Source organism: Rhinopithecus roxellana, chromosome 13, assembly GCF_007565055.1.
Source record: "Rhinopithecus roxellana isolate Shanxi Qingling chromosome 13, ASM756505v1, whole genome shotgun sequence".
Taxonomy (NCBI): Eukaryota; Metazoa; Chordata; class Mammalia; order Primates; family Cercopithecidae; genus Rhinopithecus; species Rhinopithecus roxellana.
In genome coordinates, this window is record NC_044561.1 from 55,071,103 (window position 1) to 55,192,998 (window position 121,896).

At 43.3% G+C, this 121,896-nt stretch overlaps 1 protein-coding gene across 1 annotated transcript; it reads left to right on the forward strand.

Annotated features, from left to right (window-relative positions):
• Nucleotides 1–60,200: 60,200 nt before the first annotated feature.
• Nucleotides 60,201–121,634, forward strand: PCP4 (Purkinje cell protein 4). The gene is made up of 3 exons (XM_010368697.2): nt 60,201–60,394; nt 90,717–90,768; nt 121,222–121,634. Exons 1-3 carry the CDS (start codon nt 60,386–60,388, stop codon nt 121,347–121,349), a joined length of 189 nt encoding a protein of 62 aa, XP_010366999.1. The 5' UTR covers nt 60,201–60,385; the 3' UTR covers nt 121,350–121,634.
• Nucleotides 121,635–121,896: the final 262 nt, after the last annotated feature.

Here is a 121,896-nt window from a genome sequence, read left to right on the forward strand (position 1 = left end):
TATGGTCTGTATATGTGTGTTTTTGGGGATTTGTATGTTTGCATGTGTGTGTGTGTCTGTGTGTGAAAAGCAAGGAAAGGAGAGAGACTTTTGCTTTGTGTCTGCCACAGGGGTCAGCAAACTATAGCCCACAAGCCAAGTACAGCCTGCTGCTTGTTTTTATATGGTCTGCAAACTAAGAATCATTTTTACATTTTCAAGTGGTTGAAAAAAAAGTCAAAAGAAGAATTATATTTCATGATGTGAAAATTATATGACATCCAAATTTCAGTGTCTCACAAGTCAAGTGTACGGGAAGGTGACCAGTGCTCATTCACACATAGTCTATGGCTTCTGTCATGTGACAGTGGCAGAGTTGGGTGGTTGTGACAGCAACTGTGTGGCCTGTGACGCCTAAAAATGGACTACCTGGCCCTTTGCAGAAAATGTGTGCCAGCCCCTGGTCTTCCTTATATGGGAACTTTTTCATGGTTTATCTCGTTTAACCTCCCCTTAATCCTGTGGTGCTTTTTTGTCTCCATTGTACCAATGCTTGAGGTAAGGGCAGGAGCCTGGAGTCACGTAGCTTTTGACCCGAGTCTTTCAGACTCCACGGTGGGCACATTGTCTACTCTCCCTGCCGGGTGACACCTCCCTCTCAACCTCCATCACTCTTAGGATAAAATGTAGGCTGGATGCGGTGGCTCACATCTGTCGTCCCAGCACGTTGGGAGGCCAAGGCAGGCGGATCACCTGAGGTTAGGAGTTTGAGACCAGCCTGGGCAACATAGTGAAACCCCATCTTTGCTAAAAATACAAAAATTAGCCTGGCATGGTGACAGACGCCTGTAATCCCAGCTACTTGGGAGGCTGAGGCAGGAGAATCGCTTGAACCTGGGAGGCGGAGGTTACAGTGAGCCAAGACTGTGCTTTTGCACTCCAGTCTGGACAATAAGAATGAAACTCCATCTCAAAAAAAAAGAAAAGAAAAAAAAGAAAATCCTACCATGGCTTAGGAGGCCTGGCCAGGTCTAACCCCAACCCAACCCTGGCTGTGCACCTCTGTCTCCCAGAAATCACACTCTGGACCCTGTAGGGCAGAAAGTCCCTCAGGCCTCCATGCCCTGCCTGTCTCAGGGCCTTGGTGCTTCTGCTTGGGCACCCCCTGCAGCCACCTCCCAGATGCAGAGGCAGCAGCTTGTTCCCTCCCCAGCATGTCCTGTGATTTCATGAAGGCTTATTTCTATAATAGATCGCTCAACACATATCACCTGTGTCATAATGCTTCCCTGATGGGACTCTAAGGGATACACCCTCCCTGTGCCCTACCAACTCCCAGACTGGATTAGTGCCTCTGTTACTATGTTACCTTAGACTTCTCCTTCAGTTGTGCTGATCACTAATGACATAATTGCATAATTATTTATTGGATGCTTATTTTCCCTTTAAATTCCATGAAGGTGGGTAGGCTCCATGCCAGGCTTGTCTCTACCGTGGCTACTTAGATCAGAGCATGCATTTTCTATGTAGAATACTTACAGAATGAATGATTTATTCTAAAAGCAGAGGGGACATGAACATTGATTTTGTTTTTAGGTGGTGGTTCACATTGTTTGCAGAATCTCTCAGCTGTCTAGAACCATGGACAAGTACATGTGAGTGGCCACTTTCCACTAGCTGGCTCACCTGGTGCCCCGGCTTCTCAAAACGGGGACACAGACACCCCATGTGGCTGAAAGAACACACCTTTAGGGTAATTATAATGATGTGTTTTGTTTGTTTGTTGTTGTTGTTTTTATTGGTCAGAGGGTCATTGTAGAATTGGATTTTCCCTTTGTGGAGTCCCAGAAGCATGATGCAGAAGAATGAGCCTGGAAAGAAGAGACTGAGCCTAGTGTCAACTTGTGGTGTGGCCTTGGGTTTGTCACCTGACTCATCTGAGCAACGTGCTCATTGGTAAAAGACCTGGTTCTTCTCCCAGTGTGCCTACGGGTGCTTGAGTTTCTTAATTATTGATGGGTGCTTGTGAACTTTTAGGTGGAGGGAGGATTCCTGGATGTCCTACAATACTTAAGAAAAGACTGCAAAACTTTCAAATATCCCCAGAGACATTGATGTAATTGATAAGCTTGCTTATCTGAGACAATTTGTCATTATAGATATTTCACCATATATAAAAATATAAAATATGCTGGTCATACGTGTAAGGTACTCTGAATTTTCCATGAATACAATACCTCGAATATCAAGGGCTAAATACCTTGAATATCAAGGGAAGGCTAAATATCAAAGGAAGGCATTCTATGAATGCTAAACCTCGCATATCAAGGGAAGGTTAGCTTTCTTAGGAACTTCAAGAATTGCTTACAATTTTAGAAAACATATCACCAATCACACTGCCACTTGTAGTCTTGAGTTGATAATAGAACACACATACATCCATTTAATTTATAACTGTTGCATTTCTTGTGATTCCAAGTATAGATTTGATAATAGTCCTATCAAACATTGCATTTGCTAGATCATAAACAACTTTCCTTTTACGTCAGCTTTATATAACATATAGTGAATCACATTGGAGTTTTTTGTCTAGAAATTTAGGTATATAGGTAAGTTCCCTAATCAATTAATTTCAGAATCATAAAATAAACATTGCAAAATAATTGTTATTCAAAATGTAGGCTGTGTTGGAAAGCACTGGAGTCTTTAGACTATCTGAATGTGAATATCCTTTTAACTTTAAAACATGTCTGCCTTTTCCCCATTCCACAATGCCACATTTGATTTCTAAAGGAGGTTTGGCAAAGGGAAAAGAGAGAAAACCCAAAATTAGCATGTTCAGGTATTGATATCTTCTTCTTCCATCTGTTCTTCTTAACTGAATATTTGCATAGTTATTGAAAACTTTTAGAGCAATGGAGGAGCACCAGTGACTTCAAAGCTTCTTGGGAATTGTGTTGTGCTTGACATTGTCTTGTTTGCAAAATAGATTCTTCCAGGGGCTGAATTTAGCATTTACATGCAACAAAACTTCCCATTTAACATGAGATATGGATTCTGTGTCTGCCTAGGATATAGGAAACTGGAAAGAATGTCATTCAGACTTTAAGGCAAAAAAGCCAGATTAACTACCAAATCATGGCTTTTCCTAAACCCATCAGAGAGCCAGAGAACTAAGATCATGGGGCAATCAAGTAGCTGGCCATCCAAGGAAGGAGTGTCTCTCTCCCAAGAAAAGGCAGTGTACAAGCACTGAAGCAGAACACAGCAGAGAGGCAACTGTCCCATATAAGGGTTTGGAAGAAACCAGCCAAAGTTTGAACAACTTGCTAAGGCCTAGTGGGACTAGTAGAACAACAGAGAAACCCTGGGGGTAGCAGCCGCAGGGATTCACGCTCACTCACAGGCTCTTCTGTAGACTTCTACCAGTGACCCCTCAGAAAGATCGCGGAGGAGAGCTGGAGAGAGCCTCTTTGGTAGTGCAGGTTTATAGGGCATGGTTGGCACCACTGAAGGGGTAGGGGGCCTGGGTGGCAGGGAGGAGGGAAAGAAGCAGAAAACCCCACCCTTCTGCCTGGTGCTTCACTCATCGCAAAAGCCTTCAGCTGTTGACAGAGGAGGCAGTGGAATTTGTAGTCTCTAAGGCATAGAAACAGACCCATTGCTGCTAAGGGAAGGATAGAAGACAAAGCCTCTACTCTGGGGCAGAAAAGGCCCTGGGCTAGTGTATTAGTCTGTTTTGTGCTGCTGTAAGGGAATACCTGGGGCTGGGTAATTTATAAAGAAAAGAGGTTTATTTGGCACATGATTCTGCAGCTGTACCGAAAACATGACGCTGGCATCTGCTTGGTTTCTGGTGAGGCCTCAGGGAGCTGCTACTCATGGCGGAGGGTGGAGGGGGAACAGAAAGTCATATGGAAAGAGAGGGAGTGAGAGAGGATAGGGAGGTCTCAGACTCTTTAACAATCAGATCTCCTGTGAACCCACTCATTACCATGAGGATGGCACCAAGATATTCATGAGAGATCTGTCCCCATTGCCCAAACACCTCCCACTAGGCCCATCTCCAACACTGGGGATCAAATTTCAACATGAGATTCGGAGAGGACTAAAATTCCAGACGATATCAGCCAGAATACTATTCCATCAGCACTAGGATCTCCTATCCCTAGGGGAGGGTAGGAAGGCTCACAGCAGCTAGAAAGCAGAGCTTGGCTTTCATGGGAAGGAGGGCCTGGGATACTTAGAAGGCTGCTGGAGGGTGCCAGGATATTCCACCCTAAAATATATCTCTTCAGCATATGGATTATTTTGAGCTAAAGGCCACTGACAACCAGCAGATGCAGAAAAAGCTCTAAAAATAGGGCAAAGTTTTCTTTATGTAAAAGAAATTTGCATTTAGAAAGGAAATTTCCATTTGGAAATGTGTCTCCTTCTCCCATACCAGGAAGAGGAGGACTCTTTTATCAATGGAGAAGACACAGACTAAAATTTGCGTAGCAAATCTAACTAAATAACCTTTGTTTACTCTACTTTCTGTGGTCCAATTCCCATAACTTGCCACCTTCCCTTCCCATTCCCTAAATTCCCCTAACCCCCCTTCCTTTGTTTAACCTAATGTGGTATATAAGCCTGAATCATCTGGCACCTCCCTGAGGTGGATTTTTTTTTTCTTTGTGAACTCCCAAGCATTTTACATAATTAAAACTGTTTTTTTTTTTTCTCTTGCTAATCTGTCTTTTATCAGTTTGATTTCTTGACCCCAGCCACTGAACCTAGGAGAGCAGAGGGCAAAACATTTTCCTTCCTTATGCTGTATTCTTAAGCCCCAAACACACAAGGACTATCTAAGACTGATGCAAGCCTAGGACAACAGAGATCTGCTTGCAACCTACCACCAGCCTTGCAAACACTGAGTGACAAACAGCAGCATCTACTGATGGTGAAGGACGGAACTTGAAGAAACATCTTCTGTAAGGCTGGCACATAGGATTATGCAAAAGCCAAGGGTGGAGCAGGATCAGTGAGAAAAACCTCTGAGCACTGAAGCCCTCATCCTAAGCCAAAGCATTGTTAATGGGATGCAAAAGCTTTGGCACAGGGTTGGTAACTGTATGAGTTTGCTAGGACTGCTGTAACGAAGTGCCACAGATTATAGTAGCTGAAAACACAGAGATCTATTTTCCATAGTTCTAGAGGCTGGAAGTCTGAGATCAAGGAGTCAGCAGGGTTGATTCATTTGAGGCCTCTCTCCTCGGCTTGCAGATGGCCATCTTCTCCCTGTGGCCTCACATAGCCTTTTTGTGGTGTGTATGCATCCCTGTCCTCTTTAATAAAGACATTAGTCAGATTGGATTGGGCCTTAATTATGATTTCGTTTAAACTGAATTACCTCTTTAAAGACCCTATGTCCAAATACAGTCACATTGTGGGTTAGGGCTTCAACATAGAAATTATGGGGGAGGGGACACAATTCAGTCCATAATAGTAACCATAGCTAAAACAAAAACCCAAAGCAGTTCAATCCTAACTGGATTTACTCAACACCACTTCTTGTCTTAAAAAAATATCACCTATCACTGTATTTTCCCTATTGCTCCTTAGTCTTCATGGCTGCCATTTTTAATGGCTGCCAGTGGTTTCTTTGAGTGCATTTCTTGTTCTTTACTTATGCCTTAGGTTTGTTCCATTTTTTTTTCCTGTAAGGAAAAATCATTATGCACATCTTTTCCTATAGTTTGGAATAGTCTCTTAAGATAGGTTCTGAAAAGAGAAATTACTGCACCAAAGGTCGTGACTCCTGTCATGGGCTGAATTGTGTCCCTCCAAAATTCATATATTGAAGCCCTAGATCCCAGTGAGATGGTATTGGAGATGGGGCCTTTGGGAGGTAATTAGGGTTAAGTGAGTCCACAAGGGTAGGGCCTTAAACCAATGGAACTGGTGACTTTATAAGAGGAGGTGGAGACACCCAAAAGCTCTCTGTCTCCAGCTGCCATGTGAGTACACAGCAAGAAGTGGCTATCTGTGAGTCAAGAAAAGAGCCCTCACCAGAAATGGAATTTGCTGGCATTTTGCTCTTAAACTTCTAGTTTCCAAAACTGTGAAAAAATAAACTTCTTTGTTTAAGCCACCCAGTCTGCAGTATTCCGTGTGAGTCCAAGCAAACAAATGCAACCCCTTTTATATGCATTACTTCTCAAAAAATGTATCAACCTGCCCTTGCCTATATTAACAGCCATCTGCCTTTTTTTTCTGACTGTTCATATAAACTTCTTTGTGTTTATCCCTTCTAAATTAAGTTTTCTGTCATCTGTAAATGACAATTCACATGCACTCCCTCATGTAAATAATTTACAAAGCTATATGTCAGATTCTAGCACTAATATCCAATAATTCAAAATCATACATTTTGTATCTTTAAGCCCATCAATAGCAAAGTAGTCCTTCTGATTCTGATATTTCTCTTTCTCTCTCTATTTCTTGGATAATCTCGTTCGTGTACAAGGAAACACACACATAATAAAAATCATCTCCCTCCAAAAAACTCAAACAAACCCCAAACCCCAAATAAAAAAATCCTAAAGTCATACAAATTCATTCCTAACCCCTATAAGTATTTTAACATAAACATTTTTCTAAAGTATATTTATATGTATCTTAATACATAAAAAGTGTTAGTTAAATCCTTTTTGCTATGAAGTAATTTGTGTTAGTTTAAAAAATGGAGAGGAAAAGTTAAAGGAAACATTTTTCTTTCATGTGAGTCAGCAAATACCGTGAGTGAAAATTACACAGAAATTAAAAATGAATAGCCAAGGAGAGATTTACCATAGTTGGATGATTTGACTTCTAAGATAAACCATGACTCTCGCTAGAAAATGGCCTCTCTGGGACTCCAGAAGGATCATGTCAATGGAAGGCCAACTTTTGTTCAGAACATTTGTTTTATTATCTTTGATAAAGCTACTTCAAAGTCAGGCAATAAACATTTATTAATCTTCCAAGGTTTCTTAGGACATAAAGAATAAAGTGCTATCCTCATAGAATTTTCAAGTTATTGGTTTTGTCAAAGTGTTGTTTTAAGGTTGAATGATGACTGCAATTTTCCCTGTGGACTTGCATTTGAGTTCTCACATGAGCTAATACTCTCTGAAAGAGAAAAATTTCTTTGCTCCTTAGGTCTATTTACTTTATATTTCTTCTCTATTTACTTTATATTTCTTGCAGCCAATGTACAGGTCAGGACTTTTTGAGGTATTAGTGAAATTTTCAGATGATCCAAAATTGTCAATGTCTTAGTTTGTTTTATGCTGCTATAACAGAATACCTGAGAATAGATAATTTAGAAAGAACAGAAATTTATTTAGCTTATAGTTTTAAGGGCTGCAAAGTCCAAGAGCATAGTGCTGGCATCTGGTGAGGGCCTTTGTGCTGTGTCATATCCTGGTGAAGGTGGAAGGAAAAGAGAGAAGGAGACAAAGCAAGAGAGCATGCTTGTGAGAGAGAGAGAGAGAAAGAGAGAGAGAAGAGGAGAGGAGGGGAGGGGAGGGGAGGGGACAGAAGGGAAGGGAAGGGAAAGGAAAGGAAGGGAAGGGAAAGGAAAGGAAGGGAAGGGAAGGTAAAGGAAGGGAAGGGAAGGAAAGGGAAGGAAAAAGGAAGGGAAGGGAAGACAGCTGAACTTACCCTTTTGTCAGGAACCTGCTCATGTGATAATATACTCCTGTGATATAATGGAATGAATCCACCTATGACAACAGAGCCCTCATGACCTAATCATCTTTTAAAGGTCTCACCTGTCAATGCTGTTGCATTGGAGATTAAATTTCCAATATATGAGCTTTTCAAACCATAGCAGTTACTGGGAATTAAAATTGACTCTTAAATTCAGTTTCCTTATCATTCAATTTCCTGACTAAACATGTGATCCAGTGGTAGCAAAACTGATGGAGAGGAGGATTTGTTTGAGTCTCCTCCCCCATCAAATAAGGTGATTCCAGAAAGCAGGAGTTAGAGAGTAGGGAGATTGACAGAGGGTTTGTCATATGAGGGTACCCTCATATGTTATCAATATAATACATAAAGCCAATAGGGGATGTTGCTGTAGTTGTTGAGGGTTCAAGCCCAGTGGAGCCCCTGTGAGGAGCGTGGGATACCTCCCAGAAAGGTCTGCTTGAAGGACAGGAGGGTGCAGCACTTATTCATCTGTTCCTATTCCCATTGGTTGGGGATATTAATCTCCTCCTCCCTCCCTCCCAACTACTGAGAAGACCCCAGAGCAGGCAAAAGAGAAAGACCCAAGGTGGCCATCTGAGGTAAGATGCTGCAAAATGCAAGATGGGTGATATGGTTTGGCTGTATCCCCACCCAAATCTCATCTTGAATTTTAGTTCCCGTAATTCCTACGTGTCATGGGAAAGACCCAGGGGGTGGCAATTGAATCATGGGGGAGGGTCTCTCCCATGCTGTTCTCATGATAGTGAATAAGTCTCATGAGATCTGATGGTTTTATAAATGGGAATTCCTCCTGCAAAAGCTCTCTTGCCTGTCACCGTGTAAGAAGTCCCTTTGCTCTTCCTTTGTCTTCTGCCATGATTATGTAGAACTGAGTCAATTAACCTTCTTTCCTTTATAAATTACCTAGTCTTGGGTATGTTTTTATTAGTAGCATGAGAACAGACTAATATAATGGGTTTGAGCTCACCCAAAACTCTTCATCCTGTCTGGAGGCAGTGGGTCAAAGAGATGGGACTTGGAACATCAAAGGCATCTACTTCAGGGAATTTTGCCTCTTTTCCATTTTTCTATCTGACTTCAGATAAGCAAATATCAGGGGAAGAGTAGAAGTAGAGGATTTTTAAAAATCCCAGATTTGAATACTACAACTTCTGGCATCAAGAACTGACTTTTTAAGTCTTTCTGCTTTATTGGCAAACTGAGAAATTGTACCATACTTGCAACTACTCTTTGATTATGATAATTATAAGGAGACAAACAAATAAATAAATCTGGGGGTATTAATGAACATTCTTCTGTTGTTCTTGATATGCAATTGGTTCTTCTTGTACAGATCTGTAGGAATAGCTAGACTTAAAATTAGTGCATGTGACGTGCTTTAAACATATTTGTTTTTTCAGCAAAAATGTGGGCAAGTGCAATAGCAGCCTGCAAAAATGCAAAATTTAGGTATGTTCTCTGGAAAATGCACAACCCTAACCTTCCAAGACATAGACAAATTGTAGTAAGAGCATTGACTATAGTTGGCCATGTTTAAGGATAATGCCAGAATACTCTTGACTTTTTATTCCATCATTAAGAAAAAATAAATTAATAACATGTGTCTGAGTGTGACACTACATAAAATCAAGCTGTGATTTATGCCTTCTTAAAAGCTTAAAGTGCTGAACGGATTACTGAGGTTAGAAATGAAATAATGTAGAGTCAACCAGGTGAACGCTTAAATGAATGTTTTAAAAAGCAGGCTATTAACATCATTACCAAGTAGCAAGGTAGTTAGTATTGTTATGAGATTTCATGTTTCCTTTGGGGAGAGTGGGCTGGGAGATTTTCCCATCGTTTTCACATAGTGGTAAGTTTTTTTGGAATAAATGGATTTCAAGGACTGCCTAAATTTAGGATGAGATAATAAGAGAGGAGATTGGAGATGAGTAGACTGGGATTCCAAAGATGACTTGAAGATGAAACTGTGGTCAGCAGTGCACTTAGTACATTTTCCAGAGAAGAACACATACTTTAGGCATTTCCAGAAAAGAATACATACTTCTGGCAAGCTAGCAAAAGTTGCTGCTGTTAATAACACTGAATTAATGGATAAAGAGAGATGTAGATGTGTAAAATGAAGAAGCCCGGTGAAGGTTGAAGAAATACATGGAGGTGGTGGATTTTGTCCTTCACTATGAGAGGAAAGATGTTGGAGAGATCCAAGGGGAAAGAAGTGATAGGAAGAGGAAGAGGAGGTCGGGGTATAGCCCAAGAGAAGCCAAGCAGCAGACACATGATCTGGTGAGAAACAGGCTTTAATGAAAAGCAGGGATGAACCAGAATAAAGAACATGGAAAATATTATTAAGGACCTACCCTAGGGCAAGGTCTTTGATAATTCATGGGTGATGGGTTACTGAGAATCTCCTGAGGAATTGAGTGGTTTTGAATGGCCAGATTCTCCTCAGAGCACTTTTACCATACATCATCTTCCATTGTGTAACTGAAGTCCCAGTTTCACTTCCCATTTTTTGGTTAAGTCCACTGATTGATGACTTGAGCAGAGTCTGCATGGAAGCAAGTCTCCAGATAAGAATCTCTTCAGTGCTGCCAAGTGCATAGCTAGGGATTTCTCCTAGAAAGTCTGCCTATCCCTGGGACACCTCTCATTGAAGCAATTAAGGTAAGGGACACACAGGGCACAGTAATCCTTGCAAGACTTCTCCTTCCCCAGCCTCTCTACCTGTCTGAGGATATCATTAGGGCCACTTATCCACTTTCTCCTAAAAGACCATGAGAAATAATCTCATCACTCTGTGTGTCTCAGTCTCCACCAGAATGTCAAGGCTTTGAGAAGACCCTTTCCCCCCACCCTGACTTGTGCCCTCAGGAGGTTCTTCATATTCCTTAAGAGGACTCAATCTTCCAGCCCTTCCTTATCAAGCAGATACTTCCACTGTGTCCTCTGGAATCAGCACTATCATCAGCAAAACCCCTTGTACTTCCAGTCTTTTCTCAGAAAGTTCTCTTCTCTGAGATCTGCTCTCTCCTGAGGACCCTGCTTTCTTTTGTAGTCTTCTTGAATGGTGGTTATTTCCTCTCCCATTCTGCATGGAGTACAGAGTTGGGAAGTATGGCAGGTATTCTTTCTGATTTGCATGATCTCTTCTTGATCATTTTCTTCCCCCTTTCCTAAAAAATTCTGGTCCTTTGAGGTAACTGCCATTACCTTATGAATTAGTCTGGGTTCTCCAGAGAAACAGAACAAATAGGCTATCTATCTACCTATTATCTATCTATCTATCTGTCTGTCTGTCTGTCTGTCTATCTATCTATCTATCTATCTATCTATCTATCTATCTATCTATCTTCTAGCAAGTGATTTACTGTAATAAATTAGCTCATGCTATTATGGAGGCTGAGTTCAAGATTTGTGATCAACAAGCTGCAGACTCAGGAGACTTACTGGTATAGTTCCTGCCCATCTTGGAAGGCCTGGGAACCAGGAGAGCCAATAGTGTAAGTTCCAGGCCAAGTCCAAGGGCATGACAACCAGGAGAGCTGATGCTATAATTTTTAGTCTGAGTTCAAGTTCAAAGGAAGGAGAAGACCAATGTCCCAGCTCAAAGACAGTCAGGCAGAGAAAGAATTCCTTCTTACTCAGCCTTTGATTCTATTCATACCTTCAATGGATTGGATGAGTCCCACTCACATTAGGAAGGGTATCTACTTGACTCAGTCTACTAATTCAAGTGTTAAACTCATCCAGAAACACCTTCACACAGACACCTGAAATATTATGCATTATTGTTTGGATAAGTGGAGTATTGGAACAATGGCTAAAATGAGAATAGAGAAGACAAATTTAATCAAATATCTGGTCACCGTGTGGCCCAGTCAAAATGACACATTAAAATTAACCATCACTCCGCACTTGTCACAGGCCTCAGCTCATCTTCTGGTTACTTCTCCTTGCTCACTAAAGGTTATTAACATTCATGTCATTCTTACTAGCTAAGGAACTATAGAGACAATATTTCTGTGTTTCTGGAGTTAGAATTTTCTGGGCAAATTTTATTAAAATCTGGGACCTGGGCTAAAAGAATATGGCTTGAAAGCTAAAGAATGATTGGATACTGAGAGACTTTCCAGAGAGATTTATCCTTCCAGAGGTATGTGTTTACATTTCAAGGGGGATGAGACCTGGGACCATGGGCATATTCCTGGGATCCAAATCTGGAGACACTAGTCTTCTCTTCCTTTTAGAGACATTTATTTATATTCTGAAGTGTAAAATCCCTGGGTATTTTCTAAAGAGAATTTATTTAACTAGGGAGATTATTTCTTTTTCTCAGAGCAGAGGAGGGCTACTCTCTAAGTCAGCCTCAGTCACTACCCAGGTTTATGATGTCGTTGCAGACCATGGTATACGGAGGGTGATGTCTGATCTGGCTTTCATTGCACCACCTTAGAGGTAAGAATGAGGCATGGAAGGAAGAGTATGGTTATTATAAGTAAGAATTACTAATCTGTTTTCGCTCCAGAACTCATGTCTTTTCAACTTAATATGAACAAATATAAACATTAAACACTTCACTTTGTCTTCAAAACTGCTCCTAGCATTTTCCTAGCATTTTTGGTGATTCAACATTCAGGCCAAACCACCACACTTGGGCTCCTCAGTTTCTTCATTTCCTCATTGTTGCATGTGTAAGTTTTTCTCTGCTCTATCTCAGCCACATCCTACCCCTTTGGTTATTCCTTAGACCTCCACAATTTTAATTATAAGCATTTTCCTCCAAGATCCTCCTCATTTCTTTACTTATCTTAGTCATTCTCTTCCAACAACACTTCATCTGTTTTGGGAACACCAATGAACCTGATTTCTTTTTCACTGGTCATTACCCCTATGTCTGCTCTTTCTTTTCTTGCTTTTTATTGACCCCATTTAGAGTTTACAGAGTCCTTAAATATAATCACTACTTTGCAAACATCCTCAGCTCTTTTGCTCCTCTTGACTTTGCTTGGCAAAACTCAGCCTTGGCTAAAACTTCTGGCCATTTCACACCTGCATCCAAGCAACTGAAGGTGACTAGAAACAATTGCTACCAGCATGGACTATGAATTCCACTTTGAATTCATAACACAACCTCCTGTAGCTCCTCAGCACTGCCTGACTAACCTATTACTTTCTTTTGTCAATTTTTTTCCCACACCCAGAAACAACTATTTGCAGTCAGTTTTTGCTGTGTAACAGGCAAGGACACAATCCCAGTGGCATACAGTGGGAAGAATTTGTAATCATGCTCACAGGTTTGTGCATCAGCTGGGGCTCCTTGTTTCATGTGTCTGTCATTATTTTGTTACCGCCTGCTTGCCAAGGGCATATTCTTCTCATGCCAGTGGCAAAAGTGCTCTGTTCACTTCATATTTACTCAAATTTCATTGGCCAAACTAAGTCACAAGGCCAAGTCCCACGTCAATGAGGTGGGAAAGTGTATTCTTCAGATGGAGATGGCAGGGAAAGGGAGGAAATATTTGCTGAATAATAATCACTCCCAATTGATGACCTTGCTTTATTTCATTGAGCAATCACCAGAGAACTACCTTATGTTTTCCCCACCAAATCTGCTAACCCAACAGCATTTGTCTGTCTCAGGCACTCTGCCTTTGCTCCTGTGATATACAGCCTGCTGTGTCTAAGCCCAACCCATGCAATTGTGCCTTGGATACCATTGCTTCTGTCTATACAGGTGGCTTCCTTGGATCATCCCTTTTCCCTTCTCTCATGGATCACTCTCATCAGCAAATATGCTGTATGATCTCCCATACCAAAATATTGTTCTTTGACTTCTCATCTGCTTCTAGTCACGAACTTAATTTGCTGATCTTTACAGCAAAACCTTCAAAAGAGTTACTTACCCCAAATGAGTTTGCACTCTCTCATCTGCCAGGCTCCCTTCTTTCTATTCCTATGAAGGATTAATTCTCCATATTGCAATTACTTTTGTCAAAGTCGTCAACCACCTCCATCTTGTCAAATCCAAGGCACAATTTCCAGTCCTCATCTTGTGTGATGCACCAGCAACATTTGATGTACTTGATCACTTCCTTCTTGAAATCTCGTTTGGTGTCTATAAACCTCGATTCTCCCCATCCCATGTCACTAGCTTCTCTTTTTATACTTTTTCTTTTTAGGATTGTCCTCTTCTTGTGACCTCTGAATATTGGTTGAGACTAGACTAAGAGTCATTCTGGACTCACTTTTTTGTTCTCTTCTCTTCTTTATCTACAATTCTTCCCTAGATGGTTTCACTGTCTCATGGCATTAAAAATCATAAATATGATGATAGTTTCATGTTTTTTCTTTGTCTTTGACCTCCTCACTAAACTCAATATTTGTCATCCAATTTGCTAGGGACACCTCGGGATACATAGGAATATCAGATTTCTTCCCAAACTCACTGCCCCGCAAATCAGTATATGGTGCTGCTAGAAGTCAGGCTACTTGGCTTTGGTTCTCTTCTTTACATATTTCATTCATTGTCTTGTTGGCAATATCCTTAAAATGCATCTGGAATTCATCTATTTGTCATCCCTTCTGTGGTAGGCAGAATAATGGCCCCACAAAGATGTTCATGCTCTAATCCTTAGAACCTGTAACTATTACTTTACATGACAAAAGAGACTGTGCAGATGTGATTGTGGTAATAGACCTTGAGATAGAAGATTATCCTAGATGATCTGAGTAAGTCCAGCCTAATTCACATGAACCTCTAAAAGTAGAAGAGAAAGGCTGAAATGTGGGTCAGAGAGAGATGACATTAGAAGGACTGAACTGCTGCTGCTGGCTTTGAAGGTGAAGAAAAAGGGATCACAACCAAGGAATGTGGTAGCCTCTAAAAGCAGGAAACAGCTCTCATTTTACAGCTTGGAAGAAAACAGAGACCTTGGTCCTATGGCCAAAAAAGGACTAAATTCTCACAGTTCAAACGAACAGGAAATAAGTTGTTCCCTAGAGCCTCCCAAAAGGAATGCAACCTCGCCCACACCTTGATTTTAGTCTCATGAGACCATATCAGCCTCTGATCTACAGAACTGTAGGATAATAAATCGTGTCATTTAAGGCATTAAGTGTGTGACAACTTGTCACAGCTGCAATAGACAACTAATATAACCTCAATTTGTATCATCCCATCAATGCCAGCGTATCTCTCCCCCTGCAATAGTCAACTGCTTGCTTCTACTCTATTAAATAATCAGAGTGATATTTATTTATTTATTTATTTAGACAGAGTCTCGCTCTGGCACCCAGTCTGGAGTACAGTGGTGCTATCTCAGTTTGCTGCAACCTCTATTTCCCGGGTTCAAGTGATTCTCCTGTCTCAGCCTCCTGAGTAGCTGGGGCTACAGATGCCCACCACCACACCTAGCTAATTTTTGTATTTTTAGTAGAGGTGGGGTTTCACCATGTTAGGAAGGCTGGTCTTGAACTCCTGACCTCAAAGAATCCACCCACCTCAGCCTCCCATAGTGCTAGGATTACAGGCGTGAGCCACAACACCTGGCCCAGAGTGATATTTTAAAACATAAATCAGATCATGCCCTTCTCCTACTCAGAAGCCTCCAAAAGTTTACCAATACATTTAAATAAAACCCAAGTTTTTGGCCATGACCCATAAATCTCTGCATGTCTGCGTAAATTAACATGATCTTGCATTCTTCCACTCTTTTCTCTTGTTTTACTCCAGCCAAACTGGTCTTCTTGCAAAATTCTCAACACACCAAGCTCATCCCTGTCTCAGGGCTTTTGTCCTTTTAGTACCTTTTCCCTTGAATTTTCACTTCTTCCCCAGATACTCACCAGGTTTGTTTCCTCGTTTTATTCAGGTCTGTACTTCCTTGGTTCCTCCACCAGGGGAACTGTAACAACCATATCTAAAATCACTCCATGTCCCACTCCTGCCACCTCTATTTCTTCACCTGCTGCATTGTTCTTGGTAGCATTTATTTGTATTTGAAATGAGTATCATGGATTCATTTCTTTACTAGTTTATTGTATGCCTTTGTTCTCGAAAGCTAGCTTCATAAGGGTCCCCAAAAACTCTGTTTCGTGTGTTGCTGTATTATGTGTTTCTGGCTAGACAGCTCCTGGCATGTAAGAAGGGTTCAATATAGTTCTGTTGAATGAATAGGTAAAGGGCAGAGCATGGCTAGGGCATCTGAGTCTTTGATTCAATGAATCCATCTCTTCCATGCCTCACATGTATGGCAGAGGGAGTGAAGAGAGACACTACGAATTTCTAAATAATTAATTCTTTATCAGACTGATCACCACATCAGTGAGTTCACTGGGTACAGGTCTCTGTAGAGCTATAGAAGGCAGTGTTGCTGAATGGGTCTGCTGGTACATTGTGTATTTCCTACTACAGCAGAATCAGGGTCCCTGAGATGAGTCAAACGAGGAGCATTTGAAGGCCTGGTCAGCTGCTGCCTTAGGGCTTTGGGGCTCAGGCGTTTAAGAGTTCATGGCATTTTTCTTGCTTCTTTGGTTTTCTGCGGAACCTACATGCTTCTCAAATATAATGATTGCTGGAAGAAAATTCTCCCCTCTTTCCACTCACAAGATAAGCTGGTCCCATGCTGTCACCACCTGGGGCAGAAGTCACCAAATATGATCTTCTGATTAAGTCATGCATCTAGCATCTCTCATTTCTGATGACATCACTAAAATGTTGACAAGGGCATATGATGCTAACAAATACTTATTCATAGAACAACCCCCTTTGTTTAGGGAGGTGAGTCTGGCAGGTGTGTCCTCGGGTCTGCATGACTGTTACGGGAAGACTTTCCCATTTTGCCACTTAGGTCTTCCCCTGCGTGCTTCAGGACCCAATTTGCACAACAGAACTCCACCTTCTTTGTTCACATCATGAGTTTGTAAGTTTGACAAAATAGTGCTTTGTTCTGGTCAAGTGCCTCTGTTGGTGACCTTTTCCAGGATCGAGTAGCATTTTGTAGTGCACGGTGATTTTAGGATTTCTTATGTAGTGATCTACAACTCAGGGGCCATGCCGAGCTGCATTCAAGAAGTGCCTTGTGATGGGTAACAATAAACCCTTGTTATTTATTGGAGATGACTATGTGCCAGACTCTGTGTAAGAACAGCACTATATAGGCACAGTCCCTTCTCTTCTGTTCTCTTTCCACCAGCTTCGTTCTGGCTTCTGGTCCCATCACAACACTGAATCAGCTAAGGTCAAGCTTACCCATGACCATCATCTTGTCAAGATCCAAGAGAATCACATGTGTGCTTTCCCTAGTCCTCTCAGCATTTGATTCATTTGACCACTTGCTTCTTTTTCCCCCCATTTTTTCTATTTCCATAGGTTCTGGAGGAACAGGTAGTGTTTGGTTACATGAATAAGTTCTTTTATGGTGATTTCTGAGATTTTGATGCATGCATCACCCAAGCAGTGTACACTGTACCCAATGTGTAGTCTTTTATCCCTTGTCATCCTCCATTGTTTCCCCCGAGTCCTCCAAGTCCAGCGTCTCATTCTTATGCACTTGCATCCTCATAGGTTAGCTCCCACATGAGTGAGAACATATGATGTTTGGTTTTCCATTCCTGAGTGACATCACTTAGAGTAATAGTCTCAAATTCCATCCAGGTTGCTGCAAATGCCATTATTTTGTTCGCTTTTGTGGTTGAGTAGTATTCCACGGTATGCATATATATTTCTTTATCCACTTGTTGATCGATGAGCATTTGGGCCTGTTTCACATTTTTGCAATTGCAAATTGTGATGCTATAAACATGTGTGTGCAAGTATCTTTTTTGCATCATGACTTTTTTTCCTCTGGGTAGACACCTAGTAGTGGTATTGCTGAATCAAATGGTAGATCTCCTTTTAGTTCTTTAAGGAATCTTCACACTGTTTTCCACAGTGGTTGTTCTAGTTTGCATTCCCACCAACAGTGTAGAAGTGTTCCCTTTTCACAGCATCCATGCCAACATCTATTATTTTTGGATTTTTTGATTACGGCCATTCTTGCAGGAGTAAGGTGGTATCGCATTGTGGTTTTGATTTGCATTTCTCTATTAGTGACGTTGAGCATTTTTTCACATGTTTGTTGCCCATTTGTATATCATCTTTTGAGAATTGTCTATTCATGTTCTTAGCCCACTTTTTGATGAGATCTTTTTTTTTTTTTTTTTTTCTTGCTGATTTGTTTGAGTTCTTTGTAGATTCTGGATATTAGTTGTTGTCAGAGGTATAGATCGTGAAGATTTTCTCCCACTCTGTGGGTTGTCTATTAACTCTGCTGATTATTTATTTTGCTGTGCAGAAGCTTGTTAGTTTAACTAAGTCCCATCTATTTATCTTTGTTTTTGTTGCATTTGCTTTTGGGTTCCTGGTCATGGGGTCTTTGCCTAAGCCAACGTCTAGAAGAATCTTTCCAATGTTATCTTCTAGAATCATTACGGTTTTAGGTTTTAGATTTAAGTCTTTGATCCATCTTAAGTTGATTTTTGTATAATATGAGAGATGAAGATCCAGTTTCATGCCTCTGCATGTGGCCTGTGCATGCCTCTTGCCAATTATCCCAGCACCATTTATTGAATAGGGTGTCCTTTCCCCACTTTATGTTTTTGTTTGCTTTGTGGAAGATCAAAGTATTTAGGTTTATTTCTAGGTTCTCTATTCTATTCCATTGGTCTATATGCCTATTTTTATACCAGTACCATGCTGTTTTTTTGACTATGGCTTTATAGTTTGAAGTCAGGTAATGTGATGCCTCCAGATTTGTTCTTTTTGCTTAGTCTTTCTTTGGCTATGTGGGCTCTTTTTTGGTTCCATATGAATGTTAGGATTCTTTTTTCTAGTTCTGTGAAGAATGATGGTGGTATTTGATGGGAATTGCATAGAATTTTTAGATTGCTTTTGGCAATATGGTCATTTTCACAATATTGATTCTACCTATTTATGAGCATGGGATGTATTTCCATTTTTTTGTGTCATCTATGATTTATTGCAGCAGTGTTTTGTAGTTTTACTTGTAGAAGTCTTTCATGTCCTTAGGTATATTCCTAAGTATTTTATTTTATTTTATTTTTGCAGCTATTGTGAAATGGGTTGAGTTCTTAATTTGATTCTCAGCTTGGTCACTGTTGGTACATAGCAGAGCTACTGATTTTGTATCCTGAAACTTTGCTGAATTTGTTTACCAGTTCTAGGAGTTTCTTGGATGTGTCTTTAGGGTTTTCTAGGTATATGATCATATCATCAGCAAACAGCGACAGTTTGACTTCCTGTTTACCAATTTGGATGTCCTTTATTTCTTTCTCTTGTCTGATTGCTCTGGCTGGGTCTTCCAGTACTGTGTTGAATAGAAGCAGTGAAAGTGGGCATCCTTGTGTTGTTCCAGTTCTCAGGGGGAATGCTTTCAACTTTTGCTCATTCAGAATTATATTGGCTGTGGGTTTGTCATAGATAGCTTTTATTACATTGAAATATGTCCTTTGTATGCCGATTTTGCTGAGGATTTTAATCAAAAAGAGATGTTGGATTTTGTCAAATGCTTTTTCTGGATCTATTGAGATGATCATGTGATTTTTATTTTTAATTCTGTTTGTGTGGTGTACCACATTTATTGACTTGTGTATATTAAACCATCCCTGCATCCCTGGTATGAAAGCCACTTGATCATGGTGGATTATCTTTTTGATATGCTGTTGGATTCTGTTCAATAGTATTTTGTTGAGGATTTTTGCATCTATGTTCAATAGGGACATTGGTCTGTAGTTTTTTAAAATTATGTCCTTCCCTGGTTTTGGCATTAGGGTGATACTGGCTTCATAGAATAATTAGGAAAGATTCCCTCTTTATCTTTTAGAATTCTGTCAATAGGATTCGTACCAGTTCTTCTTTGAATGTCTGATAGAGTTCAGCCGTGCATTTGTCTGTTCCTGGACTTTTTTCTTGGCAATTTAAAAATTACCATTTCAATCTCACTGCTTGTTATTGGTCACTGCTCGTTATTCGTCTCTGTTAAGAGATTCCATATCTTCCTGGTTTAATCTAGGAGGGTTGTGTATTTGCAGGAATTTATCCATCTCCTCTGGGTTTTCCAGTTTATGTGCATAAAGGTGCTCATAGTACCCTTGAATAATCTTTTCTATTTCTATAATCTTTTCTATTTCTATTCTATATCAATTGTAATATCTCCTATTTCATTTCTAATTGAGCTCATTTGGATCTTGTCTTTTCTTGGTTAATCTTGCTAATGGTCTGTCAATTTTATTTATGTTTTCAAAGAACCAGCTTTCTGTTTCATTTTTCTTTTGTATTTTGTTGTTGTTGTTGTTTCTGCTAATTTGGTTCTACTCTGATCTTCATTATTTCTTTTCTGCTGCGGGGTTTGGGTTTGGATTGTTCTTGTTTCTGCAGTTCCATGAGGTGTGACCTTGAATTGTCTATTTGTGCTCTTTCAGACTTTTTGATGTAGACATTTAATGCTATAAACTTTCCTCATAGCACTGCTTTTGCTGTATCCCAGAAGTTTTGATAGGTTATGTCACTGTTATTGTTCAGTTCAAAGAATTTTTAAATTTCCGTGGTTATTTCATTGTTAACCCAGTGATCAATCAGGAGCAGGTTATTTAATTTCCTTGTATTTGCATGGTTTTGCGGGTTGCTTTTGGAATTAATTTCAAGTTTTATTCCACTGTGGTCTGAGAGAAAACTTGATATAATTTCAATTTTCTTAAATTTATTAAGACTTGTTTTGTGGCCTATCATATGATCTAGCTTGGAGAATGCTCCATGTGCTGATGAGTAGAATGTTTATTTTGCAGTTGTTGGGTAGAATGTTCTTTAAATATCTGTCAAGTTCATTTGTTCTAGGGTGCAGTTTAAGTCCATTGTTTCTTTGTTGACCTTCTCTCTTGATGACCTGTCTGGTGCTATCAGTGGAGTATTGAAGTCTTCCACTCTTATTATGTTGCTGTCTATCTCATTTCTTAGGTTTAGTAGTAATTGTTTTATAAATTTGGAGGCTCCAGTGTTAGGTGCATATAAATTTAGAATTGTGATATTTTTCTGTTGGACTAGTCCTTTTATCATTATATAATGTCCCCATTTGTCTTTTTTAACTGCTGTTGCTTTAAAGTTTGTTTTGTCTGATATGAGAATAGCTACGCCTGCTTGCTTTTGGTGTCCATTTGCATGGAATATCTTTTTCTACTTCTTTATCTTAAGTTTATATGAATCCTTAAGCTCATATGAATCCTTATGTTCAGGTGAATCTCCTGAAGACAGCAGAAACTTGGTTAGTGAACTCTTAACCATTCTGCCTTTCTGTATCTTTTAAATGGAGCATTCAGGCCATTTACATTCAATGTTAGTACTGCAATGTGAGGTACTGTTCTATTCATCATGCTTCAGCATGCTATTTGTTGCCCGAATACCTTTCTTTTTCTCATTGTGTTGTTATAAAGGGAGTAGCAAATTCTCTCAGCATTTGTCTGGAGAAGACTGTAGAAGAAGTCTTCTGGAGAAGACTTCTTGGAAACTTTGTTTTTTAAAATTTCCTTTTTCTTTGTCTCTGATGGTTTGGATTAATTAAAAAACCTTGTCTTTGAGCTCTGAAGTTCTTTCTTCTTCATGTTTGATTCTATTGCTGAGACATTCCAGTGCATTTTGCAGTTCTCTAAGTGTGCCCTTGATTTCCAGAAGTTGTCATTGTTTTTTAATTTATGCTATCTATTTCACCAAAGACTTTTCCTTTCACATTTTGTATCATGTTTTTGATTTCTTTAAGTTTGACCACTAGCTTCTTCTGAGCCACCTTCTTTTTTGGCTCCTATGTTGCCTCATTTTCTTGATTTTTCCTGCTACTTCAAATTGCTTTCTTTAGTGCTTGTTTTTACAAGACTGCATGTTGGATGACCGTTTCTCTTGTCCTTGTTTCCCTGTTTGTTTACACTCTTTCATTAGGTAATTTTTTATGGTCCAGTGACTTTATATACCACTTATATGCTAATAGCTTCCAAGTTTATCTTAACCTTGTATATAAAATGCCCCCTTGACATCTCTACTTTGATGTCTACTAGGCTGCTCAAACCAAAATGTCCAAAATAGAACTTTTGATCCTGTATAAAATATGGAGAAAAATCTGGAAGTAGATCTTAATTCTTTTCTTTCCTTCATTGTAACATACAAATCTACAGCAAGTCTTGTCAACTCTACCTTTGTAATATATTTCCTCAACTCATTCACTAGGCTCATCCCCATAGCTCCCATGCAGGTCCAAGCCACCATCACCTCTTGTCTAGAAAACTACCCTAGATTCTTCATGATCTCCTTGCTTTCACTCTACCTCCAGTATGTGTCATACTCTTAGCAGCAAGAAGAGTCTTTAAAAATGTAAATCAGATAATATTATTTCCTTATTAAAACTATCCAGTGGCTTCCCATTATACATAAAGAAAAAAAATCCTCCAAGCTTTCTTAACCTGGGTGTGCCTAATTATTCTGACTTCAGTTATCCCCCAACCCCTGCCCACCCCACCAGCACACATATGCACTAGACGACCATGTTGCAGCTTCTCTGGTCTACCTGCCTTCCCCACATTGGTTGACCTTCTTTCCATCTCATGACCTTTGTATTTGCTGATCCTCTGCCTTCAGCACTGTTTCTACACATCTTCACATCATTCAGGTCTCAGACTTATGTCACCTCCTCAGAGAGAGCCTCTCTTCCTTGCCTATCTTCCTGATAGGTAAACTGAGGCTCAGAGAGGTCCAATAACTTGCATGAGGTTACCATGCTAGTAAGTAACATGTGTAATCTGAGCCTGGAGGGTCTGATGCTACATCCTGTGTCTTGACCACTATTTTATCTGTCTTTACTCACCCGTAATAGGAGCAAGAGAACACAGCACGGTGCAGGGCTTGTTGGGGGCCACACCTGCAGAAGATACAAAGAATGGAGGGAGGAAAAGGAGCAGAAGAAGGAAGAAGTGAGCCATGAACATTTTTTGGCAGCAGTGGCAGAGTCCAGTAACAGAACAATTGGATGTTGAATAAAATGAAGAGTGAGCCATTAACGCCTCAGTACAGCCAAGGTTAAGATATCAGATCGTGATCCAGAGATGAGAAGATCAGGACTGTGAAACTAACCTGCTGTCCCAGCTAGATAAGTATTATTTATTTCCTGGGGAAGTAAAATAGAAATAAAAACCCAACTTGTACTTGTGTCCATAATTAGCATCTTATTCCTGATTTAACAACTCACTTGATATCCTCAGTAATTTATCACAGTGTGAGTGTTATTCTCAAGTAAGTCCTTTAGTTCACTATTGCTATTAAAATAACTGCAATGGATATTGGTTGAAATAGAAATACCTGAAACTGGTGGATTGGCATTGAGCAGGAGACAATGATGGAAATAATAATAAGAAGAGTGGACATCAGCTGTCCTGTTAGGTCATTTAGGTGGTCCTTTTGGGTACATCTCTACGCCAATCTTCTGGGGAGAAAGAAAGACAGGAGGCCCCTATGATGGGGCCAGGGAAGAGGGTAGTAATTACATAAGCACATCGAGACAGTGGCATAATCTTTAGTGCATGTACTGACTTTAATACTGTCTTCCCAAATTCATGTTCATTCAGAATCTGTGAATGTGACTTTAGTTGGAAATAGGGTCTTTGCAGATGTAATCAAGTTAAGATGAAGTCATTGGGGGAACCCTAAATCCAACATGAATGGTGTCCTTAAAAAAGGAGAAATTTGGATGGAGAGACACATACGCAGGGAGAATGCTGGGTAAAGACAGACAGAGGTGAAGATTGGAGTAATGCATGTACAAGCCAAGGAGCACCAAAGACTGCAGCCACCACCAGAAGCTGGAAGAGACAAGGAAGAATCCTGCCCTGGAGGCTTTGGAGAGAACATGCTCCTGCTGACACTCATTTCAGACTTCTGGCCTCCAAAACAGTGAGAGAATAAATGCCTGTTTTTATAAAGCAGGCAGTTTGTGGTCATTTGTTGAGGCAGCCGTACGATTTAATACAGCAAATCTAAATAATTGGCTATCACAGATGATGACTCTAAGTAAAATTTCCACATAATTGCTTTTTCTTCTGTTGACATAGCTTATTTTTATTTTAAAAACTAGTTTTAAAGAATCTATATGAACAGATAGTACATTCATATGTTTCCCAAATTATAAATTAAGCACGGAATGACATGAAAAGCCCCCCTCCTTCCCCGGCTCCTGTTTACCCTCTTCACAGACATTTTAAAAATTCATTTTCTTGTGTATTTTTCCAGGAGAATCATGTGCATATACAAACAATTCAAGACATATTCTTCCCTGTTTTTAAAACACAAATTATAGCATATCATACTCTGCTTTGCACCTTGCTTTTTTCCACTCAAGTATATATCCTGGTAAACTTTCCACATAAGTCTATGCAGAGCATCTTGGTACATTTTTACAGCTGCAAAACTTTCCATTGTATGCTTAGAATGATAATACGTCCAGTTGGTCCTCTCATGAAGGCAATTTAGATGGCTTCCAATATTTTGCTATTATATACAAAGCTGCAAGACATCACCTTATATATATAAATGCTTCTTGATTCATGATGGGGCTGTGTCCCAATAAACCATCGTAAGTCAAAAAATCCTAAGTCAAACCATGGCAAATCAGGGATGGTCTGTGTGTCATTTTATGTATTTGTGATTATGTATGTAGGAAAAAATTCCACAAAAGTGAAATAGAATCCTTAGGGCATATGCATCTGTTGTTTTTAAAAACATATTTATTTTATTGTGGTGAAATATACATAACAAAATTTGCCATTTTAATGATTTTTAAATGTACAGTTCAGTGGTATTAAATACATTGATACTGTTGTGCAACTATCACCAACCAATCTCCATCTCCAGAATGTTTTCATCTTCCCTAATTGAAATGCTGTACCCATTAAACACTAATTTCCCAGTCCCCAGCACCTAGCAGCCATAATGCTACTATCCATCTCTATGAATTTGACCACTCTAGGTATCTTACGCAAGTGGAATCATACAATATATTCCTCTTGTGTCTGGCTTATTTCACTTTGTATATGTCTTCAAGGTTCATTCATGTAACATGTGTCAGAATTTCCTTCTTCTTAAAGGCTGAACCATAGTCCATTGTTTGTATACACACATTTTGTTTAACCATTCATCCATCGATAGACATTGGAATCATTTCCACCTTTCGATTTTTGCGAATAATGCTGCTGTGAACATTAGTGTACAAACATTTGTTCTAGTCCATGCTTTCACTTCTTTTGGATATATTCCCAGAAGTGGAATTGCTGGATCATATAGTAATTCTGTGCTTAATTTTTAAAAGAATCACCATATGGTTTCCACAGTGGCTACACCATTTTACATTCTCACCAGCAATGGTGGGAGTGCCAATTTCTCTACATCCTACATCCTTGCCAATACTTGTTGATTTATGGGTTTTTTTTTTTTTTTTTTTTTTTTGGATAACAGCTATCTTAATGGGTGTGAAGTAGTTTATTATCTTAGTCATCTTGAGCTGTTATAACAAATATATTACAGAAAGAGTGACTTAAACAACAAACATTTATTGCTTTGGTTCTGGAGGCTGGAAAGTCCAAGATTATGGTGCTAGCATGTTTGGTGTCTGGTAAAGACACTCTTCCTGGTTTATAGATGGCTCACTTCTCTGTGTATTCTCACAAAGCAGAGAGGAGAGAGAGAGAGAGAGAGAGAGAGCTCTCATGAGTCTATCCTCATCAGGACACTAATCCTATTCAAGAGGGCTCCACCCTCACGACCTAATTACCTTCCAAAAGTTACCATCTCTTATTATACACTGAAGTTAGTATTTCAACATATGCATTTTCTGGGGACACACATTTGGTCCAGAACAAATCTCGTGATTTTGATTTGCATTTCCCTAATGATTAATGATTTTGAGCATCTTTTTATTTGCTTATTGGCTATTTGTATATCTTATTTGAAGTAATGGCTAAATTCAAGTCTTTTGCCCATTTTTTGATTGAGTTGTTTTTTTGTTGCTGAGTTCCCCCATGATTATTTTCTATATATTTAATATTATAGTATTTTTGTGCTATTTTTGATTTAAAAATTTATGACAGATATTGACTCTTTTTCTGCCTTACTTTAAATATAATTTATCCTTTTCTTTCCAACTTAGAGACACCCCAGCTATTCTACTACTCTGTAATATGGGGAAAACTAAGTTGTCACCTGTGGTTCAAATATCCATCTCTTCTATTAAGAGATTCCTATCTGTTAAGCCAAAAGTTTCATCTTCTTGGTGTAAAATGTTCAGCTCATTTACTTACTTAAATGTTAATTTAATGCACCAAGCACTACTCTTGGGGTTGAAAAAACAAAAATGAATTAGTAGTTGTTACTGTCTCTGCAGAACTTGCAGATGAATAAATGAATCATCATAACAGAGTGTAGTAAGGGTTGTCCTGGGCAAACACAGATAATCTCTGGCATAATTTAAATCAAGAATGTCTTGAACTCTATTGCATGAACCAGAAAACTTAGAAAAGTATTACCCTATTGGATAATCATTGATGAAAATCAGAACAAAGGCCATGTGCAATCTGTTCATCCCAAAATCATAGCCTTCCCATAGACACGTTAGCTGCAAAGTGGTACAGAAAGTGTGGCATGAATCTCACAAAGAGAACATTGATAGAACAGAGACTATTGATCTACTTAAATTTTTCTTTAGCATCTAGTATATACCCTATATTGTGCTAAGGCAATGGTAGAAATTGCTCCTGTGATCTCCCTGTCAGCTCCATAGTAATATCCACCTCTGAGGGAAAGACTGACAGAAATATGGCACGTAGCACCAATGGAAGATATCGCTAACTGATGGTGGCTTTTCTCTCTTAGTCCAGTAGTAGTTTCTCAACCCACGGCTGGAGGAGAACAATACCAATCAATAGAGTTGGCCTTGGAATTTAAATTCACATGCAATTTTGGCTGTCAAGGGTCTCTACGTTTAAGAAATTCAGCAGTCTGTCTTAATGTCTGCTGCTTGGAGAAGAACAAGAAAGTTTGAAGCTCCAGGGAGTGAAATCAGAGAACTTGCTTCTCTTTGGGCCTGGATACTGGTGAGTCAAGGTCACTATCTCTTTTGTCTATCTTCCTAAATTTATAATTTCTCTCTTTTTTCATATTGCATGTTAAGCAAAAGATTCAATGTGTTTGGTTGACCCTAAAAAGAAAGAGTTATCGGGAGCAGGCTTTGATTTGACTGATGTGTTAACTCATTTGTACATGTCCTATTCATCTTCACATCCTCAGTTCCTGTCATAGTCTTTAGGACATAATAAGGGCTCAGAGAACATGAGCTGGATGAATGATTGAAGCTATAGGACAGTCTTGGATCTACTCATTTGGTTAAATGAAAATCCAGGTAGACTGCAGCTCCAACTACCAAGTGACCAATGCCCAGGCAAGGGGGAAATCTCTCAGATATGATTCCTACTTGGGAGCCATTCATTCATTCATTAGCAAATGCTGAACTTGCATGTACTCTAAGGTAGGCTGTAGCTGGGTCCATAGGGGTGGACAAGAGCATGAGCCCCTCCTGCAAGGAACTTTGGTGAAGTGGAGAAGACATATCTTGGACACATAAATACAAAGCTGTAAACTGTGATAGATATTATAGTTGGATAAAAAGAGTGCAGGAAGGGCATAGTATAGATTGGGTTTAAAGATTCACAAATGAAGAGATGGAGTGGAGCTTTGCCCTTATGCATTGCCCCACAGTCTGTCAAGGTGCTCCTCCCTGACACATGTCCCTCCGGGAAAGGAACCCGCACCTGGCCATTAGCTGCTTGAGTGGCATCAGAGGCTCTGAGTTCGTGCAGTGCAGTGTTCCTCTCTGTGAGCACGTGGTCTGTTACCCAGCACACTCCACTGGGCAGAGGTATAGGGAGTCCCTTCTAACATCGTTAAAGTCTTAGCTACTGAGACTTCAGTTCCAAAGAGGCAGTGAACTAAATATTTAGGAGAGCTCAGAATTGAAACTGATGGTCACAGCTTAAGAAGCCTCCTGCTTCATAGTTATAAAATTGAGATTAGTTTCCAATTCATAAAAAAATACACTTACACAGCCTTAATACTTTTCATTTTCTTCTGACTAGGTTTACAAATGGTTTAACTCTGTCTGAACCCTCAGAGCTTGGATTTTCAGCAATTCTATAAAGACAGGGACCGCCTCCTATTCATTTTAAAGCTTTAATGTCTTTTTTTTTTCATTTTATAGAATAATAGGCTGGATTCCAAATCTTGATAAGGCCCTGGAATTCTTATTCTATTCCAATGGATTTCTTTGGTAAGTGTTTTCTTTTTATTAATCTCTCTCTCTTTCTTTCTCTCTCTCCAAAATACACAATTTAAACCCTAAAGAAAGTTAGAACCTTTCTTCTGTTTACTAACACATCCCATGAAATATCCAGTTACCTCTAGGATAAGACAAAGAAGACTTATCATTGACAAGAATCAGAACAAAGGCCAATTTAGAATGTTTTAGAATCCTTGTTACAAATAATGACATTATTAGAAACAAAGTGTTAACATATGTGTTAGTAATACCCCTTTGCATGACTATAATATGGATTCCGTAGCAGTCAACATTTGCACCATCGAATCTGCTTGTTACCTACTTTTGCTCCCTGATATCTGATGTTTGTGTCTCCTTCATTGCTTGGTTGACTTTGAGCATGTTTCCCAAATGTTCTTCTCAATCTTGTCTTTGCAGCAGAAGGGAGAAGCTGTGTGTCCCTGGGATTCCAGGGGTTCACCAAAGTCCACAATGGCTTTACCAAAAGTGCAACATTTTTGTGAAATCTCATGCTTTAGCTGAACATTTTGCCTGCAATTTGTGTTCTAATCATTTTCTTACGTGTTTTAATACAAAATATCTCTTTTCCCCTAAACCTTCAAGTAGCATCGACACCTTGGGATGCTGCATCAAACACATGTACTCTGCAGTTGCGTGTCTGAGATTCCTCAGTATTCCAGGAATAATTAGCCCAGCAGAGCAGCACAGTATCAAAGGAAGGGGTTTAGCCAGGGTTTATTGAGTGCTCCGTGCATGAGGACAAGGACCACAGCCTAACCCTCTCTTGTTGCTCATGAGCCTAGCAACCTGTTCCCCCGATTGTGGACACAGTTCTAGTCCCACCTCCCCCCATGTGGTTCTTTACTCACAAACTAGTGGATGGGAGTAATCCTTGAGAAAAGGAGAATTAGGAAACACCTGTTTCCTAATATAAGGCTGCAAATGCAGTGTTTTAGGTCTCCGTCCACATTTCCAAACGCCCTGTCTCTCCTGATGTTTCTTTCATCACTCCAGCGAGTGATGGTCTCTTCCCTTCTTCACCTCCAAGTAGCAAAAGCAAAACAACAAAGCAAACAAAAAAAAAAAAAAAAAAAAAAAAAAAGAGAAAGAATTAGATGGAAAATGATGGAATGAGAAAATCATTATTTTACAGCTGCTGCTGTCACTGAGTCAGGTGAAGACCCTGGGAGGAGCAGTTGTTGGGAACAGGATGGTTACATGGTCTCGGAGCGTCACTCCCTCCCTAGGTTATTTGTTAATTACAAGGGAAAACATTTCCGCTCAACGGAGAGGTCCAACACTTAGCACAGCCATCTATCGACATCACCATCATGGGAGAAGCTGACATCACAGGCTGCCCTCTGTGATGCAAGGGGGAGGGCACGGTGTCGTATATTTAGCATTCTGGCCCAAAGCCCTTAACTGGAATCTAAGGTTAGCGAGGACATAGTCAGACAAATACAGACTTAGCACATTCTACAAAATGACTGACCTGGACTTAAAAAAAGATGTTACAATAAATTAACCAACAGAACAAAAACATAGGCAAAGGATCTGTTCTAGGTAAAAAAGACTAAAGAAGCCAGGTGAGGTGGCTCAAACCTGTAATCCCAGCGCTTTAGGAGGCCGAGGCGAGTGGATCACGAGGTCAGGAGATCGAGACTATCCTGGCTAACCTGGTGAAACCCTGTCTCTACTAAAATAACGCAAAAAAATTAACCGGGCATGGTGGCGGGCAACCTGTAGTCCCAGCTACTCGGGAGGCTGAGGCAGGAGTATGGCGTGAACCCGGGAGGCAGAGCTTGCAGTGAGCCGAGATCACGCCACTGCATTCCAGCCTGGGTGACAGGGCAAGACTCCGTCTAAAAAAAAAAAAAAAAAAGACTAAAGAGCTATGAAGATTGAATACATTGCATGATCCTTGGGAACGTCTTGGGAAACTGGGACACTGGAATATAGATGGTGTATTTGGTAATATTATTATTGATCCATGTTAAATTTCCCGGGTGTGATAATATTCAAGTTATATAGGAAAAATATCCTTTTTCCTAGAAGAAACATTTGTGAAAAATGAAACATAAAAGTATCACAGTGACTGCTACTTACTTTCGAATGATTTGGAGATCAAGAGAGGAAGAAAGAGAGAGCAAGAGAGAAGGGAAGGAAGGAAAGGAGAAAGCAAATGTAAGAAAATGTTAACAACTGGTGAATTGAGGTCAAGGGTGCATAGGTGTTGATTGCAATCATTGATTTTTTCCATAGGTTTGAAGTTTTTCAAATTTTTGCAGAAAAATATTAACATAGCAACATACCTATCTATGACTCTTGCTTGGCAATTTTAATCTTGTACTACAGTTACTGATGGATTCTACTGTCCCTAGTTTGTGGGGTGTTTGCTTATCTAGGATAGGATCCTAGCTCCTACGTTATAAAGCACCCGCAGAGGCTAATGCATGGCTTTTCAAATAATAAATAAATGCCACTCACATGAGTGCTGAGAACTAATATCGTGTATCTGTATCCTGGATGGAGGGGTGGAATTCCACCCTTGCTGGGGCAATGAAGTGGGTCACTTCCTGCTGCAAAGGGGAAGGAATTTCAACCCTCATGGGTCACGAAGACCTTGTGAGTCCTCCAAGTTTGCAGGCCCCAAATTCAGGATGCCACACTTGACCTTGAAGGCCTGACCTTCATCTACACAAGATGGTGGGGTGTTTTCTTTTTTGTGTCTTGTGTGAGGGAACTGCACAAATCAGTTGGAAATAATGCAATGATAAGGTTTTTACAATAGAGAAGGAATGATGCACAAAGCTTCAGGTGATACGGTGTTTACCAAGTTATGTTTTAAGAATACAGGGCATGAGTGATAGGAATGAAATGCACATTTAATTTAGACCAATCACAATTTTCAAAATCATATATTTATTGAAGGTTCAGGAGCATTGCCTATTTTTGTCATTTTCATTTGATTTGGGAAGCATAGGTTTATCTTATAAAGGGGCTTGGTGCTATGGAGGAGGGGCCCTAAACCTTCCAAGCAGGACAATACAGCTCTGGGGCTTTTCCTATCTTCTCCATGTTGTACTGTTTTTCTGAAACCATCCTCGATGGTGAGGGAGGGGTATAGAGTTTTTTCACTGAAGGGTCAGGTCGATCAGGGAAGAGGAGTGCAGGCTGAAAGAAGTGAGGCTGGGACTTTGTGCAGCTCGGGGTTCCTTTTACTCTCCATGGGAGACGTGTGAGGATCCAGGTCTTGAGAGGAGGCTGTCACACGTAGAGTTTCCTCACCACAACCTGTGCTCCTTTCCCACCCTCCCCGCTTACAGCACAGCCTCTTTCAGTATCCTGAATTCACTGCACCCACGCTCCCTCGGAGGTCCCTGAGCTCCCCTGCAAGGACTGAGTTGGTCCCTTCGTGGGTTCCCTTCATGAATCTTGATTTCTGAGTGCCTCCAGGCTGGGCTGGACTCGGATGGAGACGCTTACTGCTGCTGAGGCCCCAGGGGGAAGGGTCCAGGCGGTTTCACAGTTAAGTGTGAAGCAGGTGCCTCACCTCCAGTTCCATCTCACAAACAGCCTGATGGGCAGCTGCCAGCTTCCTCTCACCTGCAAAGCAGGCACACCTTGCCAGGGTGAGCACTGTTTCTTCTTGGAGGCAACACAGTCAGCCTCACACAATGAAAGAGGTATCACTCCTGCTACACCACCTTGGTATCAACCCTTGCAAACCACAAGCCCTGCATCGTTCCCTGGGGCTTTTGGCATCTTCCCAGGATGGGCTTCCCTTACAAATGCCTCCTTACTGGCTGCAGATGAGCCTCTCTTTGCCACACAGGGAGGAGGACTCTGCTCTAAGATTATTTTACCTCCAAACCTCCCCCAGCAATTAGAGCAGTGGCAGTGTTTTCCAATTCAGACACTTCAGTATATTAGAAGTTATCATAGAGTAAGCCCCTCGCCCCACACTCAATCCTGTGCATGACTTTGTCTTTGTTTTTCCATTTTGGTTCCATGTTGATGTTTTGACTCTACTCTGGGCATGGAGAGATTCTCCTGTCCTCCCCGCTTGCATGGGTCAGTTGGGGAGGGGCAATGCCCACGCTGTTGTCTCTGTCATTCTGGGTCCCAGTGATTGAATTATTCGAATATTTTGGCATTATATTATTATTTTTTGAACAGCATACACATTTGCATGATTTAAAATTGAGACAATATAAAAGGTGCACGACTTCAACGTCCATTCTCCGCGCTCATGCCCTGCTCGGCCCGGGAAGCTGCCCCCACACAGTGCACTGGCCCTGCTTCTTGGGCTTTGTTTAGCCAGTGGGAGATGCAGACAGGGCATGGGGTGGAGCCAGAGGAGGGAACCCAGCAGGTCCCATAACCTCCCCCTTCTGCTCCGTCTCTGCCTCACCATGGTTGGGGTCAGCTACATTCTCACATGGTGGCAGGTTCTCTGGGGTGATCTCCTGGGCGAATCCCCTTCTCCTGGGACTCAGGTCACTGTTTCTGCCCCTCAGGCAAGGCGGCGATGGGAGGAGGAAGGGGAGATGGAAACGGCTTTCTGAAGCTGTTAGTCCCTGGCTGTTTAACTTCCTCTGTGGTTGTCTTCCTCCTGCCTGCAGACATAGTGTGTCATCTCTGCACTGACTGGTATTGATGGGTATTTAATCTCTACATTCAACTCTCCAGCTAAAACCATCTGAGCGGCCCAACAGTTTGTAGTCAGGCCCTGAATGACACACTTATCACTCCTTATACTTTATAGGTAACTGCTGTTACCAGTTTTTCCTTATGTAAACATGAAACATTTGCATATATATTCTTTTTTTTTTTGGTGACAGGGCCTCACTCTGCCGCCAAGGCTGAGTGCAGTGGCACACTTGTGGCTCACTGCAGCCTTGACCTCTTGGGCTCGAGTGATCCTTCCGCTTCAGCCTCCTGAGTAGCCAGGACTACAGGTGCATGACACCATGCCCGGTTAATTTTTGTATTTTTTGTAGAGACAGGGTTTTGCCATGTTGCCTGGGCTTGCATGCGTATTCTTATCTCCCCCTTTCTTACGTGAAATATAGCACCTTCTTCGCTGAACAATACATCCTAAAGGTATGTTCCTAATACTGCACAGAGGGCCTCACCTTTCTTTCCTCTCTCCCTCCTTCCTTCTCTCCCTTCTTTTTGATGTTTGCATAGTGTTCCATTTTGCAGGTTTTCTATAGTTTGCTCAATAGGTCCTCTGTTGATGGACACTTCCTCTCTTTTTTTTTAAACCAACATAGACAACGGCACAAGGAGTACCCTTGTTAGATGTGTTTCACTTCTGTGCAGGCATACATATAATGTCAATTCCTAGAAGTGGGGAAATGCATTTCAGTTTTTTATCAGTATTGTCAAGGGCTCATCATTCGCTGCTGACATCTCTCCTGCCCCCCGAGCTCATCTTCTGAACTGCCAATAGAGTTCCTTCTTAGAACACTTCAAAGCAATCTGTGGCTTCCTGTTACCCAAGTCTAGGAAGTTAGAGAGGGATAGGTGGTGTTTTTCACTCTCTCGTTCCAAATTCTCTCTTCAGCCTCAGCAGCTCCTGCCTCATCTATGCACCACGCCCTCTGGCACAGAGCTGCTGGCAGATAACAGAACACCAGGATTGTCAGTTTTCTGTATCTCAGCTCACTGTGGTCACCGAGTCTTCAATATCCCCTTCTGCATCACTCATCCTCATCCTTCACCCCATTCCTCCTACAGCTCTAGATGATGAAATGCAGTATAACGTTATGTGTTACGCATACTAAACCATCGTGTAACTCTAGATGACGCTAAACCCCAGCTCACATGGGTTTCCCTGACCCTCGCAGGCCATCTGGCTGCCCCTTAGCTGCCTATGTTATGAAGCCACAGCAGACCACACTCACTCATCCACACATGAATTGTCCTAAAAAATCATGAGTCCTTAAGGAAAACAGTTGAGGCTTACTCTCATTTTCTAGCAAGGAGCCTGGCACAGAGTGGATGTTCTAGAAATCGTTGTTGTGGTCATTGCTTATTTGCTTGTTTTTAAAATAGTGCTTTCTCCATTTCTTGCCTAACAGTTGTCTAACCCCTTATTTCCAGAAGACTAGAGACCAAATATATAAGCAAACGATCTAATCAAGTTGAGATAAATCACAAATTGGAGTGAAAGGCTGAGAAGAAAACCTGGTTCCTGTGTCCTCCCTCTGTGTGGAGGGCACTGCGATGCCCCAGGGGGCTTGCGGGTCTGGGTCTCAGTCTGGCTCCAGTCTTTTCTGAATGAAGGAAGTTTTCTGTTCTCACCAGCTCTCTGTGTACATGGTCACATGTGTGTTTTGTCATCTGGAGCTGTAGGTGGCTTGTCCCCTGTTCAGCTAGTGTGGGCCCACTGAGTGGGAGAGGGAGTGTGAGATGGGGCTGTGGTATCCCCAGATCTCCCTTCTTGGGGGATTCAGTAGCAGGTGATTTGGGGTTTAGAGAGGAAAACAGGTTTAGGGCGTGGTACAGAAGGAGGGAGTGCGAGAGACGATAACAGTGTAGGGGAGGGAAGAGGAAGGGACAAGGAGAAGGAGAGGGGCCTGTGGCTGATGCGGCCGCCACTCATCTGTGGTGTCATCCACACTTTTTGCATTTAGCAACTCAATTTGAGTGCTGCCACAACACAGGAATATCTAGAATGTGAGGTTCCCTATTAAGGACCAGGGTAAAGTCCAAGAACATATTTTATTAACTTACCCGAGAGAACATTCCTTTTCACTGGCTAAGAGACTTGTGCTCTATTCAGGAAGGGAAGTAAAGATGTAAATCAGATATATGCTTGGGACTGGGCACCATGGCTCACATCTGTAATCCCAGCCCTTTTGGAGGCCTGGGTGAGTGGATCGCTTGAGGCTACGAGTTTAAGACCAGCCTGGGCAACACAGTGAAATACTGTTTCATCAGGATCTCAGCTACTTGGGAGGCTGAGGTGGGAGGATCACGTGATCCTAGGAGGTTGAGGCTTCAGTGAACCATGATCATGCCACTGCACTCCAGCCTGGGCAACAGAGTAGGACTCTGTCTCAAAAAATAAATATATAAATAAATACAAATAAAAACATGTGCTTGGTGAGCCCAGAATCAAACAAAGTGAACTGCATTGTTTCATCCAATATTCTACCTGGGATTGTCTTTGTTATCTTGAGACTTTGGTGTCTGTGGGTTTGGGCAGGTTCATTGACTGTGTCTTTACTGAATATCTACCATGGATCTGGTCAGTGCTTGGTGCTGGGGACACAGAGGTGGAGCGAGCACAGCCTCAGGGCTGGTGGTGTGGTGTGGAAGGGGAACTGAGATGTGTTGACTCCACTCTGTGGAGGCTTCCTTGGTTCTCCCATGAGGTTGATGTTTCCAGTTCCCGTTGATTGGAGGGAGGGAGAGTGGGGAGCAGGCCGGATGTGGTGGCTCATGCCCATAATTTGGGAGGTTGAGGTGGGTGGATCACCTGAGGTCAAGAGTTCGAGACCAGCCTGATCAACATGGTGAAATCCCGTCTCTAATAAAAATACAAAAATTAGCCAGGCATGGTGGCACACACCTGTAATCCCAGCCACTTGGGAGACTGAGGCAGGAGAATCGCTTGAGCCCAGGAGGCTTGCAGTGAACCAAGATCCTGCCACTACATTCCCGCCTGGGCAAAAATAGTGAAACTCTGTCTCAAAAAAAAAAAAAAAAAAAAAAAAAAAGAGAAAAGGAAAAAAAAAAAAAAAAGAGAGTGGGTGGGGATCAGAGAGGTCACACAGCTTTCTCAGAGTCATGCAGTCCCCAAAGCCCGGGAAGGTCTGTGAGTCTGACTGACTCTACCCTCTCCCTCTTCGTGAGAATGGCTTTGTGGTCAACAGTTGTGCAGGATAAGGCCTGGGATGGTCTCTAACCCAGGAGACACCCTCAGTCTGGTGCTGGGTCTGTGGAGATGTGAGTGCCTGGGAAAAGGCTGTAGCCCTTGCTGCTCTGAGGTTGTCGTGGTGGCGACGGAGGAGGAGAAGGAGGAGAGGACATTTGAGGACAGGAGGACCGGGCCAGGGATGGGATCTACGCTGAGGGCACCACTCACGTACACAGAGACCCTGATCTGTTTGGAACTCTCGTCTCCTCCTTCTGAGGAATGAGCATCTTTGACAATAGTGCGTTGGTGTTGTCTTTTGCTTCACCTTTTGCAAAACTTGCTCCTCAACCCCTTGGCCTGCTCCTGGGGAGTTTTTGGTTCTCATACTACGAACTGTGTTTGTGGGCCCGCAGAGGAGCTGAAAGCTCAACCTACACTGGGGTCTTTCAAATGAATATTTTTTTTCCTTTTTGTATTTGACCCAGGTTTTAATTTATTCATGGCAGATGACCTCACAGCATGTTGCCCATCTGGCAGAGCTATCTTGGAGCAATTTTAATCCGAGGAGCTTAAAGCCTTTTGATCTCCCTCGTACTTTCCATTCTCAGAGGCTAAGTAATTCAAGTAAGATGTACCAGTTCAATTTTCCTTCCAGGGAAAGAAAGGAAGGGAGGGAAATGACCTTTCTGGGAAAAAGTAGGAGAATATCTCAGAAGGAGGTTTGAGGGAGAAAAAAAAAATCACAAGGTTACAAAGAACTTAACAAGGGCAGTAGAAAATCATTGTCCTCCACCACGAAGCTCTGCCGATGTGATGACTGTAAAGTCACGATGGCAAGAGAACCCTTTCTTTCCCCTTCCTGGAAGCAATTTTATTTGACCTCTAGAAACTTTTTGCACGTGGCAAAAATCCATCTGGACTTAGAGGTGAGCAGCAGAAGCCATTTCCACCTGCACTCGAAAAGCCAAGCTCTATGGGGACAGGACAGGAGCAAGCCGAGAAAGACATTCCTGTGCAGAGTTCCAAAGTCTTCCAAAAATGACCAAGACCAACCAAGAGCCTGCGGACACCTGCCCCTTCTGCTGGGGTCTGACACCCTTCCTTTCAAAAATGTTGATAATTCAGTCCACAGACTGGCCACTGTCTTACGCCAAATCGCTTGCACTTCTTAAATCCAGAGCACTGGCTGGCAGGTGTTGGGTGTGGCTGTCCTAGCACCCAAGTTTTCCAAAATGAGAAGAAGAGTGTGGGCGAAGGTGTATTTTTATCTTCACCCCTTTTCTCAACTTCAGGAAATAATTATTGAGGCCTTTTAAAAACACATTAATTCCCTTGTCTGAATAGAGATTGAAATTTGTTAACTGATAATTAATGTCTCTTTACCTTTTAATTAAAAGTTAACTGCTAGTGGAAAGTGCCAAGGATAGTCTTTGGGCTGTGCCCAGGGGGTTCATGCGCTCCGTGTTTTGCTGGCCTGCTGGGGCTCAGACCTGGAGCCAGCAGAGGGTCTCACGGTGGTGTGTGTACGCATGGGACAGCTTAGGGACTGGTGGAGCTTGAAATAAAAGCCATTTCTTTTATGCAAAATTCGAGGTAAGGCTGAAACAGTGAAATATGAGTAGCACCCCAAAGTCAACCACCCTGCCAGTTACCAATCCCTGTCCCCCACCTCTCGCTTTCTGGAGACCAAGGCTTTGTCTCGTCTTCAGGGGATGACAGCTGAAAATCGCTTTCTCCAGTGTCTTCTATAAGCAGAAGACTGCTTGGCCACCAGCTCTATAGCTCCATTGGGATGATGCCTCCTTTTGTCCTTCCTATTGTCACTTAACCAACTTTCTTTGAACTGTCACAGATGGTACTTAATTAAAATTTCCCCAAAGGATATATTCTTAGCACTATCTTTTCTACCTTAGTTAATGCCATGTGCTATATTCTGTCCAAAGTTGAGGTGGGGTGGGAATACAGTGCTCTTGGGTAGAAGTTATTTTTTCATTGTATTTGGCATAGTCTGCATTTAATTTGCATCCCTGTAGGATTCATATTTATTGAACACTTACTATGTGCTAGAGCTCCTGAGTGTTACGTGAGCCATATGAAAGAAGATATTCAACTGTTTGCCCTGCAAATCCAGACATTTCATATGGCTCAATCTAACGTCTGATTTCACTTAATCCTTACAATCAGTCTATGGGAGAGGTGCCATTGAATTCAGTTTTTGGATGATGAGGAGCCGTGGTCCAGGAATGTGAAGGTATTTCTGAGGTTGCATGGTTAGGAGGCCGGCAGAGGCCACTGTCTTATGCTAAATCGCTTGCATTCTTTTGTATCTTGCTCTGGGTCTCAGGACCCTCACTGTGAATTTCAAAACGCTTGGACTAAAACCCAGTGCTTTTCAATAGGATGCAGTGCTGTGCTCTGAGGAGGCACATGACATGAAGGTGGGTGGTTTAGTGTCATGAAGACTGGGGAGAGGACGCTTTGGTTTATAGTAGGTGGGGTAGGGATATGAAGCCCCTGCAGTGTGGGTCAGGCTGACTGATGACAAAGCATTTTGCTCCACATGCCTTTTGCTTCCTGTTTAGAAACATGGGCCCACATGAACCCCACGTCTCTTCAGACAGTGGAATCCAATCACTCAGCCTTCAATGAGCCCCAGCAGAAGACGGGGGTACTTTGCTCAGATGGCTGCCTGGTGGGATGACCTGCCCCTTTTGGGAACATGCTGGCCCCACCTGGCTTAGGACTGGTTCCTGGGCCATGATTCTGTTGTGTGCTCACATCCCCCAGGTGGGGGTGATCCAGCCGTGGGTGGGCACCTGGCATAGCTGGGCTATGGGAAATCTGTCCAAGTGCACACACGGGCCCTGCCACATGTAAACTCAGGGGCTGTGGATGGTCATCTTCTACTTACCCTGTGGCCTTGAGGGACTGAGAAGACCGATTTGCAAAGAGAGGGTGGAAGCTCACCATTGATGCCTCCTGGTTTCCCAGGGGCCTCCTCATGGATCACCTAACTTCCTGTCCTTGGCTTCCATGAACCAGCCCTGTCTCCCTGCAACCCCTCCTCCTCTTTGGCTTAAGCCAGCTGGGAATGTTTGCTGTTTTTTGAAACTAGAATAAGCCTAAGCAAGGTAACTCTATCGGGTCTACCTTTGCTCGAGTATAAGAGAAATGTGGAAAATGAACCACACTTCAGAGCCCCTTTAGAAGATGAAAAGTGAAACTTAATGCAAATGTGAAGATGCTCATCTTAGACTCCACGGGAGACTAACATTTTTAGAGTAGAAAACTTTAGCTTTCATTGTGCAAGATGAATTTTCCATAATTATGAAGGCAAATTATCTGTGAATCTGGAAGCTATCATTATTTAAAACAAGTTCAATTAGAAAATTCCCTGGTTTCCCAACTTTTACGATGTTTTTCTTGCAAACCTTTTTTGAAATTGGCCTTGTCATTTGTCTTGAAATGCAAACAATATTTACCTATTTGTTGTGCAGCTAATTTTAATAAAATGGAAATGCATCATCATACTGAACTTCATTTTGAAGTAAGAACCTGGGTACTTTCTTACTTAATAGTTACACATCAGGTAACTATTGACTATGAATGCTTGTCAATTTTGTGTATTTTTCTTAGGCAAGAAGAGCAGCTGTTTTCCTTGTATGCAGATTATCATAGCTTAAATATTCCTGCTTAATTATCTTCAAGGTTTTATCTTTGGAAAAGTCACTGAACTACTTGGAAATAATGGTTTCAGCATCGACTAAGAAAATTATTCATGAAAAATTTATCTTCTGATGCTGAAAGGAATCATGACAGCATCAGACATTTACTCTACTCTTCTTTTATTTTTATAAGTATTAGATTCCATCATCTTGAAAACGTAATACACTTAATTTATGAGGACAAAAATGGACTGAGTCTGTGGCACAATGAGAACCAGATGAGCAACTCCTCAAACAAGTAGGAAAATTCTTTGAGATTTGAGAATTTCCTGAAATGTTTTTGCTAGAGTTGACTTTCAAGGTGAATCATCCATAGTCAGATAACTCAGAGCACTTGGCAACCATAGCCCAGCCCCTGCAGAGCCCTGCTGTACCTCGGGTCTTGGTCTCAGCTCTTCATATCCAAATCCACTTCATTCAGTCAGTCATTTGCTCACACCTCTGGGGGCCAAGGGAAAGGCTTGTTCAGTAGAGTCAGATTTCTTGTGGTCCAAAGCCTCATGTTGGCAGTGTGTGTGTGTGCGCGCGTGCGCACACGCACCTGTACGTGTGTGTCTGTGTATGTGTGCCTCTGTGTGTGTGTGGGGGGGGGGGGGGGAGAGAGAGTTGGAAGGCAGGGGAATGGATGGGTTGGGAAGTAGTCTGTGCCGGCGGCTCTGTGTGCCCAGACACCCCAATGCACACATGTCTATGCAAAGACCATCTCTCGAGCACCAGGCCTTTTAGCAGCTGCTATGGGAGCCTCACTCTCTCACTTCTGAGTTGTGAGGCTTGAGCAGTGTGCTCCCCACACGTGTCCATGTGCCGATCACTGGAACCTGAGTATGTGGAGCCTTACATGGTGAAAAGGGACTCTGCAGCTGTGATTAAGTTAGGGATTTTGTGATGAGAAGATTTTCTGAATTATCTCAGCGGGAGCATTGTAGTTACAAGGGTCCTTAAGATAGAAGAGGGGACAGGAGAGTGAGAGAAGGGGTTGAGGCAGCCGAGGCAGATGTGGGAGTGACACGGGGCACAAGCCCAGGAAAGACCAGGGACACAGGTTCTCTCCTGCAAGCTCCACAAGGAATGCAGTCCCCCTGACGTATTTTAGGCTGCTACCATCTGGAACTAAGGGATATGGGATTTGTGTTGTTTTAAAGGCACAAAGTTTGCAGTGAATTGTTACAGTAACGATGGGAAATCAATACAAACAGTCCGCTAAACCTCAGCTCATTTTGTATTTAAAAATGGGGTTAATGATGCCCAGATCACGATGGGACGAGGTGTCGTAAGGCTTGTGAACGTGCTTTAGAAACTGAAACGACATACTTGGCAGCGGAAACCTTTATCGTGTGATCTTTCTTTGATGCCAAGGGGCCATCAGGTGTAGCCCTGGAGCCAAATCACAGGGCGTTGATCACTTGTTTTGTGTTTTTTGTGCCAATGCCGTCCCCTTGTTTAGTGGAGCTTACTGTATGTTCAGACAGCCAGCAGCCAAGGATGAGGGCAAACACACACACACACAAAGATGACAGAGGCTCAGATGGGCTGGCCAGGCAGAATCGCACCATGGGGAGCTGAGGCTTTGGAACAGACTGCCTGGCCCTGCAGCTCAGCCTCTGGCCGCCAGCTCCGGCTGTGGGCAGTGCTTTCCAGTTGCCAGCCTCAGTTTCCTGCGTAGGAAGTGCTGAGTGCAGTGGCTGCTCCGTGGGAACTGACAACAGTTATTACCCACTCTGCATACATCCCCTGTTCCAGGGCACGACCTGTCATTCCCACCCTGGTCCAAGGTTTTCAGCACCCGCCTTCTCCCAGTTCTGCTGAGCTTGAGGCTGTGGAGGTGGCTGGGTGTTGGGGGATGGAACAGTGCCACCAGCTTCTCCAGGGAAAAGGTTATCCCCCTCTTGCACACTGCAGATGTGAAAAAGAAATGCCATCTTCCCAAATAAAATTAAGTACAACCCAGAGGCCCCAGGACTGACCCTGGAAGGAGAATTAAGCCTTGTTTCCTTTTCCAGAGGACTCCGTCTTCCCTTGAGGTCTCTGGCTGGAACCCAGCTGCTCGTGTGAGCCTTTGGGCACACCATTCCCCCTCTGCCAGTTGTAGAAAGAATTCATCCTTTCCTTCAATCTCTGCTGCTTTGGCAGGAAATTCATGTGCAAAAGACAACTAAAATGGCTGGATGGTGTCGCAAGGAGAATAAATCCAGAAGGAACAGGACCCTAAACATCTGCATCTCAAGAGAGGGCTGGCAGTGGAGGCTCGCAGGGCCTGTCCTGTTTCCCAGGGGGTTTGACCTCATCTATTCTTGCTGCTAGACTGTGATGAAGACTCAGACACTCCAGGATTCGGCAGCCTGGGGCTTAAAAAATAGTGTCACGGCCGGGTGCGGTGGCTCAAGCCTGTAATCCCAGCACTTTGGGAGGCTGAGACGGGCGGATCACAAGGTCAGGAGATCGAGACCATCCTGGCTAACACAGTGAAACCCCGTCTCTACTAAAAAATACAAAAAACTAGCCGGGCGAGGTGGCGGGCACCTGTAGTCCCAGCTACTCGGGAGGCTGAGGCAGGAGAATGGCGTGAACCCGGGAGGCGGAGCTTGCAGTGAGCTTAGATCCGGCCACTGCACTCCAGCCCGGGCGACACAGCGAGACTCGGTCTCAAACAAAAACAAAAACAAAAACAAAAAAACAGTGTCACACTCCCTTGCGATAATCGGTTTTGGTCACTTCATCCCTCTTGGCCTCCGGGCTGGAAATGAACAGCTGTCCAAGTGACCTCCAGGAATCCCTGGGAGTCTCAGAAGGTACTCCTGGGCTCATGCATGAGTGGGTACGTGTGTCTGTTCTTTCTTTCCTCTCTGGCTCTGGCTCCCTCTTATCCACAGCTGCTGCCTGCCAGCCATGAGTCACAGGTTCACCACGGCCAGCTCCCACCATGAGAAGCAGCATCCAAGCTGAGCTCTCTTGGGATGTGCTCAGGGAATCAGATCCTCCAGGTGCTGCTTCTTTCCCTGGGCAGGAAGAGACCCTGCTCTGGTTCTGAGCCACTGTCTGCCAGCCAGCTCCCAAAGCAGCACTGCTCTGCATTCAACCTTGCCTCGTCTCCTTCAGATGGGTACACTACATACTGACTGACGATCATGCCTTGTCTAGGATCTCCAAGACAGTTCATGAAAGAGACAGTTCAGCTCATGGAGAAGATGGTGCAGCTCACGGAGAGGATGGTGCCGTCATGGAGAAGATGGTGCCATCATGGAGAAGATGGTGCCGTCATGGAGAAGATGGTGCCATCATGGAAGGCATGGTGCAATCATGGAGTTGACAGTGCACCTGGGCCAAGATTCTTCTTGACTAAACTCTTCTTAGGTAACTCTGAGCCGTCTTCTTAACTAGGCCTCAAGCTTGGCTTGTGAAAACTGCAGACTCTCAGCACAAATGATTTTATTTGCCTCCTACATGAAGAGACTTAAATAAACACTTGCATGGTTTTTCAAGGCTGTGTCCCTGGGATGACAATGACTCCAGCCCCTAAAATTCCTACTTGTGAAACCTCATCACTGCCAGAAGACTCTACCGTTTGTTCCAGCCAACACCTGGTGACAGGCAGCTAGGCCCTGAGCCCCATTTAAGAGCAGTTCCTTTAGAAAGCTTGCAATTGTAAGTCCTTTCTCTGTCCCTTTGAGATGTAAATCTTCTACCACTTGGAACTGTTTTCTTAAGGACCTGCGAGCGGACTCACTGATTGCAAACGTTCAGGGAGATAACTCCACTCCTGTCCCCATGGGAGGGTGAGGTCTTGACTTTGGTGGGCACCTTGCTTTTATTTGCAGCACTGCCTCCTGTCCTAAAGACATGAGATGTTTGTCTCTCCTCTGGATAAGTGCCTATTAACCAACCCAGGTGTCCTGGTCACATGAACCAGCCCAGCCTAGCACCTGGCACTGCCTTTCCCTCAGCACACTCTAGTCTGTAAAAGTCTCCTTCTTGTTGTTTTGGCGACGTGGAGCTTATTTCATGCGAGACCCCTTCTCTATTGCAATAGTTATTACTGAATAAAGTCTGTCCTTCCCACTTTAACTAGTGTTGGACTTTGTTTCTCTTTCATAAGCTCATGGAGAAGACAGTGCAGTTCCATCAGTTTCTGGCTCTTACATTGCTAACAATCAGCTCTGGGGGCCCTGAGAGGGACAGACTCACACCACCTGCTTCATCCGGGTGCTGTCATGGTTCCTGGTTCCTCTTTGGTTCTTACTCACTGCAAGAAGTCTCACTCCACCTGAAGCCTCAAAGCAGAGCCCCTTCACACGTGGATATGGTGAACACATCTTAGCCATGGTGGGATCAGGGGCTCAGGAGTTTGAGATGAGACTGGACAACATAGTGAGACCTTATCTCACTATGTTCCTGAAGTCAGGGACTAGGGAGCCAGTCTTTTGTTCTCTCCTTGTTTCTCATGCTTCTGGGTCCAGACTGAGAGAGAGAGTCCCTTTTGTCTGTTTTAGGAATATACAGTCTGGGTTTCCTGACTTCCTGGGCAAGTGACCCCAGAGCTATCCTAGCACAATACGATAACCATCCCCCAGAGAGACAGGACGGCTTCAGCCACAGATGGATGACTTATCCCTGGCAGGTGTCCCTGGGCCAGGGCTTGGGCAGCCAGTACCAGTGCTCGTGGATCCCCTCCCCACCGCCATTAACTTATTAGTTCAGCCCAGCTTTCTCCCATAAGAATCCTCCTTGCCTAGTAGGACGATCCAGGATGTCATAAGATGCAGCTGTTCTTCAGACTGAGGCCCCTGATTGCCACACTTCTCTACCTGCCGGTGCAACCTTGTCTCCTGCCTTGCAGATACCGACCTAGCTGTCTCTTCCTAACTCCTGTCGTCTGATGTGTGATTTGCTTACTCACAATCTGAGATCTTTTCTGTAACTTGGCTCTGGGCCTCTTTCCCTCTTCTGCGTTCAGTAATTCTTGGGGATGCAGTAATTTTGGGTAATCTCCCCTGACTCTTCCCCTCTATGTCTTTTTTTCTTTTCTTTTCTCTCTCTCTCTCTCTCTTTTTTTTTTTTTTTGTTGAGACAGGGTCTTTCTGCGTAACCCAGGCTGGAGTGCAGTGGCATGATCATGGCTCACTGCAGCCTTGACCTCCCGGGCTCAAGAACTCCTCCTGCCTCAGCCTCCTGAGTGGCTGACAGGTGTGCACCACTACACGCTGCTAATTTTTTAAATTTTTAGTAGAGATAAGGTCTCACTATGTTGCCCAGGCTGGTCTCAAACTGCTGAGCTCGAGTGATCCTCCTACGTTGGCCTCCCAAAGCCCTGGAATTACAGGCATGAGCCACTATGTCCAGCCCCGTTTCTATGTCTTAACCCACTCTCCCATCAGTCTCTTCTTGTCCCTGGTTCTCTCAATGCAAATTTTCCATACAAAGAGTGCGCTCACCTTCCACAGCCTCTCCCTCCCTCTCCACTATAGAACCCTTCCCTTCTCCCAAGGTTAAAGTCCCTTCCTGCAGCTATTTATCCATCCCTGGTCCTCTAGATTGGTGTTCTCGAATGTTTCTGCCCCACTCCTATGGTAGTTCTAGTTTTTTTTTTTTTATGAAGTTTCAGGTATTTTTTCTGTGATCCTAGAGATCAGGGATGCCAGGACCCGATAGGTCCCTATGGACCATATTAAAGGCATTACTGTTACTGTTAAAGGATATGTGTTTAATGCAGAGTGGACAGTGAGCTCGTCCACACCTGGATGTCATGGGTAGGGATGATGCTACAGATGACATTCTGGCTTTTGGAATATTCAGGCCAAAGTAGGGTCATTGAATTAAATGTTAAAACCCCAAATATCTTTGGGTGAAATTCACAGGAACCTGGTTGCAAAAGCTATTTTTTAGAAGAGAAATAAAGGTGTTTTTTGGCCAATTTCTCAATGAAAATGCTTTTGCCTTTTGGGATCCAAATATATGCTGGCATTTATGCATTCTTAAGCTTCATTCTCCACAGCTGCGCCTTGGTTGAAACAGCTCATGAATGTGGCTGGTAACCCTGCCGCCGCCCTGGTGAGAACCTTGCCGCACAGTAGGACTCGTAGGTCCCCATCTCGCTGCAGCTTAATTAGGGAATTATATTTTTCTGAAGAATTTTGGTTCACTGAATTTAATAGACTGAGGAGTTTTTAAATGTTATTATATTGGTAATAAATTCTTCAGTATGATTTAGTATTTGAAATTATTTGAAGGAAGGATTCATATTAACTGGAATGAACTTATCACTTTTTATGCTAATGTTTTACAGTCTTGAAATAACTGAAATGATATGAATGTTTTGCAGGACATCAATTCTGGATATCATTTTTGCTTTCATTTGGAAAGATGTTGGCATCGTTTCACAGTATTTTATTGACATAAGCACTAAGCCTACATAGGAGTAACTATTAGTGGTTCTTCTTTTGTGACCCATTTAAATGCTGTACAATTTCACCCAGTAGCCACTGGGAGTGTATTGTGGTGGGTTTACTTTTCATCTACCTCTTTCTCCAGCTTCCACCCTTACCACACACACATAGGCACACATACATACTTCTGTCTTGTTTGATTGCTTGACATAATCCTTAATACAGGAACATTTTTAAGTATGAAAGAGAAATGGTTTCTACCATATTGATATATCCAAGGCCAGGGAAAACCATGATGAAACTTTTTTTTTTTTTTCCTGGGGACAGGGTCTCTGTCACCCAGGCTGGAGTGTAGAGGCATGATCACAGCTCACTGCAGCCTCGAACTCCTAGGTTCAAGCCATCCTCCCACCTCAGCCTCCTAAGTAGCTGGGACTACAGGCATGTGTCATCACACCCAGCTAAGTTTTTAACTTTTTCTAGAGACCCATCTTGCTATGTTTCCCAGGCTGATCTTGAACTTCTGGACTCAAGTGATCTGCAGTGGCTCACACCCGTAATCCAAACCCTTTTAGCTTCCCGAAGTGTTGTGATCCCAAAATGTTAGGATTACAGGTGTGAACCACTGTGCCTGGCCAAACTTTTTAATTTTAGTTTGAATTTAATTTAATTTTTTGAGATGGGGTCTCACTCTGTTGCCCAGGCTGTAGAGCAGTGTCAAGATCATAGGCTCCTGGGCTCAAAGGATCCTCCCACCTAAGCCTCCCAAGTAGCCAAGTCTACAGACACATGCCACTTTATGAATTTTGTAACTGTATAAACAAATTTTCTTGGGGAAAATAGTTGGATTTTCTGAATTCAGGTGATCAGAAGTTAATATTGTGTGTCAATGAGAGACTGGATTAAGAAAATGTGGCACATAGATGCCACGGAATACTATGCATTCATAAAAATGGATGAGTTCATGCAGGGACATGAATGAAGCTGGAAACCATCATTCTCAGCAAACTATCACAAGGACAGAAAACCAAACACCGCATGTTCTCACTCATAGGTGGGAATCGAACAATGAGAACACTTGGACACAGGGCCAGGAACATCACACACTGGGGCCTGTCATGTGGAGGGGGCCTGGGGGAGGGATAGCATTAGGAGAAATACTTAATGTAAATGACGAGTTGATGGGTGCAGCAAACCAACATGGCACGTGTATACATATGTAACAAACCTGCACGTTGTGCACATGTACCCTAGAATTTAAAGCATAGTAAAAAAAAAGAGAAAAAACAAAACAAAACAAAAACAAAAAACAGGTCACAGTAAAGAAGCCGACCCAAACATATCAAAACCAAGGTGGCGATGAGAGTGACCTCTGGTCGTCCTCACTGCTACATTCCCACCAGCGTTATGACACTTTACAAATGCCATGGAAATGTCAGGAAGTTACCCTATGTGGTCTAAAAAGGGGAGGCATGAATAATCCACCCCTTGTTCAGCATATCATCAAGAAATAACCATAAAAATGGGCAACCAGCAGCCCTGGGGGCTGCTCTGTCTATGCAGTAGCCATTCCTTTGTTCCTTTACGTTCTTAATAAACTTGCTTTCACTTTGAAAAAAAAAAAGAAGTTAATATTGTGGGTAACAACAGCTAAGCCAGCTGTTTTTCTATTGTTTTTCAGTCTCAGATCACTTGGGATCCTTCTGAGATGCAAGACTCCTTTCATCTCACTGACCTAAGTTGCTTTTCCCTGGAAGCCCTTGTAACCATGGACTGACCCTATAGTATTTATAAATCCTACTCATCTATCTATGGCCACTGCTTGGGCATTTCCAGGATCATAGAGCAGAGGCATAGGAGGGAGGGTCTAGTAATTACATCTTCTTTGCCATTAGTTTCTATGAAATAAATGGATTGTGGTATTTACCGTTTTTTTTTTTTTTTTTTTTTTTTTTTGCATGCCTAGTAATTTTGGATGCCAGATGTGAATTTCATATTTTGGGGTACTAAATTTTATCATATTCCCTTGAAGGTATTGGATTACTTACTTTTCTCGCAGGCGATTAAGTAACCTTTGGACCAGTCTGATTCTGCTGAGACTCTGATCTGAGGCTTTGTCATGGTGAGTCAAGGACTACGTTAATTCTAATAAGAAGACAGGTGGAGCCTTTACTCCATGCCTGAGTGTTTTCATGTTGCTTCATAATGGCTGGTGGGAAGATGAGTGATTCCAATTCCGTGGGAGCTCTGGGAATTTATTCATGGAGCTTTTCCTTGAGCTTGGGTGGTTTCCTTCACTTTGGCTTCAGGGAATTTTCTCACACAGAGCTGTATTCCAAGGCTCAAGGAAATGCTCTGAAGACCTCTGCAGCTCTCTCTCCGCAGCTCCCTTCTTTCTGCTATGGAATCTTGCAAAATTAGTCTCCCTGGTGTCCCCTGGTGGAGGTGATGACCTCATTGCCTTTTCCAGATTTACATGGTACACCCACTCTAACATTCCTCTGTCATACCTCTGTTGACATAGAGTGGGCCCTTGTTCCAGGTGATGCTACACAGTGTCCTGTGTCACTGGGTCACACGCAGAGCCTCAGGTGGTGCTGCTGCACTTGGATTGATAAAGTCTTGTGGACTGGAAAGGAAACGCACACCAGAATATGTGTCAATTCCAGTCAAGGTGAATTATTGCCTCTTCTGGGGTAGAGGGAGTTTAATGACCTCAATTTGAAACCAAAAGCTGGTCTCCTTGAAAGCTGGTGCCATGTCAGGGGCTCAGACTTTCTGATCCTCCTTCTTGACTGTGAAAGGAAGGGAGGTATTTTCTGGGTCACTGACCACATACCACGTACCTGGGGCCATGTTGCTCTCCTCTAACAAAGATGCAGCAGATGCAGTTGGGGCTGCCACTCGACTGAGTTTGAAGTACTCCACTGACATCCTCCAGGCTCTGTCTGGTTTCTGTAGAGACCACACTGGTGAATTAAATGAAGGTGGGGTTCGCCACTACCCCAGCTTCCTGTAGGTATGGAAGAGTGACCTTAATCTCTGCCATTTCATTGGGATGTGATATTACTTTTTTTTTTTTTTTTTTTGAGATGGAGTCTCGCTCTGTTGCCCAGGCTGGAGTGCGGTGGTGCGATCTTGGCTCACTGCAAGCTCTGCCTCCCGGGTTCATGCCATTCTCCTGCTTCAGCCTCCAAGTGGACTATAGGCGCCTACCACCATGCCCGGCCAATTTTTTACATTTTTAGTAGAGACGGGGTTTCACCTTGTTAGCCAGGATGGTCTCAATCTCCTGACCTCGTGATCCGCCTGCCTCGGCCTCCCAAAGTGCTGGGATTACAGGCGTGAGCCACCGTGCCCGGCCATACTTTTTATTTATTACTTTGGCTGGAGCAGGGGCAGTTAAGAGCTTCTGCTTAGCCTTCCCAACTGAGAACACTCTTGCCACAAGCCATGAGTCTAATATGGATGTTCTGTCAGCTGTCCAGTGTACCTATTTCCAGTCCATCCACTTTGTACTTGTGCCAGGATCCCATCTATATTCGACCCCTGGATGCCCCTTCTCTAACAGGAAGGCCAACACTTTGGATCCCCCTTTCCACTTGGATTCTACAGTTAAAAATCTTCAAGATGTGTGAGTGTTCTCCTTTCCTGGTGCACTGTTACTCAAGGAAATGGCTGTGGGTCCTTTTGAGGAAGAACTAGGAAAATTACTACTGCATACAGTAGCCTTGATGTTGGTAGATCCTTTCTCCTGGGGACTTGGCTTTCTGTCAATTGATTCTGGATCTGAATTGGCTCAGATCTAAAAATAGATCAAGGAATCTTGACTTCTTATTGAGATGTCCACTGTCAGCTCCTTGATTATCCACCTTTGGTTTCTTGTATAGATTTATAGATCTTTGTATAGGTGTGTTTGTAAAGCTCAGGTTTTCTCAGTCTTGGCACCATTAACATTTTGAGCCAGATCATTCTTTGCTATCAGGAGCAGTCCTGAATACTGTAGGTGTATTAGTCCATTCTCATGCTGCTATAAAGAAATACCCGAGACTGTGTATTTTATAAAGAAAAGAGGTTTAATTGACTCACAGTTCTGAATGGTTTGGGAGGCCTCAGGAAACTTACAATCATGGTGGAAGGCGCCTTTTCACAGGGCGGCAGGAGAGAGAACGAGTGCCAAGCAAAGAGGGAAAAGCCCCTTATAAAACCATCAGATTTCATGAGAACTCACTCATTCTCACAAGAACAGCATGGGGGTAACTGTCCCCAAGATTCAACTACCTCCCACCAGGTCCTTCCCATTACATGTGGGAATTATGGGAACTACAATTCAAAATGAGATTTGGGTGGGGAAACAGCCAAACTATATCATGCTACTCCTGGTCCCTCCCAACTCTTATGTCGTTACATTTCAAAACACAATCATGTCTTTCCAACAGTCCCCCAGAGTCTTAACTCATTCCAGCATTAACCCAAAAGACCAAGTCCAAAGTCTTATCTGAGACAAGGCAAGTACCTTCTGCGTAAGAGTCTGTAAAATCAAAAGCAAGTTAGTTACTTCCCAGATACAATGGGGGTACAGGCATTGGGTAAATATACCTGTTCCAAATGGGAGAAATTGGCCAAAACAAAGGGGCTACAGGTCCCTTGCAAGTCTGAAATCCAATAGAGCAGTCATTAAACTTTAAAGTTCCAAAATAATTTTCTTTGACTCTATGTCTCACATCCAGGTCACAGTGATGCAAGAGGTGGACTCCCACAGCCTTGGGCAGCTCTATTCCTGTGGCTTTGCAGGGTACAGAACTTCCTCCCAGCTGCTTTCACAGACTGGGGTTGAGTGTCTGCAGCTTTTCCAAGTGCACAGTGCAAGCTGTTGGTGAATCTACTATTCTGAGGTCTGGAGGACGCTGGCTTTCTTCTCATAGCTCCACCAGGCAGTGCCCCAGTGGGGACTCTGCATGCAGGCCCTGACCCCACATTTCCCTTCCACACTGCCATAGCAGAGGTTCTCCATGAGGGCTCTGCCCCTGCAGTAAATTTCTGTCTGGACATCCAGGTGTTTCCATACATCTTCTGATATCTAGGCAGAGGTTCCCAAACCCCAATTCTTGTCTTCTGTGTATCTGCATGGCCAACACCAAGTGGAAGATGCCAAGGCTGGGAGCCTGTGCCTTTGAAGCAATGACCCGAGTTCTACCTTGGCCCCTTTTTGCCATGGCTGGAGAGACTGGGACACAAGGCATGAAGTCTTGAGGCTGCACACAGCAGGGGGTGGCCCTGGACCCAGCCCACGAAACCGTTTTCCCTTCCTAGGCCTCTGGACCTGTGATGGGAGGGGCTGCTGTGAGGGTCTCTGACATGCCCTAGAGACATTTTCCCCATTGTCTTGGCAATTAACATTTGGCTTCTCATTATTTATGCAAATTTCTGCAGCTAGCTTGAATTTCTCTCCAGAAAATGGGTTTTTCTTTTTTATTACATCATTCGTCTGCAAATTTTCCAAACTTTTATGCTCTGCTTCTTCTTGAATGCTTTGCCACTTAGAATTTTTTTCTGCCAAATACCCTAAATCATCTCTCAAGTTCAAAGTTCCACAAATCTCTAGGGTATGGGTAAAATCCCACCAGTCTCTTCATTAAAGCATGGCAAGAGTCACCTTAACTCCAGTTCCCAACAAGTTCCTCATCCCCATCTGAGACCCTCAGCCTGGACTTCATTGTCCATATTACCATCAGCATTTTGGTCAAAGCCATTCAACAAGTTTCTAGAAAGTTCCAAATGTTCCCACATTTTCCTATCTTCTTCTGAGCCCTCCCAACTGTTTCAGCCTCTGCCTGTTACCCAGTTCCAAAGTTGCTTCCACATTTTCAGGTATCCTTATAGCAACACTCCAGTCCTGGTACCAAGTTACTGTATTAGTCCGTTTTCACCCTGCTATGAAGAAATATATCCAAGACTGGGTATTTTATAAAGAAAAGAGGTTTAATTGATTCGCAGTTCTGCATGGCTGGGGAGTCCTCAGGAAACTTACAATCATGGTGAAGGCACCTCTTCACAGGGCAGCAGGAGAGAGAATGAGTGCCAAGCAAACGGGGAAAACCCCTTATAAAACTATCAGATCTCATGAGAACTCACTCACTATCATGAAGAACAGCATAGGGGTAACCACTCCCAAGATTCAACTACCTTCCACTGGGTCCCTCCCATGACACGTGGGAATTATGAGAACTACAATTTAAGATAAGATTTGGGTGAGGACATAGCCAAACCATATCAGTAGGATATTTAGCAGCATCCCTGGTCTCTACACACTAGATATCATTTACATCCTCCTAGTTCAGATTGTAATAACTGAAAATATTTTCCCCCAGCTGTGACAACAAAAATGTCTCCAGACATTGCCAGTGTCTCCCCAGGGAGGGAAGAGGAAATGCCCTGCTCCTCCTTTGGGAACCACAAGGGTAGACTGAGGGCTTTACTTGTTGGCTGTCCTCTGTCTTGTTGGTATGGGTGCTGTGTTCTATTAACATCTATTCCTATAGCTTGGTGTAAGGCCAACCAGCTGCCTGCCCTTTTATGATTATTGCAGCCACCTTGCTTTTGATAGGTATATGTTGCCATCCAGCCTCTGTTATTTCTAGATCCTGCCATGCATGTTGCTATCAGGGAGCCTGGTTCTGTAGTGGTTTCCCCGATGGCCAGTCCTGTCCTGCAGAGGATGGACACCACCAGGCTACTCAGTACTTTTGGGGTCCCTCTCATTAACACGTTCCTTGTTGCTTTGGTAAAGGCCATGCCTTCATTGCACTTTTTCAGACTTGCATGGTGTATCCGCTGTGGCGTGCCCTCAACTCTAGCCCCTTGGTCCCCACATCCACTTTTTGCCATGGCGGGTCTGGCATTTCGGCCTCAGTCAGTATGGGCACCATCTTCTTCAAGGTTCCAAAAGCCATCCTAACAGCTTTTAGGTATCATCTCCTGAGGTCTTTCCTAAAGTGTTAAGTCCTGTATCATAAGATAGTTTTCCTGTATCAATGAGCTTTCTCTTGCCCAACTTCATTTTCTGCTCCTGCTCCTGCTAGTGCCTTCCTGCCTTGATCTGATGCTCAAATCCAATCTCCTACACATTCTTTGTACATGTTGGCCAAGTCCTGCAGGTCCTTTGGGGAGAGCCCTTTCCTCCACTATAAGGCTTAGCACTCCTCCACACCAGCTTATGGGTGATTCTAGCTTAGTCATGAGTTTGGTAGGCATGAGGGAAGGTGGAAATTCTCTTGGGATAGGTGTATATTATCCTACCAGACAGACTCTGCATCATCTTCAAGCACCAGGGGCACTAGCCTTTGACGGGGAGGAAAAGGCCAGTCTTGCAAGCCCAGAGGCATCAGAGGGATCTGGGAATTTGAGATCTTCAAGCACATCCACCTGTGACTCAGGATCCATTTCTATTTCAATCAGACCTTGGCCCAGCACACCTGCTGACACTGAGGATTTGGATTTGTGTGGGGTTCTGCTAGGCTCATGATAAGCCTTGGGCCTTTCTTCAACCTCCTCTGCCTGCAGTCCATAGGAAATAAGGGTCTTCTTTACTTTTATAAAATAAACCAGAGCTTCCAAAATGGACCTGGGTTTCATACTTAGCCTTGAGGTCCTAATGAATCACCCCCAGCCTTGCTTTATTTCTGTCTATAGCCTTGATTTCCGCAGCATCAGCTATCTGATTTCATTGTCTTTGTAACTACTCTTTCCCACATATTTCTTGGCTGTCTGACTCAGTCTCTTCATGGTTCCCACATCGTGCATTCTTTCCACAGGTGTAGTGCCCCACTTCCCCAGGATGAGTGCCCTAACACCTGCACAATACTGCACTTCTGTGGGGCTCTATGCTGCACCTGCACGCTGCACTGAGGGTCCACACTTTCAGCTGGCTGGCAGGTGATCCAACTCCAAACCCTGTGCCAAGGTCTGCTTTCCTCCCACTGCTCCTGATGTGACTGTTAAGTCAGTCTCCCAGAAGCTGCCTCTAAGGTGGAGCTGAGAATGCAAAGTGATACTGAGCCATGCCTTGTAATGATGCTGTGTGGCAGTGAATGGGGCAGGATGTGGCAGAGAGAGAATTCAGGCCATGACTGAGGCAGAGCAATGCCTTAGTGGATCCTACAGCAAGCTTTGGAGATGGAAAGGAAGATTCTGCAGAGTTGTCCCAAATTGGGACCAGGGGGCCAGGCCTTTTTTTTTTTGGATATGTTCTGCCCCCTGCATAGCTCCCTTTGCCTGAGAGCATTCTTTTCAGGGGCTCAGAATTGAGAGTTGGGTCCGTCACCAACACTCTCAGCAGGTGCAACAATGAGTACTTCAGTCCCTAGAGGGCAGGGGATTGGGGTGTGGTCCACTGTGGAGTCCAGCACAGAAACTAACCTTAGCTCTCGGCCAGAGGTCTTAGTCAATTCAGGATGCCTTAAAAGAATACCACAGCCGGGAGGGTCAGCAACAGAAAATTACATTCTAAAAGTTCTGGAGGCTGGAAATCTGAGGTCAAGGTACCAGGGCTGGCTCCTTCTGAGGTCTCTCCCCTTGGCTTTTTCTCCCTGTGTCTCCACAGGGTCGCCCCCCCGTGCGTGTCTGTGTCTCAATCTCTTCTTATAAGGACACCAGTCATAATAGATTAGGGTCCAACACTTATATACCTCATTGAACCTTAAACCTCATTAGAGGCCCTATCTCCACATACAGTTGTGTTGGGGCCAGGCCTTCAGCATATGAATTTGGCAGCGACATGATCTGCTCCATAGCTCTAGACGAGCAGGTTGGCTCTGCAGAAAGAATCACGGATCTGAAATGTTGGGAACAATCACTGAAAAGTGAATTGGAGGAGTTCACCTGTGTAGAGAGTGGAGACAGGAAAAATAATTAAGGACTCAACCAAGCCCAGTTCTGAAAGCTGTCAGGCTGCTGAGAATCGAGAAGTCCTTTCAGCCAGCCCACAGTGCAGCCTTCAGAGCTGCAGTGGCTCTTTGAAGACAAACACCCACTGACCTTTTCATCAAAGAGAGGGGCCACAGAGGTGACACGCAGGCTCTGCAGGCCAGCCAGCCAGTGCTCATCGGCAGGACAGGCTTGGGCATTTAATTGAGCTGAAACGAAGTAGGAGTTATAAAATGACCTTTTCAGCCATACATAGGGAATAATTTAAGCCTTAAGAATAGCAGCGGCTTCAGTTATGTTTGTAGCACTTGGAATTAGAAGATGTGACAAGACAGAGATCCCTGGGAGCATCACAGGTGGATTTTACCTGTCCCTGTCTGTCTCTCGTCTTCTTCCTTTCTCTCCTGTTGGCTGGTGCCTCTTGGAAGAGCCACCTCACTAGTGTTGAGATGGGATGGAAAGTTGCATGCATAAAACACAAATTATTTCAGATTAGAGGGAGACATAGAGGGTAAAGTTGAGAGGGAGAGAGAGAGAATATAAGTCATGCATACCAAGTTTTCAATAACTTCAAGAAATAATAAAACATACACACCTACTACATAGAGTGACTAATTAAGAGTGACCAGTAGTGTGGAGAAGAGATGGGGTGTGAAGTAGAGGCAGAATGATGTTTGTGCAATATTAGTTGCTAAAATCCTGGAAGATCATAGCCAAATATTTGTTAATTATTATTTTTTCTTCAAAAAGGCAGTGAAACTCAATTATCTAGGTTTAAAACAGGTGTGTTTTGTGGGAAGATTTTTTAACATTCTAGAAAACTGGATTAAAATTTGACAGCAGATTTTTAAAATACCCTTTTTTTCTCATTTTCAAAAGAGAAAATTCTTACCTGTTGGCATGGGAAAGAGAATTTAATTTCACAGAACAAAAGAGCTTTCTTTCCTACAGCAGCATTCACACTTAGTGACCACTGGGGTATTTATTTATTCAGAAGTGGTTTCAGGTGCCAACCCCGTGCTGGGTATCACGCCAGGCATGGCGATAAAAAAATAAGCAGGGTGGTGTGGCCTGGCCTCTCTCTCTCAAGAGGCTTAAAGCCCAGAAGGTGGGAGACAAGGCTTGAGTAAACAAGCACACACATTCATGCATCCTTACAGCAAGTACATCTTTCCAGGAGGGGTTTAAAGAATTAAGCTGTATGTCCATGTCTATGGATAGAACCTGCATAGCCTCCAGGCTCAGGGCCACACCACATCCAGTGGTTGGGAGCAGGCTAGAGTTTGCTGGAAGATTCATGCTCAGGGCAGCAGGGAAGGAGGTGAGGAGTCAAAGACAGGAGCCCCTGGGTTTGCCCATCAGGCCAGGGATGCTGAGGCTCCCCGTGAAGACACCCAGAGTGTACAGTTGGCATCGGGCTGGGAAGCAGTGAAGGCAGAAGAGGGCAGCCTCGCCATCAAGGCCAGGCTGTGCAGACTCCGTTCCAAGGAGGATGACCACCTTCTTCGTCTGTGCTGGATTAAAACAGCGCTATGTCTGCAAAGGCGAGGAAATGAGGCAGAAGTTAGGTTCATTTTCAAAGTCCCCACACCCCCAGAAACTATACACAAATGATGCATTTGGTATGAAAGTCTGATGAAAAGCCCTAGGTCATTAATATATAGTGTCCCTATAAATAATCTCAAAGACAACTTGGGCCAACTCTGCCCCTTCAGGCAGGATCACGCTTCCAAGATGAAAATAATCTGTCCTTATTATATATATACATTTCCATAAATTATAGAACCACATGTCTGTATTTTAATTCAGCCAGGCTGAAGTTTTCCCCAAGATCTAATATATGAAGCTATAGATCTAATTCTTCTGAAGTTCCTTCAAAATTTATTTCCCAGCTCAATATATTTCACATATGTTTTTGCTTAGGTTGGCAGACACAAGGCTTGAATACTTCTATATTATCAGTGGAGAAAATCAGACCCTGAGCAATGGAGCAACATCACCAAGGTCATATAGAAAATGATTTCTCACGTCCAGGATCCAAGTTCTAAGCTTCTGGTTCAGAACCCCAATGGTCACCTAACAGTGTTTGGCTAACCTGAGAAAAGTTGAATGATGGGACACGTCAAAGTATTGACATACATGTGTAAAAGTAAACCACAGCCAAGCAGGCCTGAAAAGGAGATAGAAAGGGAGAGAGTATCACTGTGTCAAGCAGCACTTCTCAAACCTGACTGCTCATCAGAACCACAGGAAAAGGTTGAAAGATTGCTCATTGACTATCCTTGTCCCTGGATATGCTATGAAGAGGTCGAGGTAATCTCTGGTGTTCTTGATCTGACAACTGGTCTTGTTGGGGTGGTACTGTCCCCCCAGGATCAATGGGGCTAGGAGATGTCGTCCCAGGGCCCATCTGTGGGAGAGGATGCAATGTGTGTTCAGGCTGGGATGCCACTTGACAGCCAACGTGCTGGCACTTGAGACCTGCTGGGTTGCACACTCAGACCTGTCTTGTGTCACTGGTGAGCACCGATTTCCCAGGGCAGCTTGACCCTCCCTTTGTAGCAATACTGAACATTTACTTTGTGTTCTCTGTAACAGGACAACTCTACAGCTCACTAACAGGAGACAGTTATTTTGCTAAAGATATTCTGGGGAAATAAATAGGATGAAATTGCATGCCACAAGGCAAATCTTGAGAAAATCCCCCTTAAGGTACTTCTATTCTTTCCCTGAAATTTCTCCACGTGCTTGCGATGGTATCTGTGTTTGTTTCCGTCGTTTCCTGTGGATACGAGAACCAAGTACCAAGACTGCGTGGCTTAAACAACCGAAATGTATCCCCTGGCAGTTCTGGAGGCTGAAAGTGTGAGGTCAAGGGGCAGCAGGGCTGGTTCCTCTGAGACCTCTCTCCTTGGCTTGTAGATGCCGTCTCCTCGCTGTATCCTCACAGGGTTGTCCCTCTGCGAGTGCCTGTGCCCTAATTTATTCTTCTTATAAGGACACTGGTCCTATTGGATTAGGGCCCACCCTAGTGAACTTGTTTTAACTTAATCACCTCTTTAAAGACCTTATCTCCAAATAAGGTCACATTTTGAGATATTAAGGGTTAGGACTTGAATGTATGAATTCTGGAGGAAGGCAATCAGCTCAGACCATAACCCACCCTCTCCCCAGTAGCCTTTATGGTCCCTTGGCTGCTTCCAAATTGCTGAGTCTACCCAGCAAAGCCTTGGTCCAGCCCTGCACCTCCAATCCTGCCCCTCTACTTGGAGCCTCAGCACTAACTGCTGTGTCTCCAAGCCCAGGCTGCTGCAGCCCTTGATGTGTCTTTGTGTTGTTAGAAAATGCAGGTCTGCTCCAGAGCCAGCCAGCGGAGCACAGGCTGATTCTCCACGTCCCCTCTGCACAGCCTGGAGGACCACAGCAGGGACCCCGTGGAGGCTGCCCCTGGGAGGCCCCTTCTACACCTCCAGGCTGTGGGGGCTCCAGCCCCCAACAGGACAGGAGTGCCCTGGGGAGGGTGTAGTTTTGCCCCTGAGAAATCACAGGTGTCTCCTAGTATAGCTAAGCAAGCCCCCTTCTTCCAATCTGTCGATCTGTCATACATCGCAGATGACACTATCATACATCGCAGATGACACTCCAGTTCCTCACCCTGCCCTCCTTCTCCTCCTCTCCCACTACTAACTACCTGGGCAACCCTAAAGGCATCCCGCGTGGGCCTTCCCAAGCATGGCATTGGGGGGGCAAGGAGGAGAAGGGGAGTGAGAGGAGAAGGAGGATGCTGCCTTTATTAGTTTGCAAATGATTTGTGAGGTCAGGATACGTAAATAAATAATTTATATACATATAAAAGTAAAAGAATATAACACATGTATTTATATATATATATGTAAATAAAATGTTCATTTCTGTTGCTCTGTGAAATATAGGTTATTTTATAATAACTCATGTATCAAACTTCCCACTGGAGCGGGACTTGTCTACAGACGGGGCCCCATGTGAAGTGGCTGGAAGTTAAGGACACTGGTTCCCATGAGAAGCCACAGTAGAGTCTCTGTCTTGCTGCCTGGTGTTCCCACGGTGTGGATGAGAGGGTGCTGACCAGCTGGTGCTCCTGGCCAAGGCCTCTGAGGGCATTCTGTGCTCGCCGGTGCCCATTGCGGGGCGCATGGCCTTCTGCTTGCTGTCCAAGGTGGACCTGAGGATGTGGTCACATCGGTGACCTGGGCATGTAGTGAGGGCAGTCCAGGTCAGAGGATGTGGGGCTGCTGAGCTGAGGAGAGAGGATTGATAGGCTGGAGTCTGGTGGCCTGCTCTGCACAGGGAAATGAGGAGCGCTGGGGACGAGTCACAAGATGCTTCAGTCTACTCGCCAGACCCGCCAAGTCCTGTACCAGGACTGGCAGAGTAACAGATGTGAATGTGCCTTCAGTCTGTACGACGCCTTTTCCGGACAGTTGAGGGCCCACTCTGACGCTTTGAAGACTCTTCAGAGTGTCACGATGTTGGGACTGAACAAAGGATGGAACCTCTTCCCAGAAAGGTGGAACGGGGCTAAGGCAAGGAGACCTTTCACCAGGTCAGGGCCAATGCCCAGGCTCCTTCCTGGCCCCGCTGTTGTTGTGAGGAGTGCACATCAGTAAGGCTGCTGGAGCCACTCTCCTCACTTGTAGAAGTCGTGGGGACCGAACCCCATGTCCCAGTCCATCTGCTTTTGTCCTTCCAGCTCAGGGTACAAGCAGGGCCACAGATTTGGGATGGGGGAGAGAGAGCAGAGATATTAAAGTCCTTGGGCTGAGTTTTGTGTTATAAAGGGCAAGGGAAACACAACTCCTGGGAAAACCTGGAGCTGCGTGAGCGGGTCCGCAGGTGTTTGCAGAACTCCTTTTCCCTTAGAAAAACAATCCTTCCCACTGACGTTTGAAAGGTATTTTTCATGCATGTAAATCTTGCACTCATTGAAAAACGCACAATGGCATCCCTGTGATGATCTTTGAAACTTTAAATTTTACTTTTTTTTTTTTTTTTTAAAGAGACAGGGTCTCTCTCTGCTGCCCAGCTGGAGTGTATTACTTTTTAAAGAAATCAAGCAATTCCTTCCATCCCTGGCGGAATTTGGAGCAGTGACCGAACGTGCCGTTCTCTTTTTCACCACTAGGTGGCCCTTGCTGCTCTCAGATGCCGGCCAGGCTTGCAGACAGGTGAATGCATTTCATTGGCTCCAGGGAGGCGTGATGCCACCGGGCAGCTCTTTTTAAGAGAAAAGCCAGAACTGGTGGAGCGGCGACCCCTGAGCAGTGTTCTCTGTGCTGAGCGGCGGGACTGAGCTGTTGAGTGAGAGCCAACATGAGTGAGGTGAGCGATGCTTCGACCTGTGGAGGGAAACAGGATTGAGAAGGGACCTCGGTTGAAGGATTAGTGTCAGGAAATGTGAGGGGCTTAGCAGTGCTGAGGAACAAATTAATCCTGTAATTCTTTGCTTGGAGGACTGACAGGACTGATCTCTTGGTTTGAATGGTCAGTACAGAAATTGGTTAAGTTTGCAACTTTTACAATTAACCTGAGGAAGAGAAAGAGATGCCTTGTTTGCTTCTGATTGAATTGTGACTTTGAAAAGTGCTTTGGGTTTTAGAGCTCAGAAGAGAAAGCCAATTGTTTTATTCTCTTATGAAGATGTGTATCTTTGCCTGATTCCCGCGGTGGCACCTTTCAGAATGTGAGTGGGCAGGTGGTCTTCTGGTGAACGCAAGCCTTGGAAGGGAAGGGGACAAGGTGGGGAAAGGGCTGGCCGATGGGTGGCATTTCATGGCCCGGTTGTACAAACTATCTCTGCAGTTAATCAGAGCACCAGGGAAAGAAATGCAAACAGTAGTAGGAGCTGGGAAACATCCGTGTGTATAGATCTGTGGCTCTGAGACCGGAGGCGGCCCTGGCAGAAGGGGAGCTACAATTTTGCAAATCCAAAGTCACTTCTCTAAATATGTTTATACAGAATGTGTTTTGTTGGGGCCAACTGAGAGCACGTTTGTTTTTTAAAAATCATCTTCTCCTTTTTTCTCATCTAGGAAGCAGATTAGTGGTGGTACAACACCATTCTCTAATTCAGCTCAATAACCGAGCCAAATGCATTTTCATTTCCTCTTGGTTGGCACTTAAATAATTACTTTTAAAGATCTTTTATCTTCTCTGTCTTTTTCTGACAGATGGATGATTCTTTTCTTGGAAGTCTAGGGTAAAATTAACAACTTCAGAAATAAAATGCCTCCTCCCTGCTTTTATCTCTCTGATGGGTGATTTTTGATGTAAACATGACAAGAAGAAGAGCAAAGCACTATAAAACTTAGAAATGGGGTTTGGGGCAGAGCCAAGGGTTTGAGGCAGGGAGAGACCGACTGTGGGGTGGAAGGTGGGAATTCTCCCACCACCACCAACAACGGTACCTATGACACTAGCTAACACTTGCCTAATGGTCTGTGTGCCGACAGTGTCAGGCTCTCTCTACACCTGTCATCTTCTTTGAACCTCTCAACAACGCTGTGCAGTGGGCACCATTATTATTCCCAATTGACAGATGAGGACACCGAGGCACAGAGATGGGAGCTAAGTGGCTCGAGGTTACCAGCTAATGAACAATAGAGCCAAGACTTAGGCTGATTCAATGCTGGGTAGTTGACTGCCAGGTGAATCTTGATGTCTAAATGTGTATGGAATTTGCTGAACAGCGGGGATGCCAGAGGTTGGAGGGGAAGAAGAGAGGTGAGGAGAAAGAAAGAAGTTGAGGCTCTGAAATAGAGATGGAATGATGAGGATGAGACCTCCATTTCCCACAGGCTAGGGGGAGGGGCTTTCTGCTGGACTCTACAGATATTTCAGAAGCTCCTGCGTCCACATCAGCTCACCTTGCTTACAACAAGAAGGGATGGCTGCGTGGAATGGCTTTTCTTCATATACAACTTATTCAAAAAGAGTTTCCTATAGAAGAAGGACTTAGAAAGCAGCACAGCACTGAGGGGTGGCCTCTTGGGTCAAGTCAGCTACCCTGGGATTCTGGCTCAGTCATGCCGTCTCTTGCTGAGGCTCTTGGCCAGCAAAGTGCTCATGAGCTCTCCAGGATGCTCAGCTCTGCTGGGCTCACTCAACTGTGCAGGTCTCCAAGGAGAGAGCATGTGTTCCAGAGCGCACCTGTGATTAGGGTCTCAGCCTGGTTCCTGCTGAACATGTAATCAGGGCAGCTCTGTAGTCACTGCCCTGCCCTGGCACTTATCAGACACATTATAGGTTCTTACAAGAGCCCTTGCCTTAGTTCCTTTAATGTGGATAAAAGCACACAAGAGGCACATCCCACTTTTCTGCCTCCCCTTGCTGCTCACAAAACCCCTCCCAGCTTCCTGCGCCTCATCCTCCCTCCTGCCCTCTTCTCCCCCTCACATCACATGAGGCCCCCTCCCTCTGACCACCAGCGTGGCCACCGCTCCTGGCTGATCTCCACGTTCCTGGGCGTGTGCTCCTTGGAGGGCAGGAATTTGTCCTTTGACTAAACCTCAAATCTGCTTAAAATATTTAATAAAGTGGAACAGAAGCTCCTTTCTGGGTAGAGAACTGGATTCCCCCTTCACGGCACCTCTCAAGGGGTTTCTTTGGTTGGATGAATTAAATGTGGCTTCTAGTTTTAATAACTCTCAGGTGGAAATAGCTTTCAGATCATCATTTACTTGTGTGTGTGACTAATTACCAAAGAAAGCCAGAGCAATGGAATTTGCCAGACTTTCCTTGACCTTAGGATTGATTGGGGTCTGGTGGGCAATAGTGCCTGCTGCAGCGCCAGGGCTGAGTGCCTGCTGTAGAGACTCCGGAGCTCATTAGCTGCTTACCCGGGCCAGTGGACGAGCCTGCTGGGTGGAGAGGACCCCAAAGTGTCATATAATCCCCAGGGTCTGCTCTGCACTTCCAGGCCTCCCCATCTTTAAGGGAAAGATGGAGGGACAAAGGGAGCCTCGAACTGGCTTTAATTAAACTGGGCAGCTTTACAACAGGACATCTTCTTTATTTCCTGTAACAACACTTTTTAGGGGAAATGACATGCGATAGAAAAGAACAGCTCAGGAAAGTAAAGTCCAAATTTAGGGTAATGTGAGAGAGAGGAGGTGGTTAGTGGGGGTGTCTGATTTACATTTCGATATTAAAATATGTCAGATGTGCCTGGAGCAATCTATGAGATGAATTGGAAGAGAATGTAGCAGGGATCAGAATGCAGGCTGAAGTCTATCAGCTGGATCCGAAATCCTAACCATCACAGCCTCAGTTTACAAGGTGCATTCTTTCTCCCTCGTCGTACTCACCCAGGCACAGGAAAAATGATTACCTTTCTTTAGTCACTTAATAGAGCTTTTGAAAAAAGGGTTCCTGCAATAATGACAGTCAGTCCCATGTTCTCCTTTAGGTGTCTATTTTTAAGTTGCTTTTCAAAAGAACTCATTTAGGAGAGCCGGGGGCAAGGTTGGAAAGCATAAGGACGAACATCTGGAGCGTGAATTTGAAAACGTGACACCCTTGGCCTGTTTAGGGTGCGGGTTGGAGATGTTCCAGGTCACATAATCAAATGACAGCTATTAATTGGACTCAAGACCCCTTTGGGAAAAGCCTCTTTGTAACCCCGAGTTTCACGGTCATGGGCTGGGCTCTTTTCTTTCTTTGGCGTGGACAGGAAAGTGCAACTCAGTGCCAGGCCCGTGGCTCTTTCTTTCGTCCAGACATTGGCCGCAGCAAAAGACGATGCCCATCAAAGGCATGGTTTGACCAACACCAAGGACATTGAAGGGCAAATCTTTAGATACGCATGTCTGTTCTTAGCACCCAAACAGAATCAATGTCAAATTTAATGCATACGTTAAAACGTACAATAATCTCTAAAGGAAGAAGAAAGCTGTAAATGGCATTTTTCTTGAGATTGCAAACGGGAGGCTTACATGCAGTTAACTTGTGAGGTGAAGGCATAGAATAAACATGAATTTTAAAAAAAATGTTTTGCCACTGATTTAAAAATATCATACAACAGTGGTTTGGGGCTTACATAGTTGACTATCATGGTTACCCAGTGGAGGTACTAATGTTAAAATGAAACAGAGCCTAATAAGAGAAAGATTACAGCTTTGAGCTTCTTATGATGTAAGAGTAAACTCAAACAGATGCTAATGGGTGGGTGATTAGATTTGTAAGGAGCTGTGTGTTTTAGACCAGTTGTTAAGCACAGATTCTGAGGGTGACTGCGTAAAATGTGGGTTTTGCAAATGGTCTGGAAAACCCAGCAACAGAAGGTCAAATGACAATCCAACTTGTTAAGTAATTATAACCCCATTTGAGAGTGCTCCTGCAGCAAAGACTCTGCCAGATCAAGCAAGATCGGTTTTGGTTTTGTTGGACAACACTATGAAAGATACTCTTTCCTCTGATTGGGGATATTAAGTCCACAGAGTCACCAGTTACAAGTTGGGTTTGAAGTTCAACTTTTCCTAATAGAGGAGAGGTCAAAATTAAGCAGGAACATTTGATTCGTGGGGCTGATGATTGTAAAGAGTTGCCGTAAAACTTGTTTCCCCAATCATGCATTTTATGAAGAAATGCTGTAGGGTTAAAAAGTCTCAGGTTTTCCCTTTTGAATTTTAAGAATGACACAATGCAAGATGTATATTTTTTTTTTCAAAAAGAAAATAAACGACTCACTATAGATTTTATTAAAGGTTTAGTGAAGTAGTGTGATCAAGATGAAAAGAAAACATGTGGTTTTGTAATGGAAATTTTCTTAAACCGATGATGAACACATTCTTTGTGTTATTTATTTATTTATTTAGTTAGTTAGTTAGTTATTTTTGTGAGACAGAGTCTCGCTCTGTAGCCCAGGCTGGAGTGCAGCGGTGTGATCTCGGCTCACTGCAACCTCTGCCTCCCAGGTTCAAGCGATTCTCCTGTCTCAGCCTCACGAGCAGCTGGGACTACAGGTGCCCGCCACCATGCCCAGTTAATTTTTGTATTTTTAGTAGAGAAGGAGTTTCACCCTATTGGTCCGACTGGTCTCAAACTGCTGACCTCAGGTGATCTGCCCACCTCGGCCTCCCAAAGTGCTGGGGTTACAGGTGTGAGCCACCGCGCCTGGCCTGTGTTACTTTTTAAAATTTCTGTTTTCTACTCTAAGGGCTTCATTAGAGATGTGATTGGGGGAAGGCATTCACAATTTGTCTGTGATCCTTCTGTTCTTAGACCACTGGGCACATTGAACTATTTGGACACACAAATAATATCGGGACTAAGCCTGGGGCTTTTCATTAATTTAGAATGACTTTCTAGAAAGGTCTTCATACTGGGATAAAAGAAGAATTTTAGGGAATGCATGCATACAGGTTTATGTTATACTGAATGATATTTTTATGAAACACAACATTAAAAACCATGCTGTTAAAGTGTTATAGGCTGCATAGTATTGATTAGAAGCATCCTAGACTGTGAACTTCCCAACAGGGACAATTTTATGTCGTTTACAAGCCTGACTGCTGATTTGGCACTTGGTAAATGCCCAGTTACTGAATGAATACATAAGTTTTGGGATGTGGATTTATCAGTTGCTGTAATCAATAGGCCAGGCATTCTCTTCTAAATGTTGAGGCTTGTGATTGGGATGTATTTGGAAAAGATGTATTCCATCTTTTGTTCTTTACTCTTGGTTTGAAACCCGTGTTTGCTATTTAAATCCTTTAATGTGGGAAATGTGTGCATTGTTATATACGCAACACAAGTGCTCTCATGACCGTAAAAGAAAACGAGAAAAAGTAAGAAGAATCTCAACAGAAGGAACTCTTGGCATTTGGGGAAATGTCAGGGAAAATATGGGAACTGAGCGAGGGACGTACAATTCTAATATCCCGTGTTTCTGTGTTGTCTCCATTGAGACTAACTCACTTCAGATAAGCTCAATGAAATTCAAACAAAAGAGACTAGCCAGAGAGTCAGAGCCTGTGAATCCCTTGGAAAATGGTTTGCTGTATTGAGACAGAAAACCAATTTAACTGTGATTACAAGCGAACAAGGGAGAATTCTAAGCAGACCCGTAATGATATAGGCCCTAGTGCCCAGTCTCCATCAGCCCAGTTGTAAACTCTGGCATATTGTTGAAGGTAAAATATATCTAGCACGTGGAAAGCAAGTTGCATATTATTGCAAGTAAATAGTTTAATTATCACCTAAAATTAATTCTTAATAGCATACTCGTAATATTAATTAAAATAAATAATTGATAGTTGAATATTTAAATATTTTAGTAAATTTATATTTGAAATAGGAATATATGCAAATTTATATGCAAAAAGGGATGGATTCAAATTTCTCGGGGAGTTCGAAACTGAATTGCACGTCCATATCCCTGTGTGATTAATCTGATAGGATCTCTGCTTTTCAAAATTCGAAAGGGAAAACCTGATACTTTTTAAACGCACAGCATTTCTTCATAAAATGCATGATTGGGGAAACAAGTGTTACGGCAACTCTTTACAATCATCAGCCCCGGGAAACACATGTTCCTGCTTCATTTTGACCTCTTCTCTATTAGGAAAAGTTGAACTTCAAACCCAAATTGTAACTGGTGACTCTGTGGACTTAATATCCCCAATTAGAGGAAAGAGTATATTTCATGGTGTTTTCCAACAAAACCAAAACCGATCTTGCTTGATCTGGCAGAGTCTTTGCCGCAGGTGCACCCTATCATCCTCAGGAATAAACTATTTGCCATTCTTCTTCCCATCTTTCAAATGAGGTGCCATATGAACAATGAATACAGAAACGTTTTCCCATCACCTGGGCGCAGGTGCTTTTGGGGTATAGATATGGGGATGTTCGATAACGGATTGTTTTGTGCCACAAACAAAGCAAGCTTGCCACGGTCATCAATGGCTCAAACCTATAAACGCCAGATTCATGTTGGGATCATTCTACACGAACAATTTAGCTTAAGCCACCCATTCCAGGCATGGGTCTGCTTGTATATTGTTTATGCCTCATGAAGAGCTGTAAATTTATGCTTCAGAATCTCGCTGAATTTACTGCTCATTCCATTTCTGAAAGGGAAACACTTGGCCCATATTTATGACATTGCCAGTAGAAAAAGCAATCACCCACTAAATGCCATTATTTTATATTTTACTCTTAACCTTCCATTTTGTAAATAAAAGGAAAACAAATTAGACTCATAAAGCAGGAAGGTAATCATCCACAAATTGAACATTTTCAGGGCAAGGAAGCAAAAGCTGTGAACTGTTCCAACCATTCAAATAAGGCAATTTTCCTCACAAAGGAGCTAGAATAGAGAGCAGGGGAGTCCCTCTCTTCAAGGTTTCTGCCCTCCATTTTAGGACAGTCTTGGACTTGGATGAGACTACACCATCTCCAGCCATACACGAGTCAGACCTCTGCCTCATAGTTCGAAAGACAACTTGTGAATGTTAAATATTATTTGTGACGATTTGATAGCAAATTGGGATCCAGATTGGCTTGAGATCACACTATTCCTGGTATAACAATCCAAGTCTGTGGTACAGTGTCATGACAAAAGACACAGTCATCTGTTCCCATAGCACCACACCTGTGGTTTGGTCAATAATCAAATGAAGTAATGGTTATTTTAATTTTATACGACCTCTGAAAAGGGACTCCAGAAGTTGACAGGACCCATTAACATGTGTCTTAATCAAATAAGAGTAAAAATATAACAAGGAAACACAAGAGGGAGAAATAATATAATTTCTTCCTTTATTTCCAAAATCTTAAAATATGTATATATAAGCATCTGTCCATCAGGTGGCTAAGTTCTAGTATTTTTTTAAAAAGCTAGTTAAAAGATTACACCTGCTTTAAAATGTATGATTCTTATGTACAGTAGTTTCCCCTTGTCTTCAGACGCTCAGTGGATGGCTGAAAGCGTGGGTGGTACCGAATCCTATGCATGCTATGCTTTTTCCATATGGTGATAACTAGAAGTGTTACTAAGTGGCTACTGGCAGGTAGTGTGGACAGTGTGGATACGTTGGACAAATGAATGTTTCATGTCCTCAGACAGCAAGCGGTTTCATAATGCTACTCAGTACAGAGTGCAATTTGCAACTTATGAATTGTTTATTTCTGGGATTTTTCCATCCAACATTTTTGGACTGTGGTTAACAGCAGGTAACTGAAACCTCAGAAAGTGAAACCAAGGAAGATTAAGGGGGAACTACTGTATGCAATTTCTTTATTAAATAATAGCCACTCTTTCATTAGGAGTTGTTAGAAAAATATCATTTTTTTTTTCATGAGCTCAGCAAAATGATCAATTGTATTTAGGGTTTTCTTTCTCACATTGTAAATTTTCTCACAGATTTTTTTTTTTTTTTTTTTTTTTTTGGTATGCAGACAAATCTCTGATGCAATGAATGGGTCAAATTTCGAGCTGAGTGTGGCTGTGTGACAGCATTCTAGGTGCTCGTCTCCTCATCTCTGAAGGGTGACAGCATACACACAGACACTGGCGCTGCCACAAACCTGCCCATGTCCAAGACGGGCAATGGTGTGGAGTCTTCCTTTACAGATCTTATCTCTGCATCTTCTAGAGAGTTTTAGATAGAAATAGCAAGAAGCAAAACTTCAAATCATTATGCCATAGTGACATCTTCTCCTTAAAACAATGAAGGGTGACTTGACGTGATTTGGTCCTCTTGCCTTCTGTGACTTTCCACAGTTGTCATTGCTCTAACAACAACTGTCTGTTTTAACATACCAATGTTCTGAGAACTATCTTCTCAATCTTCCTGAAGATCCATAACAGAACGGAATAGTGTCCACAATGATTATGCATATCAATATTCCGAAGTTTTTGATAGTGTACCCTAATAGGAAAAAAATTTGACCGTGTATACACAACACATTTGTATTGATTTTACAATTATGTATACATGCTAATATGCTAATATAGTAAGAGTTAATTGTTAAAGGAAGGGTATGGAAATCTAATTCCAGTAGACTTTTTGGTAACTGTACTTCTTTTTGAGTCTGATTTGATGGCTGAGGTTTTTAAGCTTGTATTGGTGCCCATGAAGGCATCCTAAGAATAGAAGGTTTAGTCAGTGTTTCTATTGTTTCCTTGGTGTTTGTGCTGGTGGTGTTTGTGCTGGTGGTGTCAGTATTATTTTCAGTCTATGATTTTTATGCAGAATTTTTCAATTGTGATAAGACATATACAATTTACTATTTTAACCACTTTTAAGTGTACAGTTCAGCAGTATTAATTATATTTACACTGCGAAACATGTCCACAGAACTTTCTCATCTTTCAAAGCCAAGACTCTGCACCCATTCAACAACCACTCTCCACTACCCCGCCCCTATCCTCTGGCAAACCCATTCTATTTCTTACCTCTATCAGTTTGACTACTTTAGGCACCTCATATGCATGAAATCGTACAGTATTTGTCTTTTTGAGACTGGCTTGTTTTACTTCGTATAATGTCTTCAAGGTTCATCTAGGTTGCGGCCTGTGACTATATAGGAAATTTTAAAAGCCACTTACCTACTGCAGGAAGATTAGTTTAGTTAAAGGTAGATTGTGTAATCTATAAATCCTCTTAACAGAACACAAGGAACTGCAATGCATCACGTGATGATATGCTGAGAACAAGTCAACAGGCAGTGCGTCTGGGACAATCTCCAGTTGTGGCACTCCTACTCTTTCCTACCCACCAAGTGATGATGTCAGTATCAATCCAGATATTAGCTATTAATGAAACCTAAGTTTTAAATTGATCTTAGATCCTACACAAATATAAATAGAAATCCTAAAGAAGTCTTCTTAACCATGAGTGTTTGTGACAGTGAAGTACCTTACAACCCTAGAGGTGCCGTTGACACTGTAGTCTGTGCCAACAGCACCTCTTGGAGTTGTGCTGTGAACAACCTATGCCACTGAACATGGTGGTTCTGCCCTTCCTTGAGTTGACATCAGCCTGCTTAAGGACTGTTGACCTTGAGAAAGACTGTCAATTTTTATAGTTCCACTTAGAATTCAGGGAATCAGAGAAGGGCATTGCTGCCATTTCATTCAAAGTGGTCATTTTAAAATAGGGGACTGAGTGTCCAACAATGAATCTTGTGCAAAATCACAGACCTTTTTGAGAGAAAGCCTAAGTTTCTCTTCCACATTTTCCATCCTATTCCATTTCTCATTTTCTGGATACAACCCAATTTCTTTTAAACCTGTGCAAATTCCACTTAGGATTTGCACAAGTAATTTATTAAATTAAAATTGTCCTGAATATTTTTATTAGCCTTGAGTAAAAAAAGAATAGCTGCAGAAATCTTGACAAGGCCATTTTTTTCTTCATCAGGTCTTCCACTCTACTTCTAGGGATTCCAGCTTCCACCCTGACACCCCCAGCCTCCCATCCCATCACACACGGATAAGCTGAGAAATGTTCATAATGCTACCCTGTGGAATGTTTCATTAAGACCCTTATTGGACATGGTGGCTCACTCCTGTAATCCCAGCACTTTGGGAGGCCCAGGCGGGAGGACTGATTAAGCCCAGGAGTTAGAGACCAGCCTGGGCAATATGACAAAACCCCATCTCTACCAAAAATTAAAAAAAAAAAAAGTAGCCGGGTGTGGTGGTACATTCCTGTAGTCCCCGCTACTCAGGAGGCTGAGATGGGAGGATGGTTTGAGCCCAGGAGGTGGAGGTTGCAGTGAGCCATGATCATGGACAACAGAGCCAGATCCTGCCTCAAAACAAAAACAAACACAAAAACAAAACAATCAAAGAAACAAGACCCTTGTTGGCAAAGTTTTCTTTTCTTTTTCTGGTAGTGTTCTTGACTTTGAGGTTATACCAATCACCTTCAAGCCTTGCTTACTCTCTAGGGCTCTGTTTGAATGAGAAAGAGCATTCTGAACCCTAACATATACCATTTTTAGAAAACGTTTTTCCAGAAAATGGTGGCCCTTTTTATGGCCAAAACCATTGCATATATAATCAGTTATCACACATTTTGTAGTCACATTTCTTTTTTTCTTCTAGATTGTGATGAGAGAGAGAGAAAAAGTCTTCTATACCATTTCATCTTCCCAGCGCTGTATCATTGAACTCACATTGGAGATGGAGAATCAATAAGACGTGGTCCTTACCCCTTAAAGAACTTGTAGGGGGAGACAGAATCACATAAAATTATAACTCTACTCTGGTGTCCATGAAGAGCTACAGGCCTATTCTCTGTATAAAGCAAGTGCCAGGATGTATGGGTTAATTTGCCATTGCTCACGGATGGGAAGGAGAGGAAAGGAGATGCCAGTGGTAACCTTCCCAAAGCAGCCAGGGCTTACAGAAGTAGGGGCTCAGCACACATTGAAGAATAGCACTACGACAGCACTCTGCGAATCTTAGAAGTCATACATTTTAGAGCCATGTGAGAATTTAGCAATCTTCAACTCATTGTGCGGATACATGTCCATTATGATACTGTTGTTAATTCTGAACTCCTGCCTGGTGATAAAAATTGCTTTAAACATGTTGGACATTTTCTCACCCATGTCAATGAATATTCGGGCTGTATGGACTTGTTGCATCTTTCTTTAAAAGTGAAAAGTCTCCTGTATATTGGAAAGAGATTAATGAGGACAGTCAATTACATTTTTGAAAGTGCACACATTGGTTGGTTATAAAATGTATATGTTCCTATTGTGAGAACTGTGTGCATGGATTTAGGTATGTCTGTAATTTCCCTTTGTGAGAGTATGTATCCGTGCTTGCTCATGGTAGAGTATTATTGCACTCTGTATCTCAGAACTTCTAGTGGCTTATTAACCAATATATTATTGTCTTCTATTTGAAGCTTGTTCAGGGAGTGGGCTCAACCCTATATTTATAACTCTGTTCTCACATATGCTTAAGTCCTGTCAAAATATCTAGATAATACTGTGCCACATCTCAAATATCATTTCTGGAAACGTTCGACACTTCAGAAATGTGGGGTATTTTACCTCTTCTTGAATAAAATTTTCTTTTCTTTATTTCTTTTTTTTTTTTTTGCAACTGAGTTTCACTCTTTTTGCCCAGGCTGGAGTGCAATGGCATGATCTCAGCTCACTGGAAACTTCACCTCCTGGGTTCAAGTGATCCTCCTGTCTCAGCCTCCCGAGTAGCTGGGATTACAGGTGCTCACCACCACGCCCAGTTAACTTTGTAATTTTAGTAGAGATGGAGTTTCACCATGTTGGCCAGGCCGGTCTCAAACTCCTAACCTCAAAAGATCTGCCTGCCTTGGCCTCCCAAAGAGCTGGGATTATAGGCATTAAACCACCATGCCCAGCCAAGAAAATTTCTTAAAATAGATGTAGCAATTTGTCAAACACCTCCACCAAATACCTCCTTCAAGTTCATAGTTATTTTTCATCCAGATTCCATCTTTGCCATCTTTAAAAATGATTCATTTCATTTTTCAGGCACTATTCTATGAATTTCCATGTCATCACTTTTGCTGAGTTCTTGCTGGGAGCCAGAATTGGCTGAAATTCCTAAGAGAGTTCCCCCACAGTTGCATTTTGGATGAGGATTTCGAATTTTCACATGACAAAATATAAATGCCTCCAAATGTACTCCAGAGGTACAAGCAGTGGCGTTGGAGGCCCCTTCTCTGGCTCCTTAATGTCCCGTTAGTATTACAGCAAGGAAAAGAGATACGGGCTGAAGAGTCAGGCAGATCCTGGCAGAAATGAGGCCATTTAAAAACACACCACAGTTCTGTAACCCTCCCTCCTGGCCCCCTCTGCCTTCAACCTCGTTTGAGGTAACGTAGCTCAGCATTGGGACATCCATAAAAGTCTGTGACAGGGAGTAGGGCAGGACCAGTGACACAATTTGTGGGCCCAATGAAAAATCGGTATGATGCCCCTTGTTAAACATTGATTAGAATTTGAAGATGGAGACAGCAACATATCAGACCAAGCCACGGCCCTTCCGAGAGTGGGCCCTTTGGACCACACGGGTCACTCTCCAATAAGGCCAGTCCTGGGTCAAAATGAGAAGCATCCCAATTGCTTTTTAATGAAAAAAAAAAAAAAAAAAAAAAAAAGGCAGAGCTGAAGAAACATAATTCCATTATCTTTGCAATGTCTGGAGCCATATATATATATATGTATATGTGTGTATTTTTAAAAGCCATATTAATGCTAAACTCTGTGTGCACATGTCCTTGAGTTCTGATTCCAACTGTCTTTACTGAGTGTTGGTTGTTTATCCAGGTGAAAGCATCTACTGGCCAGTTTTGTACCAAGTATTTTTCTCTCAAGTCTTTGGTCCTCACTTCCTCTTCTTGAGTATGTCCAGAGGGAACAGAATGCAGATGTACGAGGCTTTTTCAATGAAAGAGACAGTTTTGCAAACAGGGCTTTGGAAATAGATCTACCTTAGTAATTCCAGGATCAATATGTGCAGATAGGAAGTAATTTGGCGGTGTGAGCTTTGACCATTTGTAAGTGCTTTGTCTCTGGAAAACAATGTTTAAATTGGAATTGGATTTTATTTTACAGTCAGTTAAATCCTTCTGGATTTCAAAGGAATTTGAAACATCTACTATGAAGGAGGCACAGCTGTTAGGCTGAGTTGGTTGTTGGTAGTGTGCATTTTTTTTTATGGGGAAAGTAGAATTTTCACTTCTGCAGAGAGCAGCTGATCAAATGGCCCACATAACTTTTACCTGTCTTCTTATCTGAGTCTCAATCATTTCTTGGGCTGTGACAGCTGATTTAGGACAAAACATTCCCTTTTTCCAAAAGTATACAACCTCAGGCTTCTACTGTTTTCTGAAGCTATTTTTGTTCTAGTTGAATGTTGGGGGAAAAAAGCCTGGCTATTTGTTTATTATTACACCAAAAAAGAAAATCTCCATCTTCTGAAGCTTGGGACACTCACTGTTGGAGAAACATGTTTAGCAGCACACAGTGCCAAATGAACTACACATCTGCATTCCATCGCAAGAAGTCATTGCAGGAACAGTGGCAGCAGCCTCCATAGGAAGAGAGTTTGCATGGGAGTCTAGGAAGCCAGTTAAACACCTGAAAAACACGTTGAGACACCTGGACAGAGTGACTTATGAAGCAAGAACTGTTTTCACGGTCCCCGAGTCCTGTCCTCACAGATGCATGAAACGTACATCTGCGGTTCTGACATCACAGCGGACACGGGACCCTGAGTGATGCATTATTGAGTTCCCTGACAATGTGAAATGCATTTGTCCCTCTTTTCCCTAAAATGGCCCACCTATTTTCAAATGCAGAGTCTTGTGCAATGTCATACATTTCCACAATGTTGCTTTAAAATAAGAAAGGGCAGGAAACATGATTCCAACTCTGCAACCAGATGGACTGAGGCGTAACACGTCTGCATTGTTGACGGCAGAAAGGAGGCGTCCAAGTCAGGTTTTCCATCTTCCAAGCCAATCTTTCCCCCTCTAGACCAGAAGGATGAAATGGCAAATGCTCAGACTACCAAGTCAATCTGCCCAGACTCCAATTCCATTTCCTGACCCCCTCACGTAGCTGTAACAAGCTTGGGCATATTCCTAAGCCTCTCCGTGTCTCAAGTTTTCTCTCCATCCAGTTGGGATAAAGGTAGTAGCCACCTCATAGTAGGCTTGTTTCCATGAAAGTGTTTAGCTGTTGTTACTGTGACTGAAAAAACACAGCTGCTTGCATTTGCAGACAGAGCCTTGTGCCTTGGTGCAAAGAAAGGAAAACATCTTTGCCGAACTTGGAGGTGTCATCTATTCGCTCAGCTCTAAATAGGGTCTTCTCTTGGATAACAGTGGGTTTGGCCTGTGTCCTTTCTTTCTCACACGTTTTTGTTCACTTGATGAGGATGCTGAGTGCAGCAGTACATTATGCTTGGCTCAACCGTGGCAGAGTCAGTGTGGCCATGATGAGAGATCTTTCAGGATGGATGACTGCTAAGGGACTGGCAGGGCAAGAGTCTCCCAGCTATTGTGACAATTCATTCTGTGGTCTTTGGTCATTCTTTGGCTTTTATCTGAGTACACCTGGCATGGCATTTTACCAGCTGTATTGGGGAGGACTGGGGGAATGGAAAGCTGGCATTACTGCTGAAAGCAAAGATGTGTCTTTCTCTGTGGCCAGTTTTTGTAATCCAGGAAGACCCCATGTGAGTTTTCTGACTTCATGTCATCTTCCCTAGCCTTTGAAGTATAAAATTGCTAGAAGAACCACATCATCCTCGGAGGGACAGACAAGCGTCCTTAGTGTTCTTGAAATGATTACATCGTCAGTTTCATTTAGTTCTAGAAGACTGGTCCTGCCTGTTGGTTTTTCCCCTAATCATCTGTATAAGAAGACTTGCCCTTAAATGGGTGAGTTACAGGCACAGCTCAGTTTCTGTCGTTACACTGATCTTTCATTGACAGTTTTCCACCCTCTGTTACTCTTGGCATCTGGCTGGTCAAGCCATAACTTCTAGGGATGGGAAGAGAAATTGAATCTCTTCTCTTCTTCTCTGTACTGTTTCAATCTGGCACCTTCTACATACTGTGAGAGTATAACCTTGTAATAAACATTGGGGTCTCTTTGCCTTTGTCCAAGAGCCCACTGTTGTTGTTGTTTTTGTTGTTGTTGTTTCTAATTACAGCAGGTGCTCTGGCTAGCATCTGGCTCATATGCCAGCCGTCTTTATTCTGAGACTAATCTAAGGATTCAACACAAATTCAGGAAGGCAATAAAAGAAGTGGGGTGGATGGAGAAGCATTTCTTTTGGTGCAGTTCAGATGCAGAAGGTGGTAGACCCCCACATTTATGCATTGTCCTAGCACCCTACAGATCCATGGGGCTTCCAAGGGTGGCTTGGTGGGGTGGGGTTGGGGGCATGTGAATTTGGTTGTAGCTGGAATAAATGGAGGTGCTTGTATGTTGATTCCTGTGCCCTTTGATCCAACCTCTGGCTTGGGGAGAGGCTGCTGATTGGGGCAGATGCACACACCTTGTGACAGGGCCACTGGGTTCTCCTGGTCTTCCATCCACATTTCTTCTTTGTCATCAGCGTACCCTCCTCCTGTATCTTCCCTTTCTGGAAAAAATATGAGCTGTGATTTGTATGAAACACACAAAATGCATCCGTCGGAATCAGAGATCCAGGAAACTTCAGCTGAAATGAACAACTTAATAATATTCACAGGTAGAGCCTGCATCCTTTCGTGAGAAAAATGACACAAATATTAGTATTCTTTGTTTGGAGTCTCTTAACATTCATGTGAGGTACATATTTCCTGTATTTCATTTTATTTTAATTCACCATGAAAAAGAAACTGGTCAGATAAAGAAGCCGAGGCTTTGAGGAGTGGAATCATTTATTTGTGGTGATTCAGCCATATTTACTCCTAGTCTTTCAACTGTGAGCTCAATGCACTTTTTTCATTACCTTCACTATATTGCAAGCTCAATACAATGGGGGAAAAAAGGAGAAACATCTCTTCTTAAGCCTGTTTTACCATTATTTTGCTCTCTGATTTTTCTTAGAGACCAGATCCATGCAACATGAGCATTTTAATCTCATTTAGTTCTCACACATTAAAGAGGTGGGTATACTGTTATTGTCATTTAATAAAAACAGACACCGAGGCTCAGAGAAGTCAAGTGACCTGAACTGGGCCACACAGCTGCTGGGGGCCAGGGCTGGGATTACCTGGGTAGTAGGATTCCAGCACACTTATTTTTGAGGTTAAGTTTATTAAGGTGTAATTTACATGTGGTAAAATCTACCCCTTTTAGTTGTATGTTTGGTGAGTTTTGACACATAGGCACTTTTTTTTTTTTTTTTTTTTTTTTTGAGACGTAATCTCTTTCTTGTTACCCAGGCTGGAGTGCAAAGGTGCGATCTTGGCTCACTGCAACCTCCACCTCCCGGATTCAAGTGATTCTCCTGCCTCAGCCTCCAGGTAGCTGGGATTACAGGCATGCAACACCACACCCAGCTAATTTTGTATTTTCAGTAGAGTCGGGGTTTCACCATGTTGGTCAGGCTGTTCTCAAACTCCCCACCTCAAGTGATCCGCCTGCCTCAGCCTCCCAAAGCACTGGGATGACAGGAGTGAGCCACCACACCCAGCTGACACATATGCAGTCTTGTAATTGAGATATAGACTATTCTGGCCAGGCATGGTGGCTCCTACCTGTAATCCCAGCACTTTGAAAAGCTGAGGCAGGCAGGTCACCTGAGGTCAGGAGTTCGAGACCAGCCTGGCCAACATGGCAAAACGTTGTCTCTACTAAAAATATGAAAGTTAGCTGGGCGTGGTGGCATGTGCCTGTAATCCCAGCTACTTGGGAGCCTGAGACAGGACAATTGCTTGAACCCAAGGAGGCAGAGGTTGCGGTGAGTGGAGATCGCGCCACTGCACTCCAGGCTGGGTGACAGAGGAGACTCCGTCAAAAAAAAAAAAAAAAAAAAAAGAGAGAGAGAGATAGACTATTCTATCACCCAAAAAGTTTCTTTGTGTGCTTATTGTCAGTCCTTTCTTTCTACCCTTGGCTCTGGAGCCCACATTCTTCACCAGCACACCTTAAATAAAAATAAGCCCAATTACGACGCAAGCTATTTACACCGTTTTGAGAACAGCATGATCATATCGGCTTTTAAGTCAATTAAATCTCATAGTGCAACAGTTTATAAATGTTACTTTATAATGAATAGCTGAAGTATAGAAAAGTAACAGAATGACACCAGAGTGACCTACGTTCCTGGTCCTTATAAATCATGCCAGGGTCTCTGACTGCAGGGAGGGCATTCAGTGAATGGGAGTGCTTTTGATTCTGAACAGCTGCCTCAGCCAGAGCCTTTAAATGAGTTTCTGTCCTGCTCCTTCTCAAACTGACACTCAGCAGGCACCACCTGCTTCTGCTCCAGGGGGCTAGTCAATCACGTAGTCCGTTGGTTGCTAAGAAGCAACGAGCCTGAGGCCCAGCAGCGAGCCTGAGGCCCAGCAGCGAGCCTGAGGCCCAGCAGCGAGCCTGAGGCCCAGCAGCGAGCCTGAGGCCCAGCAGCGAGCCTGAGGCCCAGCAGCGAGCCTGAGGCCCAGCAGCGAGCCTGAGGCCCAGCAGCGAGCCTCCGGTCCAGCAGCGAGCCTCCGGTCCAGCAGCGAGCCTCCGGTCCAGCGAAGCTCCCAGCTGCCCTCCCTCTGCTCCAACCACAGCTCGTCCCTCTGCCAGGCGCTGCCCTCACAAGGCGGCTGAGAAGAACATCACGTTGGCAGCTGGGGAAACCTCTGGCTCGGGGCTGGAGAAACAGTTCTGGGCATGCAGTTGAGGGAGGACACATCTCTTCTTTCTAACCCAGGGACAGTGTCCTACCTGCATGTGGTTTGCAGTTCAGGAGAGAATTCAGCCCATGCCTGTGGAGTCACACTCCCCCGCAGAGGGCACACATCCAAGTGGCACTGAAGGAGATGCCCTCCCCTGTGCCCTGGGCTTCCCCCAAAGCCAGGCACCCTCCCCCTCCTCTGGGACAGGACGCCAGGACAGGCCTCAGAGCCTGCAGAGCCAGGCCTGTGCCCAGCTTTCTTTCCTGAGCGTCCTTCTATCAGCCCCTGTGGATAAGTCTGTTCTTTCCTATGTTGCTGTCTGAATGTATTAATTAGTCTGAGGGCAGCTTAAACAACAGAAATGTATTCTCTTATAGTTCTGGAGACCAGAAGTTTACAATCATGGTATCTGCTGGGTTGGTTTCTTCTGAGCACTGTGAGGGAGGGTCTGCTCCAGGCCCCTCTCCTGGACTTGTAGATGCTGTCTTCTCCCTGTGTGTCTACACTATCTTCCCTCTGCATGTCTGTGTTCAAATTGTCCCTTTTAATAAGGACACAGTCCTATTTGATTAGAGCCCATTCCAATGAATTCTTCTTTACTCGATTGCAAAGGTGTTATCTTCCAATAGGATGACACTGGGGGGTACCTGGGGTTTAGGACTTCCTCGTGTGAATTGCAGGTGGAGGTCCAAATTCAGCCCACCACACTGCAAAAGTTGTAGTAGCTCTGCCCAACATCAAGGACCATTCAGAACCTTCTATGATATTAATTTTCAGGAAACTGACAGCAACACACAAGTCGTCACCATGAATCTTTGTTGAGCCAAGTTGAATAGACAAGTGGCTTTTTTGGCAGGTATGAAATACGTAAGATTTGAAAAGTCAGGGGGAATTCCAAATGAACTCAACAGTGTGGGCTGGACATTTCATGGTGAAATCTGTGAAATTAGAAGAGTCCACACAGAAGTCATTAAATAGCAACTGTGCTTTTTAAGTTGCAATGTATACCTTTATGAAATTGTACATATGACATGTGGTTGGTTTTATAAAAGAGAGACTATATATATGTCCACCTATAAGAAGATGGAAAGAAAATATTCTGAAGTACTAACATGGATTCACTCTGATTAGTTGGATTGTAGGTGTCTTTTTGCTTTTTTCCTTGCGCATTTATGTTCCAAAAATTTCACAACGGCCATATCCTACTTTTGCAAATAGAAAACAGTGTTCTTCAACATGAAAATTGGCACAAAGAAGATATTTTTAAAGTAGAAAATGCTAATTTTAAAAATATAACTGAAAAAAGTATAAAATTAATACCAGTAAAATAAATCATGGATACCTGAAAATGATGGTACCTTTATAAATGGTTTGCCTGAACGGCAGTGATGCTAATTAATTCTCTCACCATAAAGGTCAGGATAAAAAATGATAGGAATAGAACATAGTATTTGAGGCAGAATTTCAGCCTTTGGGTCTTCCAGAGGTGAGAATGAAAGAGAGGAGGAATTAGAAAGGTTAATGCATTTGTCATTGAAGATCCCATCACTTTTTTTTAACCAACTTATTTTTTTTTTTAACCTTCTAGTTGAAGTTTTCTTTTGACATTACATTCTACACCTTTAGGGATTAAATTAATGCTCAATTTTTGGAATGTTATTAGGAGAATTACAGATGACTTAAAAATATCACCGGCGAGAAATTAAATCTTTTCCGTCTCTATCACAAAATGTAGGCATAAAACTCTCTTCTGCTCTTCAGACAAATTCAGCAACTTTGATTTTGAAGTTGCCTTTAATCATAGGTCTTTAATGTTCCTGAGAATCCGTGTACTTAATGATGGAGGTGGTCCCAAGCAGTCATCAGCTACCTGCTTACCTGCCTGGCTGTTGATGCCATTTCACTGTGCAATCTCTGTGGCTTTGCTCCTCTGTTCATTTAAAGACTGATCATCTAAGAGCCTGATTAGCCTTTGTCAAAATAACACTAAATATAATAACATAGGAACAGGTCTTTTTGTTTCTTTATCAACGTGATGATTCAGGGGAAGGGGACAAGAAACCCTTAGAGGGGCTTACTGGGGTCACGGAGGCAGTTCTGCACCCTGTGTCTCTCATCTGATATTTCACGGTCCTCATGTGCCATATATACCAAAGATAGGCGGATTTGTGTTTTTCCCCTTTTTTATGATCCACTAGGGAACTGCTTGTCGAGATGCTGGCATTCCAGCGGAGCTAAAAGCCCTGAAACCATTAGAAGTGTTGATATCAGGATGCTACAGCACAAAAAGAAGACAGCACTGTGGAGAAAAATAACTTAAGAGAAGACACATCACCGGGGGATAGACAGTGTTAAGTAGCACCTGCTAACAAGAGCTTTCAAGCCACCATGAGAACAAGATGGATTTACTTTCCTTCCTTTGCAGAATCTCAGCAGCTCCGTGGTAGACAGGGGCCACAGAAGTCAGATGTTGGGAACAGGGGGCAAAATTTTAAAGAGGACTTAGGAACAAATACTTTCTCTCTTTTCATAGAGATGAACAACCCATTTAACATCACTCAACAATGGCTCTTGTGGTAAACGCTATCATTGATGGACAGGTGGGGAGAGCATGGCTGTTGGGTCCAGGTCCCTTAGATATGGCCAGTAGGATGCATGGATTATCATTTTCCTTCCGCAGGGAGGGGACTGAGACTTCAATGAGCAATTTCTCCAGTGATATGCACCCGGTGGGGATGATCAGTGGCTAGCACAGCTCCCTCAAGACCTGACAGCAGTGTGAGTTAGGGGACTTCCCCACTGCCCGTGATGTCAATCATTCTTGGGTCTCAGCTCTTCTCCCCTCCACGCTGAGATGGTTGCTTTAGTCTCTGCCTGGCCCTCCAGGCTACGAGCCACCAAAGTGGGAGCATTGGGTCCCTTCTGCTTGGGACCCTCGGGCCTAGCCCAGGGCCTGACTCAGCAAAGGCAGACACGAACAGTCCAGGAGTTTGTCGCCTGCCCTGACTGAGTCTGGGTACCTGACTCTATACCCGTGACTTTTTCTGCTGACAGCTTTGCACATTGGTAAATGTACCTAATTTCCATTTCACTTTAAAAAATAATCTTGACTTCTCAGCCTGGGGGCACACCGCAGTCCTTTAACTAGAGCAGTTTTCCTGGGCAGTAGCCGTGAGAGGCTGATAGCAGGGCTGGGAGAGTCCATTTCACTTCCATCCCTGCGTGGCTTGATCCCGGAGCTGAGAGGGAACGCCTCTGTGAGCCAGGGGCCTCTGTGGGTCCAGTTGTCCCTTGTCCCCTGTGGACCTGGCTGCATGAAGATTCTCTCTTTCTTTCTAGTGTTGCCAAAGCCAGACTCATGTATAAAGTTCTTTCCAATATTTGGTGGCCACATAGGTGAGTCTACTGGGCATATGGGCAAGAAAGAGAGGGGTGTATGGCACCCTAAGAAATTAGGAGATGATCTGGACCCTAACAGCTTCAGAAGCCTCCTTGTTCCCTAACACTTAGGGGTCTTTTAAAGTGGTGACCCCCTAGTCCAACCATATCTCACCAAATTAAATATCAAACCAAGTTCTTAGAGTGAATCCAGATTTACCCACTTTAAATGCTAGAGGCATACATTCAGAAAAAAATATTATTAGACTGCAATTTGGACCCCAAATTTAACCAACTAGAATTTCACATTTCATATTCTTCAACCTCTGGAATGTAAAATAAGTGTCTTTTAATGGGAACTTATATTTTATCCTAAAGATGGAACAAAGTGTACTGGGCTGAATTATTTCCCAAATAGGCATGATCTGTCTCATGATGATGATGAAACAGGTTTAGGTGAGTTGGCTTCTTACTGACATATGAATAGCACACTGATTTTATGGGTATGGACAACAAAGGTTGGAAGCGAGGCCCTCCACTGAAGCATTCTAGAAGTCGTATTATAAACACTCTCCAAACCACAACAGGAGTCCTTCAGGCCCAGGCATGGCCCGTGATGGAATGAAAAGGTTTCAATGACTATATTAGAATAATTTTCTGAAAGCTTGGAATTATTGGGTTTCTCCAATCTTTTCCTTACTTCAGGGAGACATGGTGACTAGAGTTGGATTGAGACACACTGAAGCGGAAGGCAGAAGGAAATATCAGTAATTCCGATCCGATTTCAAATTTTAATATTTATTTATTTATTTGAGACAGTCTCGCTCTTGTTGCCCAGGCTAGAGTGCAATGGTATGACCTTGGCTCAGTGCAACCTCTGCCTCCCAGGTTCCAGCGATTCTCCTGCCCCAGCCTCCAGGGTGGCTGGGATTAAAGACGTTCACCACCCTACCCAGCTCATTTTTTTATTTTTTTTATTTTTAGTAAAGATGGGGTTTCACCATGGTGGCCAGACTGGTCTCAAACACCTGACCCCAGGTGATCCACCCACCTCAGCCTCCCAAAGTGCTGGGATGACAGGCGTGAGCCACCGTGTTTGGCCAAAATTTTAATATTTTGTTCATCATGACTTTTTGCAATACTTTTTATTTGAAAAATATTGCATTAACATATGATTTATTTTGATTGGTGAGTGGCTTGGAGCCCTCTTAAATTTTGTGACCAGGGGAAATGCCCTGTTTGCCTTACCCAGTGGTGGTTATTTCAAGAACACCGTGATTTTGTAATATACTTCACAAGGAAGAATAGTAGACTGAGAAGTAATCGAGTTTTTTGTTTTCAAAAGAATTTGTTTGTGGGACTGTTAGTGATGTTCGGGATGCCAGCACATTTTCTATTCAAGCCCTGAACTGAAGACCTAGGTATTAATGATGTTGCGCAGCTCCTAACTGTAGCGTACATATGGTCAGACATATCTTTATGTCCATTCTAAGCTCAAAGTACAGAGAAAAATGGATCCAAGTCCAGTTATTCACCTGGAACTTGGTGTGGTCCATTCAACTAGCAGGGTATTGAATATGAAGGGATTGTTTGTGATTTTGCAACTTAGTGGAAAAAAAAAAAAGTCACCCAGCCGTGTCTATGTGCTGAGTCAGACACCTCTCATGTGTCACTAGGCCCTCTCTGAGGACCCCCGTGGGTGGCTGACTCAGCGTGGGCTCTGCAGACTTCAGGCAAGGTGCACAGTAACAGCATGTCATCTCCTGCCCACATCAATCACCTCCACCTCCACCTCCACCCCTTGCCTTGGGGCTTCCTCCTCAACCCAGGCAGACGCTAGATGCAAGACCTTGCATGGTCCAGATGCATCGGGAATTGGTGCTCTGTGAAGCACCTTGGATCAATAAGAGACGGCGGCTGGTGGTGTAGGGTCCAGCGCTACGGGGCTTAGCGGGTGTTCTCCCCGTGTGTGGAGATGAGAGAGTGTAATAAATAAAGGCACAAGACAAAGAGATAAAGAGAAAACAGCTGGGCCCCGGGGACCACTACTATCGAGATGCAGAGACCGATAGTGGCCCCAAACAGCTGCGCTCGCTATTTATTGCATACAACACAAGGGGGCAGGGTAAGGAGGGTGAATCTTCTAAGTGATTGACAAGGTGAAGCAAGTCACGTGATTCCAGGATAGGGGGCCCTTCCCTTTTAGGTACCGAAGCAGAGAGAGAAGGAAGCATAGGTCAGCATTTTCTTCTCTGCACTTATAAGAAAGATCAAAGACTTTAAGACTTTCACTGTTTCTTCTACTGCTATCTACTACGAACTTCAAAGAGGAACCAGGAGTACGGGAGGAGCATGAAAGTGGACAAGGAGTGTGACCACTGAAGCACAGCACCACAGGGAGGGGTTAAGGCCTCCAGATGACTGGCGAGCAGGCCTGGATAATATCCAACCTTCCACAAGAAGCTGGTGGAGCAGAGTGTTCCCTGACTTCTCTAAGGAAAGGAGACTCCCTTTCATGGTCTGCTAAGTAACGGGTGTCTTCCCAGACATTGGTGTTACCGCTTGACCAAGGAGCCCTCAAGGGGCCCTTATGCGGGTGTAAGGACAGAAGGCTCACCTCTTGCCTTCTAGGTCACTTCTCATAATATCCCTTCAGCACCTGACCCTATGCCCATCGGTTATTCCTAGGTTATATTAGTAATGCAACAAAGAATAATATTAAAAGCTAATGATTAATAATGTTTATAATAATGATTGATAATTGTTCATGATCATCTCTATATCTAGTTTGTATTATGACTATTCTTATTCAAACTGTTTTCTTTATTACACTGAAACAGTTTGTGCCTTCAGTCTCTTGCCTAGGCACCTGGGTAGTCCTCTGCCCACATGGTGGATCACTTTTTAGTCTTCTCCCTAGAGCCTCTGTCCTCAGACACAGTTCACACAGCTCTCAGGTCCACATTGCAAGATCAGCATTTAGAATTTTGTGTTTTAAAACTTTTTTAAATTTTAATTTTTGTGGGTACATAGTAGGTGTATATATTTATAGGGGACATGAGACATTTTGATATAGGCATGCAATGTGAAATAAATACATTATGGAGAATGGGGTATCCATTTCCATAAGCATGTATTGAGTTACAAACAATTCAATTACACTCTTTAAGTTGTTTTAAAATGTATAGTTATTATTGACTATCGTCACCCTGTTGTGCTATCAAATAGTAGGTCTTATTTATTCTAACTAGTTTTTGTACCTATTAACCATCCCCACCTCCAGTATTCAGCCATAAAAAAGAATGAGGTCTAGTCATTTACAACAACATGGATGGAACTGGAGATTGTTATGTTAAGGGAAATAAGCCAGGTACAGAAAGACAAACATTGTGTATTCTTACTTGTCAGGTCTAAAAATCAAAACAATTGAACTCGTAGACATAGAGTAGAAGGATGGTTACCCTCCAAGTCTGGGAGGATCAGCATTTGGTTTTACCTCTCAATGGCCAGTCTGATGAAGAATCTTCATAGCAGCTGCCTCTTCACTCCCCACCTTCCCATCCTCTCTCTTTCACTTCTGGCACTGCCTTCTCTAATAAAACCATAGTGCAACTGGCATCTGCCTCATGCTCTGTTTTCTGGGAAACCCAGACTAATATGTATTCTTCACTACTTTCCTGCAGACCTTGGTGCAACAGAACTGTCAGGAAAATTTATTTCAAAAAATTGTACCTTTAAACACCTCTCCTGCCTTTTTATGGATACTGGGAACGTATGAGATTATCAGAGGAAACATTTAAAGGCACAAGGATCTTCATATACCCATTTGTTATTTAGGTCACCTTTAATTGGGGTTTTATTAAATTCTGAAGTGTTCTACTTTTATTCATGAACACTGCCAAGAATGGAAACCTCACTTTCTAAGGCTGCGTGAGTTGCTTGGCACGTGTTTGAGAACCCAGAGCATCTCACCTGCCTCCCTGGGTCCTCCTATGACTCCTCCTCAGAGTCCCAGCACATGCACCACCTGCCTGGCACAGGGCTGAGGATGCAGGCTGTGATTTTGAGTTCTTATGTTGAGCCTTAGATGGGCATGTAGCATGTTCTAATAGTGAAATAAGGACAATATTGAAGGAAGTCATTGTGAGGGAAATGTGTCTTTTGTTTGTTAGAGCCAAGTGATATTACTACTTGTGATCGTGAAGGTCAATCCGAGTGGAATACACTGACCCACAGAGGGCCACCTGTCTTTTGTGGAGGTATCTGGGGATAACAATAGGGACATTGCTCTAACATGTTTAAAGAGGGAGGGCCAGTGTCCCTGATGATGTGGACAGACACAGAGCTGACTTGAGTACCAGGGACGCTGATTTCAGGTGGTTGAAGGAGGAAGGGGCTGTCCTCCTTCTAGACTCTTCAGTGAGCATCCAGGAAGATGCCACGTCTGCATGGGGACAAGGTGTTGTGGAGGGTCCCAAACAGGAGCATTTTATGAAAGTGAAGTCATTAGGGTGGGTGTTGGGCTGGAGATGATCAGAAGAAGAATGAGAACATCTGAACTGAGTATTGTGATATAGACTGAAAGACTCATGGCAGCGTTCTCCTGGGAGTGGAATTATTAGACAATCTAATGGATTTGGTTTTGCTGTGGTTGAAGTTGATACTTTTTCCTCTACTACCACCCTACTAACCCCTTCCCCAGAAGAAAAGATAAGCGAAATCCCACATGTATCAACCCCTGCTCTTCTTAGCAGTCATAACTGACTCACTCTCTAGATCCCTTGGAAAACATTGAAGAAAATATCTGCTGACTAATTCGCAGATATCTGAATGCCACATTCATGAGCTCTCAAATACTCTAGTGCTTAGTTCTCTAGATAATTCCAATAGCATATTTTCTACACCTGCATTAAGTTGGTCATTGTGGCTATGCATATTTGTTTAGGGAGAACTTGTACTGCCTTCTGCATATCCTAACATGTTAAGTTATATTGATATCTAAACTGAATGACATATTGGTGGTATTCATGATACCATTGGATCATTTCTGAAATTCCTAAGAAAGAGCTCAGGATTCCAGAATCTCATATCAGGGTTTGCTCTGAAGCCAATTTATTGTGCCCTGTTTCTTGAACACTTGATTTCATTTATTAGTTCAATTATAATAAATGATACTTTTGAACTATGACTACTTCTGTTCAGTGGGCAACATATGTTCTTAGGATGGTGAACTTGTAGTTGGAGCTCATTTAGAACAGAGATAAGAGATCACATCTTCTCCTATTTGGGAATGAGAGTGGGGTGGAGAGAAAAGGCAGCCCCTTCCTGAAGATGCTAACTTCTATCACCTCATGAAAAAGAATCTTTTCCCTAGTGGTTGCTTAGAGAATGACCTACCTCCATCTGTCCATTTGACCATCCACTCATCTACCCATCCATCCACCCATTTATCTACTCATCTATTCATCTATCCATCCACCCACCCATCCATCCACCCACCCACCCATCCACCCACCCACCCACCCATCCATTCATTCATCCACCCACTCATCTATCCATCCACCCACTCATCTATCCATCCACCCATTCATCCATCCATCCACCCACCCATTCATCCACCCACCCACCCACCCACCCATCCACCCATTCATCCACCTATCCATTCATCTACCCATCCATTCATTCTTTCAACTACTCATCCATTCATCTATCCATCCACACATCCGTCTGCTATTTATTTTAGTAGAGCCTAGCTCTGGGTGCTTATGTTATTTAAACATTAACAAAGATCTGATAGCATTTCTGGAATTGAACCCTTGGCTGTTGTTTGACTCTGCTTATGCCTCAAAGCCAAGAGTTCTCAAAACTCCAGCCTGTGGTGTAAATGAAGTCACATTTACCTTCAAACTCAAATCTCACTGCCTCCTAACTCCCCACCTGCTGACAGAGGCCCTCAGGAGAGATGCTGCACACAGTACTGAGAGATGCTTAAGTACAGTGGCTAAAAGGAAGTGTTCCAGAGCCAGCTTCCTGGGGGCTGAATTCTGCCTCTGCCTCTTCCCCACTTTGTGGGCTTGAGCAAATTCCTCTCTGTACCTCAGGATATAATTGGTAAAGTGAGGCTGATGAGGACACAAAGGGCATCTACCCCATCAGGGATGCTGTCAGAACTCAATGAGTTGATAATGCTTGAGTGCCCTTGAAGCCTGGCCCCAGCAGCATGAGCCGTGATTACCTGACACCCAGCCTGGTGTAGACTCTCTCCACTATAAGTTCAGTGAAACTGTGACTGCCTGGCATTGTAAAGACCAGACCCTGGGAATAGGGTAGCTCTTGGAGAATTCCTCCTCTGCCCTCAGACCTGCATTGAAAATGTCAAAAGGTCTCAAAGAATTCTGAAATGAGATACTTTCAATAACGAGTTCTTTTACGTCAGGATCATTTTTTGATGTGAGACACTGTCTCCTATGACATAAATCACCTTCATTGTGTCTCCATTAAATACAACCTGACATAAAAACCCCATCTTAGAAATCCCAAAAAAATGACTCCTTTTCTCCCCTGTGCACATTTCATTTCGGTTTTCCTCTGGTTTCTAAAAAGTGATCTTTTATGGAACAAGTTATTCATGACATTTGAAAAGTATCCATGTTTAAGGCATTTAAAGACAGTGAGGTTGAGCATGCACCTATTTTGCACTTGCCTTCCATTTAATTTGACTTTATTCTACTCTAAAACACTATTCTTTTATTCCGTGAAATTTTCTTTATTTGAGGCATCTATGAATTATGCAGGGAAAGATACTGGATTTGAATGCCAGAGTTTAATCACTTGAGGCTGCTGTTGCATCTCGGATTGGTCCAACTCAATAGTAGTCAGATTTCCACCCAGTGCAGCAAACGTACGAGCTTTGTGTTTAAAAAGAGGAGGCATCAACATAAGGACAGACAAAAAGAAACAGGCATTTTCACTTGCAAATCTACTATATTTAAGAAGTGGTCTACCTGATTTAAATCATTTCACATTGACTCAGATGGAGGGTGAACAGTGTTGGTAATAAGTGGGAAGCTTTACTTTACTTCTTTATGGGATTATCGTCTGCATAAGGCAATAAGCAAATGTGAGGATGGTTTACTTTATTAATATAAATCTTGATCATTTACTCTATTTATTTATACTTCTCAGACTCTGAAAGCAAGGTTTTCCCGGATGATCCATTTACCGTTAATTAAGGGTTGACAAATGACCTGAGAATTTCTTATGACAATGTTGAATGCCAAAGGGAACTGATTGTTATTTTTCTGATATTGTTTTTAGGCTAAAGACCTGGACCCAAATATGAATGTTGAGGGTACCTTATCCCCTAGTCACCCGTCATGGTTTTCTCCTTGTTCGGTGCTCTGCTGTTTTTTTCTAGGATCCCATTCAGATAGTGTCATCACAGTAGCAATTCCTGAGGGCAAGGAAGTCCAGGCTCCAGTCTTTACTCTGTCACTCATTAGCTGCATGATCTAGGGCAAGTCATGCTCCTTCTACCTCCCTCATTTTCTTCCCCTGAAAGTTAGAGACTTGGCCAGGCACAGTGGCTCACGCCTATAATCCCAGCACTTTCAGAGGCTGAGGTGGGTGGATCACGGGGTCAGAAGCCTGGCCAACACGGTGAAACCCCATCTCTACTAAAAATACAAAAATTAGCTGGGTGTGGTGACATGTGCCAGTAATCTTAGCTACTCTGTAGGCCAAGGTAGGAGAATCGCTTGAACCTGGGAGGTAGAGGTTTCAGTGAGCTGAGATCCAGCCACTGCACTCCAGCCTGGGACAGAGTGAGACTCTGTCTCAGAAAAAAAAAAAAAAAAAAAAAAAAAAGTTAGAGACTTTATAAGCTTTTCAGTCCTTTTCAACTCAAAGCATACTTTTTGATAACAACCAAAAAATGAGATTGACAAAATACTTCTCTCTCCATCAACTAGAATCACGTTAAGCTTTGAGAAAACACCCTTTCTGTTTACATGTGTGGTGCATTTCACACAGCTCCCCAGACTTCACACCCAGAGAATCTTGCCCAAAGAGTTAAGTCTAACCTTAAAAGACTTCATACTTCTAGTTAACCTGGTAAAATGAAAATGCACAAGATAGGCATAAGCAATGGCAGAAAAAAAATAGATTTTAAGTAGGAGGAAACATAAGAGTTTCTTAGTTGATTAAAATTTATTTAAAAAGAAGACATTGGGCCAGGCGCAGTAGCTCATGCCTGTAATCCCAGCACTTTGGGAGGCTGAGGCAGGTGGATTACGACGTCAGGAGATCGAGACTATCCTGGCTAACACGGTGAAACCCCGTCTCTATTAAAAACACAAAAAGTTAGCCAGGTGTGGTGGTGGGCGCCTGTAGTCCCAGCTACTTGGGAGGCCGAGGGAGGAGAATGGTGTGAATCTGGGGGGTGGAGGTTGCAGTGAGCCGAGATTTTGCACCACTGCACTCCAGCCTGGGTGACAGAGAGAGACTCTGTCTCAAAATAAATAAATAAATAAAAAAGACATTGGACATGGTGACTGGAATGAAAACACAGCAGCCTAATGACTGATATTAACAAAAGTAACAATGCTGATCTTGTAGCTGATACAGAACATTGGCTGTTGCCTTCATATTTTCAGTGAAGTTATGCTTGATCTCCCTCCTGGTTTTTCTTGTTACTGGTGACCTGCATTCCTAGAGCAGTGGATGTGGATGAGGGGGTCGGTCTGTGCAGCTTCAGTACATCCTTGCTTGGTGGATCCATTCCTGGTCTCACTAGCACCGTGCTTTAGCCATCTGAGCTAAAGTAACACAGAACTTGGTATAAGGCAAGAGACGTTTGGAACTATAAAAGAGACAAAAGTAATCCCGAGTATATCTGATAACAATTTCTTTTTTCTTTTCTTTTTTGCCTTTAGCGACAAGGTGCTGGGGCAACCAATGGAAAAGACAAGACATCTGGTGAAAATGGTAAGAGGACATGAATAGTCCAAGTTCTTTCTCTTTTGCCATCTGCAGCCCTGGGTGCGCAGCAGGTGTGGATCATGCATCCCATCCCAATCAGCTTACTATATGTGTCTGTGCTTCAGCTTACAGTGGATTTTAGCAATTCACAGCGAGCACTGAGGTCTGGTTTTACGAAGAAAACTGAGCTGGCTAAATGCCGTGATAAGAAGTTTCCCTCCCATAGGAGGACTCCCATTTTGGGCATCGTGGTAATTACAATGCAAATATAGTTCTCTGCTTTCTTCATTAGGGTGGGTGAGAATCATCCAAGTTGTTATGAGGATAAAATGAGATCAAATGAGATAAGTGATTTGAAAACTGTGAAGTACACAACTTCTGAAATTATGTTTTAAAAGTTGCTTCAGCCCTCTGGAGCACACAGAATGCGGTGCTGGTCCACTGGAAGCTGCTGAGTCAGTGACTGTCACTGCAGCGATTCATCAGCAAATAAAAATGATAGCGGTGACAGGAACATTGCATCCTGCCTCTCCATGGGCCCGTCTCAGCCATGGTCCTAAACTGTAGGAATGATCATCATATTTTTATGGATCAGGAAACGGACGCTTGGCGTTGGGGTGAGATTTAGCTAGAAATGGGAAGTCCATGGATCCTGAAGGAAATAGAGCCAGTTGGAACCCCAGGTCCCTAACTTTAGCATTGACATAAGAACAAGCATAATAATAAAAAATACCCAGTGGTGTGCACCAAGGGCCACAGCATAGTTGCGGTGAGGTGGGACTCTGGGTGTTCGTCCTTTCTGTTAACTCAAGATGAACCCTCCTTTTACGGAAAATGACTCTTGCTTCCAACTGGGTGAAACTGATGCTGGTGTCCACCAATCAGATTGTGGATAATGCCAATCTCAAATACCAGCTGTTAAAATTCCCTGGGGCCTGACAACTCCTTTGGAGTCTCTGTGGTGGGTCTGAGCTGAGCAAGACTCAAGTACAAGAATGTTGGTCTGCGTCTGCAGGCTGCCAACGTGCCCACCCATTTAGGGCAGTCCTGTCGGGCAGGGTGAGTGCAGTGTCCCCTGGGTAAAGGGGTCATCATATCAGTAAGTAGAGAGGTGGGGACTCCACAATGTCCTAATTGGAGCGAGGGGGCTGGGAGAGGAAGGAAACAAAGTTTTCCATGAGGCTGATGGCTCTTCCTTTGCTGCCCAGGGCTTTCCCTGTCTCCTGTGTGTGAGTTGGGGTAGATGTGTGGGGTCCTGGCAAGGAAGGCAGGAAGCAGAGGAGGGAGCAAAGGATGAGGCTTAAAAGGGAGGAGCAATAATGTAGTTGCCTATATGAGGAAGGACCCACTGCCTGCCGTAGGGGAGCATAGGGCGCTGTGAGCCTCCACTGATTTTCCCAGTTCATACATTCATAGCCATCTGTTCATGCAAGTTCCTTTCCACTGAACCTCACAACCTTAGAATTACAGAGTTTTACAGTCAAAAGACTTCTCAGAGATCCTCTATTATAGTGATTCTTTTTTTTGAGATGGAGTTTCGCTCTTGTCGCCCAGGCTGGAGTGCAATGGGATGATCTCGGCTCACTGCAACCTCTGCCTCCTGGGTTCAAGTGATTCTTCTGCCTCAGCCTCCTGAGTAGCTGGAATTACAGGCACCCACCACCACGCCTGGCTAATTTTTGTATTTTTAGTAGAGACAGGGTTTCACCATGTTGGCCAGGCTGGTCTGGAACTCCTGAACTCAGCTGATCCACCCGCCTTGGCCTCCCAAGTGCTGGGATTACAGGTGTAAGCCACAACACTCAGCCAACATTTTTGTCCTCACAACTTCTTTCCATTTTAAAGAATTCTTGAGGACCCCAAAGAACTTTTGTTTATGTTGGTGATATCTATTGATGTTTGTCATGCTGGAACCCTACTGACTCCAATATAGATGGCTCTGAAGAACAGACCTGGAGCCAGTGAACAAGACATAGGATTTATTGAGGGGAGTTACCTTATACGGCAGTCCAGTGGTGATGGACTGGATAAAAGAACCACAACTGCCTGTAACAAGCTTGCAGTTTACACAACATTTTCACTTAGCACCCTCCCTCTAGCAACTTCTACTTGGCAATCTACATTCATTCCAAAACAAAGGTCCCCAATTCCCTGTATGGCCTGCATCCCATGGGATGGGATGGGAATTTAGATGTTCCTCACAGATAAGAATGAATCTCTAGATTGGCCACTCCCAGATTCCTTAGCTCGGAACTCAACTTTAAGCACACATTCTTCTTAGACCATAGGGTCATTCTCAGGGTATGCTTAAGTTAGGCTATTGATGTCAGGTGTATCCGCCATATACTGTCTCCTATGTTAGAAATTAAAATGGAGACAGTTTTCAATGGTTTTCTTATTAATTTATTAAAATAAACCTACTACATGTTAATGTAAGTAACATTTTAAAAAATGAAAAGTCATTATATTTTCCAAAATGGAAAAGGATATTTAGTAAAAAGTGGCAATTTTACATTTCTGCAACGCTCTTTAAAGTCTGGCTTGACAGAGGACAGCTGGATTTCCATACTGGCTTCTGCGTTCAACCTGTTATATCACATGATGTATAGCCTACGGAAAATTCCTCTGCTTACTTGGGAGAGTACGAGATTTAAAAAAGCAAATGATATCCTTTAAGATCAAACTCTTACCTTTGATAATAATAGTATCTTTTATAAGACCAAAAATGTTTTTGATCTTTTGGGCTCCCTTCAAGGATGTAGGCACCCCCCCAGGGTACCTGGTTCACACTCCGAGAACTACTGCTCAGCATGTCTCATGTCATGCCTTGAGGAGTCTGAAGACCAGGCACATGGTGACGAAGCCAGGACTAGGTCTTATGTGTTCGATGTCTCTGCCCCTTGGCTTTACGTTGCTATCCTATTGGTTCTTCAAAGCACGCTGACATGCTCAGTGCTTTGCACCAAAGGGAATTGCCGGCTACTATAGGTGATGCCACTTTCTGCCATTCAAAGACATGGAATTTCTTTTAGCTGAAAACTGGTCCACACCAGTGGAAACTGAGTGATTTTTTTAATGGAGGTATAAAAATTAATTAAATAGAAACATTCCTGATGCTATGAATAAGGCTTTTCATTAGATAATTCTAGATATTAAATGATAGTCCTTTTTGGGTAGAAAAGGGAATTTGAGATTGTTTTACAAGTACCAGATAATGGCAATGTATAAATGTAAATTATTATCAACATGCTATAGTTTAATTTCAGCTAAAACTGCCTATACATGATATTTGTTCATGATACTTTATTATAATATAAAGTCTGTGCTTTTGCCTCTAAAAAGGAGCAAAGACAAAAACCGGAACAGCCCAAGAAAGATGAGGGTAAAAACTTCTAGAAGTAATCTAAAGAACATTTTCCTAAACAATTGAAGTTACTTCATTTTTTTTTCTTAAATTCCTGATGTGAGAAGATCATCTTGGAATTTCTGTTTTAACCTAGTATTACATTCCATTGAAATTCAAATGGTTTTATTCTGTTATTACAGGTATCTAGGGAGATCTATTATGTTAATGTATATTTCCTATTAATATCACATGAAGCTGTCTACATGTCTTGAAGGAGCAAGGACCCTTGGGAATTGAAATATGAAGTATTTAAAAAACCATCAAAATGTTAGGAGATTTGGATAGTAACACTTAATAATAAAAGGAACATTCTCAATTGTATTAATTGTCCATACAAGTCAGGGTGTTCTTAATCCAAATATTATAAATTGAGTTGAGGTCTCCATTTAACACATAAAGCAATAAAGACTGTGGGAGTGAACTACGGGTGCCTTGAGAATATTTGGATCACAAAAGGCCCAAGTCAGGCACATTAAAACTTCAGAAGGTATTTAGATTACTGGGCTTTCCTGCCATTTCATTACATGGAATATTATCTTGAGAACACCATTTGCTGGGAACCAAATTTCTCATAAATTCAGTATTTATTTTTGTTGTCATCACGGTATTTACTGATGTGAAATATGACCTACCACATACTCTCTAGAATGTTTCAAAATCCTCCTCATTTTCCCAGGATGTTAGCCTCAGTACACACACTCAACCCCAATATTTCTACTAGAACTAGATTTTGTGGTATCATCTTCAGTAGGAAGACAGGTTTTTCAGAAATATTAGGGTTACAATTTTGTTTTAAATGTAGAAAATAAATGTTTCAGGGCTTGGAGGTTCAGAGATTTTTCATTCCTGTGTGAGCAAAGTGCCTTCATCATTTGATTAGTTAGGCCGCAGATTTTATTTGTTTCTGGAAATAACTTTCTAGTTGAAAGAAACAATAGCTCATAGCTTCCATTATACATCTTTTTGTCTCATAGAAACGGCTAAATTAAATTCAAACGTGTTTACACATACAACCACAACCATCTGAATCTAGATTATTCACCACAAATTAGTAATTTGAACACAACCAAAAGATTTTTGGGGGAAACTCTAACATTGCTGGATTTCTTGATCCATCCCTTGATATTGGTTGTCCAGAGAGACTCCAAGAGTTAATTTTTTTTTATTGACATACAAAAGCAGAAAAATACTGGAAGGAGAGTGGCTGCTGGGAGCCTTCCAACCTGAAAAAGAGATTTATGAATAATAAACCTCGTGATGGGGCTTACTTGCAGAGCCTGGAGGCTTACCCAAGCTAAATTGAATTTCTAAAACTGGAATGGATTTCTCTTGACTTAGTGAGCTGTGATGCATTTGTTTCCAAAAGGCTCTGTTTCTGCGGGTGGAAGGTGTATGAACACACCTGATTTTAAGAAAAGAATCCCCTCACATCCAGGCTGTAGGTAAATGCTACAGATGAAAGTATTATTTTGAACTACCTTTGGGGCTCACTGCAGTTGTGTGTGTTTGAGTGTGAGTAGCCTTGCACAAGCTCAGGCTCCATGCTTGAATACCTGTGCCCCTTCTTTGGGAGAGAGACTGTGGCCTAAGAAGTTTCTAGTAGGTGTGGGGATATTCTAGGAGTCCTTAAGACTTAGTTTGATTTGATATGATTATATGATCGCCAAGAATAAATAAGATGAAATGTTAATGTACTGGGTACTTTCCTTTCCCTATTTTAAATAAATCCCAAACCTTAGAAGTTTAAGTTTATCTCACCTTTGGATTTTGAGGAAACACACACACGTGTACACACACAGAGTCACTTTCTTATTTTACTGCTCTTAAGTAGGTAGAGAGACAGGTCCCAAGAAGGGCTTGCATTTATAGGCAGACAGATGTACATGCTACCATTAAATGGAGTATAATTTTTCAAATAAAAAAATATAATTCAAAAATTTATTTCCAAAGAAATTTCATCAACCCCTAACTAACCCTGGTCCTTTGTGGCTCCATATCTCCCAGTAGACATTCATCCCCCTCCCACTTGTGTCTGTGTTCTTGGTGCAAGATTATCTTTCAAGACCTATGTGCTGACTTAGGCAGATTTTGCATAGGATATATTTTGTCTATCACCTCTCCTGGGTATGTGGAAGTGTGTGGAGTGAGGCTTCATGTGCAAGGCTGGGCATCAGGTTGGAGTAAGAAGAAACTGGTGTTGAGTCCAGAAACCAAAGATGATTGAGTGATTACTATCATGCCCAAGAGAAGAGGTCCATTTTGGCAGAAGATGCTGCCTGGCTGATCTTGCTCCTGGGCACAGCGGGGCTGGGATGGAAGGCAAGAGGAAGAAATCCATTCTAGAAAGTCTACAGAGGGAACATGCCCTGCCCCTGCCTGCAGCAGTGACTCAGCTCTGCTCTGCTTCAGATGTGGGTTGTGGTCAGATCAGAGTTTGAGGATGGGTCAGGGTACACGGAAGACAGAGCCTGCAATTCAGAGTTTTGCTGTTCCTGTAGGCCAGTGGGTACAGGTGTCTGGAATCCAGGGGGAGGTGAAGCTTGAGTCCACACTGAGGGTCTAATATGCCAATTCTGCACAAATCTCAATAGTCTACACGGAAACTTACCAAGCCAAGACGAGCCTCTTTGAAAAGGAACAGAGACAACTTTGAGTATCCAGCTGCAACATATGTCAGAAATATGCTGTTTATAACTTTCACAGACAGCACTGGCTGTGAAAAAAGCACCTCCCTAAAGTCATTAATGTCTAAGGTGTGCCACATGTCCCAGGCCAGAAAGCTCTCAATCTGTTTCCTGCTAGGGCAGTGAAACCCTCAGATGCCTAAAGCTCAGAGTCTACCATAGTGAGAAAGAATGAGTGCTGCTGTGAACACCAGAGGCACATGGGTGGTGGTGCCTTCAAGGTAAAAAATCAAACAGCTCTGGTCTCTTCTGGGGGTTCTTGGCCCTTTATCTTCTTCCTTTTCCATATTTGAAGAAATCAGAAAAAAAATCAAAACAATAATGGCCGATGCTCAAGAGATGGGGTCCTTTGTGCTTTTGGCTCCAAACACTCTAAAGAGTCTCTTCCAGAAGGAAGAAATGGACACACAAAGCTGCTTCTGATGTTGATCCAGATGGGGAAAGAATGACATTGGAATTGCTTATTAAGCCAGGCATTTAAAGCCATCGCAGTCTCCAGACAAACCCAGTCAATGGGTGATATTGCTCAACAAGTGAGCTGATTCTGTCTGAAGGTTACTGTAGGGGTTAGTGCTGAGAGGGAATTTATTAACATCCATCCCAGTTCAAAGAGTGACTTTTTGTTTGTTTTGCCCTACAGAGTAAGCATTATAATAACTTCATTGAGCAAGGAACACCTTGGATAAGTACAGTGCTTCTGATCAGTCTGGGGTGTGAAAGTGCTTGAAGCATTGTGGACAGAAGCGGCGATTCCTACCCACCCCTAGTTGCAATTCTTTACATCTCTATAGATTTGTATAGTTTAAAAAAATGCTCCCCCATGCTGTCTTCCCTTTGATTTCACCATGGCCTTGCAGGTGGGTTGGGAGAGGATCTCAGGCAAAGTTGCTGGTGAGCTCAGGATTGTCCAAAGGTCACATAAATAAGAGGAGGAAAGTTTTGGTCATGTGACCCACAGTCCAAACACACCAGATTGTCTCTATTTACACTTTCTCCTGACTTCCCTCTTGACCAGGGCCTTGTTTGTAAATGGGGAACTTGGGTGGGCTGTGGTCTAAGCCCCTTGGAACAGAATAAGGTTAACGGGCTTACATCTCAGCCAAACCAGAAACTATTGTCTCCATAGTACCATTATCTCATCAGTTTAGTTAACTAGCCTTTGGCAAATAGGGCTGATCTCAGACTAAGAATAGAGACAGCCGTGAAAATTTTCAAAATTAAAACATCAAAGCAACATGCTCATTTATAGCCTTTTCATATTTCACCTCCCCCTTCCTCACCCTTTCTCTTTCTCTTTTCCTTCCCTTCCTTTCCTTTTTTCTTTTCCTTCCTTCCCTCCCTCTTTCCTTCCTCTCCTCCATCTTTCCCTTCCTTCCCCCTTTCCTCCCCTTCCTCCATCTTTTCTTCCTACCTTTCATCCTTTTCTTCCTTCTTTCTTTTCAAGATTGAGCAGTGGACAGCTTTAGATCAGCTGAAATAGAATTTCACTCCACATCATACAGACAAAGCCTATATACCTTGGTGAAAAAGTGAAGTTATAAATTATTCTAAATGAATTGCTCTTAAAGATCTTCTTCAAGATCTTGGACGTGAAGTAGCTTTAGCTTGAACCAGGAACATGTGGATCTTTTTAGCCTTTGGAATCCTGCCCCAAGCAGGAGATATTCCAGGTTTCAAATGTTTCAGGTTCTGCTTGTCAATTACTTTTATGGAAATAGTATTTCTCGTGCGCTTGAAAACATTTTTGCTCTTTTAAGTAGGTGAAACACTCGGAATCTTATTTATAGAATTAATTTACACAGCAGGCAGTTTTTCAGAAGCAAAATCCAACCTAAATTTCAGGCTGGGCCAAATGATAAGATGATTTAAATTTGTAGGTTTCATATTAGTTAGGTACAGCTGGGATTACAAAAGCACAGAGAAATGCTAATATTTCTCCTTGGAAAAGAATGCTGTCAGTAGACGGAGTGGGCTGAATTGTCCTTAGAGAGTAGATCTCCCTCTCAAGCTAGATCTGTTCTCCCCTCCATATGAGGCAAGGGAAGAGTCCACTTTGCAGCCCTGGGCGTGTCTCCAGGATATCCTTAGAGCAACCACAGAACATGCTTCAGACCCCGGGGCAGAAGTCCCCTGGTCACCCAAGAAAGCACTCTAGCAGCCAATCTAGAATATAGCTCAGGGGAGATGCAGACCCGGAAAAGGAGAAACCAGAATCCCAGGGAGGCCTATCTGGAGGAGCAGACTGACAGGGGCTTCGGCCTGTTGAAAGGCACAGCTAAGCTGTGGCAACTTTGCAGAGACTAGTAGGTTGCTAGAATTAAGAAATAAAGGCCCTGTACAGTGGCTCCCAGCACTTTGGGAGGCCGAGGTGAGTGGATCACCTGAAGTCAGGAGTTTGAGGCCAGCCCGGCCAACGTGGTGAAACTCCATCTCTACTAAAAAAAACACAAAAATTATCTGGGCGTGGTGGCGGGCACCTGTAATCGCAGCTACTTGGGAGGCTGAGGCATGAGAATCACTTGAACCCAGGAGGCGGAGATTGAGGTGAGCAGAGATGGTGCCCCTGCACTCCAGCCTGGGCAACAGAGTGAGACTCTGTCTCAAAAAAAAGTGCCCCCTAATCACTTCTACCCGTTGGACTTCCCCAACCAAAACTACAGAGCAATGGTTAGGTGGAACAGGGGAAGAGTGGAGAGTGAATCTGAGAAGCAAGAAATGCATCGTTCCACTGTATCAAGTGACTTTTTCCAGTTCTTGCCAATGCACTTCCCTCCCTGGCCTTTGGGCCAGGTCACCCTGTTCCCCTCTCTGTCCCTACTAAGTAAAAAAATCTAGCTTATTATATCATAAGTGATTGCAGCTTCCCAAAGACAAAGTAGGAATGATTTTTGTATGCAAATTCTGGATTGGTTTCAGAAAACAAAGAAAAGCAAGAAAAGTGGTTTATTGAAACCATGCTTTCATGTTAACTGTGTAGTGTAATTGGCTGGCTTGGTATTTCTAAAGGAAGGAAAACTGTCAGATCTCTCTTTTTTTTTAAGGATGACATATTTGACATTCCTGGAGTGATGAGGCTGTCCTTGTGAAGATTAATGTGTGTTCTTCACAGTCGGTGTAAGCCCCTCATCCCTCCTCAGGTGTCATTAAGGGTACAAGGAGGTGGCCAAAGAGGAGATACAAGAGGAAGGTGGCTGGAAAGGGGGTGAGGGTGAATACAGAGCTGTGCACACCTCCACCCAGTCTGAAGGGAAGGCCCCGCTGGATGGCAGGCCAACTGGGAAATGGGGAGGGGACTGGGCAGGCACGGTTTTCACCAGTAAGCTGGGGTTTGTCAGAGCAGGAGGGAGGAGGAGAGTAGCTTCCAGCCACATACCCACAGACTGTGGGCTTCTAGAAAGCTGCTTTCTCAGGGGCCTAGTGGGCGCCCCAGGCTCTGCTCCCACTCAGTGGAGTCTCTGGATGACTCCCCAGCTGCCTCCGCCCACAGGAAAGATGGGGAGGAGGGCAGGAGCACCTGCGGCTCCAGGTGCTCTCTGGGAGGCTGGAGTAGCTGCTGCTGTGCCTGGGGCTGTAGGTGTTAGTCTGGGTTGGGAGACAGCACTGAGGTCTCAGAGGAGAGGCTGAACTTTGCCTCCACCCCCATGCAGAGGCATCAAGGAGCCAGTCTGCTTTCATTTAGGTCCCTCTTGGATTTCTTGGCTTCATCACCTTGAATTAAACTTCAAATTTGTGACTGCAGGATCAACTGCTTAAAAATATGAGAAATGACCATCTCCTTATTTAAATTAAACATATTTCCTTTTAAATTCTTCTCTCTCCTCCCCCGACACAGGGGAATTGCTCTTTTCTGCACCGTGGTGAAGAAATGAGATCAGGGCCCCCTTTAATGTCAAGTACATTCTGGATGTTCAAGAAGGAAGAAGAATAACAAGTGCCGTGAGATCATTGAATTTAAAATGCAGCCATTTATAGACCTCACTATTTCCAGCACTAATTTGAAGGAGCAGATATTACAGTTATTATAATGACAATTTCTTGGGATATTGTGGCGTATTGATCTGTACTTTTACTGTCGCTTTTTCGCTGGGCAGATCCTGTATCTACTCAGGTTGAGCACACTCTTTTCTTAAAGACTGTTGTTCCATGTCGCTGCTCTGTTTTTCTGTCATGTTATTTCCCTCAGTCTCGTCGTGAGCAAGAAGCCGAATTATTTGCATATCACTAGGTTTAATTTTAAAATTGTATTTCCTTTGAAGGTTACCCCCTTCTCCTGTTCACTAAGGAGTAGATGCTTCTTATTCACCTGCTGGGATCTCCTTGCGTTCTGGTCATGGTTTTTCTGTTTCAGCTGCTATTTCCTTTGTTCCTCTTGGAATGTGGAATGGTATAGAACTGTGATCAGTGGAAATATGTATCGATTGGATAGACCCAGATATGGCTGGGGGTGCCGGGAGGAGAAACTGGGAAGTCAGCGACGTGGCCTCCATCACAATGTTTATGAAAACTCCCTTCAGGAATTTGTGATGATATGAAGAGGATGCTTGCTGCTGATTTTGTGCTTGGCAAGCAGCTTCTTCAAAATTTCTTTCTTTCTTTCTTTCTTTTTTTTTTTTGAGATGGAGTTTCACTCTTGTTGCCCAGGCTGGAGTGCAATGGTGTGAACTTGGCTCACCGCAACCTCTGCCTTGCGGGTTCAAGCAATTCTCCCGCCTCAGCCTCCCGAGTAGCTGGGATTACAGTCATGTGCCACCACGTCTGGCTAATTTTTGTGTTTTTAGTAGAGATGGGGTTTCTCCATGTTGGTCAGGCTGCTCTCGAACTCCCGATCTCAGGCAATCCACCCTCCTCGGCCTCCCAAGGCTTCTTCAATATTTCTAAGGTGCATTCTTTTCTCTCTACTATTCTACTATCCCAGACCCTGAAAACAATTGGAAATTGAATCGTGCTCTGGCGTTCATTCAGAAAGCAAAGTCTCCTCAGAAGTCAGAGAGCTGCTTTCGTGGCCGGGCACTGATGTGAGCGAAGCAATTCTCACTTCAGACTCCAGTTCCTACCAGTTCACCAAATCCAAATGCAATAGACCTGGCCTGTGTAGGAGGGCAGACCTCGCTTCCCACAGCAGTCATCGTGAACGGGGCTAATCACTGTGGGACAATGATCCTCCTCGCTCCCAACCTTTCTTACACTTCGGATTTTGCTGTTTCCATGCAAACATAAAGCTTTTGGCAGTTTGGATGGATGTACACTCACCAAAATCCAATTTCCCACCAGTCCATTAAAAAAAAAGTGTTTTTATAGTGAGCTTTGAAAATGGGCCAGGCAATGAGAATTGGTCCATGCAGATATTTGCTTGTAGATTATAATGCATTTGCTGGTTGGGGAAAGGGCTTTGAAGGTTCCTCCCAGGTAGCTCTGAGTTCAATAATTGTTTCCCATAGAACTTTCAGAAGAAGATAGAGCAATGTTTAGCACCCAGTTTTGACTGAGGTTTTCCATGGATTAGCTGACACCAGGCTGCCTCCGTGCCAGCAGGAGTTGGGCATTTTTGCTGACTGTTTTTAGGGTCTTCCTCGCCCGTTAGCCATTTCCCTGGTTGCAGTGCCCCTCAGCTGCTTGGCCTGAAGTCCTGCCAAGAAACCTCATCTGACTCTTGGTTTGCTTAGGAAGGGTGGAGCTTGGGTGCATTCCCAAGTTTGTTCTGTCCCTGCCTTTCTGGGCTTTACTCATTTGTTCCTGGTTCACCTGCAGTGAATCATTTTATCTCTTTGGGTTGCAATATTGTATGATGACATTGTCTTTGGGCTCTTGTTAAATTCTGACTCTATGATTCTGTGGCTGTCTCTTTCCTAGGACAGTGTGGGACATTTGACTTCTTTTGATTTTATTTTCTGTAAGCATCAAGGGGATATCGCCTATGAGTCCGCAGGAGAAATACGATGATTTTTCTTGGTGGAGGAAGAGGAGGGGAAAGTAAAGGCAATGGTTGGAATCTGAATGGGATGGTCACTGGCTGTGAACACAGGATAACAAGTAGTTATTTTTGTTGAAATAACTATTTCAACAAAATGGGTGAAAATGGGAAATTACAACCTTTCCTCTAGAAAAACTGCATTTCCAATATCTGACAGTAAAACAGGGAAACAGGGTTTATTTTCCTGGACCTTTCTGTAGTGTGAGTCCAGTTTTGCAAGGAGGCTGGCGCCCCAGTGACTGACCCCGAGGTGAGCACAGGTGTAGACAACAGTGGTCCACTCGACACAGAAACACAAAAGAAGTGGGTGCCTCTCTCTGGAGCAATTGGCATACATGAAATTAAAGTGTGACTGCGATCTTTCAGGCAGAAGGTAGCCAACATTCTTTAGAAACTTTATCGCCTTTTCACCTGTGGGCCTCGTCAGTGTCACCTGGTACCAACCAAACACTACAGGAAACCTCTGCCAGAGGTTGCCGGAATAGGTGCTCCCTAGCCCCGTGGCAATGGAATACTGAGTTATAGCGGTTTCTTGAAAAATCCTCACTTGTCTTTTCTATAAATCTAGCCTATTGTCACCTTAAATGATGGCTATGTGTGGAAGAGTTGAACTGTAATTTTGAAATTATAATCCAGACTTGTTTGTAGAAGAAGGAGATAGGGTTTCAGAAGACAAGATGAGCTACCTGCAGATAAAATGTTCACTTTTATTCTATTCACACATCTCACAGTTGAACTAAACTATAAAATGTTGCCAATTACCTATCTGGGCTAGAAACGGCCTATTAGATCACCCCGGCCATTCACAGCTGGTGAAATATAACTCCCTGTTGTGTATTTCCTCAGTTCAGCTTAAAATGACTTTAGCAAAAGGTCAGATGCTACTGTTCCTGGGAGATGTTTTCAATCTCTAATAGTCTGATGTTAGACATTTTTTTTTTCTAACATTCTAAATTTGTTTCCCCCATCAGTTTCTTGACATCAGCCTCTGTTAATGCTCCCTTGAGCCATGGCAGCCCAAAATGGGTATTTTATCACTGATGAGATTTTTGGTTTAGACGGAAATGCTTCTACTACCTCTGCTGATAATTAGAATGTGTCAAGGGATGATATTTCATTGTTGGTGTTTGGAAGGGTTTGTTTTCTTTTTTAAACGATTTCCAAACTGATTAATTTTTGACCCTGTTGCCTTGATCCCAGAAAATTTCTTTCTGTCTTTGAAATTTCTTGAAAGGAATAAGAGTAATCCACTTTATTTTTGGTTTGTAAAAGCTTTTTGGATGGAGATGCTCCGATGGCACCCACAAAGGACAGGAGCCTCGCTCTCCTGCCAAGATACCACATAAAACAGGCCCTGGTTAAATGGTCACATGTCAACAGGCCCCATCTGAATTCTGCCTAGGTGTTCATCTACCTGAACCAATATACAAAAAGTCTGGCACTTCAGAACTTTTCACAACCCGGGAAGCACTTCCCAATGCCATTTTTCGGGGTGATTAGGTGTCAGAGCATTATTATGTTAATTAATTACTTAATTTTTTTAGAGACAAGGCCTTGCTCTGTCTCCCAGGCTGGAGTGCGGTAGTGAGATCTTAGCTCACTATAACCTTGAACTCCCAGCTCAAGCAATCCTCCCGCTTCAGCCTCCAGAATAGCGGGGACTACAGGTGTGGGCCCCCCTCTGGGTAACTTATTTTTTGAAGAGATGAGGTCTCACTATGTTGCGCAGGCTAGTCTCAGACTCCTGGCCTCAAGTGATCCTCTCACCTAGGCCTCCCAAAGGAGGACATTATTACTTGTTGCTTAAAACTAACACCAAAACTCTACTATAGTTAATCTTTTTGATCCAGGTTACTATATGTGGTTCAGCTACTTAGTCTAGAATGCCCCATAACTTTACTTCTGGGGTATTTAATTTTATTATCTTTTTATAAATATGAGAACCCATCTTTCTGATAAGTAGAAAAAGGTACAAAGCTTAAAATGACCCATCTTTAAAAAGCTATTTCCAATAAATCAGCAAGTGCCTGGCTATGAGCTCTTAAGATAGTGCTATTTTAAAAAAAAAGCAAATAGAAGTGCTATGTCTTCTCTCCAAACCTACCAAGAGAAGGGATGTCAGGGACTGTGGCTGTGGATTAGGAAACCAGAGATTGTGAAGTTTGATTGTCACATGGCCGGCCGTCCCTAGAAATCAGCACCCATCTTTGTTCAGATATAAAATACTCATTTACAAATCTGGGCACACTCCTCTAGGCAAAAGCTCTCTCTGTCCTTATGACAACGTTCTGACATAGGATGCCTAGTCATGTTCAGCATGTTTGAAGGGTATTTTAAAACATGGGACATCAGAGTCATATACAGTGGTGTCTATTTCTGCTCTGCCGTTTTCTTACCACGTATGAAAATGTATAGCATGAAATGAAACACAGGACCCATGACTGAATGGAGATTCCAGGTTGGTGGTAGCCTTGGGCTTGAGATTTTGAGCAGTGATGGGCGTGCATCAGCTCAGCTGCATGGTTGGACCTGGGATGGACTTGGCTCTGGCTTTGCTTCACAGACCCCCTTTGGAGGTGCCAGTCAGAGAGTTGTACCCCACGTGAAATTCCAAACACAACAGACCCATCTACTGAATAGTGTTGTGCATTTAAAAAAGCTTGTAATCCCTGGAAATATGCAAAGAAAAACACCTGTTTGCAGGGATTAGACGCTCAGGGTGAAGAACCAGGGTGGGAAGTGCTCTGTGAGATAGCATAGCCCAGCAGTTGAGTTGACAGGCAAGGCCAAGAAGTACGCAGAAACGTGGGTCACGAAGGATGCCAGATGCACACACACATTGTGGGAGAAAGGCATTTAAATCAGACAGCACCAAAGAGAATAAAGAGTATTCTTATTCTTTAAGAGTATTCTTATTCTTTATTTAAATCAAACAGCACCAAAGAGAATAAAGAGTATTTGTAAGGAGAAAAGGCCCAGAGTACCCACTTTTGAAAGCAGCTTTGATCCCTTTCTGATGTTCATGTGATGATTTTTCAACCCGTGCTGCTCTTTGCTTTCCCCACCGTTCGTGAAGCTCTCAGGGGCTCTTACCAGCCTTTCTCTTCCTTCTTCACCAAGTCCTGGAACACACTCCATTTGCCTTGGCTTCCACCTTTCCTTCTTAAAGTCAAAATCTTTGGCCAGGCGTGGTAGCTCATGTCTGTAATCTCAGCACTTTGGGAGGCTAAGCGGGTGGATCACCTGAGGTCAGGAGTTCGAGATCAGCCTGGCCAACATGGTGAAACTCCATCTTTACTAAAAACATACACACACAAAATTAGCTGTGTGTGGTTGCATGCACCTGTAATCTCAGCTACTCAGGAGGCTGAGGCAGGAAGAATCGCTTGAATCCAGGAGGCAGAGGTTGCAGTGAGCAGAAATCGTGCCACCGCACTCCAGCCTAGGTGACAGAGCTGTCTTAAAAAAAAAAAAAAAAAGAAAGAAAGTAAAATTCTTTGTAGAATTATGGGGCGAGGAGTATTAGAAGAAACTCAGTGGGTTCAAGTGAGGTTCTTATATTAATTAGGCTAATTGGTTTTCTTTTGAGACTACTTAAAAATGTCCTGTAATTATGATTGCATTTGACTTTTCTTTCTATTTAAAAACTGGGGAACTGTGTGAAATTCTCTACGGTGGTGAAATTTTTAGAGTGTGATGCTTTAAATCTGGTATGTGAAATGTTAGAAGCTGGGGCACATGTGAGTCCTAGAAGGTAGTGAGCACCCTCAGGAGAGTCAGCTGATACCTGGTAAAACCAGGGAATATAAAAGAAAAAGGAAAACTCCAATTATTCCAAAGCTGTGAAAGGAAGAAACAAATGGACCCAGTGCAGAATGAAGGGCGTGGCCTGAAACCTGACTAGGGAGGTCACCATCCCTGGAGCAGGACCTGCTCACATCAACTTCCTGTTTTTCAGGCACTTGAAAAACTATGCAGTTTCAGCAACTGCAAAGGGAAGGGTGTGGAGGGAGAAGCAAATGTCCCACAAGGAGAAAAAAAATAACACGAAGCAGGGAAGCCTCAGAAGGAATGTTGACAAAGGTTACTGCATATAATGGAAGAATTTCTGCAAAAAAAAAAAAAAAGTCTCTGGGGTTTTTAAAGCATTAAATGCTATGAAGAAATGACCACCCATTTCAGAAACTGAATGAATGCATGTAAGCAAAAGACAAATGTGCAGTTCAGGGAAAGAAATGAACCCATCCAATGCACAGTGAAATATATGTGAACTTCTATTATTAACTTGAAATAAAATGTTTCCTGATGAATTATACACTGATTATCACATATGTGTAGAAGATGAGGTTCATGTAAAAGAAGCTGAAACCCCAAGATAAAAACTGCTTACACAGTACAGAGGTTATTTCTCTCTCATATAGAAGGAGTCTGGAGGTAGATGGTCAAGGGCAGTCTGTGTAGTTTCAAGGAGCATCAAGCATCTGTTACTGTTTGGCCATATTTGGCGTAAGACTTCTAACTTATGGTTGAATATGGCTGCGTGAGCACCAGCCGTTGCACCTACCTTTCAGCCAATAGAAAACAGATATGAACAGAGGGGAAAAAATGGGCAAGGGGTGTCTGTCAATTTTATTGTAAGATTTCTTTTTTCCACTTACGTCATATTGATCAAATCCTAGTTGCAGGGCCATATCCGACGGTAAGGAGGCTGGAAACTGTTTTCTGGATAACGACGTGCTCAGCCCCAGATCAGGGGTTTTATAACTAAGAAAAAGGGGATAAACAAAGGCAATGAACAGACTCAGCCACAACCCCTTTCTGCTCCTGGAGTTTATTGGGTACTTACAAGCTGGTTAGCTTGCACAGAGGGGTTATCTGAATTGTCTGATGACTAATTTGTCCTCTGTCCCTCCAATCAGCCTGAAGAGATTTTTTTCTTTTTTTTCAAGTTTTCCTAGTCAGAGTGTGAAAAAAGGCAAACTGTGGCTTTTCTGTGGTTTGCTGTTAGGGCAGCTAGCTGCTGATTCCTGTGAAGGAATTTCAATTCTTCCCGTGTGCTCAGAGAGGAAGAAAGCATTTGGTATGTTATTCCCACTCCCGAAAGAGTTCTCATTTACCTACTTTCCTTCAAGTTATTCTCGAGTAAATATTAAAGTATTTTCTATGTAAATAAACTAAAATCTTGCAATCTGATCTCTAAAAGCACAAGATTACCTCTTTTCTTTATATAATTTTCTCTCCTCCCCTGGCCCCAGTGTAACTGGTTATGGCTATAAGAGGTGGTGGTGCAGACAACAGAACCTACTCTCGTTGGATTTGGAAGAAAGGGCTTTTATTACAGGACATTTAATAATTTCTGGCTTGGTAAATTTTCCTCCATCCCTTTGTTTTGAATCTATGTATGTCTTAGTTCAACCATTGCTCAACCATTGTGGAAGACAGTGTGGTGATTCCTCAAAGATCTAGAAGCAGAAATACCATTTGACCCAGCAATTCCATTATTGAGTATATACCCAAAGGGATATAAATCATTCTGTTATAAAGACACAAGCATGTGTACATTCATTGCAGCACTATTCACAATAGCAGAGACATGGAATCAACCTAAATGCCCATCAAGAATAGACTGGATAAAGAAGATGTGGTACGTATATGCCATGGAATACTATGCAGCTCTAAAAAAGGAATGAGATCATGTCCGTTGCAGGTTCATGAATGGAGCTGGAAGCCATTATCCTCAGCAAACGAACACAGGAACAGAAAATGAAACACCACATGTTCTCACTTTTAAGTGGGAGCTGAATGATGAGAACACATGAATGCATGGGGGAGAACAACACACACTGGGGCTTACTGGGAGGGAAGCATCAGGAAGAATAGCTAATGGATGCTGGGCTTTAATACCTAGGTGATGGGTTGATCTGTGAAGCAAATCGCCATGGCACACGTTTACCTATGTAAGAAACCTGTACATCCTGCACATGTACCCTGGAACTTAAAATGAAAGTTAAAGAAAAAAAAATTTCTGGGAGGCAGAGAGCTCAGTCTAGATGGTGTCCAGTCAGAAACAATTCATATGGAAGATATTTAACTACACGATAGATCTTTCTAGCAGTCGCTCGACTGCTCCTAATGTTGCCTGGCATGTGCCACCAGACAAAGGACCCTGGGATGTCCTCACAGCTGCCCAAGATAAACCCAGTGCCTCCGCCTCAGGGTTTGCCAGAAGTCGGGATCTTCCTGTGGTTGACTGCCCCCTGGTGCTCACTTCTGCCTCTCAGATCCTTCTAGTGCACCTGCCTGGCCAACCCTAACCTGCGTAGCAAACTTCTACCCCGAGACATCTGGGAATGATTTCCTCCAGTTTCTCAGCCTGGTGGTAGATGGAGAAGCTGGAAGGAGGGTGCATTGGGCAAGCCTGGCTGCCAGCTGCCATCTTGGGCAATGCACCCCTGCATTGGGATGGCCCTCTACTCCTTACAAACTGTGTCCCTGCACATGCTCTCCAGAGAAAAACTAGCGTGGGCAAGGATTTGAACCTCAGGAAGGCAAATCTGACCACAGTCAAGAGTCATGACTTGAATTCAAGCTACCCCTAGTCAAGCTGTTTCTCGTCATATCTCACCGATTGTCTTAATTTTTTTCTTGAAAATGTAGGCATTTGGCTAGTGGTTCTGGGTGGAATTGTGTACTCCCTCCCTATCAAATTCAAGTGTCAAAGCCCTAATCTCTGTGACCTCAGAATGTGACCTTATTTGGACATAGGGTCTTTACAGAGGTAATTCAATTGAAATGAGATCCTCAGGCTGGGCCCTCATCCAGTCTGGCTGCTGTCCCTATAAGAAGAAGAGATGAGGACACAGACACTCACAAAGGGATCCTCCTGTGAGGACACAGGGACGCCATCTGCAAGCCAGGAGAGAGGTCTTAGGAGGAACCTGGTCTGCCAACATCTTAATCTTGGACTCCAGCCTACTGGATGTGAGAACATAAATTTCTGTTGCTTAAGTGACACCGTGTATGATACTTTGTCGTGACAGCCTAAGCAATTCATACAAGTAGGAATAAATTTTGCCTTTTCAACAGAAAAATTAGTATTTCTTCAGTGGTGATTATACCTTTTTTTTGTGCTCTTCCTCGCTTAATAAATTTGGAGGAAGATCTGATCTCATTAGTCCTCATTCTGTGCAATCGATACTCATGGATCTGTGCTCATTTGATTATCTAGTACCGCAGAGGGCATTTTATATAAGCCAGGGTGCTTCTGGATGGAAGCCCGAGAAACAGAATAATGGGAAATAGATGACTGAGAGGAGCTCACAGTAAACTCTTACTTTTGGCTCACAAGTTAGGCTTTGCATTAATCAGAACTTGATTTGAACAATCGAAGACTGTGGGTTTCAGAATACTTCTATTTTAGGACAAAAGAGAATTGTTCACTCTTGGAAAAAGCTTTAAGTTCGGTCTTGGAAAAAGCTTTAAGTACCAAAGAAGGCACTAACTTGGCAAATGGAAAGCTAGAAGAAATGAGAATTGTGTTTTTATTTGATTTGGGGAATACAATAGATGCAGAAAGTCCTCTTGCCTGGGCCTGTTAATGCCTGAACTTGCTTATTAATCTCGGCCTCTTAGCACAGACCTGGAAAATTGCAGTTCTCCGCATCAGCAGCCCCCGTTCATAAATACGGAGCCAGCAGGCAGGAGCGAGAAGTGGCTCTGGGCTGTGGGGCTGACTTGTTGGAATCCCACATGACCCAAGCTGCAGAGGGACTGCAACTCAGGAAGTCAGGCAGAAAGACACAGTGGCTCTCTGCATGCTTTGTTCCCAGCTTTTTAAAGAGCTTATGGTCTTTTGTTAAACTGACATTTCATAAAGTGTGATGCTGTATGCCAGCATTATTAGGTACTACGGGTATAAACTGATTGTTACAATTTTTTTTCCTCTGGAGGAATTGACCTTTTCTCTAACACTGGACACCTTATTCTCTCAGTATATCTTGATCCAATGTGAGGTGTAAAGGATAAAATTCTAATCCTTACTTGCTTTGTTACCTGTCTCTGGCTTTCTCTGCCTCCAGGGCAAGGGTTTGGGGTCCTTAGGAAGGAATCTCCACTCCTTCTCCTTGGCCAAGTGGCCTTGGTGTGGGGGAGGGGATCCCAGCTAAGAGGGCCTCAGCAGCACAGAACTCTGCATCAGTTAGCTTAATTATATCAAGGGCAACACAGCTGACAGATATTAATTCTTCCAAAGTTAATATCATACTTTGAAAGAAGATAGGACGTTCTAAGAACCTTGGCATTAAAATAGTCCAATTGCAAGGCATACTTAAGTTAAATGACTTATTTCTTTATAGCGTGCTAAAATTTAGGTCCTTTATAGTACGCTATGTGCTGCGACTCCTAATGAAGGCAGACTCCTACTCGGGACTATTACATCCCAATTTACTGCTTGGGCACAAATTTCTGATCTACAGGATTAGGCATTAAGAGGTCATTCATTTCTATCAAATCAATCTTAAAATATGAAGAATGATAAGTATGTAAATTAAAGCATTTACCTGTTTGTGTGGTGTGTATGAGTGTGTGTGTGGTGTGATGTGTGTGGTCTAATGTGTGTATGTGTGTGGTGTGTGTGTGTGGTGTGTATGTGTGTATAGTGTGATGTGTGTAATGTGTATTTGTGTATGTGTGGTATGTGTTTGTATGTGTAATGTGATGTATTTGTGTGTGTGTGGTATGTTTGTGTGTTTGTGTGTTTGTGTAGTGTGGTGTGTTTGTGTGTGGTGTGTATGAATGTGTGTGGTGAGGGTTGTGTTTGTGTAGAAGTGTGTGTGGTGAGGTGTGTTTGTGTATGAGTGCGTGCATGTGGAGTGAGGTGTGTGTGTTGGTGTGTGTGTGGTGTGTGTGTGGGTATGTGTGGTGTGTGTGTAGGGTGTGTTTGTATGATGCGTGTCGTGTGTGTGTGTTTGGTCTGTGTGTGGGATGTTTGTGTGTGTGTGGTGTGTGTGGTATAGTGTGTTTGATGTGTGATGTGGCGTGATGTGTGTGGTGTGTGTTTATGTGTGGTGTGTTTGTGTGTGATACGATCTGTGTGGTGTGTGTGGTATGTTTGTGTGTGGTGTGTGTTGTGTGTTTGTGTGCTATGTGTTTGGTGTGCTGTGAGTGTGTGGGGTATGGTGTGTGTGTGGTGTGTGTGTGTGTGAAGTGTGTATTTGATGTGTGATGTGGTGTGATGTGTGTGTGTGGTGTGTGTGTGCAGTGTGTGGTGTGTTTGTGTATGTGGTATGATATGTGTGTTTGATGTGGTGTTTGTGTGGTGTGTTTGTGTGAGTGTGTGTGGTGTGTGACTGTGTGATAGGTGTGGATGTGTGGGTCTGTGGTGTGTGTGTGGTGTGTTGTATGTGTGTGTGTCCGTGTGTTAAAAGTAAAAGCTGCTGTCATGACTTACTGATGGTTCCTCCAATGACCTTACCATGATGACGTGAGAAATGATCTTTCATCATTGTCAACTGGGAAACAAATAGATTTGAGGGTTTCCTTTCCCAAGTTTAGGGGTTAATATATTTTTGAATTGTGCTGTGTTTCAAACTTTTTATCCTTTCTGGGACTGTTGCAGGATCCATGAATAGCTCTGTCATGCCCTAGGTGAATTTTCATGTTCGTTAATTTCCTAGGAATTTATGTTAATTACTTGAAGCCTGCCACTTAGATTGTGAATGCACAGATGAAGACCATTTTTCTGGAAGTGCTATTTCCCACCATCCGTGAGGAGCCCTGGCTGTCGCCCCCATCTTGGTTGGCGTCACTGTGGGGCTGTGCCTCTCCCAGGATGACTCCTTGGCAGAGGCCCCACCTGACAACCTTACCTCACACTCGCCAGCGGCCTGCTTTGCTCTTTGAGTCTCTGAAATTCTATTACTGATTTGTGCATTTACCTTTCCATTTGTTTTCCTGAGGAAGGAGGGGAGTAGGTTTGTTCTCTGTTCTCTCCCAGCCCCCAGGACAGGGATGGCTCTCTCAGACCACTCGCGGAACGCATGAATTTGCTATAGTTCCCCCAGACTGCCTGGTAAACCAGCAGATTTTGCAAGCTTGTTGACTGTATTATGTGTTTAGACTTGGACCATCCAAGAGATGCTTTTCCCCCAGAGCTATATTAACTGGTCCATAAAGAAGTCTGTCAACTTGGTCTACATCTAAGGACATGAAGTAGCATAACACCATAGAATGAAAACACGGTTTGGAACAAGACCCGGATCCCAAGTCAGGCTTGGCCAGTCTTCACAATTTGATCTTAAACGAGGCCCTCCTAGAATGAGGATGATGAATGTTTCCCTGCAGCTCTCATAAATGACTACGTGAGTCCAAACTACAGACTACAGAAGCCCAAATTCTCTATGTAAAATACAGAATCATAAATGTAGATTCTTTATAATGTAAAGCTACTTTAAAACCTATGAAGCCCCACAATTAGGTCAGGTGCTGTTATAGGCTGAATTGTGTCGTCTCCCCACCCAAACTAATATGTGGAAGCTCTAACCTCCAGTACACCAGAGTGTAACTGCATTTGGAGATGGTTAAAGAGATGGTTAATTGATTAATGTTAAATTAATGTCCTCATGTGGTGAGGACACAGCAAAAAGGTGGCCATCTGCAAGCCATGGAGAGAGGCCTCAGGAGAAACCACACCTACTAATACCTTCATCTCCAACTTCTGGCCTCCAGAACTGTGGGAAAATAAATTCTTGTTGGTGAAGCCATCTAGTCTCTGGTATTTTGTTATGGCAGCCTGAGCAAACTAATACTCTTCTCGACAAGTATCTGCTGATGGACTATGGGACTGATGTGAGAACCTCTGCTGCAGTACCAAACTCTGTTTTATCAGAATAGATAAATGCAAGTGGAATTCTAGTTTATCAAAGCATTTTTCTGTTCTTTGGATTTTCATGACAATACCAGAGACTTAAAAAAATAGAGACAGGATCTCGTCATGTTGCCCAGGCTGGTCTCAAACTCCTGGGCTCAAGTGACCCTCCTGCCTCAGCTTCCCAAAGTGCTGGGATTACAGGTGTGAGTCACCGTGCCTGGCCCAGAGACTCATAATATTCATTTGGGATTGTCTTCAACTGGTAGTGTAATAGTTCCTAACCTTTATATTTATGAGTCTCTATTTTACATTTGCCCATCAAATGATCTGTAAAAGAAAATCTACTTGAGTATATGAGGGAGGATCTATTTAATGCTCAATAAGGAGTGGTTTTTATTGCCATTCCATCTTTAAGAAGGGCTACCTGAGCTTTCTCTTATGACATAATAAAACATATAATTGCAGAGGCCTCCTTCTATTCAGTTTCTGTGGGGAAAATGCAGTATTTCAGGAAAGTAGCATAAGAAATGTCTATACTAGTGCAAAGTTTAAACTTGAATAGGACTGTTTTGCTTCCTAGTGGAGGTTGTGGCAGAACTGAATCAGGGGACGTTCCAAGCCTCAGGGAGCATCATTTCTTCATTATTCAATGATAATTGGCAGAGCTTTGTGTCAGGTCCTGCTGGTTTAATGAGGTTTCTGCTCAGAGGGAAAAGCCTCATTGCTTGGAGCCATTTTGCAGCTACACTCTTTGTTGAGAAAGGGCAATGTGACAGGTAGACAGGTAAAGGACAGGTAGCTACATAATGTAGCAGTTCATGTAACTGCCCAGCCTGATAGATTTTGATTGTCACTTCCTTTGAGGTGAGATCTTGCAGGTGATGGACTGGGCTGAAGTCTGAAGGGCTTGTGAGAAATAATGGCACTCCAGGCACACAGGATGTTGAATCATGGGGCTGTTTTTTTGAGCTATAATGATCAGTAAGTCGGGTTTCCCCTCGCCTTCTAGTGGAGTTGGAATTGCTGTTCTCTTACATCAAATCTGCTAATTGGCATGAATATCCTCTTGACTATTCTGTAATCAGCTTGAGAATTTCAGAATGTGCAGAGTGGGAAAAGGTCGAATTCCAGGACCTGAGGCAAATACAAGCAATGACAACTGTGAAGCCCTGGACAGCTTACAAGGTATTTTGATGAAATACTTCTTAAAAGGAAAAGCCGTGGACAAGTCAAATTTAGTGGAGTTAAACAAAAGAATGATTCCAGAATTAGGCATCTCTCTGAACCAGAACAGGTTCTCAGAACTCCAGCCTGCCACGTGGTTAGGCAGCTTTCATGGGCAGAAAGCAGACAGGAGGCACCGAGGTAGTTTAACTGGTTACAGAGCAGCATTTTGCCCTGTTGGAGTAAGTTGTCCACCTGTGATTGACTGAAAATGGGCTGCTGTGATTGCTGGAGATCCCACTATTTGTTGACCAGAGCGCACCCGTACAGTACTCCTGAGTTAGGCTTCTAGTTAGTTTTTGTACTAAGTAAGATTGTAGTTTTTATTTGAGGATCGGAGTATGGAGGCATCCTTAGGCCAAATGTGATTTAGTCTAACCTGCTGCTTGCTCAGGCTGAAAAGCCACCATTGAGACTGGGTGTGGCCAAAGTGATGTTCCAATACAGGCGGCAGAATCCTACGTGCAAATGTCAGGAAGAGGCCACCCACTCCAGACCCAAGCCTTCAGACATCTGTGTGAAGGAGCAAGTGGAAATATGACAGAGATGATTGTACTGCAATCTGGACATGACAATGGCATTCGTTTCGTCTGTACCACTCATTTAGATGCCCTGCTCCCACCTGGACACAGAAGCTCTGCAAAGGCTTCTAGGCCACTAGGAGGGCATGGCGCGTGTCCTCGTAGCTAAAGAGAATGTCCTTCTGCATTGTCCAAGCTTTACAGTGACTTGACTTGTGAATTGTGGACTGTATCGGTCAGCAGAGGGAGGTCTCTCTTTTGAACAAATTTTTTTTTGAGACGGAGTCTTGCTCTGTTGCCCATGCTGGAATGCAGTGGCGTGATCTCGGCTCACTGCAAGCTCCGCCGCCTGGGTTCACGCCTTTCTCCTGCTACAGTCTCCCGAGTAGCTGGGACTACAGGCACCCGCCACCACGCCTGGCTAATTACTTGTATTTTTAGTAGAGACAGGGTTTTACCGTATTAGCCAAGATGATCTTGATCTCCTGATCTTGTGATTCGCCCGCCTCAGCCTTCCAAAGTGCTGGGATTACAGGCGTGAGCCACCGCGCACGGCCAAATTTTAAGGATATTCTTTCTGCCTTGTATTTCTGAGCTAGGGCCATCTTGCAACAAGCCCAGCAAACAGCTGACCACGATGGCCATGTGGGCGGCCATGATGGAAAGTGCCCCCTTCCTCCTTGGGTTAGGGCCTGAGTGATCCATGAATCACACCACTGAGCAGACACAGACACCCTGAGGCTGGAGAGCCACCTTACTGCCCACGTCCCCTTCACTGGCCTTTGCAGCTCTGGCCATGCCATGCCCAGTACAGTGTGGCTTGTTCTTTAAGGTACAATCGAGTGTTGATCTGAACATAAACCTAACACTGGGAGCCAGGTAGCACAGGCTTCTGTTTTCTAGATGAGAAAACTGAGCACCAGAGAAGCTGAGAACCTTTTCCAGAGTCACAGAGCAGTCAGAGGCAATTCCCAAATTCAGATTTTCCCCGGACTCCACACCCCTGCTTCTGCAGGGTGCCTCACTCCATGTGGGGAGTATCTAAGTGTGAGGAGAGAGGCAGCCTCTCATCCCCAAGGAGAATGAGGGCTTTGGCTGCTGGGACACGAGGCCTGTGTTTTTTGTTTTTGTTTTTGTTTGAGACAGGTCTCACTCTGTTGCCCAGGCTGGAGTGCAATGGTGCAATCATAGTTCACTGTAGCCTCCACCTCCCAGGCTCTAGTGATCCTCCCACCTCAGTCTTCCGAGTAGCTGGGACTGTGCTCAACCCTGTGTAAAAATTAGCTGCCACCACTTCTGGCTAATTTTTAACTTTTTGTAGAAACGGTGTCTCCATGTGGTGCCCAGGCTGATCTCGAACTCTCACCTCAGCCTCCGAATATGCTGGGATTACTGGCATGAGCCACCATACCTGGCCCCAGGTTTTGTTTATTCCCTGGCCAGGCGTTGGTGGCAGGCTCTGTTCTAGGCAAGGAGGTGCTTAAAAACCTGCCCGGAGCTTCTCTGGCTTTGCTGGGTCCCCACAGCCTCCTCTGGGGCCACAGGCACTGGCCCAGGGGCATGAGGGCACACCTGTGCCTTCCTCTTTTGCTGTGTGCCATCTGCCCTTAGACGCCTGTGCCCCTCTTCTCTCCATCCTGCCTTGAGCGTTTCCCAAGACTTTCCCCCATGAAACAGCAGTGCTTCCTGATGTCATTCTCAGGTGCCAGGTTTTCCATCTTCCTTACGATGCCACCTGTGGGCTGTGCCCCTCTGGCTGGTCAGACAGTGGCTTTACCAGGACGGCTCCCAGCCACACGCCCTCCTTAGAGGCCCATTGAGACATTCCTCCATGACAATGCTGCAGGGAGTGAGGACAAGGACTCGCCTCACAAACTGAAGTTAAATGGTTACCAAGGAGGGTACCATGCTTGGTTAGTCCTCCAGATAAAAGTATGCATTTGACAGCTGCCTAGCATGTTAATGAATGGACTCACTTGCAATCAACAGTTTTTAATTAACACCTACTGTGTGCTGGGTCCTATGTAAACTGTTGGAGCAAGGCAGACAAAGTCCCTGGGTTCACAGAGCTCACACTCTAGTGTGGGAGACAGAGGACAAACCAGGGAAGGGAAGAGAGAAGTAAAGTAACGGGTAGCGATTGCATCATAAAGAACTGCAATGCAGGCTTGAGGGTGTGGCGTGCTCCTAGGGCGCATATTTGAAGAATGTCCTCTCCTAGGGTCTGCAGTCTCCCCAGCAGGCATGGCCGAGGGCTTCCCTGTGGTGTCAGCAGTAGAAAGGGCCCCCTGTGCTGGCAGTGGGTCCCCACCTCTGCCTGGGAGTGATGGGGCTGGGGAGGCTCCTCACAGGGCCACTGTGCTCCTGTGGTCTTGTCACTATCACTGGGGTCATTCTTGGGGAACCTTGGCAGTCTCCAAGGCCCTGAAGAGTGGTTCTGGGCCTGGCTGTGGTCCTTTCCCTTACTCTCCTCCCCTAACCTCGTGCCTTCTGAATCTGGGGTATTTAGAACTGTACTTTCCTGACTTCCAGGGCCACAGGCCATTTGTATTGAACCCTGTGCCACCGAGTCTAATTGGTTGTCCCTTCTCCACTACAGTCGGGTGCCCCGTTCTCTTCCTTACACACTCGTGGCTGGCTCAGTGGAAGGAGCTCCTGTCACTCCTCTAACAACATCTGACCCACCCCCAGGACTGGCCTATCTGAAGTATACACAGAAAGTAGCGCTTCCTTAAATGTCAGTGGTTTCTTCATTAAACAATGTAATATTTTTCAAAAGAGGAATCAATCGATCACTTTTGGCTGAGATATTAGTTTAAGATGTAAGTGCAAAATTGATTTTTGTGACCTGTCCTCACTGTTTCAATATGTATTTCCTTAATATACATAATTTTCAGAGTCTTCATTTGTCATTTGTCAAAAAATAATATTGCTGCTTTCTTCCATTATTATAAAAGAGAAAAGATGAATCAGGCCCTTTTAAAACTTCAGATTGCAGCAACATTTTAAATTTGAAAGAGTAACTTCCCCTCCTCCTTGGAATCAGAGTGAATTTTTCCCCTTTGCACTCATTGTACAGTCGATGCAAGGATTCCTCTGGGAGTAGGAAGATTTGGGACTATAAACCATCTTATGAAAAATGACAATTCCTAGTGCTATAGATGCTACCTAACCAAGGATGTTATTGGTCCTAAAGGGTTTATTGCCATCAGCACAAACACTGGAGCCATTTGCATTTTGGGTTTGCTAGACACTTGCTCTCCAGTTCCAGGCTCATGTGATAACATTAATTAACCACTTTTAAAGCATCTACTTGAGCCACAGGAAACTTTTACTTCTCCCAGTGATCCTACCCCTTATGGTTCTCCAAAGAAAGGGCCCTGGCAATGTAGAAGACAATGTGAATAGCTACCTGGAGTGTGAGAAACAGTTCCACTTGTCTCTCAATCATTTGGGCTGTCGTGGATTAAGCGCCCCCCTCCCCTGCCTCTGAAATATTCCAAAACACTGGTGCAGTCAACATCTCTGCTTTTATGAGCATTGGCAGCAAGTTTGAAATAGAAAACAACAGTTCTCTGATTTGGGTCATGGCTCCATCAGTCCTACAAGGCTTCCAAAGCCAGAGTTGATGTTCCCTCCTGTTAGGTGAGGGTATGATTGAAGGGCTCCAGGTAGAAGCTGCTTAGGTGCTAGGAAAATTGAAAGGAGGCTGCTTCCGGATCTGCAGAGGAAATGTTACCCAACCAGATGCATCTGAAATAAGTGCTGATTCTCATCTATCTATTACCTATCTGTATCTATCTATCATCTACTTATGTTTGTATGTATGTATGTAGGTATCATCTACTTATGTATATATGTATGCATGTATCTAAGTATCCATTCACCTATCCATCTATCTATCTATGTCCATCTGTCAGTCTATCTATCATCTTCTATATCTATCTATCTTTCTGTCTATCATCTTCCATATCTGTCTATCATCTACTTTTATATATATGTATGTACGTATCTAAGTATTTATCCATCCATCCACCTATTGATCCATCTATCTCCGTCCATCCATCCGTCTGTCTATCTATCTATCTCTCAATCATCTATCTATCTCTCAATCATCTATCTTCTATCTATCTATATCTATCTGTCTGTCTGTCTATCTATCTATCTATCTATCTATCTATCTATCTATCTATCTATATCTATCTATCTATCTCAAGCAGGAGAATAGGCAGGCCTTACCTGAAATCCTCAAGGAACCCCAGCTTCCTCCACCCTCTCCGATAGAGCTGGTACCTGAGCATTATTATGCAAAGTCCCTAAACAAGGTAGTGGATGATGAACTCAGGCTGCCTGGAGACAGTCAGGAATAGAACCCGTGCCCTGCTCCCTGGCTAGGGCTTTTCCTCTGCCTCAGAATGCCCCCCGTTCTCCCATCTCCAAGCTGGTTGTGCTCCTCACAGGGTTGGCCTCCTCTGCTCTAGGTGCAAGCCCAGGGTGGCAGCGAGGCTCTTGGCCCAGGTCCCAGGAGAGGTGAGTTCTGTCCCCAGTTCTGGTGTGAGGTAACTCCAAGGCCTCCTTTGTCCTTGGATCTCAATTCTGGCTACACCTGAGAGCCTTTTTAAAAAGTGTAGATGTCTGGCCTCCCCGCAGGGACACGGATTTCTCAACATCAGTGTTGCTCTTAGGAGCACCCTTCCCACTGCGGCTGGGCAAGGAGGAAGCCTGGAGTTTGGAGTGGGACCCTCATGCCTGTATTTAAAAAAGAAAGAAAAGGGAAAAGGATGCCTTGATGAATCTGATGTCTAGTCTTCATTAGACTATGGGCATTTATTATTTTATTTTAGTTTTTTATTTCCATAGGTGTTTGGGGAGCAAGTGGTGTTTGCTTACATGAGTCAGTTTTTCAGTGGTGATTTGTAAGATTTTGATGCACCCATCACCCAAACAGCATACACTATACACTCTATGGCCATACCACCCTGAACACGCCGGGTCTGATCAGACTAGAGGCCTTTGAAAGACATTTACCTTCCACGACTGAAGAATTTTATTGATTTATTTGTTTTTTCCTTCTTGGCTGCACTGGCCCTGTGCTGTAATAAGGTACACAGCACAGAGGCCCAAGCCTTTGCTCCCTCCTCCACCCCCTGCTTTATATCCTGTCACCGTGCGAATTGGTGAAATCCCTCCACCTTAGTAAGCCATTTGCCAAGCCTACCTCATAGGAACAAGAATGTAAGCTTTGTGAAAGTTCAGTCGAACTATGAAGGTCAAATGGTGTCATCCCATCTTGACGATGATAAAAATGGAAGCCCTGATTGCAACAAGCAAATCTTCCCTGAGAATGACACACAGAATTACACATGGAAACTCAGTGTACGACTTTGCTAACTCAGTCGTTGTGGATATCAGCTACCATTGGACCAATGTCTTAGCAATATTTAAATGGTACCTATGTGAGATAGCAGGTGAAAGTAACAGCACAGCCAATAGTAAAACCATATATCAAGATGGCCATTGAGAACAGAAAATCATGTGTGGAAAGTACATGAAGTGTTGAGACTGTGTCCTTGAGTTTTATTGTCCTGCTCAGGTGGTAGATTCTGAGCTCTGTCAAAACACTCCACTGGATTTTACTTTGTAAATGAGCTCTTGTCCTGGGGTGTAAGTCAAGCCCCTGTGTGTGCCCCAAGGTGGACTCCCTGGCTTCACTTATCTAGTGGGGCTGTCTGCTTTCCTATTTTCAGCTCAGTGACTGCCTTCTGTTTGTGTTTGTCTTGCTGCAGATGGACAGAAGAAAGTTCAAGAAGAATTTGACATTGACATGGATGCACCAGAGACAGAACGTGCAGCGGTGGCCATTCAGTCTCAGTTCAGAAAATTTCAGAAGAAGAAGGCTGGGTCTCAGTCCTAGCGGGAGAGCCCCCTCCTATTCCACCTGAAAACACCAAACTCAACATTACCTGTCAAGAAATTAAAAGAACAACACCCTAGAGAGAAGTCATCCACACAGAATCCACACACGCACAGCAAACCTCCAATGCATGTACAGAAACCTGTGATATTTATACCCTTGTAGGAAGGTATAGACAATGGAATTGTGAGTAGCTTAATCTCTATGTTTCTCTCCATTTTCATTCCTCCTGCAACTATTTTCCTTGATGTTGTAATAAAATGAAGTTAAGATGAGTGAATTCAAGCGTCTGCCTTTCTCTCTCTCTTTATTTTACCCGATGTTAGAGATGACTGTGAGCCAGGTGTCTATTTCCTCCTTCTCTTAGGAGTCAGAGACATAACACGTTGTTTTCTGTTAGGAGCTTTTTTGCTGAGAGTGAGGGATCCATTTTCAGCCATGCCTGCCTCATTCGGAGAGTCCTAAGTGCTGGCTGGCGATGGCAATATATTTTCTTCTTATCATGGGAATAGAGCCCTGCATCCTCCGGTGCCGAAGACTCAGAAGT

Coding starts and splice junctions, on each gene's coding strand:
- PCP4 (XM_010368697.2), top strand. Junction 90,769..121,221: donor CAAGACATCTGGTGAAAATG/GTAAGAGGACAT, acceptor GTCTTGCTGCAG/ATGGACAGAAGAAAGTTCAA.